Below are 140,929 nucleotides of genomic sequence, written 5' to 3' on the forward strand. Positions count from 1 at the left end.
TACATTGCACCCCGCAGCCCCGGGCGGGCCGTGGTTGTCCTTGGCAACAGCGGGGGTCTACCTGTAGAGCCGGGACTAGGAAGCGCTCGGGAGCTGGGGGAGGGACCAGAGAGAGGCAGAGACTCAGGTGGGGCGACGGAGGGGAGAGACAGGAGGAGACCTGACCGGGCCAATGTTTGGAGAGACCCTCCCAATCACCGGACAGAGATGCACAGAGTATTCCAGAGCCAGCGGGGGAAAGAGGGAGAGAGAGAACTCCAGAGACGAGAGGGATTCACAGAGCCAGAGAGATAAATAGAGTGGGTGAGGAAGGGACAAAGATAGAGTTGGGGAGGGGAGAAGGAGAGGGAGAGGGAGAGAGAGCAACTTAAACATTCCGAGAGAGACCCCCAGCGATGGAGAGATTGACAGAGCCAGAGAGTGGGTCAGAGAGAGCGACAGGCACAGAGAGATACAGAAGGAGGAAGAGGCACGCACGAACGGAGAGCGAGATTCGTAGAGACACAGGAAGGGAGAGAGGCAGAGACAAAAGCATCTACAAAGACACGGACACGGGGAGGAGGGGAGAGAAATCGAGGGAAATAGAAGAGGACATAGAAAATGAGACAGTGAGAGAGACAGAGATTGACTCTCAGAGAGAAAGACACGGAGGGAGGGAGAGACAGATCCACAGAGCCAGAGAGACAAAGAGACAGGGAGAGGAAGAGATTCAGGGAGACAGAAATGCAAGAATTTATGAGATGGGGAGAGACAGAGGGAGACTGATTCACAGTGAGACAGACATGGAGTGAGAGAGACGCACACACCAGGACCCAGAGGGGGTCACAGGATGAGTGACAGACATAAATGGAGATACACAGCGAAGAAAACAGGAAAATAAAAACAGAAATTCTCAGAGATAAGGAAGGAACCCAGACCCACCCAGAGAGACAGAGAGAGCGCCAGGACTAGGGAAAGGAACAGAGACCCAGGGAAATGGACACTCCCAGAGGGAGACCTAGAAGTACAAATTCACAGAAGCCTAGAGAGAGAAATCAAGACTCGGGTGGCATCAGAAAAATTGAGACACCAAGGCTCCCTGCTCACCATTGGACCCCAGCACTAATACAAAGTTTGTGCAATGAAACAGAGTGACACAATCAGACACAGAGATCGGAGAGGAGCTGCAGTGGCCTAACAGGACTCACCGAGGCACCCTAGTCGGGGAGGAAGACGGGGCCGGGCGACAGATTGGGGAGGGGGCAGGGCACGGCTCGGAGGATGTCCCTTCCCTTCAGCCAGCCCCCGGCGTGGGTGTGCGCACGTGTGTGTGTGTGTTGGAGGGGACGGCATTTGTCCCAGGTCTCAAGGAGGGGGACGCCTTTAAGCCGAAACCCCGCCTCTCGGTCGTCATGGCAACGCCTCCCCCCACCCGGGGCTCCCACATTTCAGCAGGTGCCTGAGCTGGAGCTCCCACCACCGACGCCGCCCGTGCCTCCGGCTCCTCCGCGCCCTTGCCCTCGGCTCTCCGCCCCACTCGCCCGCTCCCCCTGGCGGAGCCGGCGCGCCCCGGGGTGCCGCTCCCTGTCCTGCGCGCTCCGCTTCCGGAGGTGCCTCGCCCCTCTCCTTTCCACCTCGGAATCTCCCGCCGGCTCTTTTGCTCTTCCGAGCTTTCGGCTCCTTGCCTTTCCACCTGTTTCCCGAGAAAGGCAGGATCCTGGTCCCTGCTACGTTACTGGGGCCATGGCAGGCCTGGGCCCCGGCGGAGGCGATTCAGAGGGGGGACCCCGGCCCCTGTTTTGCAGAAAGGGGGCTCTGAGGCAGAAGGTGGTCCACGAAGTCAAGAGCCACAAGTTCACCGCTCGCTTCTTCAAGCAGCCAACCTTCTGCAGCCACTGCACTGACTTCATATGGTGAGGGAAGGGGGCTGGGGCCCTGAGGGATAAGGAGACTAGTGCTAAAGACCCCTGACGCACCAGACCCCACAGTGACGAGGAAAGCGGGGGCTGCAGCCCTGGCTCCTGGCCCTAGGGTAGGTGGGGTCTAGGGGCCAGGGCCTGGACTCCTGGGTCAGAGAGAGGAGGGGCTGGGGCCCTGGACTTCTGGGTCTGAAGGAAGGGGCTGGGGGCCTGGGCTCCTGGGTCTGAGAGAAGAGAGACTGGGGGGCCAGAATTTCCGGGTTCTGGAAAGGAGAGGCAGCTGGGGCTCAGACTCCTGGGTCCTGCAGGAGGAGGATGGGAGGACGGAGGCCTCCTATGACTGGCAGAGGTGAGAGGTCCAGGTACCCTTTTCTGCACTGACCTCAGATCCTTGACTCTTACAGGGGGATTGGAAAACAGGGCCTGCAATGTCAAGGTAAGAGCTGGGGACCTGGACTCCCAGGACCCTCAGGAGGGTGGAGGCTGGGGCCCCACAGCCTAGGCTGCTTGGCACACGTGTTCTCTGGTCCCCAGAGAGGCGCGGGGGAGCCCTGGGCGGGGGGGTGTGGCAGAGACAACCTGCAGTGGGGAGGGTGCTCTGACGGCGGGGCCAACGCGGAGGTGGTGCTGGGGGCCCCTCCCTCGGCCGGCTCCAGGTGGGGACAGATATTTGGAGAATCTGTTGCCATGGGAACAGTGAGATTTGGAAAAGGGGAGCTGAAGGGAGGGGGGCTGGAGATGCAAAGTCAGAGCCCCCCCTGCCGTTGCCATGACAACACCACCGTCCTAGGCAGGGGCCGGCCGGGTGGGGTCACCGATGGGCGATGGGCGGGTGGGGGCCGGGAGAGGGGGCCGAGTCCTAAAGCACCAGCTGCTACTTGCTGAGAACTGAGTGAGTCAGGGAGGGGGGCGGGCCGGCAGCGGCGCCCCCAGACTCACTTCTGCCCAAGTTGATGCTCTCTGTTCTGTTGGAGGACCTCTCTCTGTGTTTCCTCTCTTCTAGTTGGCCTGCCTCTCTCCTGGCTTTCTTATCGCAGTCTGTGGGTCTGTGTCAATGGGATCCTGTTTTCTCTCTGTCTCCATCTCTTTCTCTGTCTTCCTCTCTCTTTGTCTCTCTCTCTCTGTCTCTCTATCTCTGTGTCTCTGTCTCCCTTTGGCTGTGGGTATGCATTGGGCTCTCTGTGCTTCCTCTTTTTCTGTGATTCTCTGCATCTCTGTTTCTTTCTTTGGGTCCACGTTTTGAATTTCTGTCTCCCAGTGTCTCTGTCTCTGTCTCTCTGCATGTCAAGGTCTCTTTGATTTTCTCTGTATTGAACTCTATGGGGATCCTCCTCTCCTGGTCTTCTTTCTGTCTGGGTCTCCTCTGTTTCTGATTTTCTGTCCATTGGGGTCTCTCTCTGTCTCTGTGTCTCTATGATTCTCACCTTCAGTCTGCAGCTTTGTGGTTCATCGACGATGCCACGAATTTGTGACCTTCGAGTGTCCAGGCGCTGGGAAGGGCCCCCAGACAGACGTGAGTGCCCAGACACCTGGTTCTTCCTCCTCGGGCTGTGCCCCCGCCCTCACCCCCTCGGCGTCCGTCCCAATTTCTCCTGCTATTTTTAAGGCTGGGAGGGGAGGGGGGCTGGAGAGATAGGGAGAGCTAGTCTGGCCCAGATTCCCTGCCCTTGGCCTGGAAAGGGGGAATGAGAGGGGACCAAGACAGGCTGGGGACCCAGGCGGGGGACAAAGAGGAGACGGGGTGAGGGGACCTCAGCACGGATGTGGACTGTGATCCAGGAGTCAAGAGATTAAAAAAATAGACAGCTGAGGGACAGAGAGAGAGACAGAGAGACAGAGAGAGAAATCGATGCAAGCACCGAGATCCTGAGATGAGACAGAGAGAGAACCCAGAGGTGCAGAAAAAAACAGAGAGCCAGACAGAGAGATTGGGGCAGAGAGAGTGAGAGCAATGGAACAGAGACAGTGACACAGGAGGAAGGAAAAGGGGACCCAGAAAGACTGGGAGAGACAGAGACACAGAAACTCAGAGAGACGGGGCGGTAGATACCCAGAAAGGGAAACTAGAATAGAAAATGGTAGATAAGGATAACAGCTTAGGAGGTGCTGAGAGAGGGAAGCCCAGAGAGATCCTGTCATACACATGCACATGTGCATTTTCAGACACCCTGCCCGTGTACGCACACACACACACATATATATGCATATACAGACCCCTGTGTACACACACACACACACACACACATATATGCATATTAGACCCCCGTGTATGGACACACACGTGCATGTACAGATCCCCCATGTGCGCTCACACAGATACACACAACTGTTCTCTCCCTCCCCCCGCCCCCCAACATCAGGGGCTTACAAGAACTGCCCACCTTGCATGCCTTCCCCTGATCCCTCCTTCACTTTCTTTCTGGCTGTGGGGCTCTTCTCCCTGAGCCTCAGTTTCCTCCTCTATATAATGAGGCTCACCGTCCAGTGTTGACCAATAGAACTTTCTGCAATGATGGAAGCGTTCTGTATCTTCGCCATCCAGCTGCCAGCCACCACAGCTAACTGCCGAGGGACAGAAATTTAAACCCCATTTAATTTGAATTGATTTCAATTTATTTATTTTTTTATTGAAGTATACTCGATTTACAACGTTATGCCAATCTCTTGCTGTACAGCAAAGTAACTCAGTTATACACATATATACATTCTTTTTTAATATTCTTTTCCATTATGGTTTATCACAGGATATTGAATATAGTTCCCTTTGCTATACATTAGGAACTTGTTGTTTATCCACTGATTTCCATTTAAATAGCCACCTGTGGTTAGGGCTACCATGTGGGACAGCATGAGTCTAGATGCCCCCAGTCTTGTTTATTTTTAATTTATTTAATCTATTTATTTTTGGCTGCGTTGGGTCTTCGTTGCTGCGCGCGGACTTTCTCTAGTTGCAGCGAGCGGGGGCTACTCTTCGTTGCGGTGTGCGGGCTTCTCATTGCGGTGGCTTCTCTTGTTGTGGAGCACGGGCTCTAGGCCCGCGGGCTTCAGTAGTTGTGGCATGTGGGCTCAGTAGCTGTGGCTCGTGGGCTCTAGAGCGCAGGCTCAGTAGTCGTGACACACGGCCTTAGTTGCTCTGCGGCATGTGGGATCTTCCCGGACCAGGGCTCGAACCCGTGTCCCCTGCATTGGCAGGGGGATTCTTAACCACTGCGCCACCAGGGAAGCCCGGGAAGCCCCCCACCCCCCGCACCCCGCCCAGGCTTGTTTTCAGGGAAGTCAGGCAGGATAAGAGCCCGGGGTCTGACACAGGGCTGGAGATGGTTTTATGATTAGCAGATGGAGAAAGGCAGAATGAGAGAGAGAGGGAGAGCACCACGGAAGTCCATGAGGCACGTTGCCAGCTTGTCAGGTCGAGAAAATTGAAGTTTACGTAGAGGATGTGACCTCTGAGAACACATATCGAGCACCACTGTCTACGAGCACCTATATACGTTATGATTGGGCTGCCTCGCCTGCCTCCACCACCAGCAAACACTACATCTGAGTCATCCAGGGCTCATTGCGTGCACGCATCAGGTATCTTGTATATAGTATAGGACTGACTCTGCTTAACAGCTTGTAAGGTTAGGTATTGTTCCTGTCCTCATCTGACCGGGGCTCCTGGGCCAGGACACCTGGGCTTGAATCCCACCTCCACCGCGTATTGGTTCTGTGACCTTCCAAAAGTTTATTTACCTCTCTGCACCTCTGGAGTTCCTTGTCTATAAAATGGGGATGGTAACCATGCCCTCATCTTGTAGGACCGTTTTAAGGACTAAATGAGTCAAATACTTGGGACAGCACCTGGTACATAGCCAGACACAAAGTATTAATTATTATCATTGTAAAATTATTACTATTACTGATGAGGAAACAGAGGACCAGGTCTTTCCTCTATATCACTCTGGCTTTCTTTTCCTTTGTGAAGCACTAAGCTTTTAATCTTGTTGTCAGCAACACAGATCAAGGGCTTAAGAAATGCTCAGGGCTCGACAAGCATGATTTCATTCAATCTTCACAAGAACCCTTTCAGGGAGGGCTCATGGCCCCATTTTATGGGGAGGAAACCTGAGTCTCTAAAAAGGGTGGTGTGGGGGGAGGCCACACAGCTGGGTGGTCGGGAGAGTCAAAAATCTGGACCCTGATCTTTCGAACTGGAGCCACAGTACTGTCTCCTCTTTAATAGCTACTTTCACCTTGAGGATAATCGCAACAGCTTCTGTGTCAGGTACCCTGCTGGGAATTTTCACCCACAGCATCTCATTTCATGCGGCAGGAACACTTTGAGCCAGGGTCAGATGAAGATCTTCAGAGGTCCAGCACATGCACCTGCCAACACCCTCCCTCCGTCCAAGTATAATTCAAAATAGAATCCCCACTAAACTGCAAAATAAGTGAAAGCCCAAGAATGTCCTGAATTTTCACCCTAGGGATAACTCTTGCAATGCATTCGTAGAAAAAGGCAAATATCAGATTATTTAACACTCAGACATTGCTGAGGGTGGAAGGAGGAATGCTTTTATTGGTGTCTTAAATTCATGCTTAATTGGACTCGACATTTAGCATCTCTTCAAGATATACATTATTTCCACTGTGCAGAGGAGGGCGCTGAGCCTCAAAATTGGGCACTTACTTGTCTGAAATCACGCAGCTGGGAAATGGCCCAGCTCTTTTTTTTTTTTTTTTTTTTTTTGCGGTACGCGGGCCTCTCACTGTTGTGGCCTCTCCCGTTGTGGAGCACAGGCTCTGGACGCGCAGGCTCAGTGACCATGGTTCACGGGCCTTAACCGCTCCGCGGCATGTGGGATCTTCCCGGACCGGGGCACGAACCCGTGTCCCCTGCATCAGCAGGCGGACTCTCAACCACTGCACCACCAGGGAAGCCCAGGCCCAGCTCTTGATTAAGCCCAAGGGTATGTGGGGACTGCAGTAAAATCACTAATAATAACCACAGCAGTAATGACAGCAGTGACGCTACTGAGCACATTTAACATGCCAGACACGGCTCTGTTGTTTACACTTAATGTTTCATTTAGGTCACCTGGGTCCCTAAAACTGAGAGGTCATATTCTCCATCCCACAGGGGGCTCAGAGTAGGCAGATCATCAGCGGGTAGACATTGACAGAGGCTGACAGTGAGTGATCTGAGGTTCATGGTGGCCCACAAGTCCTCGGGAGAACAGCTTGTGGAAGGTTGGGGATTAGGGACTATGGGACTTTGGAAGCCTACGCTTCCTTCAGGTTCTTCCCAAATGCCACCTTCTTAGTGAAACCTTCCCTGATCACTCTATTTCACAATCCCCTTTTCTTCTTCATTTTTGTCCAGAGCACCTATTACCATCTGTAATACTATATATTTTACATATCGTGTTTATTTTCTCTCTCCCTCCATTAGAAAGTAAAGTCCACATGGACAGGAGTTTTCCTTTGTTTTGCTCAGGGCTGGGTCCCGGCACCAGGAACCGTGCTGGCACACAGGAGGTGCTCAATAAATATTGTAGAGTGAATGAGTGAGGTGGAGCCGCAGGAAGACGGGAGAGCAGGGCGGAAGAGAAAGAGTTCAGGGGGCTGTTCTTTTAGGACGCCCTGCAGACCCCTTCTGACCGGCTCCTCCCTACCCCCAGGATCCCCGGAACAAGCACAAGTTCCGTCTGCACAGCTACAGCAGCCCCACCTTCTGCGACCACTGTGGCTCCCTCCTTTACGGGCTGGTGCACCAGGGCATGAAGTGCTCCTGTGAGTCCACGCTTGCTGCGCCCGCCAGAACTTGGCGCTTCTGGGGCCCCTGCAAAAGTGCAGTGTCTGGGTTTCCGGTAAATGCTGGGGAATGGAGTCTGGGGTTAAGGGCGGGACCTGAAGTGCTACCCTCAGTTCTGTTCCCCCAGGCTGCGAGATGAACGTGCACCGGCGCTGTGTGCGCAGCGTGCCCTCTCTGTGCGGTGTGGACCACACGGAGCGCCGCGGCCGCCTGCAGCTGGAAATCCGAGCTCCCACTTCGGATGAGATCCACGTCACGGGTGAGACCCCGCCCCCTCGCCTGGCCCCGCCCCTTTACCGGAGCGTGAGGAACCGATTGAATGCCCCTGAGCTGCCCACCCCGCCCCGCCCCCCGACTCAGAAAGGCCACGCCCCTCGCGGAGGTCGCACCCACACTCCTGACCCCACCTGCAAAAGCTGAACACCACTCGGCCGCGCCCCTTCTAGCTCGAGGCCCCTTCTCCAGCCATGCCTCTGGCGCCTCTTAATGGCTGTTCTGGGCATCAAGGTCCTGGGGGGTGGAGGGGTGGGGGGTGGGGAATGAGAGAAGAGCTGGTTCCGAAGGAGGTTCGGGTTTACTAGTGGTGATATGGCCAGGGTCCCGACTCCTGGGTCCTAATGGAGCCAGGGTCTTTGGGTTTGATTTCTGGGTCACTGGCTGGGGAAAGGGCTTCATGCCCTGTCTTCTGGGCACTGGAGAAGTAAAAGATCAAAAACACCTGGGTCTTGAGAGAGGCTGCGGAGAGATTGGAATTCTTGACTGCTGGCTGGGGAGAGGCTCGGGGGCTTCTTCCTGGATCTCTAACCCCATCTACCCTCCTTCCCCTCCCCGCTCAGTTGGCGAGGCCCGTAACCTCATCCCAATGGACCCCAATGGTCTGTCTGATCCCTATGTGAAACTGAAGCTCATCCCAGATCCTCGGAATTTGACAAAACAGAAGACCCGGACGGTGAAAGCCACGCTAAACCCTGTGTGGAACGAGACCTTTGTGTTGTGAGCCTCGGGTGCAGGGGAGGCTGTAATTACTGATAGAGAATGATCTGAGGGTCCTGGTGGCCCAGAACACCCCAGAGAGCAGGTGTTAGCATTGGGGGAATCCCAAAAAGGGCAGAAGAAGGTGGTGGGAGAAGAAAATGAAGTGGTTGAGGGAGAGGGACAGAGATACAGAAGGCGAGAGACAGACATCTGTGTGTTTGATCTCCATCAAAGCTCACCGCTTTAGAATGAGACAGGGATCCGAGAGAGAGGTAGACAGACCCTGCAACTCAGAAGAAGAGACATAAACCCAAAGAGAAACACGGAAGGAATGGCGATGGGTGGGTGGCAGGGAGGGAAAGAGAAGCCAACTGACAGAAAGACAGACGGACAGATCTGGAGGGAGGAGAGGGGCCCCGTGAAAAGGAGAGGCCTGGAGAGAAAGGCCGGGAGACAGAGATGGGGAAGAGCCAGGGAGGGAGGGAGACTGAGAGCTGTCTAGGTTTACTTAGGGCCCAGACAGGGAGAGAGACGCTCTTCGGCAGGACCTGGGGTGGCAAAACAATTTACAGAGCAGGAAACAGGACCCCCAGCTCCCCGGGTTTTCCTGCTCTTCCCCAGGGCGGAAAGGTGGGCAGCCAAGAGCCGGGCCCCTCATTGTGCCACTCCCTTCCCGCAGCAACCTGAAGCCGGGGGACGTGGAGCGCCGGCTCAGCGTGGAGGTGTGGGACTGGGACCGGACTTCCCGCAACGACTTCATGGGTGCCATGTCCTTTGGCGTCTCGGAGCTGCTCAAGGTTCCCGTGGACGGCTGGTGAGGGCGGGGGCGGGGCCGGGCGGGGCTGGGGGCGGGGCCCCTGCATCTGCATCAACTTCCGTGGGTGGTCCCTCTTCTCTAGGGCACTATCTTTTCTACCTCCCTGTGCTTCTTTCTCTCTTTCCCCCGCCCCTCTCTCCTTATCTCACTCTTTCTCTCTCCTTCTCCGTCTCTCTGTCTCTTCCCCCCGTCTGATGTCACTGCCGCTCCCGCGGGTACCCCCCTCCCCGTCCGTCTCCCCTCCTCCTGCCCGCCTCTGGTCTCCGTCTGTGTGTCAGGTACAAGTTACTGAACCAGGAGGAGGGCGAATATTACAATGTGCCAGTGGCTGATGCTGACAACTGCAGCCTCCTCCAGAAGTTTGAGGTACCCAGACCCCGGCTTCCCCACAAGGAGCCCAGCCCAGTCACCCACAGTTCAGAGCTGGCCTTTCCCAAACTCCATCGCTCGTTGCCCACTGGCCCTGGGACTAAAATTCCCAGAAAGCCCTGGAGTTCTTTCTGGTCTTCTAGGGCACTGCTGGGAATTAGAGCTCCTATCCATCCCCCTGGCTTGGGGGTCTGGGGACCCCCATCCCCTGCTTTAGGGCAATCTCCTACCTCTCTGGGGGCTCTGACTCTGGCTTTCTTCTCCCCCAGGCCTGTAACTACCCCCTGGAACTGTACGAGGTGAGCAGAGCTGGAGGCCTGGAATGGAGACAGTTTCCTTTCCTGTGGTCTGTATCCGTCCCCCCACCTCTCTCTCCTCCAACATCTGTCTTCATTTCCACACACATGGGTTGAGTACATACTTGGTGGCAGGTCTTGTGTTTGCTGAGTAATCCTAGCTCTCCAGAGCCGAATCTGACCCGCAGGCAACTCCTCAAGGTAGGGACACAGTCACAGATACTCAGATTCCAGGATGATGTGCTAAATTAGAGGTAGCTCAGGGAACAAAGAAGCGTAGAGGAGGCACTAACCCCAGCCTGGGGCCAGGGGGTTGGGGTGGAGGTGGTCAGGGAGGACTTCCCTAAGGAGGTGACACCCGAATTGCTCCTTGAGTTTTTCTGCCTATTTATCACTGTGCCTTTCTCTCCTCCATTGGTTTTTTGACTTACTGAACACCTATTTCCTGAGGTTTTATGTAAACCAAGCCCTATTTTGGGAGTAGAATCAGGCCATTCCCTGGGGAGCTCCTCTTTCAATATAGGAGAAAGTTACAGATAGAGAAGGAGTGTGTTTGATCACGGAGATGGCTTCAGGCACTAGGGAGTCCTAAGCCTCTGGCAGGACCTGGGGGAGTCAGAGAAAAGTTCGTAGACAGGAAGTGCAGGATTCCCCAGGCAAAGGACAGGGAGACGAGATTTCCAGGTCAAGGAAGGAATAATGCGCTCGTTCTCTCTCTCTCTCCCATTTATTCTTTCAAAAAACATTTTGTTGAGCCCTCTGTGTGCATGGTTCTAATCACTGGGGATAGAGCAGAAAACAAGAGAGAGAGAGAGAGAGAGAAAGAGAGAGAGAGAGGGAAAGAGAGAGAGAGAGAGACAACCTCCTCCCCTCGTGGGGCTTACCCTTGGAAGGCATTCAACAAAATAAAGGAGTGAATGATCCTAGGTCAGAAGGTGATATGTGATTGTGGAGAAAAATAAATGCTAAAGAGGATAGGGAGTGCTGTTTTTTGAGATTTTTTTTTTTTTTTTTGCGGTACGTGAGCCTCTCACCGTTGTGGCCTCTCCTGTTGCGGAGCACAGGCTCCGGACGCGCAGGCTCAGTGGCCATGGCTCACGGGCCCAGCTGCTCCGCGGTACGTGGGATCTTCCTGGACCGGGGCACGAACCCGTGTCCGCTGCATCAGCAGGCGGACTCTCAACCACTGCGCCACCAGGAAAGCCGTTTTGAGATTTTAGTAGCAATAAGCAGAGAAGCCTTCACTGAGAAAGTGACCTTTGGGCAAAGACATAAAGGAGATGAAATAGCGAGCTGTGAGGATAGTGGAAAGCCTTCCAGGTGGAGGGAAGATCACGTGCAAAGGCCCTGAGGTGGGCCCAGACCAGCAGTGAGGCTGGAGCAGAGGGAGGGATGAGGGATGAGGGTGGGAAGAAGTAGGAGATGGAGTCAGAGAGAGAAGGGGTGGGGGTAGCCTCGTCATTTATTGGAAGGATTTTGGCTTTTAAACCAAGTGAGATGGGAGGGCATTGGAGGTGGCCTGAGATGATTTCTATTTGGGCAAGATAACTGCCTCTGTGTCAAGAAGAGATGGTGGAAGGGGGAAGAAGGCTATCGTGAAGGCCCAGAGGGGAGTTGCCAGTGGCTTCGCCCAGGGGACAATGATGGTAAAGGTGTTCAGGTTCTGGGTGTGCTCTGAACATAGAGCAACAGGTTGTGCGTTCAGCACGCATCTCCCGAGACCTTCATCCACTCAACCACTCCTGCTGAGACCCAAGTCATGTGCTGGGTGATGGTAGAAAAACAGAAGGGAGGGAGACACAGTCTCTGACTTTAACGGACGTTGATTTCTGGCTCTGTTTTTTACCTGCTGTGTGACTTCGGGCAAGTTACTTAATGTCTCTGTGCCATCGTCTCTAAAATGGGGGGTGGGGTGGGTGACAAGGGTCTCCTGGAGGATCAATGGCATATAGTAAGCTATCTAAGTGCTAGTTGAATAATAAACCCTCCAGGCTACGGGAAATCAGAGAAAGTTCTTAAGCCAGAGATGGGGGTGGAGACAACTTTTTTTCTCTCTCCATCTTTCCATCTCTCCCCGTCCCTTTCGTTCTTGGGTGCTGTCTCTCTGAGGGGCACCTCCTTATCCCCTTCTGGGGCCTGACTAGCTTTGGATCTCTCCCCTTTCTCACAGAGGGTGCGGATGGGTCCTTCTTCCTCTCCCATCCCCTCCCCATCTCCTAGTCCCACTGACTCCAAGCGCTGTTTCTTCGGGGCAAGCCCTGGACGTCTGCACATCTCTGACTTCAGCTTCCTCATGGTTCTAGGAAAAGGCAGTTTTGGGAAGGTTGGATTCCTGGGGCTCTGGGAGAAGTGGGAGAATGTCTGGGGGTGGGGCTCAGGTTTCTGGTTCTTAGAGCTGAAGTGCAGCGGGGAGGGAACTAGGCTACTGAGTCCCCAAAGAGAGTTTGATGGGTCTCTTGAGTTCCTGGAGAGGAGAGGCATAAAGATGTGGCTACTTTCTCTGAGGGAGTAGTTGGCAAAGTCAGGGCATCTGGTCCCCTGAGAGGGAGAGGGAGGACCTGGGACTCCCATTCGTTTGTGTCCTTGAAAGGGAGGGGTAGGGACCCGCACCTCTGGTTCCCAAGATGGACTGGGCCTTTCCCGCCTCTGCCCCTAGGTGATGCTGGCCGAGCGCAGGGGCTCCGATGAGCTCTATGCCATCAAGATCCTGAAGAAAGACGTGATTGTCCAGGATGACGACGTGGACTGCACCCTGGTGGAGAAACGCGTGTTAGCCCTGGGGGGTCGAGGCCCCGGAGGCCGGCCCCACTTTCTCACCCAGCTTCACTCCACTTTCCAGACCCCGGTAAGAAAGGAGGTGGCAGAGGCCGGCTCAGGAGCCCTGCCTCATCCCCACTGGATGTATCAAGCATTTGCTTTGAGATTCTGAGTTTTTGGCAAGGCGGAAGAACCCTGTGAACTCTGATTGGGTGTGGCGGGCTCCTCAGTGGGCGTGGCCAGAATGCAGGTGCCCCTGGAGGGCGTGGCCACGAGGCTAGGATCCTGCGTGGGAGTGGCCTGAATCCCCTAGGTCTTGAGTGGGTGTTTTTTGAGTAAGGGCTTCTGGAGTAAAAGAATTCGTGGAGAATGTCTTCTAAGTGAGCATGCCTGTAAGTGGGCTCTGAGTGGTGAGGTGGTCACTCTTGGATTCTGAGTTAAGGACTTGTCAGAAACAGGGTGTTTCCCGAAGGCTGTGGAATGGGACAACTGTCAGGGGTTAGAGAAAACGTGACTCTACTTCCAAGAGCTCTGAGTGGGCGTAGCCAGCTTCCTGGAGGTTTTGTTTTGTTTAAATTTTTATTCAGTTATTTATTTATTTTTGGCTGGATTGGGTCTTCATTGCTGCACATGGGCTTTCTCTAGTTGCCGCGAGCGGGGGCTACTCTTCGTTGCGGTGCGCGGGCTTCTCATCGCGGTGGCTTCTTTTGTCGTGGAGCATGGGCTCTACGTGCGCGGGCTTCAGCAGTTGTGGCACACAGGTTTAGTTGCTCCATGGCATGTGGGATCTTCCCGGACCAGGGCTCGAACCCGTGTCCCCTGCACTGGCAGGCAGATTCTTAACCACTGCGCCACCAGGGAAGTCCCCTTCCTGGAGTTTTTTAAAAATTAGTACTGTATCGGGAATTCCCTGGTGGTCCAGTGGTTAGGACTCCACGCTTCCACTGCAGGGGGCCCAGGTTCAATCCCCGGTCGGGGAGCCAAGATCCTGCAAGTGGCACGGCACGGCCAAAAAAATAAAAATAAAATAAATTAAAAATTACTATCATTTGCTAGTGAGGCCTGAACAACTTTGGTTCCTAACAGGTGGCCATGATTGCATATGCATGTGAGTGGGTGTGGAAAGAGGTTTCAGTATCCCAGGGATTTCAAGCAAATGGTGGGCCTCAATCCTAAATTCCGAGAATGGAGGACCGGAACACCCGACAGTTTGGAGTAACAGGGGATGGGGTGGGTGGAGATTCTGCGGTGGCCCGTTGAGAATCTTCGGGGCCTCCCTGTGGGCACAGACAGTTGCTCTGGATTTCTGATTGGGTGGATCCAGAGCCTTTGTCTCAAGTGGGCAGGGATGGACGTTTCCAACCCCTGGTGGGCGTGTCCTTGCCTCTAAGTCCCGTCCACTCCTCCCCAGGATCGCCTGTATTTTGTGATGGAGTATGTCACTGGGGGCGACTTGATGTACCACATTCAGCAGCTGGGCAAGTTTAAGGAGCCCCATGCAGCGTGAGTCTTGGCCAAGAGAGGAGGGTAGAGGGAAAGTGGAAGGGAGTGGGCTCCAGTCTCTGGCCTTCTGACTCCCCACCTCCACCTCCAGGTTCTACGCAGCAGAAATCGCCATCGGCCTCTTCTTCCTTCACAATCAGGGCATCATCTATCGGTGAGCAGTCCCAGGCCTTTCAGGGGAGGGAATCAGACCCCCAGAAGAGAAGGAATTTGAGCTTAAGGCTCCAGCCCGTTGAACTGTACCCTTCCCACCCCCAGGGACCTGAAACTGGACAACGTGATGCTGGATGCTGAAGGACACATCAAAATCACTGACTTTGGCATGTGTAAGGAGAACGTCTTCCCCGGGACCACAACTCGCACCTTCTGTGGGACCCCAGACTACATAGCCCCCGAGGTAATCCTGCCTCCACTGCTCTTGGTGCCCTCCCAATTCACTGAGTAGGTGTGGCTGGTCGTCCAGTATTCAGAGTATGGGGACTTGACCCTGGGGTCTTTACCTGGGCCGTGGGGGTTCCGACAGCAAGCAGCAAAGAGAGGCTCTGGCGGAGCGTTGTAAGTGGGCGGAGCTGAGTCTCTAAATAGGCAAAGTGGGGGGACCTGTGGGTGAATGTTCGAAAAGAGAAGGACCAGCTCTAGGGATTCTAGGAGAACAGGGCCTGTTACTGGACTGTTCTAAGAAGGTGGAGATGATTTCTGGTGTACTCTGAGTGGGTGGGCCCCATCCCCCAGAACATTAGGCATGTGGAGGGTGTCCCCTGAATATTTCAAGTGGGCAGAGTATGCTCTGATTTTGTTGCGGGGGGGTGAAGCTAATGATCTAACTGTATATACGTAGACTGAGAGCACGTCCTGACCTCTCACTTGATGGAAGAGGTGGGGTTGGTGGTGCCCTTCTTGATCTTTCCTGGCGATTCTATGATAGTGCTCAAGTAACCAATGCCAGTGGTTTCAAAACATAGCTGGTAATCAGAATCACCTGGGGAGATTTTGAAACATACACACATCTTCCTGCCTCTGCCTCTGGCCTATTGTGGCTGGGATTCTTCAGGGCCGGGGACATCTCTCTTTAAACAGTCCCCTAGGAATTCCCTGGTGGCGCAGTGGTTAAGAATCCGCCTGCCAGGGCTTCCCTGGTGGCGCAGTGGGTAAGAATTGCCTGCCAATGCAGGGGGCACGGGTTCGAGCCCTGGTCTGAGAAGATTCCACATGCCACGGAGGAACTAAGCCCGTGTGCTTGCGCTCTAGAGCCCGTGTGCCACAACTACTGAAGCCCTCACACCTTAGAGCCCGTGCTCTGCAACGGGAGAGGCCACCGCAATGAGAAGCCCGCGCACTGAAAGGAAGAGTAGCCCCCACTCGCCGCAACTAGAGAAAGCTTGCGCACAGCAACGAAGACCCAACATAGCCAGAGAATCCGCCTGCCAATTCAGGGGACACGGGTTCGAGCCCTGGTCCGGGAAGATCCCTCGTGCCGCGGAGCAACTAAGCCCGTGCACCACAACTACTGAGCCTGTGCTCTAGAGCCCGCGAGCCACAACTACTGAGCCCACATGCCACAGCTACTGAAGCCCGTGCGCCTAGAGTCCATGCTGCACAACAAGAGAAGCCACCACAATGAGGAGCCTGCGCACCGCAACGAAGACCCAACACAGCCAAAATTAATTAATTAATTTTATTTTTTACAAAAGCCAAAAAACAGTCCCCTAGAAGAATCTGATATGTGTCCAGATTTAAGACTCTCTGGTCTCTGAAATTCTGCCCTATGCACCTGATATTGTAAGGAGAGAGTCCAGTTACCTAGATATTCCGGATGCGTGGAACTTGCGACTTGGTCTTTAGATAGTCTTTATATTTGGGACCAAAGGAATGTTCCAAGTAGGTAGAGTTTGTTTCCCAAATTTTCCAGAGGATGGAGCCAAAGTATTCTGAATGGGAAAAGTTTGTGCTGAAAACATTTAAAGTGGGTAGGGTTCCCAGGCGGTGAAGCCAGAGGGGCCCTAGGTTTCTTGAATCACAAATCATAATCCCTTGCCTTCCTTCCTCCCCTGCTAGATCATTGCCTACCAGCCCTATGGGAAGTCTGTCGACTGGTGGTCCTTTGGGGTCCTGCTGTATGAGATGCTGGCGGGGCAGGTAAGGGAAGGTGGGGAGAGGCTGGTTTGACTAAAGGCAACACGGATGGGGTGCCACCTGTTACATGGCCATCATCTCAGGAGGAGCCGGTCATGTCCGTCTGTAGGCTAATAAGAAGCTGTGGGGAAGGTCAGCCAGATAGGAGAGCGCTCTCCGTGGTCCTGAAGCATTATCTTCCCACAGGCTAGGGGTTCCTCACTTTTCTTGTGTCACGGACCCCCTTCTCAGAACAATGTTTTTAAATGCATGAAGTAAGATAATAGCATTACAAAAGAAGCCAATCATGTTGAAATATGGTTATCAAAATGTTAAAGGTTTAATTGAGTAATTTAACCAGCTAAATAAATTTAAATGTGTACGGTTGTCTAAACATATTAGAATATGGACCTATATGTGATATCCTACTAATGAAGTAAATGGTAATATCTCACAGGAATAGGAAGTAAATAGGAAGGTCTACCAGTAATTTTGAAGTAGAGATGACTGATTTTTTGAGATATTTGCAACTCTTAGGTGCTAAGAAAATATCTGTGATTTCCATTGGTGATGAAGTGACAGTTACCACTATTTGGGTTTGTTTCCTATAATTGCCATGAATGCTGAATTTGTTTTAGATTTTAAAGAATAAAGATGCATGTTTTTTTCCCATCCAAATTCATGGCCCCCCTCAATGGTGTAAACAGATGCCCTAGACTTCACATTAAGAAGCTTTGCCTGGGTACTGCTTCTGCTAATCCCAGAAGACTGGAGGCCACTCATCCAACCGGGAGAATGCTTTTACAGCTTTTCCTGCAGTTTTTCTCTCTTCTATTTAAATGACACGTTGCCTAATTAATACCCTGCCAATTTACGTAGCAGAGAAAGAGAGACAGAACCTCAAAGAGGTGCAGAGAGCTGAAGCATCTGAGATAGAAAACAACAGAGTCTGAAAGTGTGAAAGATACAGCTTTTGCGGTTTGGTCAAATTTTTCCCTAGGAATTTGGGCGCCCAGGGGTGGGCTGTGTTCATGGTGGGCAGTGAGGGTGTGGAAGGTGCGGCCAGGTAGTTTGCCGAGTCTCTGACTATCCTCTCTACTTCCTTAGCCCCCATTTGATGGGGAAGACGAGGAGGAACTGTTCCAGTCCATCATGGAACAAACTGTCACCTACCCCAAGTCGCTTTCCCGGGAAGCTGTGGCCATCTGCAAGGGGGTGAGAGACCTAACTCCTAGATTCTCCAGACCCATAAGCCACACGCCCCACTGCTGCTGTCCAGGGCTGCCCACACGTTGTCTACGTGCACCTTAGGAAAAGGCACCCGTTCCTCAAGTTGCTTTACTCCCGTCCGCTGAAAAAATTTATATAATACAGAGATTTTGTTAGAACAATAACATACTGCCCTGCTGCCACCTGCAGTCCAAGGATGGCCTCTATCCTGTCCTCCTGTGCTAGCTCCTCTCCCCAGCTCATGGCAGGAAGTGCTGGAAGGCCAAGGCTTGCCTCTCCTGCACTGGCTGGGTCAGGTGAACCTAACTCCTGCCACTTTTCTTCCTGCGGGATCTCGGTTGGGCAAGTCACCAAAACTCTGGGAGCCTCAGTCTCCTTCTCTGGGGTTGTGGAGTTAAGGCAGGAGGAAGAGACTAGCCTATAGCAGCTGTTCAACAGATGTTAGGACATTTCTGCTTCTAGCTCCCGTCTCCACGTCTCTCTGACTATCTCTCTCTGGGCTTCTGTCTCATCCCGCTGCCTCCATCTACATATCATGGGGCTTTCTGTGTTGCTACCTTTTTTTCTGTGTCCTTCGGGAATCTCTGTCCCCCTTTTGCATCTTTGTTCTCCTCTCTCTGGGTCTCTGTCTCCCCTTTCTCTGAGTCTCTGCCCTCATATGGGGTCTTCATCCCTCTCTCTGGGCATTTGTCTCCTGGGTCTCCATCCTCTTCTCCTTCTGGACCTTTGTCTCCCCCCACCCCTGCCCCTGCTTGTCTCTTACCTTCTCTGGGTATCTGTCCTCCCTCTGAGTCTCCTCCTCTCTCTGGATCTCTATTCCCCCCTTTCTCTGGGTCTTCAATCTCCTCTCTCTCCCCCCTTCTCCCTCTCTGACACTTTCCCTCTTTCCTTCTCTCCCTCCATCCCCCATCTGGGATTCTTTCCGTTTCCCTTCCTCTCTTTCTGGGTTTCTCCGCCCCTCATACCCTCACACCCTAATTTTGCTTCTTTCTTTGTCTCTCCCTGGGTCTCTGGATCCGGGTTTCATCTACCCCATCTCATTTATTCCCCCTCTTCCTCTTTCTCTCTCCCTTTCTTCCTTCCACTCCCTCCCCCCATCTCTGTCCCATCTCCCCCTGCCCCCCCCCATTCTTCTCTTTCTGGATCTCTATGCTTGTCTCTCTGTTCCTCCTTGCTTGTCTTCCTCTCTCTCTGTCGTTCTCTGGGCCTCCCTGTCCGGGACTGTGTATGTCTGTCCGTCTCCCTCCGTGTTTCCTACAGTTCCTAACCAAGCACCCAGCAAAGCGCCTGGGCTCGGGGCCAGATGGAGAACCCACCATCCGAGCTCATGGCTTTTTCCGTTGGATCGACTGGGAACGGCTGGAACGATTAGAGATCGCGCCTCCTTTCAGACCCCGCCCGGTCAGTCACCTTCTGGGAACGAAATCTTGGCCCCTAGAGGGTGGAATATCCATGAGCTCCAGTACTTCATGTTTCCCTCCCGGTGTTTCCCACAGTGTGGCCGCAGCGGCGAGAACTTCGACAAGTTCTTCACGCGGGCGGCGCCAGCGTTGACTCCCCCAGACCGCCTAGTTCTGGCCAGCATCGACCAAACCGAATTCCAAGGCTTCACCTATGTCAACCCGGATTTCGTGCACCCGGATGCCCGCAGCCCCATCAGCCCAGCACCTGTGCCAGTCATGTAATCTCACCTGCCGCCACTAGGTGTCCCCATGGCTCCCTCCGCCGCGCCAGCCTTACCCCTACCTCACGCGCCCCCGTACTTCACCACCCCCTCTCCAATTCTAGATCTTGCTCCCCAACGTTCTGGCCTCTGCCCTCCCCCTCCCTGCCCCGGGTTCCAGATGCCCCTCCCAAGCGTTCCTGGCATTCTAAACTGCATACAATCTCTGGAGTCTTACCGTGTTCTAGATTCTGCTGGGCTGAGCCCTAGATTCTGACCTGCCTCAGTGTTCTGGATTCCGCTCCACCAAGTTACAGAGCCACCAACACCATCCCAACTCCAAGGAGTTCTAGACTCCATCTTGGTAGAATCTATGCCTCTTCTTCTTCTTCTTTCTTATTTCTGGGAAATAGCGTCACAGGGCGGGCTGTTTCAGACTGGGATTTCAGGACAACCCCCCCCCCCCCGAGGCCCCACCTACCTCCACTCCATTCTGGAGTAAGTGGGAAGCTGTGCCTCTGTGCTCCAGTGCCCCTCTTCTACACTCTGGGGATTCCTGGGATGTATGGAGGATTCTCTCCCCAGCTGTTCTCAGTCAGCTTTTGTCCTAGACTCCCCATCCTAAACCCACCACTGCATGGCTTCTCCAGTCCTGCTTGGAACCCAACCCCTACCCCAGTGCCTGCCACTCTCGGGGTCTCTCCCCACCCCCAATCCTCTGCCTCTCCCACCCTGCCACAGCTGCTGGAGAATAAATTTGGGATGCTGATGCTGAAGTGTTTGGATGTTTTCTTCTAAGCTTGGAGAATGAAGGGGGTGTGCAGGTGGGACAACGACTATACATAGAAGCAAACAGAGACAGAGGCTGAGGAAGGGTCTGCAGAGAGAGAGGGAGAACGCAGAGACCCATAAAGTGAGAGATGATACCCACAGCATGAGGGTAAGACCTGGAGAAAGCAGAGAGAGAGAGAGAGAGAGCGAGAGCGAGAGCGAGAGCGAGAGCGAGAGCGAGAGAGAGAGAGCGCGCGAGCGAGCTACACACAGAGTGCCATAGAGAGGACCAAAGTGGACACGTGCAGGAAGAGGCAGCGGTGTACTCATAGACCACTGAGCGTGTCAGGTAGAGATCCCGGGCACAAAGACAAGCACGCACATATTCGCCCAGAGCAATAAAGCTCACACACTGGCACACTGAGACCCAGCGACTGGGAAGTCCTAAGAGGGAGGATGAAAGGCAAGCCTGCTATTGAGAGACCCTCCAAGACAGAGACACCCGTGAGCTTAAGAATCAGAGACTGAGGCAGAGGGCAGGCAGATGCGCCCTCCGGGCCTCTTTCCCCTGACCCACTTGTGAGTGAGGGGCGTGGAGAGGGCAGTCCAAATAGACTACACTTCCCAGCAGACACTGCGGCGGACCCTTCCCCCAAGTGCGGCTCCCGCCGCCAGGGCTGATGGGAAGTGTAGTCCCTGGACAGGGACAGGCCAATGGAATGGTGTGCCTCTGTCTGTATATTTGGAGGGGACCGAGCTTCAAAGCTTCGCAGGCTCCCTCGGGGAACCCCGGCGTCTCTTGGTCCCTGCAGGCTCTTGGGTTTCCGGGATTCGGCCCAGTTGGATGCTGGGGCTTCTCCTCTCTTTCCCAGCACCGCCGCGGTACCCCCATCCGGTGCCCGCGGCCCCCAGCCCCTGCTCCGACCCTCGGCGGGCGGCCTGCCCCTTTAAGAGTGGCCCCGCTGACATCACGGCGGGGGGGGTGGGTGCTGGCCCGGCTCCCGGCTCCGCGGCGGCTGCAGGACCCGGCTCCGCTCTGCGCCCGCCTGCTGCTCAGGGGACCCCGGCCCGGGACGCCCCCTCCAGCTTCTTCCAGCCGCCCAGACCCCAGGCTCCGCCCCACGCCTGGGCAGAGCCCCAGTCTTCATCAGGGTACCCCAGGATTGCCCCTGCTGTCTCTTCTTCTCAGGGTCTCTTCTCTCTCTCTCTCTCTCTCTCTCTCTCTCTCTTTCTCCCTATCTCAAGGTCTCTGGGTCTCAGCATCTCTCAGCCCAAAGGTCTTTGACGGTCTACCTGTCTCTCTCTGTCTGTGACCTCTCCACTTCCAGGACCCCAGAATCTCTGAGCCTGGAGGAAGAGGAGGGATCCTAGATCAGATCTCTGCCTCTCCATTTCTCTCTCTGTCTCTTTTAGGCCATCTCTGTGTCTTCTCCAGTCTCCAGACCTGCGAGTCTCAGAATTTCACAGCCTCGAGGTCTCGGTGTGACTCTGGATTCTCTGCTCTGTCTCTCTGCCGCTCTGTGTGCCCCTGCCCCTCTCGGGCTCTCTACCTCTGTTTCTATTCTCTCTCGCTCTCTGCCTCCCCCATTCTCGAGGCCCGTCTCCCTCCCTCCCCGCATCCTTTCCCCTCTCCTTCCCTGCCCCTCCCCTCCTCCTCAGTAGCCAATGAGCGGCCGCCGGTCCCAGCTCCCGGCGTCGTCCGCCGAGTGAGGCCGCGGGCGCGGGGGGTGGGGGGTGGGAGGCCGGGAGGGGGCCGGGACGCCGGGCTCCGGGGCGGGGGCGGGGGGCGCGGGCACCGGCGACCCCGGTGGCGGCGGCGGCGGCGGCGGCGGCCGGGGGAAGCCGCGGGGCCGGTCATGCGGCTGCGGGGCCCGCGGCCCGGAGCGTCCGCCCAACCCTGAGCGAGGTGAGCGCGAGGGGAGGGTCCTGGAAGGAGGTGGGCGCGGGGGGTTCCTCTGGAGGTGGCTGGGGGACGGGGCTTGGGCTAAAAGGGGCCTGAGTGGCTCCGGGGGCTGACATTTTGGCGGTCGGACGCCCGAGTTCGGGGGCAATGGGGGATGGAGGGACATTTGGGCCTAAGGAATCTGGGAGGACGGGGTCCGAGGGTCCCAGAGTGGGGCAACTATACTCTTAATGTCCGAGTCTTGGAGACCGTGGGCACCGGGGAGGGTGCAGGCCAGGTCCTTGAGGGAGGCGGTCCTGGCTGAGCGGGGAGGGCCTGGGCCCAGTAAAGGCAGGCTGGAGTCTGAGAAGGGGTCCCCAGAAAGAGGGAGCACGTCTCCCAAGGTATTGAAGGGAGGTGGAGTTTGGACTTGGGGCTTGGAGAATGGGACCCCGGGGATCCAGAAGCCTATATCCAGGAAAGGCTGGGCTAAAGAAGGATAAGAAGGAGGCTCCGGGCCTGGGGGGGAGGGGGGGTCCCAAAGGAGGAAGGGCTGGAGGCTGGAGGAGAATGAGGAGATCTGGGCGGGCCATTTAGAGTGAGGAGGAATCAAGCAAGGAAGGAGGGGACCTCCAGAGGGGAAGTGAGAAGGGTGACGTTGGCAAGGTCCCAGCTGGGAGTCTGAGAAGCCAATGGGGGGAGCTGAGGTCACCTACCTGGGACTAAGACAGTCAGGGTGACAGGGTTTTTGATGCTGGTTTCCGAGGTGAGTGGACTGGAAGAGGAGCAGACAGCTAGCAGTCAAGCCCTGGAGCCATGGGACGGGGGATGGGAGGAAAAGCTGGTCGGAGCCCTGCCAGCCTCGGATTCCTGAATCCTCCAGGAGGCTGGGGGCGTGGCGGGTGGGCTGGGGGCACTAGATGCTGCAATGGGGGGGGGGGGCAGGCGGGATGAAGATTGTCTCAAACTCCAGGGTTCTTATTGGGGTGGTGTCAAGTTTCAAGGCTAAGAATTCTGGTTCAGGAGAGTGGGGTCTCAAGTCTTGGCTGCATTGTTGGGGGGCTGTTGATTCGGGGTCTTAACCTTCATAGTTAAAACGGTGATGGAGATTGTGGTATTCATGTAGGTTGAGGTCTCTGAGATAGGATGGGGATTGCAATTTGAGCCTCCCAAATCATGAGACTGTGTGGTTTAGGGAAATGTTCTTGATAAAGGGTGAGTGTGGCGGGTAAGGGATTAAGAGCTCCCTAGTTGGAGTCTCCAGATTTCTGGCTGGAATTTTGGAGGCCACAGCCTTGAACTGAGGATTTCTTTTTTGAGGGTCCAGTGTTAGGGAGATCTGCGTTCCAGGTTGCATGTGGAAGAGGGTCTGTATTTGGAAATCCTAGTATGGGAAGTTGGAGTCCAGAACCTCTGGTAGGGAATCTGGGGATCTTGTAATGGGGATGGGGGGAATGGGGATCCTGGGCTTCCTGATTTGGGTTTTAGAGCTCAGAGCACTGATCCCTAGTTTGAAGGAGGGTCACTTGTTTGACTGGAGTGCTCTGATTAGGGTGCTGAGATGGGGGACTCCCAGATCATGGTTTTGACGTTCTGGAGTCTCTAGCCAAAATCCTGGCTCCAGGTCTCTGGGCCCCAATATTCTGGGATCCAGCAACATGGGGTGGAGTTCTAGCATTCCAGGTTCAGGGGCCTGCGGGGATTTGGGATGAGGGGAGGGGGGAATTAAGGTTCTGGAATCTTGGATCTGGGTCGTGGTCCATGATCTCAGACTGGGATACCAAATTGAGGTCAAGACACCATGTCAGAGTTAAAAGGTCAAGGTCTTGGTATTAGAATTGGATGTTAAGGGTTTAAACTTAGATGGGAGGTCTGAGGTCAAGGCCAGGGTATGGGGTTAGGGTCCTTGGCTAGCGACCCACTTGGGGGATTTCTAGTTGCTATTCAGAGACAGAGTCCAAAAGAAAGGGGTCAGGGTGTTAGGTCTGGGCCTGGAGTCAGGATTGGTGGCCTAGGTTAGGTTTTCTAGACAAGTTACTGGTTCAAATCCAGGGATGGAATTGTAGGTCAGGACACAGAGGTCAGATTTTAGAGGGTTCAGTTTGGGGATTGTTGTTTCTGGCCTGGGTCCGATGTCCCACGTGGCTGCATGGGGTCTGGGGACTCTAGTCGTCCCATCAGGGCCCTCCACTGCAGCTTCCCGACCCTCAGGCCCCGCAGGGCGCCCCCCGCCGCTGAGGATGAGTCACTGCAGTAGCCGCGCCCTGACCCTGCTGAGCAGCGTTTTTGGTGCGTGTGGCCTGCTGCTTGTGGGCATTGCGGTCAGCACGGACTACTGGCTGTACATGGAAGAGGGAACGGTGTTGCCACAGAACCAGACCACGGAGGTCAAGATGGCGCTGCATGCCGGCCTATGGCGTGTCTGCTTCTTCGCAGGTACGGACCTCACCTGCCCACCAGTCAACTGTCCCTGCCTTGCTTGGGATCCGAGAGTCTTTATCCATAGTTCCATCCCATGGGTGCCAGAAATCCAGAAATCAGTCCTGTTTCTCTCCTGGAGAGTCACATTTCTACCTGGAGATTCAATTTCTAGCCCTTTATTCCCTGGATCTAAGAACCTTAATGCTCACACAATCTCCAGGTCCCTAATCCCTGTAACCTCCTGGAGCCCCTGGCCCCTTAGAAGCAGCAGTCTAAGTTCAGAACTTGTCTCCTGGACAGTTCCAGAGCTGAATAGGAATAAAAAAAAAAACAACAAAACTGTGCCTCCCAGCTACCCCAGAGACCACTCCTTCTAGGAATCCTGTCCCACCTCACCCCCCAGACCTTACCTCTTTAGGGATCCAGGAGTCCTGGCCCATAGCCCCTCCTCACTTGGGACTCAGTCTTCCAGCCCTGTCCTCCATCCAAGGGACTCTAAGGCAGCTTGCAATAGGAGCTCTCGGACTCCTGCCCACCCCCTTCTGCGACCCCCTAAGAGTAGTACAGACCATGATCCTTGGATTAAACCTCACATTCCCATCCTGGGGTCTCTCTACTGTGCGTCCTGCCCCTGACTGCCTCTCCAAAGCTCAGGAGCCTCTCATCCAGCCCTGCCTTCTTATCTTCCCCTCAGGCCGGGAAAAGGGTCGCTGCGTGGCCTCAGAATATTTCCTTGAACCGGAGATCAACTTGGTGACGGAAAACACGGAGAATATTCTGAGTGAGGGGAGGCAGGGGGTGGGGAGGGTCAGGCAACAAGGGTGCAGGGTGGCAGGGCGGGTCCTGGGAGAAAGGCTAGGACCAGAGAAGGGGTGGGGTGGGAGGGAAGGAGTGGAGGCTTGACAGCAGGCAGAGTGCTTGGGTAAGGAGGAGGGGCCAGGTTGAAGGGGTGGGGCCTGGGAAGTGGGTGGAGTCAATAGGCAAGGGGTGGGGTCAAACCAAAGGAGGTGTGGCCTGTGTGAAGGGGTGGGGCCAGCAGTGGAAGTTTCAGAAAGGGGAGGAACCACATAAAAGAGAGGGGTCAGGGCTGGGAGGTGGGGGGTGGAAGTGGAGGGGTCAGGAGAACGGGGAGGTGTCCTCCTGGAGAGTCCCCCCTCACCCCTGTCTTTCTTCTTACCCCTCCCCCAGAGACAGTGCGCACAGCCACCCCCTTCCCCATGGTCAGTCTCTTCCTCGTGTTCACCGCCTTCGTCATCAGCAACATCGGCCACATCCGCCCACAGAGGACCATTCTGGCCTTCGTTTCTGGCATCTTCTTCATCCTATCGGGTAAGCCCAAGGAAAAGACTTAAAGGCCGTGGGACTATTTTAGGTTCCAGGAACCTGGGGTTCCTCTTCCAATAGGAAAGCCACTTCCTTGCTGTGTAATCCTGGAGGAGTTGCAGAACCTCTCTGAGTCCCACTTCCCTCCTCTGTGAAATGGAGCTAGCCGCCAAATCACAGCGAATGCCTGTTGGGTGCTAATTAGGTGCCAGGCTCTGTTCTGATACTCACAACAACCCTGTGAGGTAAATCCTATTAATAGCCCCATTTTACAGATATGGAAACAAACACTCAGAGAAATGAAGTCATTTGCTCAGGGCCATACAACCAGTGAGAGGCAGAGATGGGATTCAAACTCACGCATTTCGCCTCCAGAGGCTGTATTTTTAACCACTCCTGATATTTGAGCAATTAACAGATTACAAGGCTCTTTATGTTCTGTGCATCATTTTACTTGAACATTTTTCAACCAGAAAAGTTGAAAGAACCCTGTGCCCACCACTTACGGTCGACCATTACCATACCACAGATGTGCTCTATCCTGTATCTGTCCATCTGTCTCTCTACCCATCCATCAGTCTATCTTATTATCATTTTAAAATGCATTTCCAAGTGAGTTGCAGGCATCAGTACACTTTGCCCTAAATTCTTCACCATGTGTGTCATTAGCTAGAGTTCAACGTTTGTTTATAGTTCTCGTTTCTTTTGAGATTCAGGGTTCTTTTGCATGAGTGATCTCATAACCTTCTCATAACATCTCTGCCCGGGAGTTATTATTAGCACTCATTTGATAAAATGGGGATACCGAGGCCTGCAGTTGTGCAGGGAGTTGCCTAAGATACCAACATAATGCTGGCTCCCCAGGGACCCAAGTGTCCTGAGCTCCAGAGTAGAGCTGTTTCTGAAGTGCTACCCTTCTCCAAATTTCAGCTCAGTCCAGTCCAATTTGGTCCAGCTCAGCTCAGGTCAGCCCAGATCACCTCAGCTCTGACACACTTAACTCCATCAGTCTGGCCCAACTAACCCCAATCTATTCTGACTCATTTCTTCAGTTCAATTCGACTTAACTCAACGTGATTTAATTAAACCCCATTCGTGCCCTTTTAATTCAGTTGATACGTTATGAACAAACCCCGCTGTTGGTCTCGTTTCCGTTCTGTCCCTTTGGGACCGCATTCGGCTGCCTCTTTTGACTTGGCTCTGCAAATAGTTGAAGATAGATCTTCAAATATCCTCTCCCCCAGTCTCCTCCCTTTTCCTCACCCAGCTTTCTCCAGGCTAAACCTCCCCCGTGTTTCCAGCCTAACCTGATGAGACCTTTTCCCAGGGAAACCAGGGTGCAACCTCTGTGCAAATTTGAATCACAGCATGTAGAGCCAGACACAGAGCTAAAATAAGACACGTAGAATATCTCCATCCCAGAGTGTCAGATGGAAAAATAGTGGCCTAGAGAGACAGAAAGTGGGGCAAGGGTAAGGAGCATGGGAACATTTATTCAACCCACCTGAAACATTAGAAGAAGGAAAATCCCATTGTTCGTGGTTCACGGAAGTTGAAACAAAAGAGGTGACATAGCTGGTAAAGGGCAGCGCTGGCGTTAGAACCGAGGACATTCTCTTCCCAAAAGCCATGCTCGTGGACCTGATTTGCATCAGGACCTGACTTCCCAAGGTCAAGCTGAGGATCAATGGTGCCTTCAGGGCTGCAAGTCAGGCCTCTGATGTAATAATAGAGTAATGGGTGGGGATTGAACCCCGCTTCCTGAACTTCATTTCATAGACTATGACCTATGCACCCCACCCAAAGTATCCAGTTGTGTGCTTTACAGGTTGTAGGGGGTAGTGGCTGAAGGCACCTGCTCTTGTGAACCTAGAAAGACCTGGGTTAAAATCCTACCACTTACTCGGTGTGTGAGTTACAGCCTTCCTTTCTGGAGCTGTTGAGAGGACCAGTCTTGTTCAGGGGTCAGCAAACTTTTTGCTTAGGGCAAAAATAGTAAATATTTCAGGCTTTGTGAGCAACCAGAGGGGAAGCAATGGGCCTGGCTATGTTCCAATCATCCTATGTATGGACCCTGAAATTTGAATTCAGTGTAATTTTCATGGGTTATGAAATATTCTTCTTCTTTTGTTTTTTTTTCCCCACCATTAAAAAAATGTAAAAACCACACTTAGCTCGCAAACCATACAAAGACAGGCAGCAGGACAGACAGTAGTTTTCTGACCCCTGCTCTAGATCACGGACGTGAAGGGCCAACCCAGTGCCTGGTCTATAGCAGTAAGTATTCAACACGTGGTAATTTAAAATAAATACATACACACATACATTCATAAATAGCTGTAGTAGCAACAACAACCGTGATAATAAACACTTTATTGAGGGCCATGGTTTGGGGAAGTTCTAAGTGCTTTGTGCAAATTAAGTTATTTCTTTTTCTTCCCCTCATAAGGCAGATGCTATCATTATTCCCATTTTCCACTTGAGGAAACCGAAGCACTCAGAAGTTGCTCCATAGTGGAAGAAGGATTCCAAACCAGACTTTCACCCTGGCGCTCTGCTGCCCTACCACAGTTAAAAATCCTAAAGACAAAGGAGATTAAAAGAGAGGAAAGGGGGACTTCCCTGGTGGTCAGTGGTTAAGACTCTGCAGTTCCACTGCAGGGGGCACGGGTTCGATCCCTGGTCTGGGAAGCAAGATCCTGCATGCTCCGTGATGGGGCCCAAAAAACAGGGGAAAGAATGGAAATAGTACCAACAATATCTTAGATCTTGGAATGGAATGATCTAGTCCAACCACCTCATGCTCCCCATGAGGAAACTGAGACTTAGAAAGAGACGAGAGTTGCCCGAGGTCGGGGAAATGGTGAAGTTGGCATTCAATTTTGGAGAAAGTGGTGAGAGGGCTGGGGCAGGAAAGGGATAGGGTCACACCGGGACGCTAAAGATCCCTCAGGGACTTGTGTTTGGAATGCACTAGAAGGAAAGAGACTGGAACTGGGCAAACAGAGGAGGAGGCTTATGCATTGGTCCGGGCACTAGCAGATAAGGTTTGAGCTGGGAGGGGGTGTGGAAGGATAAAGGTGACTGGATGGCTTTGAGAGAGAGGGATATTGACAGAAGAATCAATAGAACCAGATGACTGACTGGATATGGTTGGTGAGAGAAGGGGAGGAGGCTGGAGTGACATTGATTTTCTTTTTCCAGGTCATAAGAGGCATGCTTCCCATGCATGGCTCATATTAACCCCTGATCCTCAATCATGCTCTATGCATCTGCTCATTCATTCATTCACTCATCAAACATTTACAGAGACATCTTACATGCCACGCCCTGTGCTGGGTGCTGGTGACATACTGAATCTTTTTTTTTTTTTAATGTGGTGAAAGTCACATAATATAAAACATACTATTTTAACCATATTAAACTGTGCAGTTCAGTGGCACTAAGTACATTCACATTGTTGTGCGGCCCTCACCATCATCCATCTCCCAGAATTTTCACCTTCCTAAACTGAAACTCTGTCCCCATTAAACACTAACTCTCCATTCCCCCTCCCCAACCCCCCGCCTGGTCCCTGGCATCAACCAATGTACTTTCTGATTCTATGAATTTGACTATTCTAGGTGCCTCGTATAAGTGGAATCAAACAGTATTTGTCTGCACCTAATGTATATTGGAATGCATGACAGTCTGCAGGCAGTCAGCCACAAAACAGCTCCCAGCTACATGTGCGTCAGTGCTTGTCACACAACGCTTAAATCCCTTTAATGGATTTCCATTGCACTTAGAATACATCCCAATTCCTCATGCTGGCTTACAAGGTCTTCCATGATTTGGCCACTGTTCAGACCTCTGGCCTTATTACCTAACTCACTAACACTCTCTCCATTGCTTGTAACTTCAGCTGCACTGGCCTCAGTCTATTCCTCAAAAATGATCATCTCAGCCTCACTTCCATGTTTGGAAGTCTCTTCCCCCTAATTCTCAAAGACTCCAACTTTCCCTCTTCAGAGTTTCTTTCTCTGACAGTGGTACCCCATGTTGCTTTGCCCCCACTATACTATCCGTCACATTCCCTATTTTATATTTGTTTCATAGCACTTATTGCTATTGTCATCTTCATTTTCTGTCTCCTTCTACTGGAATGTAAACTCCAAGAGGCAGGAACATGCTCTTGCTTGTATCTTCAGAGCCTAGATGAGTTGCTGGCACAAAGTCCACAATGAATGTAGAAGGGATGCATGGTAAAGACAGCTCAGGGCATTCTGGGAAAAGCGAAGATGCATTAAGCTGACACAATAAGGTGGTGGGAAGGGTGGGAACGACCACAACTTCAGGAGCAGGTGACATCTAAGTTGACGATGCAGAAAGGGCGAGGGGAGGTTTTTCACGTGAAGAGAGAAAAGTGCCTTGTACAGAGATGGAATTCACAGCATGTGTTAAGACCCTAGAAAGCAGCTAAGACAAGTAGCCAGCTGTGTAGCTCTCCGTGGTCCTGAAACTCTTTGTTCTAAAGCAGCTTGTGCCTGTTGAGCTTGGAATGTAGGTGATTCTTGCCTACTGTGCTCTAAGTATTCTGAAGCAGATGTAGCGGAGGGGGGAGGGAGAGAGTTGGATTACAGAGCAGGGAAGGGGGAAGGGAGAGAGAAAAAGGGAGAAGGGGAAAAAAGGGAAAAGAACGTTATTTTTTAGAGAAGCAGAGCCACTGTAAAATGACCAGGAAGGAGAAAGAATGACAAGAATAACTTACCTTTTGACGTTGTTTTTAGACAACTTTCAATTACTAAAAACAAGGGTGAAAAACAACAACAAAAAGCTCTTTCTCTGTTTCTTTTTTTTTCTTATTTTTCTTCTCCTTGGAAATATTTGTCTCCTTCTCATCACCCCTGCTCCTGACTCTCTGTATGGAGAATGTTTGTTATTTACAACTGAAATGTGAAACATGGGACTTGAGGTGAGGCAGGAGTGGTTAGCAGGTATGGGCTTTAGAAAGAACCAGTATCTAAAACAGGGGGATAAAGATTTGTAGGCAGTGGAACAGGCATAGGGAATAAGCCTTAGCTGGGTCGGAGGACTTGGGGATGCAAAAAGGGGTTTAGATTTTGAGAGATTCAGGAAGTAACATAGACATTACTTGATGATGGACCATCCTTGGATGGGGGACTGGGAATCAAGGTATTGTTTCTTTCTTTTTTTTTTTTTTAAAGGATCTTTAAGTATTGTTTCTTTCCTTTTTTTTTTTTTTTTTTTTTTTAAGGATCCCGTTTAGAGTCACGCATTGCCTTTATTTTATTTTATTTTATTTTATTTATTTTTGGCCATGCCTCATGGCTTGTGGGCTCTTAATTCCCGGACTAGGGATTGAGCCCGGGTCCCTGGCAGTGAAAGCACCTACTCCTAACCATTGGACCGCTAGGGAATTCCCTAGGTATCCTTTTCCTATAAACCTGCTCATCTTTCAAGACCTATAGCAGATGCCTTCACCATGTAACACTTCATGGGCCCCCTCTTCTTGAACATCAAAATTATGGAATACCAGAAGTTGAAAGTGCTCTGGAAGTTCAGCAAAAGCTAATTCTTAAAGGAGACAGAGGAATGGGGATTTAGAGTGGACTTAAAAGGGAAAAGCAGCTAACGAGCTCGAAGTTCCAGGTGCATGCAAGTATATTCATCCATTCAACCAGTATTTATTATCTGCTGGATCTTGCACCAGGTGCTAGGAATGCAGTAGGAAACAAGGTAGACTAGTTTCAAGCATCCTAGAGGAAGTGGAGGAGATTCATGACTAAAAAACTACAAATAGATAGAAAATATAATGTTAGGTAGTGACAAGTGCAACGAAGATAAATAAAACAGTTAAGGGGAAGGAGATGGATGGGAACGTCATTATTTAATCTTACCTCAATCACTCCAAATTTTTAAAGAAAACTCTGAAATCTGTAGAATAGTACAGTGAACACTGGTACTTCTTCCACCTAGATCCACATAGATACTTGCATTTTGCTGAAGTTTTGCTATATTCCGTCTCTCTCTTTACACACAGTTTGGTTTTTGTTTGTTTCTGGCTTTACCGTTTGAAAGTAAGTTGCAGGCATCGTGATCGTTCATCTCTAACCATTTTGATATGCATCTCTTAAGAGTAATGACATTTTCTACATAACTACAACACCATTATCAAATCTAGAAATTTTACAATAATTCCATAATATAATTCATTCCATTTTCAAACTGTCCCAGTTGTTCTAAGAACGCCTTTTATAGCTTTTCCCCCAGAACCAGGATTCAGTCTGTTTACGCGTAGCATTTAGTCAATTCTCTTTTAGTCTAGAATAGTTTCCATACTATATTTTTTCACAACACTGACTTTTAAAATATATTTCATTATAAAAATATACAAAGGATAGTATAATTTGCCATGTACCCTTCACTCAGTTTCAACAATTATCAACATATGGTGAATCTTTTTTTAGTCATACTGCCATACCTCCCTTCTGTATCTTCACTACGTGATTTTAAAGTTGGTCTCAAACATTAAATCGTTTTATCCACAAATATTTCAGTATATCTCTGAGAAATCAGTACTTTGTTATTTAACTAGCCACAGTGCCACTGTCATGCCCAAACAATTAAGAATAGCTGCTTAATGTAAATTAATATCTAGTTAGTGTTCAACTTCCCCACTTGTCTCATAAATGCCTTTTTTTTTTTACCATTAGTTTCTTGCAGACCAGGATCCAAATTCCACTTGTGCATTTAGTTGATAGATCTCTGAAGCCTCTTTTAATCTGTAACAGTCCTTCTCCTTCTATTTTTTTCCTTGCCGTTTATTTGTTGAAGAAATCTAGTCATTTGTCTCAGAGAATTCCCACACTCTAGATCTTTCTAATTGTGTTTTTGTGATTTAATATGCTCTTCCATCCTGTGTTTTCTTGTAAAACTGTAGATCAGATCCAGGTTTGCTTTTTTTGGGGGTGGGTGGTGGTGATAAAATACTTCATAGATAGGTGGTGCTATTATGTCCTACTGTATTGCATCAGGAGACCTAATACTATCTGGTTGTGTCGCTTTTTGAGATGTTAAGATCAGACACTTGCTTAAGTATTACAGCTTGGCTCATACCATTGTCATTTTGAAATCTGCAGGACAGGGTGTCTTGTAGAACACCCCACAAACCACATTTATTTGTTTCCTTGTGGCATCCTTTGATTTGTTCCTCTTTCTTTGTATTCTCTGTAGCCTGGAAGTTATGTCCAGGGTAGAGACTTGATTAGATTCTGGTTAAATATATTTGGCAAGATTTAGAGGTGGTACCATGTTCTTTACAGCCCATCCCTTCAGGTAGCAAATAACGTCAAGTTGTTCCTACCGGAGTGGAACAAAGTTTGAACCCTTGGTAAAGGGGGTGATCATTAGAGCTCTCCATTGAAAAGGTACATTTTTCTCTTTACAACGAATAAGTCATTTGCAGGGTAACATTTTGGCACCTTGGGGGAAAAATCCTGTTTGGGGATGTCCATTTGATTCAAAATGTGCTGCTTTGGAAAAATTTTAAACATACAGAAAAGTTGCAGGAGTTATATAAGGAACTTTCATATATTCTTCACTGGGACCAATTTATAACATTTTCCACATTTGTATTTCTGTTTCTTTGTATCTTATGTGTATATATCTATATATGTATATATTATGTAATTTATATTATATTATATTATTATATAACCACCTGACCATAAATTGCAAACACTTCACTCTTAAATACGTCAGCAATTATGTCCTAAGCACAAGTGCATTTTCTTTCCTAACCACAGTACAATCATCAAATTCAGGAAGTTTAACACTTATACAGTATTACAGCTGATACGCAGTTCATATTCAAATCTCACCAGTTGTCTCCACACTGCCTTTTATAGTCAGTTTTTCCCCTGATTCAGGATCCAGTTCTGTTTTTCCTTGCTGTGTCTCTTTCGCCTCCTTTCATCTTTTATATAGTTCCTGTACCTTAAAAAAAAAATCTTTCATGTTGATGTTTTTTTGAAGAATGCAGCCAGTGTTTTGTAGAACACCCCACAGTTTCCACAGGAGTGGATCCATGTTACAAATTACCAGTAGGGACACTACATAAACGAAGTAGCGTCACGATCACATCAGGAGGTCGGGGTGTCCGTTTGCCCCATTATTGGTGATGTTAGCTTTGGTTTCCTGGTTCACATGGTATCTGTCAGGTTCCTTTATGATAAAGGAAGTTTTCAAAAATCTCTTTGTAGTTAATAGATATTCCATGGGGAGATTCTGTCATACAGTGATTTAATGTCCACTGTCGACGATGCTTGCCTAAATCCTAATATTACTACAAGGGTTGCAAAATGGTGTTTTCTTAACTCTGTTGTTCTATCTACATGGATGTCACCGAAAAGAAGAATTTGTTTTTTTTTTGGGGGGCACGTGGCTTGTGGGATTCTAGCTCCCAGACCAGGGATTGAACCTGGCCCCTCAGCAGTGAAAGTGTGGAGTCTTAACCACTGGACTGCCAAGGAATTCCCAAATTTTCTCTTTTCTTTTATTATTTATTTCCTTAAAGAATATATCAGTATGGATTCACATTTTTTAAAAATTCAGTGTATTGTATGTCATTACTTTTAGTATTCATTTTGATGTTCAGATTGTCCCCAGTTGGGCTATCAGGGACCTCCTTCAGATGAGTTCCTGTGTCCTCTTTTGACACGTCTCCAACATTTTTTTTTTTGAGTACTTCCTTATTTTGTGGTACCAGTACACCTTTACTGCCCCTGCCTCAGGCTTCAAATGAGCTGTTTCTTCCTAGCTCCTGATGTAGTGGGGGTGATAGTAGAGACCAAAATCTGGGTGCTAGGTGTGCTCATTGCTGCTGGGGTGTCACTGCTCCTAGGATGTTTCAGGATATGAGCTGGGAAATTACATATATTTGTAAAACAGGAGTTTATACTGACACCACAAGGGTCTTTCTTGACTTTACTCCATTCTGATTTGTATCTTCCTTCTTTCGGAATGAGATCTCCACCTCCCCAAAACATCAGTATATTTGCACATTTGCTCAACCCTACTATTCACACAGAATAACTTAAGTACTGCTACCCCTACACCACTCCCAATAAAAATTTATTAAATACAGTTCAAGATTTCTTCACAGACCTTTCTGTCTTTAAACTGAGATATATATTCAAAGTACTTTGTCCAAAAGTTACTTGGATTACTACTTTCCCCCCTCCTGTGGTTGTATTATTCATCTGATATAAATTAGCTTCATTTATTTTTGTTTGTATTCAATTTGTTGTTTTCCCCATCCTTGTTTTTTTTTTTTTTAATAATTTATTTTATTCTTGGCTGCATTGGGTCTTCGTTGCTGCACGTAGGCTTTCTCTAGTTGCAGCAAGTGGGGGCTACTCTTTGTTGCGATGCACAGGCTTCTCATTGTGGTGGCTTCTCCTGTTGCGGAGCACGGGCTCTAGGCACGCGGGCTCAGTGTTTGTGGCGCACGGGCTTAGTTGCTCTGTGGCATGTGGGATCTTCCCGGACCAGGGCTCGAACCCGTGTCCCCTGCATTGGCAGGCAGATTCTCAACCACTGCACCACCAGGGAAGCCCTAGATCCTTGTTGATTTTATCTTTTGAATATATAAAATATTAGCATAGTTCCAAAGGTCAAAATTATGCAAAAATATATACTCAGAGGAGTGCCACTTCCTTCCCATCTCTTCCTTCCTATTCTCACCTACCTAAAGTAATCAACTTCATGTTTGTTTCCCCTCCTGTGTCTCTCTTTGTAAAAATAAGCAGACGCATATATGTATTTTATGTACCTTTTGCCTCACAAAGAGTATGTTGTGAAGCTTTTTTTGACGATCTGATGGATGAGAAATGGTATGTCCTCATCGTTTTCACCTGCATTTCTCTAATTCTGAGTGAAGGGGCAATTTTTTAAAACAAGGAGATCATAGAAGTCCTTTCTAAAGAGGTGACAAGGAATAAGAGATCTAAATGAAGTGACAGATACCAGGGGTTAGGATGCCGTGCTTCCACTGCAGGGGGAGCAAGTTCTATCCCTAGTCGGGGAACTAAGACCTCACATGCCATGCGGCCAAAATAATAATAATAATAAATGAAGTGACAGAGGGAGACATGTGGAAATCTGGGGGAAGAGCATTCCAGTTCAAGGGAACAGAGAGAGCAAAGGCCCTGAGGCAGAAATGAGCTTGTGTTCAAGCAAGAGTGGGACCTAAGTAGCAGGTGCAAGGAGAAATGGCTAGAGATGAGTTTGGCAGGTGACCCTGTAGGCATTGCAGTCCAGGGGTCAGGTACATGTTTCTGTAAAATGCCGGATAACAAATATTTTCAGCTTTACTGGCCGTACAGCCTCTGCTGCAGCTACTCAGTTTTGCCGGTACAGCCATAGGCTAAATGTAAACAAATGGGCGTGGCTGTGTCCCAACAAAAGTTTATTTATGGACCCTGAAATTATAAATTCATATGCTTTTTAAATGGAGACATTATAATTCACACAACATAAAGTTCATATATTCAGCAGTTGTAGTCTATTCACAAGGTTGTGCAACCATCTGCATGACCTAATTTTACCACATTTTCATCACCCCAAAAAGAAACCTCACTCCCTTTAATTGCTAATCATGATCCCCCCTCCACCCCACCCCCTGGCAACCACTAACCCACTTTCTATCTCTATGGACTTGCCTGTTTTGGACATTTCATATAAATGGAACCATACAATATGTGCTCTTACGCATCTAGCTTCTCTCCCTTAGCACAGTTTCTAGGTTCATCCGTGTGGTAGTATAAGTGCATACTTCATTCCTTTCTTTGGCTGAATAATATTCCTTTATATGGCTATACCACATTCTGTTCGTCCATTCAGTTGATAGACGTTTGGGTTGTTTCCACTTTTTGGCTATTATGAATAATGCCGCTGCAAACATTCGTGCGCAAGTTTTTGTGTGAGCATATGTTTCCAGTTCTCTTGGGTAAATACCTAGGAGTGGAATCGCTGGGTCATATGGTAATTCTATCTTTAACACTTTGAGGAACTGCCAAATGAAATTCATATACTTTTTACGTGCCACAACATAGTCTTCTTTTGATTTTTTCAACCATTTAATTATATAAAAGCCATTCTTAGCTAGTAGGCCACACGAAAACAGGAGGTGGGCTGGATTTAGCCCTGGGCGGTCATTGTGTTTGCTAACCTCGTTTGTAGGCAGTGGAAGGAATTTAGATTTATTCTGGGTGCGACGGGCACACGAATGTTTATTTGTAGGATTCTAGGGGAAGATGCTGATGAGGATTACTTGGATTAATTTGGGGGGAGGGATTTTTATAGCCTCTTTAAGCCCCCCTACGTATGGCTATCGCTCTGCATGGCTACTGTTTAAAAGAAAGTTCAGCTTGAAGAAGTGATAGTTGCCTCTTAAAATTTTTCAAATCAGACCTCTCCTCTCCACCTTCTCCATGTGCCTCTATTTCCTCCGCTGTAAATGGAGATAAAAATGATACCAATTTGTAAGTGTTGAGGTTTGAATGAGTTAATGCATATATAACACTGAGAATGGTGCGTAGCTTAGAGCAAGACCTATATAAGCAGTTGCTATTATTATTATTGTTATTGATGTTGTTGTTGTTGCTATTATGATCTATACAGCTTCAGCTCAGCTTCATCCTCCTTCCCTTGGAATATCACAATATCCAGTTTCTCCCTTCCAATCTCTTCCCAGAACCAATCAGCCCCACAAGGATCTTCTAACACTTCGATCTGGCCTTGTCCTTCCTCTGCTTCAGACCGTCCATGGCTCCCTAGTGCCCTTGGCATTGATGCCAAGCTCCTCAGCCTGGCATTCGAGCCTCATCATGGCAATGCCCCTGCCCCCTTCTCTGGCCTCATTTCTTGTGGCTGTGGTTCATGTTTTAGCTACGTGGAGGGATCAGTTCATTGTTCCCCCTCCAACTCTTTGCCCATGCTGTCCCCTCTGCCCTGCCTGGAGTGGTATAATGGTAAACCCTAATTCTTCCCTGGGCCTCATCCTTTAGGACTTCGACAAAGTCATGCTTCCAGGAAGCTTTCCTTGGCTCCCCCCACCCTTGCCCCAGGTGGGCTTGGTGCCTCTTCTGGACCCACAGAGCTCTGTGCTACTGTTTTCTTTACAGTACATGTCACCATGGATGTGACTGTTGATCAGTGTTCATGTTTGCCTGCCCCAATTGCATTGTGAGCTCCTGGATGGCAGATTAGGGGTGGGGGTGGGAGGGAGGAGGAGGCTGTTGATTTATCTCTGGGCTTCCTGCACCCAGCCGAGGCCCAGCACACAAGGAACTTCAACGGATGGAATTTCGTCCAGGGGAGAGCAGGGAGGAGAGGGGAGAGGATGGCGGTGAGATGCAGGGGGCCTGGGGCTGGGGAAAGGGGCCCACTGCTAATGGGCCAAGGGCACCCCTCTGCTCCCCACAGGCCTCTCCTTGGTGGTGGGCTTGGTTCTTTACATTTCCAGCATCAACGACGAGGTCATGAACAGGCCCAGCAGCTCTGAGCAGTATTTCCACTATCGCTACGGGTGGTCTTTTGCCTTCGCAGCTTCCTCCTTCCTACTCAAAGAGGTGATGTCTGTGGGGCCCAGACTCTAGAGTTTTGAATGGGGGGGGTTGGGGGGGAGGGCATGATTCCTGGGTCCAGGAGGAAGAGGAGGCTGTGGGTGTAGACTCTGAATTAAAAGGAGGTGGTGGCTGAGGTCCTAACCCCTGGGTCCTGGAGGAGGAGGGTCTGGGAGCTCCAACTCCTGGGATCCTGGGGAGGAGGTGACTGGGGCTCTACTTCCTGGGTTCTGGGAAAGGAGGAAGCTGGAGGCCTGGAATCTTGGGTCCTGGGAGAGGAGGGACTGGGGGTCTTGAGTTTTGGGGTCAGAGGGAGCCCGGGGCCAGCCTCTGCGACTCTGACCCTGCCTTGCCACAGGGAGCTGGCGTGATGTCCGTGTACCTGTTCACCAAGCGCTACGCGGAGGAGGAGATGTACCGTCCGCACCCGGCCTTCTACCGCCCGCGTCTCAGCGACTGCTCCGACTACTCGGGCCAGTTTCTGCAGCCCGAGGCGTGGCGCCGCGGCCGCAGTCCCTCCGACATCTCTAGCGACGTATCCATCCAGATGACGCAGAACTACCCTCCAGCCATCAAGTACCCGGACCACCTGCACATCTCCACCTCGCCCTGCTGAGGCCCCGCCCCCGGAGGGCCCCCCTTCCTCCTCTTCCTCCTCCTCCTCTTCCTCATACTCCTCATGGGTCTCCCCACAACGCAGCTGCCCCTCAAGTCCTCGGGACTCCTCGTCCCACCCGTAGGACGCTGCGCACGCGTTAGCCCCGCCCTCTTCCCAGTGGCCCCGCCCCGTCACCATAACCCCTCCCTCTTTCCTGACCGCTCCACTTCATTGGTCCCTTCCACTTCCAGATGACACCTCCTTCTAGATGACCCGCCCCTTTTCCTTAGGCCACTCCCCTCCCTGCCTAGTACCGCCTCCCAGGTTCCTCTGCTCCTTGGGCAGAGCGGCCGAGCGCGCCCACCTCCGCGAGCCGTCCCTCAGCCTTCCGCCTCGCTGCAGGGGCTCTGGGCAGGAGAGTAGGTTCCAGCTGCCGCCAGAAATGCCAAGCATCCTCTTCTGCTCTCTGCCCTGGCTTCTCTCTTTCCCGGCCCAGTCTCACCTCCGGACTTTCGTGGTCCTCGGGTGTAGTGCGGCCGGGGTGGGGCTGGAGGCCGCAGGTATGGTGTCCCCTCCCCCACTTCCCCACCCACGGGAGACCCCATTCTTTCTCACCTGCTGGACGCTCCTCGGCCTTTTGAAGGTTACCTGTCTTTTCGAGGGCTCTCTCTAACGGCTTTTCTTGCTCTCTCAGCTGACCTTGGCTTCTTTTCCTTCCTCTGTCTCCCGGCCTCCTCTTCACCCGCTCATCCAAAGCCCGTCGGTGCATCCAGCCCCACATACCACGCGACAAGAATGGAGACCCTAGGGTGGAGGGAATTCCTCCACGCCATTTCCACGCCTGTGCCCGCCTCTTCCCCCTCGAGGCCCCGTCGGGGGAGGGAGAGGCAGTAGCGGGGGTCGACGCCCCCCAAACCTCCAAGTCTTCCATTTTCTGGCCCTCCCCCTCATTGAAGTCCCCCTTCCCATCTCAGACCCCCAACTCTGGCCTCTTTCAAGGGTCCGTCCGCCCCCTTGGACAGATGGGGGGGGTCACCAGAAACTCACCCACCCCCTTATTAGGGGAGGAGGGGCGAGGTAGCACAGTGTTGTACACGGAACTAGAAAGGCCCCCTGGGTGGGGGGAGGGGGGCAGGGGAGGGACGGGGGCTTTTAGATTGCATCTTAGGTGGGAGGGGGGAGGGGGGACCGCAGCAGTTAACCTGTCTTTACGCAGCGATTTTTAACGAGGCTGGGGGGAGGGGGACTTTGGGGGTGGGGAAGGGATGGGGTGGGGGGCCTGGCTCTGTTATTTACCGTGTATCATATGTAAATACCGACAGAAACTTCAATAAACTTTATTTCAAACACGTCTCTGCCTGCCCAGGGGGAGGGCATTGGATACCGAGGGCGGGTCCAGGTCTCCACCCTGGCGGGGTGGGGGAGAGGCTGTGGCTAGAGTGCTACAAAATAAGGTTAGATGGTTGTTTGTTAAATAGCTTAATCATTGTAATTAACAGCCTCACTTTATAATTCAGGCCATGTAAAGCGTGTAAGACAGCAAATGACACAGGTCCGGATCAATAAAAATTAACTCTTGGTATCACTATGACCACTTAGAGAACAGTTACTATTACTCACCTTCCTTGCTTCATTTATTTATTAAAAAAAAATTTTGTTTTTTCTTGGCTACGCTGCGCAGGCATGCAGGATCTTAGTTCCCCAACCAGGGATCGAACCTGTGTCCCCTGAAGTGGAAGGGCGGAGTCCTAACCACCGGACCGCCAGGGAAGTACCTGCTTCATTTAATTTTCTCCCCAAGCCTGCATGTTGAGTTTAGTGGACTCATTTTGCAGCTAGGTCCATTGAGGTGAAATGACTCACCCAGGGTCACACAGGTGGAACTCGGCAGAGCTGTGAGTTGGGACTAGGTTCAGCTGGTTCCAAACCTTGAGCTTCCTTCCTTTTGTACCGGGGAGCAGCGGCTTCTCCTAATGCCTGGTCACTCTGTGAAGAGATAACTGCTACTATTTATTGCACCTACTATGAGCCACACAGTTTCCTCCCATCCATGATCTCAGGAGATGTTCCCAGCAGCCCTGTAGGTAGGAATTATCACACACATTGAGCGAGCGCGCGCACACACACGTTTTACAGGTGAGGGATGGAGGCTCAAAGTGGTCTCTAAGATCTGTGATCTCACCTACCACACTGAGGGATTGAAAACGGCCTGAATGTTTGCTAAACTTTTTTTTTAAATTTATTTTATTGATTTTTTATTGCGTCGGGTCTTAGTTGCAGCAGGCGGGATCTTCCTTGAGGCATGCGGTATACTTCCTTGCGGCGAGAGGGCTTCTCTCTAGTTGTGGTGGTGGGTTTTCTCTCTCTAGTTGCGGGCATGCGGGCTCCAAAGCACATGGGCTCTGTAGTTTGCGGCAGGCGGGCTTTCTAGTTGAGGTGCCCGAGCTCAGTAGTTGTGGTGCGCGCGGGCTTAGTTGCCCGGTGGCATGTGAGATTTTAGTTCCCTGACCAAGGATCGAACCCGCCTCCCCTTCATTGGAAGGCAGATCCTTTACCACTGGACCAGCAGGGAAGTCCCAGATAAGCTTATTCTTGAAATATATTAAAAAGGAAACACAGTGCTAGCTTGGATTCTACACCTCTTCTAGACTTAGTCTCTTGGGGGCAATCAGAACAACATCTGAAACCACTACCGCATCCTGTAATGACCACGGACACATTGATCAAGCTGTTGTGAGGTGTCAGGGACTGTGCTGAGCCCTTTTCATTTATCAGCTCATTGGGTTCTCCCAAACATCCTCTGAGCTAGGCATTCCAAAGAGCCCCATTTTGTAGATGAGGAAACTGAGACTGGGAGGTAAAGTCACCCAGCTTGAAAGATGCAAAGAATTCACACCCATTCCTTTCTAATCCCAGAGTTTTCTCTCTCCTGCTGCTATATCTGACTTCGAATTTGATGCAAACTCATTCTGTGACCTTGAGCAAGTCTTTTAATCTCTGGAGCTTCAGTTTCTTTTTCTGTAAAAAAGGAGGGGGATGGGCTAGCAGGACTCCAAATCCCTCTGGAACAGGAAGAGAGGTGGGGATAGGTTAGCAGAAGAGAACTAAGAGTCAGCAGGATCAGATTCCCTGAGGGAAATACTCTGAGTCATTTTCAATGATTTCAGGAGTTTCTGTAGGTCATGCTCAAGAACTGGGATGGCAAACGTGTTTCAGCTTCTTTGTCAAGACTAACTGATTCCTAGTGGCTTCTTGGAGCACAGTGTTAAGAAGGATTTGAACATCTGCTCAGTGGGAAGGGATGTCCCCATCGACTGGTGCTGTCTGCCGTTCTGATCATTTGGTGCTGTCTGTCTTGCGTGCAGGATGAGTAGTTGTGGTGCAAGTGCTGAGGTATTTGCTGATTTTGCCTGGAACTTAACAACTTAAAATCCTAAAGTCTGTGTTCTTTAAAAAAAAAATTAAGTTAGTGTTTTTGGTGGTTGTTTTGTTTTTTACATTTTGAAAATACAATGGGATTCCATAGTTAAAGATTTATCTTTTTTTTTTTTTTGAAGGAATGCTGTGAAAAGTCTGTCCTACTTCTGACCTCCTGACATCCAGAAATACCCTTCGCCCTAAGGTATTATCTTTTAATGTATGATTTCAAGAATTCTATATGCATATCTAAGCATATGTGTATGTGTTTAAATCCACACACAAGTGAATCTGTAGCACATACATGTTTATTTGACACAGCATTTATCATAGTATGCACAGAGTTCTGTACCCTCCAATTTCACATGTGTTATGGAGATCATTTAGCATCAGTTATATAACTCTACCTTATGTTTTGGGGTTTTTTTTAAAATTTATTTATTTATGGTTGCGTTGGGTCTTCATTGCTGCAGGCGGGCTTTCTCTAGTTAGGGCGAGAGGCGGCTGCTCTTCATTGCGGTGCATGGGCTTCTCATTGCAGTGGCTTCTCATTGAAGTGGCTTCTCTTGTTGCTGAGAACGGGCTCCAGGCGTGGGCTTCAGTAGTTGTGGCACACGGGCTTAGTTGCTCCGCGGCGTGTGGAATCTTCCGGGACCAGGGCTCGAACCCGTGTCCCCTGCATTGGCAGGCAGATTCTTAACCACTGCGCCACCAGGGAAATCCCTACCTTATGTTTTTTAAAGCTACTTAATAATAATAGTTTGCATAAATTAATTGCATAGTGTGCTGTTTTCTATGTGCCAGACACTTTGCATTCAAGTCTTGAGCACTTTACATTGAATAACCCAAAGAGGTCAGTGCTTTTATTATATTATCATCCCCATTTTACAGATGAGATCCTGAGGCACAGAGAGGTTAATTAACTTTCTCCTGGTCATACAGCTAGTAAGTGGTCAAGCTAAGATTTGAATCCCGGGAATCTCCTGAGCCTACCGATACTTAACCCTAAGCGTATACCTCCGTGTATACTGAAGCCACGCAATCTCATCTTTGTATCTAGCATCATGTTTACAAAGTATTTTGTACTCATTTCATTTACAGAATAGTACTATGCATCAGTGGTTCTCAAAGTGTGGCCACCACAAGGTCAAAACCATTTTTATAATAATACTTAGATAGTATTTGCCTTTTTCACTCTTAGTCTCTCATGAGTACATGGAGTCCAGAGGCTTCTGGAGGCTTCACAATGGCTGAGAACACAATAGATTGAATGCAGAAGCAGATATGAGAACCTAACTTTCTTCTATTAGGCCAAACATTGAATAGATTTTCTTCTTTCTCCCCCACTCCCCCACCCCGGCGCTGCGAGGCTTGCGGGGTCTTAGTTCCCTAACAGGGATCGAAGCCAGGCCCTCCGCAGTGGAAGCACGGAGTCCTAACCACTGGACTGCCAGGGAATTCCTGGAATAGATTTTCAAAAACGTAAAGCATACACCTGAAACTGACACAACAATGTTAATCAACTATACTCCAATATAACATATTAAAAAGTTAAAAAAATAAACCGATACCACTATATTTTGGGGGGAAATAGTTATTTTTCACTAAAATAAGTCTGTTTATGCAAATATGCAATGAATTTATTATTTTACTTAAGTAATACATATTTTAAAATCTTCTCGGCTTCAATTTTGAATATGTTAAATACTGACAGACACAACACATAAACAAAAGCTCTTTGGGGTCTGCTACAATTTTTAAGTGTATAGAGGGGTCTTGAGGGCAAGAGTTTGAATCATTGCTGCTGCATGCCCTGCAGGTAGTGTATCAGATGTAGAGATTTGCCTGAGTTTTTCAATGGCTGTATAGTGGTCCCTTGAATGGAGGTAATTTATTTTAACAATAAACTCATTTTTATTATAAATGTAACACAGTCATGATTTTCAAATTTAAGCAGCAGAGAAGTGTAGAAAGAAAAAAATAACTTTCTTTTCGTTTTTCTCAATCCCAGGTTTGTTCCTCGAAGGGAAAAATTGTTATCAGTTTCTTCTTCTAGATGAGCGGTTCCCTGCTCAGGGTGATTTTGCCCCAAGGGGACATCGGGCAATGTCTGGGGACATTTTTGGATGTCACAACTGGGGAGGGGACGCTATTGGCATCTAGTGGGACCAGGGATGCCGCTAAACACCGTACAATGCACAGGGTGGCCCTCCACCACAAAGAACGATCTGGTCCAGGATGTGACTCATGCTGGGGTTGAGAAAAACCTGCTTCAGATATTACCTATGCATTTATATATTCTCCCTTGCTTTTTTTTTCTTTTTGGCCTTTATTTTTATTAACACAAATGAGATTTCGCTAAATCCATTTATACGAAGTAACTCTTAACTTGTAGGGGATTAGGGATCCCTTTGTGAATCAGATAAAAGCTATGAACCCCCAGAAAACAATACTCATATTCACAAAATTTTGTACATAATTTCAGGGGCTTCACAGGCACCAAAAGAGCCCTGCCAGAATTCCTTGGAAGTGTAGTTTCTGAATCACAGTCCTAGAGCATCCCATCCAGAGGGAGATCACTAACTGCACCCCTCCATCCCTTTTTAGACAAGAGGATGAAGGGTCAGAGAGAACAATGCTTTGGTTCTGGGTCCTTTAGGGAGGCAAGGCAAAGCAAAGATTGGAACTCAGGCCACCTGACTCACCAGAGCTGGAATATTTCCACTTCACCCTAAATGAGGACGTTTTAGAAACGCTGATCTTCCCTTCCTGGTACAGCGGGAAAACATGCCACCAGCACTCTGTTCCTCTCGAGAAGACACAAAGGCCCCAGCTGTTGTTGATGAGAAACACTCAAGCACCTGGGAAAAAGCACATTCAGGATGTGAGGCGGGGAGAGTGGTTGGGCAGGGACTGCTGGGGGGTAAGGACCCTGGAATATGTATCCACTCATTCCCTGAGTCATTCATTCATTCCTTCACCCACCCATCCATCCATTCATTCAGCACCTGTAAACTGAAGCTTCCTGTCTACCAGGGCTGGGCTCTGGGGGACACCAAAGTGAACCAGACACATGCCCATCCTGAACAGCTCCTACTCTCCTGGGGGAGACCTACCGATGTGCTGATTGCAATACAGGGTGACTGTGCTCTAATGGGAACCCTATAGGGCATGGTGGAAGCACAGCTGTAATGCTTGATGCAGCCTTGGGGGGTCAGGGAAGACTTCCTGGAGGAGGAAGCATGTAAGCTGACTGTTCAAGAGCAGGTAGAGTGTTTGTCATATGGCTGGGAGATGGAAGAGTCCAGAAAGGGGATCCACACTAAGAAACCTCAAAAGCCTGAAGGAACTGGGCATAGAAGGGAAAAATAACTCCAGTTTGCTGGAGGCTGCAGTGCAGATGGCATAAGAGGAGACTGATGACCTTGACAGAAGGACACAGGTGAGGAGCTTAGATTTTTCTCCTGAGAGCAATAGGGAGCCATAGGAGAATCTTGAGCAGAGGAAGGAAAAGGTCAGTTCTGAATGTTACAAAGGAGCCAAGTGAAAATTGGACAGTGGTGTGGGCTGCTGGCACAGTCCAAACAAGAGCAGGACAGAGAGGAGGAAATAGATACGAAAGTGATCCAGGAGGGAGAGGGGTCCACATATGGAGCCTGGCTGGTTGTCAGGAATGGGGGAGAGGAAGGCGTTGAGGAGGCATTAACGCAGTATAGCCTGAGTGGCCCCTGTGTGAACTTCAAGGTGGTGTGTGATTTATAGGGAGTATTAGCTATCTACTGCTGCTTTAAAAATTCCCACAAACACAGGGGCTTAAAACAACACGTATTTACTATCTCACAATTTATCGTGGATCAGGAATCCAGTACAGTGTAAGGGGGTCTTACAAGTCTGAAACCAAGATATCGGCTGGCTGGGTCCTCACCTGGAGGTTCAGTTACGGAGAGATTCACTTCTATGCTCCCTCAGGTTGAGTAGAATTCATTTCCTGTGGTTGTATGACTGAAGTTCCTGTGGGGACTGTTTGCTTTTTGTATTTTTTGGCTGTGCCGTGTGGCATGCAGGATCTTAGTTCCCCAACAGGAATTGAACCCCTGCCCCCTGTAGTGGAAGCACGGAGTCTTAACCACTGGACCGCCAGGGAAGTCCCAGAAGTCCCTGTGTTTTGCTAGCAGTTCCCACCCTTAGGTCGTGACCACGTGGGCCTCTTTAACAATGGGGCAATTGGCTCCTGCAGGACAGCAGGAGAATCTCTTGCTTTGAGTCTCTATGACTTCTTGACCCTCTTTTTAAAAATTGAAGTATAGGACTTCCCTGGTGGCGCAGTGGGGAAGAATCCGCCTGCCAATGCAGGGGACACAGGTTCGAGCCCCGGTCCGGGAAGATCCCACATGCTGCGGAGCCACTAAGCCCGTGCGCCACAACTACTAAGCCCACGAGCCACAACCACTAGAGCCCGCGTGCCACAACTACTGAAGCCCGCATGCCTAGAGCCCGTGCTCCGCAACAAGAGAAGCCACTGCAATGAGAAGCCCGTGCACCGCAACGAAGAGTAGCCCCCGCTTGCCACAACTAGAGAAAGCCTGCACGCACAGCAACGAAGACCCAACACAGCCAAAAATAAATAAACTAATAAATTAAAAAAAAAATTGAACTATAGTTGATTTACAATGTTGTGTTAGTTTCTGGTGTACAGCAAAGTGATTCAGATATATGTATATATTCACACACACACATATACACACACATATGTATTACATATATATATACAATACATATATATTTTTTTCAGATTCTTTTCTATTATAGGTTATTACAAGACATTGAATATAGTTCCCTGTGCTACAGTAGGACCTTGTTGTTTATCTATTTCATATATAGTAGTGTGTATCTGTTAATCCCAAACTCCTAATTTATCCCTCCCCCACATCTTTCCCCTTTGTTAACCGTAAGTTTGTTTTCTATGTCTGTGAGTCTGTTTCTGTTTTATGAATAAATTCATTTGTACCACTTTTTTAGGTTCCACATATAAGTGATATCATATGATATTTGTCTTTCTCTGTCCAAATTACTTCACTTGGTACGATAATCTCTAGGTCCATCCATGTTGCTGTAAATGGCGCTATTTTATTCTTTTTTATGGCTGAGTAATATTCCATTGACTATATATACCACATCTTCTTTATCCATTCGTCTGTCAGTGGACACTTAGGTTGCTTCCATGCCTTGACTATTGTAAATAGTGCTGCTATGAACATAGGGGTGGATGTATTTTTTGACTTAGCATTTTCTCCAGATATATGCCCAGGAGTGGGATTACTGGATCATACAGTAGCTTTATTTTTAGTTTTTTAAGGAACCTCCATATTGTTCTCCATAATGGTTGTACCAGTTTACATTCCCACCAACAGTGTAGGAGGGTTCCCTTTTCTCCACATCCTCTCCAGCATTTATTATTTGTAGACTTTCCATTCTGACTGGTGTGAGGTGATTCTTGACCCTTTTAAAAGAGATCACCTGGGGCTTCCCTGGTGGCACAGTGGTTGAGAGTCCGCCTGCCGATGCAGGGGACACGGGTTCGTGCCCCGGTCCGGGAAGATCCCACATGCCACGGAGCGGCTGGGCCCGTGAGCCATGGCCACTGAGCCTGCGCGTCCTGAGCCTGTGCTCCGCAACGGGAGAGGAGGCCACATCAGTGAGAGGCCCGCGTACTGCAAAAAAAAAAAAAAAAAAAAAAAAAATCACCTGATTAGGTCAGGCCCACCCAGGATAATCTTCCTTTTGACTAACTTCAAGTCAACTTATTAGGGACCTTAATTACACAAGCAAAATTCCTTCACCTTGCATATAATGTAACCTAATCATGGGGGTGGCACCCCATCCTATTCTCAAGTCTTGCCCACATTCGAGGGGAGGGGATTGCACAAGCGGGTGGGAATATTGGGGGTCATGTTGGAGTTCTGCCTACCACATGGGGTCGGGGGAAGTGAGGGTGGAGGACCTTCTCAAGGTTAGGGGCTTGGCAGACTTGTCTCTGAGTCTACAGCCTCTAGGTCTCCAGGTTAACCCCATGGGAGACCTCGGCTAATGTGAGATGAATTCATGAGCAAATTTAGAAATGAGAGCTGAAAGCGTCCATCACCTGCATCTTCTGGGACACCCCTTCTGAAGAGTCCGTCAGTGAGCTGAAGAGTTGTTCAGTGGGTCTAATATTTCTGTCTTGCAGAATGAAGTCCAGAGATGCTGCCTCATTTCTCAAAAGGATAAACATGTGATCCAGACATTCCACTCCTAGGTATACATCCAACAGATGTGAAAACATACCTTCCCACAAAAATGTGTACACAAATGTTCACGGCAGCATTACTCATAGTAGCCAAATCTGGAAATAACCCAAATATCCAATAGTTAAATGTGGTGTATCCATACAATGGAATATTATCCTGCAATAAGAGGAAATGAAGTATTGATTCATGCTACAACATGATGACCCTTGAAAACATTATGCTAAGCAAAAGAAGCCCATCACAAATGAACATATATTGTATGATTCCATTTATATGAAATGTCTAGAATTGGCAAACCTATACAGACAGAAAGTAGATTAGTGATTACCGAGCGCTGGGTGGGGAGACTGGGGGTGTGGGGAGATTGGGGGTGACTGGCTGAGGGCTGTGTGATATCTCCTTGGGCAAATGAGAATGTTCTATAATGGATCTAAGGTGGATGCTTGCACTATTTTACGATTATAGTTAAAGCCATTGAATTATACACTTTGAGTGAATTGCATGGTATGTGGGTTCTATCTCAATAAAGCTGCTTAAAAAGGGAGAGAAAAGATATGCCCTCTGAAAGAAGAAATCATGATATAAGTCTATTAGTTAATGCCACAAAATTAACCAATAGAAGAATTAAAAATACTTATAGGGAGGAAAAATGAGGTCTCCATGAGTTAAATCCTTATCTATCAGAGAGAAGAATCTACAATGTATATTGCTGACACATCTAGAAGATAATTATTATTTAGGGATGCAAAGGCAAGTAAGAGAAGAAACAGCTGAAAATGTTAAAAGACTTCCAGTATGGAGCAGGATTTGAGGTGGAACAGACTGAATTCTTTTGATTATAATCCCTTGCTACTGGCATCTAGTGAGCAGAGTTCCTGGACGCTGCTGGCTATCCTACAATGCACAGGGCAGCGCCCTCCCCACGCCCCGCCCTGCGAACTATCCAGCCCAAATGTCAATGGTTCCGAGATTTAGAAACCTCAGCTTATTTTATCAGCTTCATGCTGTTTTCGCCCTTTCAAAGTATTTGTTTTTGTGTTTGTTTATTTATAGTTCCCCCATTTAGGATATAAACACCCCCCCTCCCCCCACCAAAGGACAGAGAAGCAGTGAAAATAGCACAGGTTCTGGAATCTGAAGACTTGACTCTGATTTCCATTGTTACCGCTTCCTATGTGCAGGACGTGCTTACGTCTCTCAGCCTCGCATCTTTAAAATGGGGGCTAATAAGAGAACCTGGAAGACCTAGTCCGTGCAGGCAAATCACTGAGAGTCTGTAACATTCAGCACTCAGTTTATATCAATTACCATTATTGTCCCCAGCTGTATCCTTCTCCCTGGCAAAAGAACGGGGGGCTGAACAAATGTTTCTCAAACGAATGAATTCCAGGCCCCTTCCCTCGAGGCTGGCATTTCTTTGCTTCTAAACCAAGGGTGTCACAATGCTTCTCTAAACTCCTTTCCCCTGAAGAAATTCCAGTGGAAATCTGAGATGCTCCTTCAGGGGAGGTGATTGAATGTGTGGGGAACTCAGGTTTTTTTTCTGTCTTCTGTCAGCCCCCAAAAGGGAGGAGCTGGTACAGGAATGGTTAAGTGGCTCTGAAGTTCACCTATTGCTGACTGTTCCTGGCAACTCCCCACAAAGAGGCTGCTTCATCTCCAGTGCTGACTTTGTATTTCCCGGGTGATTGTGGGCAAATCACTGCCCATCTCCAAGCCTCAGTTTGTTCACCTATAATATGGGAATATCAGTGCCCACATTACAAGGATTCTGTAAGAATTCCGTGAGACAGTATGCAGACTCCCTAGCCCAAGTCTGTGGTTATGGCTAGCTTAATTTTTGATCATGTTCCCGTGAAGACACAGTCTTGAAATAACTGCTTGTCTAGAGCAGCATGCAAAGACCTTTTCTCACCAATGTTCCCGTTTAATTGCAGGCAGTTTTTGCACCCATTATAACTGAGTGTAGAAGAGAGGAAATGTTTTGCCCAGGGTCACACAGTGGCTACAGGCATCTCTGAGATTTGAACCCAAGACCAAACTTTCTGACTCTCATCTGAGATTTTCTCCCTGGAGTTGTCCCACCTTCTACCCACTGGCTAGTTCTAGAACTTGCAAATCCAGTCTTCTCAAAACTGTTGCATAGCCCTCCGACCCAACCCCAGACAGACTTCTTTAAAACTTATTTCCACTCAAGCTTTGCGCATACTACTTTTCTCCTCACTCCCATCCCCATCTTGGGGGAATCTAACTCTTTGAGCTAGGGGTGGGTAGCTCGTAAGAAGAAAAAAAAATTCTTGGTGAGACGCAAAAGGCTTTCTATCCTTGTAAGTTTAGTATAATTTTATTTTCAGTGGCTCTTTGCCCTTGCCACTTGGTGGGGGGGAATGGTGGGAAGACTCGAGGAGGTGGAGCTTTCCCTTGGATTTTGGGAAAGGGGAGAGCTCCTGGGGTCCATTTTAAAAGGCCCTCCCCTCATTTCCGGCCGCTGCTGCCAGCCTTGGCTGGGCGCCTGGATCCTGTTGCTATGACGACAGGAAGAGGCGGTGGCGGCGGCAAGCGATGCTGTGGAGAGATGGAGGCTAGTGGGGGTGGGGGGGTGGCTTTGAAATGGGGATGGGGGTAGGGAGCAGGGGCTGGGGATGCGGGTCGGGGAGGAGGCAGGGGTATCCTTTATCTCCGACCTCCTTCGTTCATCTGAGACTGGCCCCTCTCCTATTTTTCTCCGGCTTCCTTTTGATGCTTCCCCAGTTTCTACCTCTGTCTCGTTCCCTGGGTCTCTCTCTCTCCCAGTCTCAGTCTCTCCCCATCTGTCTCTCTCTTTGGGTCCCTCTCTTTCCTTCTGCATCTGCCTTTCTATCTCCGGGCACCTTCTGCCACTCAGACCCCTCTCCCCTAAATTTTTAAAATTTTCTCTCTCTTCTCTCTCTCTCTCTCTCTGTGTCTCTGTGTCTCTGTGTCTCTGTCTCTGTCTCTCTCTCTCTCTCTCTCTCTCTCTCTCTCTCTCTCTCTCTCTCGCATTCTTCTCTCTGTTAAGACCTTTGCCCCATCCCCAATTTCTCTCCCCACTTTTTCTTTCTTTCTCTCCCTCTCTCTCTCTCCCATCCTCGCAGTCTCTCTCTGTCTTTCTCTCCCCATCTGTCTCTCCTCCCCCTCTCTGGATGACTCTCTCTCTGTCCCTTCTTTCCTTCTGTTACCCAGATCCTGACCCCCATCCTCTCCCTCGCCCCAATCTTTCCCCATCCCCCATTTCTTCCCCAGTCTCTGCGTTTCTCTGTTTGCATCTCTGCCTCTGTCCTCTTCTCTCTCTGGATATTTCTCTGTGTGTGTGTGTGTCTCCCTCTCCAACTTCCTTCTGCTACCAGCCGCTGCCTCCCCCAAATTTCTCCCTCCCCCATTTCTGTTTCCCCGACTCTGGGTCTCTCTCTTTCCGCTTCTCCTGGCTCTGCCTCTCTCCCTCCCTCTCTGGGTCTCTCTCTTTTTCCCCAGCTTCTTTCTGCCACCCAGACCCTGCCCCCCATCACTTCCCTCCCCCCAATCCATCTCCTCTCCGTGGCTCCCCCATCCTCAGCGGCTCCCCTCCCCCTCCCTCCCTCCTCCTTCCCTCTCTCGTCCTCCAGCTCCGCACTTTACCCAGCGACACGGGAACCAAATTGTCTCCTCACCTTCTTTTCCCCCATCCCGACCCCCTCTCCCTCGGGGCCCGAGCTCAGAGCTGCCCCTCAGCCTCCCCTCCCACCTCAACACCCATTCCCCGGACGCCTCTTCATCTCCACCCCCCAACCAGGTCGGACGCCTGGGTCCCTCGCTGCTGGGGGAGGGGGAGCAGTGAGAATTGGGAGCCACAAGGGTTTTCCTGGGGGGGTTGCCGACGGGGGCTCAACGTCCCCTCCCCCGTGCATCGGAGAGTTGACCTATCGTTAACAGAGGTGAGAGAGATCTTTTTATTAATCGGAGGTGGGTGGATGTAAAATGAAGGCTCTGTGACCCCCCTAATTCTGGAGGAAGGAGCTGGTCCCCTTCAGAGGGAGAGGGGATGATGACCCCTCTCACATCCCGGAGCTTTCGAATTGGGGGTGTCCCCTGCTCCCTCCTTTGCTGCCGCTGACAGATGGACTAAAGGAAGAACCCCTAAAACCAAGCAGAGTGCCCCCCAAATCGACAAAATGAAAAGATCTTCGAATCTTTATATGATGAAGAATTTCCATCCTTCGCCTCCCCTCTCCATCCCCTCCTTATCCCGGGTCCTAGGGGGCCCAGCAGGGGAATGGGCACATCCTGTGGTCACAGGCTCACCCTCCCACCCCCCTTGGAGGCAGAAATCTGCTAGGACAGTGGAGGTGGTGGTGCTGGTGGTGAGGGGGCACAGAAGCGGGGAGAAGAGGCCGAGAGATGGAGAGGAGAGGAAACTCAGCGTCTTTCTGGAGAGGAAAGACAGGAAGCGGCCAGAAGTGAGGCCAGGGAGGCCACAGGGATGTCAGTGTCCAGGGCACTGTTGAATGGGGCCAGGGCAGGGGCCGTGCGTGGGCAGGCAGGAGTGGAGGTGAGGAGAGAACACACGTGTGGGGCACTAGGCCCAGTTGCCATGGAGACACCCCCCCCATAGACAACCTTTCCAACACCCCTCCTTGGAGCAGACCCAGTGAGGGCCAGCTGATGGGGGCGGAAGAGGCCAAGGTCACCCTGGTACTGGGACCCAGAATCAGGTTTGTTTGTTTGTTTGTTTCCTCCTCTAAGGCTTCCAGGCTCTTAACTAGAATAGGGGGTTTGGGGGAAGAAGTCTAGGATAGATAGAGTGAGTGGTGGAAGCTGGTAAGGGATGCATGCCTGGAAGGAGGGTTGGGGTAAGGTGGAAAAGGCAGGGCAGGGGGTGTGGTGATGGGGTGCTGTGGGAGAGGAAAATGAATGGACCCTTGGTGGCTGCAGAGTGGGAAATTATTCCCAACTGAAAGAGAGTTGTGGTCTTGTGGATCAAATTTTTCTAAGAGGCACTGTCTATGGAGGGGATCTTTTGAAATTTGGGAGAAAACTGAGTGCATGGTATATGTTCCTGCACAGGTGAAATAGAAGGGGGAGTTCTGGGGGTGTTCCCAAGAAGGGAAGTCTGAGGGAGACATGAAGGGGATTCTCCTGAGCACAAGCGATGCTGGGAGCTAGAGTAGGTGGAGGAGGGTGGCAAGAGTGAAGGGGATTCTTTGTGATGTAAGAGAAGTCAGGGTGTGTGGGGGGGAGGTTCTTATAAGTTCAAGAGACAGCGGGATGTCGAAGTGAGCTGGGGAGATCTGGAATTGGGGTGTTCATCCCCATAACAAGGGCTACGGAGAGGAGATTTGGAGGTCGTGGGAGATGGTGGAAGGGCAGAGGAAGGGGGTGGGGGATGCTGGGTAGAGTGGGGGGATTTCCTTCCACAACAGTGAATATGCAGGTCAGAGCTTGGGAGATTTCTGAATGGAGAGGAATTTGGGGTCTAGAGAAAGGGATTCCTGTGAGTAGAAAATGCCCTGCAACTCACGGAAGAAATTTTTCTTAATGGAGGAGAAAGTGATGGCTATGAGGAGTTTGTCTAAGTTGTAGAGATACTGAGGACCAGATTTGGAAGACTCCTATAAGCAAACGAAAGAGTGGAGTATTTTCCTTGAGTCAAAGACATAGTAGGGGATGGGAGAGTGGTCCAAGGAAGACAAGTGGGGCGGTTAGAGGGAATGTGATGGAGATGGGGGGCATTCTTCTAATCCAGGGGGTCCAGCGGCGTTGGATTCTTTAAAAGAATCCCCCGGGGAAGTTTTAAAAACCTAGATGCTCAGGGCCACACCCCAGACCAATGAAATCGGAATTTCTCAAGTATCAGTATCCTCTGGTGGTTTCAAGGTACAACCAAGGTTGAGAACCCTGGTCCAGAGACGTAGGGTTCTGAGTGGGGTAGGGGTTCCCATGCAGAGGAGACTGTGGAGGTGGGGTGGTAGTGATGACAACCGTGTGGTTTTCTGAGTTGTGCAAACTGTGGGGATGAGTTTGGAAGATCTGAGTTTTGTTGTGTTTGTTGTTTTTGTTTTTTCAGCTGAGGAGAGATTGAGAGATTTATTTTTCCTAAGTAGGGGCCATAGTAGGTGAAGTGGTGGGCCTTGCAGGGGAAGGTAGGGAGTGGGTAGAGCTTTATGAGAACATTTTATAAGAAATGAGGAACAGGACAGGGGTTCCTGGGGAGGAAGAGGCACTGGGGGCTGGAGTGAGGGACGCTTTCCCTGTGGGGAGGACGGTGAGACCAGGGGGGCGGAGCTGGAGGGGCCTGGAGGCGTGTCCTACGGCACTCAGGACATAGGTGGGGTATGTCTCAGAGTGGGATTAGTGGGAAGAATTTCTTGGACGCAGGGAGATTGTTTTTCAGAGAAGTGGCAGTGGCAAGCAGAGTGGAAGGAGTTTCTTCAACCGAGGAAAGAGTGGGGTTTCTTTGGGGGGCTGGGGTGCAGTTAAAGGGGTGTCCAGGGAGGTGAGCCCTCCTGTCTAATCCTTTATCTCGCTCCCTGCCCTCCACCAGCTGCCGACCATGGCTGCCTTCTGACCCCGTCCCCGGCCTCAGCCTCCTCCTCGCCGCCCCCTCCCCAGCCCCTGGCCCCGGGCCCCCCACTTCTGCCTGCGCTGTGACCCCCCCAGCCGCCGGCACGGCCCCGCCCCCGCTGCCCCGGTGGTGGCCCACGGCCCCCCGGCTGCCCGTGGTCAAACTGGAGTCGCTGAAGCGCTGGAACGAAGAGAGGGGCCTCTGGTGCGAGAAGGGGGTGCAGGTGTTGCTCACCACGGTGGGCGCCTTCGCAGCCTTCGGCCTCATGACCATTGCCATCAGCACGGACTACTGGCTCTACACGCGCGCCTTCATCTGCAACACCACCAACCTCACGGCTGGCGACGACGGGCCCCACCACCGCGGGGGCAGTGGCTCCTCGGAGAAGAAGGACCCCGGCGGACTCACCCACTCGGGCCTCTGGAGGATCTGCTGCCTGGAAGGTAGGGTGGAGGGGGCCCCGGCCTTGCGCCCCTCCATTTGCGGCCCGGCCCCTCGTCCCGTCCGCGGCCGGCTGGGCTTCCTCCCTGGGAAATCTCCCAGTTTCCTGTGGTCCCCACTGCGGCCTCCCGTCTCCTCCTGGGGTTCCTTGCCACGCCTGCCCACACACCTTCCCCTGTCCTTCTCACTCTTCTCTGCGTCCTGACCCTCTTCTGAATCCCGCCCCCCTCGCCTCGACCCTCCCCATCCACGCCTCTCAGTCACTCGGCACGTCCTGCGCCCCCTCCGCTCGGGACCCGCCTAATCTTATCTTTCCTTCATTCGTGGGGAAAGCCCCCTCTCCTCCCTCCCTCTCACCCCTGTGGGTGCCTGGCCTCCCTGCGTGAGGGGCTCCCTCTGCCTCGATTCCAGCACTGGCACGCTCTGCTTTGCCTCCCGGCTTCCTGCTCACCCTTGAGCTGGGCCCCCCTCCTCCTTTTGCCCTTTGCATCTTCTCTCCCCCACGTCCTACCTCTGCCCTCTGAGCGCCCCTACCTCTTATGGACCCAGTCACAGCGTCTTCCCCATCTCCTCCGTCCCTTTGGCCTCACTTTGGCTGTTTCTCTCCTAAAACATCCTGCCCTAACTGCCCGTAACCCACGGCCCTCTCCTCTTTCCTCTCTGTGGCTTGTCCTCCGGCGGATCTTGTCTGCCCGCCTCTCCCTCCCCATCAGGCCTCCCAGCCTCCCCTGCGGGTCCTTGTCCTCCTTGGTCTTTAGAAGCTTCTGCCTCATCTTCCCTCCATTCATCCTCCCTTTGACGTCCTCCTTCCAGACCCTGTTTCTTGACGATGAGGCCACCGCCTCTTCTAATCTCCATCTTTGCTCTTTGCTTGGTCCTACTCTCCTTGCAGGCTCCCTCCCAGCTGGCTCCCTCAGCCTCCCATCTCCCCACGCCAGGCCTCTTCCTCTTAGCAACTCCTCTGTTTGTTTTGCTCTCAGCTTTGCCATTTCTTTCCACATAGCGTGGAAGTGATGGGCTGGGAAGCAGGACACCTGGGTTCCAGTCCTCCTGTGCATCTATCCCCCTGTGTGCTCACTATCTTGTCACCTCCCCAAGCCTCAGGGCCCTGGTCTGCAACATGAAGGAGTGGGACCAGCCAATCCCCAATTTCCCCCTCCAGGGCCAAAAAGATCAAAATCCCTTCACTTCTCTTTTTATCCCTCTCTTTTCCCCATCTTTTCCTCCTCCGTTTTGCTGGGCACTCTTTTTTTTTTTTTTTTTTTTAAATTTTTGGCTGCGTTGGGTCTTCACTGCTGCGCGTGGGGCTTTCTCTAGTTGCGGCGAGCGGGGGCTACTCTTGGTTGTGGTGCGCGGGCTTCTCATTGAGGTGGCTTCTCTTGTTGCAGAGCACGGGCTCTAGGCGCGCGGGCTTCAGTAGTTGTGGCACGAGGACTCAGTAATTGTGGCTCACGGGCTCTAGAGCGCAGGCTCAATAGTTGTGGCAAAGGGACTTAGTTGCTCAGCGGCATGTGGGAATCCTCCCGGACCAGGGCTCGAACCCGCATCCCCTGCATTGGCAGGTGGACCCTTAACCGCTGCACCACCAGGGAAGTCCCTTGCTGGGTACTCCTGATGAGCAAGGAATGTTATTATCTCATTTAATCCTATGGGAGGGGGGCGGCAGGGCACCACCCTCCTGTTGAGGATGAGGAAACCGAGGCTCAGAGATGTTAAGCTACTTGCCCAAGGTAACCCAGCTGTGACTGGGGAAGAGCCAAGAGAACTCAGGTCTGATGGATGGGATTTGCAGATACGCTTTGTCTGGTGTGTGGAGTGTTTAAAACTGAAACCAAAATCTGAATCGGTTGCCAACATTTAAAAATAGGGAGATTGCACATTGAAAATCCGATTTCCAGCTTCTTTTGAACTAGTGGAAGATCTGACAACACGGGGCCAGTATCCTGCAGTGGCCACGGTTGGCTGGATCCGAGTAGCAGCTGCTTCCTCAGATCAGGCATGAGGGTCTCCCTTTCTCCCGTCACCTCTGGTCCCTGTTGCCTCACACCCATCCAATTTTCTCATTATGTTAAAATTTGACACCCAGTTTCTCATTATACACTGATGGACAGTGTACAGCAAATAGCAGTCATTCCATGTATTCATCCCCTCCTCAACAACCGCTATTTATTGAGTTTATACTGTGTGCCAGACGCTGTTCGTGATTCTGGAGCTATAGACGTGGAAGGAGAAAAAAACCAACAGCAAAGAAACCTGTTTTTTTTTTTTTAACTTTTTATTTTATATTGGAGTATAGCCAATTAACAACGTTGTGATAGTTTCAGATGCACAGCAAAGCAACTCAGCCATACATATACATGTATCCATTCTCCCCCAGACTCCCCTCCATCCAGGCTGCCACACAACATTGAGCAGAGTTCTCTGTGCTCTACAGTAGGTCCTTGTTGGTTACCCTTTTTTTTTTTTTTTTTTTTTTTTTGCGGTACGCGGGCCTCTCACTGTTGCGGGGCACAGGCTCCGGACGCGCAGGCTCAGCGGCCATGGCTCACGGGCCCAGCCGCTCTGCGGCATGTGGGATCTTCCTGGACTGGGGCACGAAACTGCGTCCCCTGCATCGGCAGGCGGACTCTCAACCACTGCGCCACCAGGGAAGCCCTTGGTTACCCATTTTAAATATAGCAGTGTGTACATGAAAGACTGCTGTTTTTATATGTCTTATATTCTAGCAGAAGAGACAGATAATAAGGGAGATAAGTAAATACAACACCTAGGGTGTTAGAGCTGAGTGCAAAGGAGGAAAAAGAGCAAGGGAGGGGATGGGAAGTGTTAGGGGCAAGGGTGTGAAACTGCAGAAATTGGAGATAAAGGGGACTGAGCAGGTGACATCCGAGGCGTAGGCTAAATGAGCCCAGAGATGGAGCCATGTGGCTTCTGGAGGGAAACGCTTCAGGCTGTAGAAACATTGCTCAGGCTCTGCAGTGGGAATGTGCCTTGTGTCTGACCATCATGGGAGGCCCGCGTGGCCCAGGCAGAGGTGGTGAGGAGGGATATGGTAGGAGGTGCAGTCAAGGCGATACCACGAGCTTCCAGGTCCTGGAATGTAATTTGCTTTCCACATCGGAGGGGAGGAGTGACAGGAGCTGGCTTAAAGGTTAAGGGCATCGCTCTTGCTGCTGTGTTGGGTATTTAGGAGGAAAGGAAAAGGGAGAATGGGAGGTGGCTTATCGGGGTGGGAGCCGTAGAGTTTGGGTTTCAACTGTGAGTATGTTCTGCCGCTACAGCGGGCAGGAATTGCTGGTGGGGCAGTTGTAGGATATGAGAGAGAAGTGTCGGGGCGTCTCAAAAGCGGGGTTTCCCAACCTCAGCGCTGTTGACATTTGGGGGTGGATAATTCCGTGTTGCGGCTGTGGGCTGGGGTTGGGGGGTGCGTCCTGCGTGTTGTAGGCTGTGTGGCAGCATCCCTGGGCTCTACCTTTTAAACACCAGCAGCATCCACCGGTGTGGACACCAAAATCGTCAACTGTCTCCAGACTAGGAATAAAATCGCCCCTCATTGAGAGTCACTGCTCTAAGGCTGTGGCCTGAGCACCGGAGAATGTGGTCGGGTAGGGGTGGGGGAGGTTCATCTGCTGGAACAGCTGGTATTTTATTGTATTTGTTTTATTTTCTCTTACCCAATTTATTATAAGGAGGGCTATCATGAGCTCAGTTTTGGACATGTTAAATTGAGGTGCCTTTACCCAAAAAAATTACAAAAATAAATTGAGGGTGCCTATTTGAGATACTGTGTAGGACAGGAGTCAGTATAGGAAAGGACTCACAAAGTGCCGTACAGTCAGTTTCTTAGGCTTTGTGGGGCGTGTGATCTCTGTTGCTGCTACTCCTTAAAATAGCCAGAGATGATGCGTGAGTGGATGAGTGTGGCTGGGTTCCAATTAAACTTCCTTTACAGGCACTGACATTTGAATTTTATATCATTTTCACGTACCACGAGATAGTCTTCTCTGACAGCTTTTCAATCATTAAAAAAAAAAAAAATGTAAAACCCATTCTTTGCTGGATTTGGCAGGCTGGGTTCAGCCTGTGGGTCATAGTTTGCTGACCCCCTGATCTAGGATGTTAGCGATATGATATATGAGGTCAGAGTTCAGGGGAGAGCCTGGGCTGGTGGGCGGGTCATGGCATGTGGATGGATGAGCAGAGACAGAAACAAACCAAAAAATTAGTTGAAAGGCTGAAGCCTGAGCTAGTCCAGTATTCAAAGACAATCAGAAAGATGAGAAGAGCCAGCAAAGGGAGCTGAGAAAGGAGTGACCACAGAGGTTTGGGGAAAATGAGGTAACTGGGTCCTGGGAGCCAAAGGATTTGTGTTAAGCAGGGGGTAAATGAAGGTAGACTTTATTGTTATTATAGTCATCACTCATGCGTCATTGGATGCTCACAATAATTCTGTGCGCTATGTACTACTATCACCCCCATCTCCTAGAAATGAATGCTTAAGGCTCAGAGAAGGAAAGCACCTTTCCCAAGGTCACACAGCTAATATGCAGTAGACTCTGGATCTGAATCCAGGTCTCTTTGGTTTCCCAGGAGTCAAAGCAATATAACCACTAGCCTCCATCCTATCGGGGATCCAGGGGTGTAGAAACTGCCCCCCCCGGGCCATTGCCCCCTGAAGACACTCTGTCCCCAGGAATTCTTAGGTCCCATCCTCTTGTCCCTCCGTCTTTCTGAGAAGTGCAGTAGAAAGTCGTGATTGGGACATAGACTCGAGAACAAGACTTATTGGGTTACTTCCTGTCTGCTGTGCACAGGAAGGTGACATTGAGCCATATATTCTACTTCTCTGTGCTTTATTTCCGTCATCGGTGAAATGGGGATTATAATGGCCCCTAACCCACAGGGCTGTGGAGCGAATTCAATGAGTTATTACATGTAAAGCATTCAAAAGGCCAGCAGGCACAGGGTAAAGGCTAGACTATGTCGTTTATATTCTGTTCTTCTTCTTCTCAGTATTATGAATTCAGATGACCAACCCCTGAGTGTCCCCTCCTTGATAACCCAGAAGTCCCTGCCTCCCAACCAGCACTGCCCAATAGAAACATCACACAAGCTGTCTACATAACTTAAATGTTTCTAGCTGTGGCATTAAAACAAGTACAAAGGGGAAGGTTCAATGAATCTAATTTAATAAATACAATTTATACAATATAATACATTAATATAAACGTTAGTAATACATTTTATCTAACCAAGCGTAGCCAAACCATTATTTTAACATGTTAGCAATATAACGATTATTAATGGAATAGTATGCATTTTTCTTCATACCAAATCTGAAATCTGGTGCCCATTTTACACTCACACTCCGTCTCAGTTGCCACATTTCAGGTGCCCCAGAACCAACCCCAGGGCTGGGGGATCCGTATGGGTCTAGCTCCCTTCTCAGGAATTTCAGCCTCCAGAATCTAGACCCACAGCCCAATTTATTCGAGCGGACTATATAGAGCCCCTGTTCTCAGCACTTTGCGTGCCTTATCTCATTGAACCCTCCCAGTTGCTCCAGGGGGAAGGTATTATTATCACCCGAGTTTGTCAGAGCAGGAAGCTGAAGGCCAGAAAGGGGAAGTGAGTCAGCCACATGGCCACCCAGCGTACGAGGGGCAGAGCCGTGGTCCTCGCCACAGTACACACCCCTGCGCACCGCCCCCCATCCCGCTTCCCCACTCCCCCCCACCGCTGCCTGCCCGGGTCTGTGTTAGGCGGGCCCTGGGGACACTCAGAGACGCATCACCACCATGCCTGCGCCTAAGGAGCTCCCAGCCCAGCTGGTCGGATAACACGCAGAGGCGTGCCGCGTAACCCCCGTGCGGTCCGCGCTTGACTCTGTCATTCGTGGGTCACTGAGTGCTCGCAAACCGTATGTGGTCATTATCACCATCCGCATTCTCCAAACGAGGAAGCCGAGGCTCAGGGGTGTCCAAGTCCCCAAAGCCACCCAGCTGGGAAGTGGCAGCCCTGGCATGTGAGTCCAGAGAATGTGATTCCAAAGCCCGTGCTCGTGGCTAACATAACCACTACACTCTACTGCCACAAATATGCTCACCTCTGGGACCTCTCTGGCGGTCCAGTGGTTAGAACTCTGCGCTTCCACTGCACAGGGCTTGATCCCTGGTTGGGGAACTAAGACCCCCGCAAGCCGCATGGCTTGGCCAGGAAAAAAAGAAAAAGAAAAGAAAATGCTCACCTTAAAAAAAAAAAAAAGCTCACCTTTGAGGCCCAGAGTCTCCTCCCCATGACTTACCATCTATAGAACTGAGCAATTTCTTCAACTCTATACCTCAGTTTCCTCACCTGTAAAGCAGGGATACTATCACTGCCTGGTATTTCTAAGGGCTGGTCATGCATACTGTGTTAGTACCTACCTGTCAAATGCTTGGAGCCGTGCCTACTGTGTGGTTAGCCCTCAGTACGTACTAGTTATCATTACTGCCAGCATGACTAGTCTGCGGAGAGTCTGCATGCCGGGTACTCTCCATGCTCAATCTCATTGAGTTATCATTCATGTGTTGAGAGAAGTACTATAATCCCACTCAAGAAAGGAGAGAACTTGACCCCCCCACACCACACCACACTGGATGTGCTGATGGGTAAACATCTGCACTCAAAAGGTGCATCTTCATTCATTCATTCAATGGCTTTTTTTTTTTTTTAAGTAAAATGCACAGAATGTGAAGTGTACCATCTTAACCATTTTTAAAAGCACAGTTCAGTAATGTTAAGTAGATTCACATTGGGTACCCAAGCTCCAAAACTTTTCATCTTTCAAAACTGAAACTCTGTACCTATTCTTCCCTGCTCCCAGCCCCTGGCAACCATCATTCTACTTTCTGTCTCTGTGAATTTGATGACTCTAGATATCGCACATGAGTGGAATCATACAGTATTTGTATTTTTGTGACTGACTTATTTCACTTGCATAATATCTTCAAGGTTCATCCAGGTTGTAGCATGTGTCAGAATTCCCTTACTTTTAAAGGCTGAACAACATTCCATTCTACGTATATGCCACACTTTATCCGTTCATCCATTGATGGACACTTAGGTTGCTTTTGGCTGTTGTGAATAATGCTGCCACGAAAATGGATGTACAAATATTTCTTAGAGACCTTGCTTTCAGTTCTTTTGAGTATAAACCCAGAAGGGACTTGCTGGATCATATAGTAATTTTAACTTTTTGAGGAACCTCCATACTATTTTCCATAGCGACTGCACCATTTTATATTCCCACAACAGTGCACATGGGTTCCAATTTCCCCACATCCTCACCAACACTTATTTTCTGTTTTATTTTGTTTGCTTGTTTATAGTAGCCATCCTAATGGGATGGTATCTCATATCTATGAGAGGGTATTTCACTGTTGTTTTGATTTGCATTTCCCTAACGATTAGTGATATGGAGGATCTTTTCATGTGCTTGTTGCCCATTCAATCATTCGTACATAAAAATATTTATTAAGCACTTACTATGTGTTAGGCATTGCTCTAGATGTTGAAGAGTGGTGAACAGCCTATAAGCTTACATTCCAGTGGGGGCAAACCGCTGTGTGTTTGAATTCTGCTTCCACCACCCATCAGCTGTGAATTGATGAACCCTTGTTATGCCTCTGCTTCCTCATCTGGACAATGGGTATACGGCGTGGTATCAGCTGAACACCTAATTGTGTTCCAGGCAAAGTGCTAAATCTCTATACCTGGATTCAACCCTCACAACAACCCAGTGAGGTAGGTCCTAGTAGCCCCTTGTTATAGGAAAAGGGATCGAAGTAAATTGGCCCAAGTAAGGCCAACAAGGTCACAGAATAAGGACACGATGGATTCAGGCTTCATTATCAAGCAGTGCGACTCCAGTTCTCAATGTTTGGTCACCGCACGACACCAATAACATTTTCTATTTCGTGGATCTCCTGTGAGCTGTGGATGAGTTAATCCACCTAGGAAGCACTTAACAAATGGTAGCTCTTAGTGGAATTATTCACTGCCTTATAGTCCTTCTTTCCAGTCTTTTCCTTTACCCCCATTTCTTTCCGTGTCATCTTTTGCCTCGAATCTCCCCTTCTGTCATCCTTATATTCATTCATAACTTAATTCTTTCAACACTCATTTCTTGAGGCCTCCTTTGTGCCAGGCAATGCTAGGGACACACGGAGGAATCAGACCCCATGCCCTCCCCCTGCAGGAACTCCTAGCGTGCTGAAGAAGATCATAAATCAAACCAATGCATGCTAAGAAGGTGGTGGTGCAGGGAGCTGCTACACCCCAGAATGGGTGGGAGGGGTGTGTGTGTGTGTGTGTGTGTGTGTGTGTGTGTGAGCGAAAGCTTCCTCAAGCTGGTGTCCCGTGCACTGCTCGCTTGCAAGGTAAGTTTTTCGCCAGTGAAGAATGTAAGCAGAATGTTCTGCAGCATTGGGCAGTGGCCGGGAGGTTGGAAGGAGCCTGGAGAATTGAGGAAACAAAATGTATTTAAATTTATACTTATTTATACATCGGTCTGCAGCTGTGTAAGGAAGTGGGTTCTTAGGGGGAGGAAGGGGCTGAGACTGCAGGACCACTGGAGGCATATTGCACCCCTAGCGTGCCTCTGCTAGCTCCGACCTCTGCATCTCCTCCCAGAGGACCCCAGGTGCAGTGCGCAGAGAGCCGGGGAATCCCTCTCCCATATGGAGGATTGAAGAGACTACAACCCCGGTGATCCACTGGGGCTTCTCTCTCCTCACAATTGGACTTCATAGGGCCTCATGGGAAATGTAGTCCTCCTGGCCCTCTGCCGCCTCTTCGTTTTCCCACGCATTTTCAACCGATTTTGAGTTGAAGAGTGACGACATGGCTGAAAGCAACGCCTTCTTTCTTACAGAGGTGGAAACAGAGGCCAGAGAGACTGTCCCCGTACAGGTTACAGGGCAAAAGTTCTTGTGGCCTTTTAGTGAGTGTTGGATGATTTCCTCCCTCCCTCCCTTCCTTTCTTTACCTTTTTTCTTTTTTTTAACTGGTAGGGAAACCGGGGCCGGGAGGTTGAAAGTTTGTCCCAGGTGCACAGACAGGATCAGGAGCCATTACTTCCTGTCTCCCAATCAGAAGGGGTTTGAGGAGGGTCTTTTCTTACCCGGGGTTTCCGCACTCTTAAGTGCCCACGACTATCACCTCCATTCCCCTCCAGGGTTGAAAAGAGGCGTCTGCGTGAAGATCAACCATTTCCCGGAGGACACGGACTACGACCATGACAGCGCGGAGTATCTGCTCCGTACGTGGGGGTCGGGGACAGAGTGGGGGGACTACCGGGCTTGGGCAAGTGCGAGGGGAGAGGGGGCTGTGCTTCGGCACTTAGAACCACACGCAGAGATGAACTTGTCAGCCAATCCAAGCCCAGATACTGAGATCCTCTGGTCACCGATTGGCTCAGTGGTCTCTCCCGCCCCCTCCTCTCACCTTGGGGCGGGCTGAGAAGGGATCCCGGGAGCTGATTGGCCGTCGTGATGGCCTGGGTACTCGAGGCAACTCAGTGCAGTGACTCTCTGGGTTGGGATTGGTCGCTGCGCCCTGGGGCCGTGAGGCAACCTGAGGCGCGGACGGCGCGGACGGGCCATTCTAGGGAGCTGGCTGGGGAAGCCTGTGGTGAGATTGGTTAGCTACCCCAAGAACGCGGCAAATCCAGAGTTATGATTGGCTGCGGCCTCAACCGGGCTCAGAAATCGCAGAATCTGGTTGCCTAGGGTTTGGGAGACGGTGGAAAGGACTGCAGAGAGAGGGGGAGAGAGAGAGAAGGGAGAAAGTAAGAGAAGAGAAACCCAGAGCTACAGATGAAGCCAGGCAGGAAGGGGTGGGGGGGAGGGACAGAGAGGAGGAAGGGAAGAAGAGAGCGGGAGAGGGAGAGAGGGAGGGGGCAGGGGAAGAGAGAAGAGAAACCCAGAGAGATAGGTGAAGCCTGGCAGAAGGGGGGATGGGGTGGGAGGGAGAGAGGTATTTAGAGATTTGATTCAGAAAGATCTGGAGGAAGGAAAAAATGCGCAGGAGAGGAAGGGAAAGAGCGTGCGAGAAGGAAAAAGAGAGAGGGAGAGGGTCCACAGAGAAATAGAGAAGTTCCGAGGGGAAAAAAAAGAGAGAGGGAGAGTGATTAGAGAAATAAAAGGGAAGAAAAATATGCCAGGAGAGAGAAAAATAGAGGAAGAAAGAAAAAGACACAGAAAAAGAGAGAGGCAATCAGATCGAGAAAGAGAGAAATTTTAAAGAGGAGAGAAAGTGAGACAATAACAGAAAATAACCAGGCAGAGAAGGAGAATTGGAGAGCCAGCGAGAGAGAAGCGGAGACGGAGGCAGCAGGAGGCGCGGGGCGCCAGGGGGCCAGGCGGCCGTGTCTGACGCCCTGGTTCCCACCCCCCATCTCTCCCCATACTCTCCTTTCTCCAGGAGTCGTCCGGGCCTCCAGCATTTTCCCCATCCTCAGCGCCATCCTGCTGCTGCTCGGGGGCGTGTGCGTGGCGGCCTCCCGGGTCTACAAGTCCAAGAGGAACATCATTCTGGGAGCAGGGATCCTGTTCGTGGCAGCAGGTGAGAGGCAGAGGGAGGGGGCGGCCCACCTGCGAGCGCGCACGTGTGTGTGTGAGCGCGCGCGCGCCTGCAAAGCTACCCTGCCCGGGCGCTCCCTGGGGCCCGGAGCCTTCCTAGGCTCTTCCCAAGCTCCATCGCCACCCGCTGGGCGAGGTAGGTGTCGCCTTCCGGTAGTCTTCTGGGCGAGTGAACCCAGCACAGACAGGTGTCTGTCTACCGCGTAATCCGGGATGCCAGGAGTTTAGATTCCAAAGCTTGCGGTCCAGGAGACGGAAGGGGAGGACTTTGGGAGAGGGGGTGGGCCCTTGAGGCTGAATTGCGGTCTTGAAGACGGAGAAGACCGACCTGAGAGGGAGAAAGTGATTTGGATTCAGATGGGGAGGAGCCTGCTCTAGGGGGCGGGGTCTCGTGGGCTCCGGTGTACCCAAAAAGGGTCTGGTCCTGCGAAAGCATCCAGACCAACTCGGTAGTGAGGGAGGGCATTAAGGGGCAAGACCCCCTTTCTACTCGAAGTGAGTAGTATTGGGAAATTCGAGGAGTCAGCCTTTCTGAAGGGATGGAATCCAGAGGAGAAGGGGGAGGATTTAGCATAAACAGCAGGGGATGCTTTGGAGTTGGATCAAGATCTGCAGGGGGTGGGGCTTGGAGGATTTGAAAGACCGGGCTAACTACACTTGGGACGGGGGAGGAGCCTGACCGCGATCCTCAGGGGGCAGGGTTTAGCAAGCTGGAGGCGGGGCTTAGAGTAGACGGGAGACCTGCTTTAGTAAGAGTAGTGTGGGGGAGACCTAGAATAGAGGATAATCATGAAAGGGTTCAGATCAGCCAGAGTTAGGGCCTAGAGAGTCAGAGCGGGATTACCTCATTAACTAAACGAGCGGAGGGTGAGGCCTAGGGAACACCAAGATTTATAAAGTTAAGAGTGGAGTTAGACCAATCAGGGTAGGGCCAGGAAACCCCAGCCAGGGTCATCTTATCAAGGGCAGAGTTTAGGCCAGCGAGGAAAGGGCCTGAGCCATCTGGGGAGGAGTTTAGACCATCTGGGGCAGGGCTTGGGCCATCCCGGAGGGATCTGGACCATTAAGGGTGATCCTAAACCTTCTGGGGTGGGCCCTGGACGAACTGGGGCGGAGTTTAGACCGACCAGGGTGGGCTTTCGACCAACAGAGTAGGACCTGAATTAGCTGGGGATGGTGGACCATCCGAAGCAGGATTGGGGGCCCTTCGGGGCGGGGCCTGGGCCACCTGGGAAGAAATTTAGACCATCTGGGAAGGGGCTTGGACCATCTGACGGTGGAGCTTATGCCAACATGGGGCGGGGCCTGGGCTGGCCAGTGGGCGGGGCGGTCTGGACCATCTGGGGCGGGGCCTAGACCATCAGGGGTGGAGCTCAGAGCGGGGCTGGGCCTGGGCCGGCGGGGACAGGCCGGGGGCGGGGGCGGGGCCAGGGGTGGCCTCGAGGCTCCCGTCTGACCGTCCCCGCCCAGGCCTGAGCAACATCATCGGCGTGATCGTGTACATCTCGGCAAACGCGGGCGAGCCGGGCCCGAAGCGGGACGAGGAGAAGAAGAACCATTACTCGTACGGCTGGTCCTTCTACTTCGGCGGGCTGTCGTTCATCCTGGCCGAGGTGATCGGCGTGCTGGCCGTCAACATCTACATCGAGCGCAGCCGCGAGGCGCACTGCCAGTCTCGCTCGGACCTGCTCAAGGCCGGCGGGGGCGCGGGCGGCAGTGGCGGGAGCGGCCCCTCGGCCATCCTCCGTCTGCCCAGTTACCGCTTCCGCTACCGCCGCCGCTCCCGCTCTAGCTCCCGCTCCAGCGAGCCGTCGCCGTCGCGGGACGCGTCTCCCGGCGGCGCCGGGGGCCCGGGCTTCGCCTCCACGGACATCTCCATGTACACGCTCAGCCGCGACCCGTCCAAGGGCAGCGTGGCCGCGGGGCTGGCTAGCGCCGGTGCCGGCGGCGGGGCGTACGGCGGCGCGGCGGGGGGCGCGGGGGGCGGCGGCGGCGGCGGGGCGGGCTCAGAGCGGGACCGCGGGGGGGCGTCCGGCTTCCTCACGCTGCACAACGCCTTCCCCAAGGAGGCGGGCGGCGGCGTCACGGTCACGGTCACCGGGCCGCCCGCCGCGCCTGCGCCCGCCGCGCCCGCGCCCGCCGCGCCAGCCCCCGGGACCCTGGCCAAGGAGGCCGCCGCCTCCAACGGCAACACGCTCAACAGGAAAACCACACCCGTGTAGGGGCGCGACGGGGGGCGCCGAGGGGGGCGTGTCCGGGGCGCGTGCGCGGGCGCGCGTGCAACGAGGCTGCCGGGGGTCGGGGGTGCCCCCCTCCTTCCCCGTGAGCGCGCTGGAGACTGCTTGGTGCTCCCCCGCGCCCCTCCCCACCTCTCGGGCGTGGGGGAGCGCCCGCCACCCTCCGAATCAGGGACCCTGAGGGAGGGGGAAGGGAAGGGAGGGGGCCGTTGGGAGGGAGCGTCGTGTTTTATTTATTTTTTGTGGGGGGGAGGGGGAGGGCTGTGGTGTTTTCTGCAGTTTTGAGATGTTTTCTTTTTAATGTTTTGCTGTGTGCATGTGGGGGCGGGGCACGGAGGAGGGACTCCCAGCCCAGCCCAACTCCTGGAGAGGGACCCATAACACACGACTATATAGTTATACCTGCAGACTATATATATGCTCTATGTAAAGAGACAGAAAGATAAAAGAGGGATGCAGAAAGGCAAAGTGACAAGGGACAGACGTGGGCATTCGTTCACTTCTTCACTCATCCTTCCACAAGGGCTTTAAAAGCACCTGCTATGTACCAGCATGGCGCTGGGGAGGGAACGTAAACAGTCCCAGAGACAGACTTGATCATTCATTACCAGCAATTTATTTGTGTACTTAAGTGCCAGGCATTGTGCCAAATGCTGAGCCTACAGAAGGAGGGAAGTCAGATAGGGTCCCCAACATCCTCATAGAGTTTACATCTTGTGCATGAGACAGACATTAATCCAAGAAATGTATACACCACAGTAAGTTACAGTTAGGGCAAAGGAGAAATCCAAAATGCTCCTTCAGGGAGGCTTAGCCCAGTTTAAAAGGAAGGGATATTTTAGCTAACACAAAAGGATGACAAGAAGCCAGCCAGGTGAAGCTGGAGGGAAGTGTCTTAGCCAGAGAACAGCATATGCAAAGGCCCTGGGGCAGGAAGAGCTTCCAGAGAAGGCTAACATGTACTAGTGAGCCACATGCAGACGGAACAAGATGGGGCTGGAGACGAAGGCAGGGCCAGACTGCCCAGGGACTTGTAGGTCAGGTCAAGAGTTTAGATTTAATTTGAGGGCAGTGGGGAGACATGGAATGGCTTTAAACAGGATCATAACATGAATGGTACAGAAAGGGAGGAAGGAACTCAGAGATGAGAGTGAGAGGCAGAGACATGCTGAAATACAGCATCAGACACAGGCACTGGCCCTTCAAACTCTCACTCGTGGGAGGGAGCAGATAATCACACAAATACTGAAGCACAGGCATGGTGTCTGGTGTGCAGGAGAAACACTAGGACTTAGAGATTCATGTTTCACTCATCCATTAATTCAGCCATTCACTCCTTAACGTTTTTGAGCATCTGCTAATGTACCAGGCAGTGTATTAGTATCAGGATCCCCACTGGTGCTCTCAAGGAGTCAAAAACCGAACTCCAGGCAGGGCGATCGGTGCTGTAACAGGGACCAGGCTAGGCAGCTTGACCAGAGAAGAAGAGACAGAGTGACCAACTGACAAGAGTGGGTAGTACTTGGGGAAACTTCCTGGAGAACATTAGACCCAGGCTGGGTTTCAAAAGGATGAGTGATGAAGGGGGTGAGGAAAGCTTTCATGGGAAAAAAACAACTCGAGTCAGCTTGGGGGGGATATAAGAGCATGATGTATTGGGGACAGGGCTCATCCTTTGGGGAGATAAGACCAGAGAAGCAGCTAGAAGACAGAGTCTAAGGATGCTAGGGTTCCCGGCTGAGGAGTTTGGACTTTATTCTAAGGGTAGCAGGAGACACGGGAGAGCTTGGAGCAGGTGAAGGGCAGTATTAGACATGGGTGTCAGAAGGAGGCACCTGGGATGTGGGAAAGGGCTAGACAGGAGGCCAGTGCTGTGGGACAGATGAGAGAGGGTGGCAGCTGAGCTGGGAAAGGGCTCTGGGGGTAGAGGGATGGGGGGAATGGATTTGAAGGTCACTGAGGACACAGAAGGGACAGTGCTCAGTGGGTTTCCCTTCATTTGCTCAGCAAAGATTTCCCGAGGTCCCCCATCTGCCAGGTCTTGTGATGGACTAGAAGACTGGAGGGCAGGGGACCGGGGAGGGATTCCATGGGGGCAATGTTGGAAAGAGATGCTGGGAAACAGAGGGAAAGGAATACAACTAGCGGGACAGAGGGGAACTTAGTGTAGGGATGATAAACGGAGGGAAGAACAGGGAGAGACAAATTTGGTGGAAGACGGGTGCAGAGCTGGCTAGGGGGTAGTGGATTCTAGAGTCCAAAGGCCAAACATAAAGCAAGAAAGAGGTGGAGGATGGGCAGAAGGGAGAGCGGTGGGAAGGAGGGAAGGTGGGGGAGGAAGGATGAGGGCAACAGAGACCAAAACTAGGTGAGTCACAGGGACAAAGGAAAAGGTCAAAGACACAGAAAGGTGATCCAGAAAGGAAAGGAAAACGGACAGGAGAGAGATTGCCACCAAGATACACAAGTCAAAACAGAGAAGTCGGGCTTCCCTGGTGGCGCAGTGGTTGAGAGTCCGCCTGCCGATGCAGGGGACATGGGTTCGTGCCCCGGTCTGGGAAGATCCCACATGCCGCGGAGCGGCTGGGCCCGTGAGCCATGGCCGCTGAGCCTGCGCGTCCGGAGTCAATGGGAGAGGCCACAACAGTGAGAGGCCCGCGTACTGCAAAAAAAAAAACCAAAAAAAAACAGAGAAGTCTCAGAGATGCAAATATATATATATATACACAGCAATGGCGGGGTAAAGCTGCAGAGAAAAACGCAGAGATGTGCCCAGAAAGAAATGTGGAGACTCAGAAGCACGCACAGGGTATAGGCTCCATCTATTTCTTTTGTTTGTTTTCTTTATTCAATAAAGTCATTGAGTCCCAACCTGTTCTAGACCAGTCTAGGTGCAAGGAATGTGGTATGGAACAGATAGCCAAGGTTTTGCTCTCCTGGAACTCACAGGAGAGACACAATAAACAATATATATAAGAATTTCAGTTGCAGAGAAGTGTTTTTCAAATGAAGCAGGAAAGAGAGTTCCCTGGTAGCCTGGTGGTTAGGATTCCGGGCTTTCCCTGCCATGGCCAGGTTCAATCCCTGGTGGGGGGAACTGAGATCCCGCAAGCCACACAGCACAGGTGGGGATGGGGTGGGGGGAAAGCAAAGCAGGATGTGGCGACTTTAGGGGAGGAGCCTGAGGAAGAACCCACTGCAGCAGTAACAGCTGTGGGTTGTGAGAAGTAAAGGCACGCGACAAGCGTTCTGGCCAAGCAGAGACGGCGCAAAAGCCCTGAGGAGTCGCCGATTTTTGAGGAGGCCCCATGGCGAGCAGATGAACAAGGATGAGAAAATTGGGGTGAGGTCAGAAGCGTGCGCCGGGGGCCTGTCATGTGGGGGCTTGTAGCCCTGGGAAGAAATCGGAATTTTATTCTAGACCCCGTGGGATGGGCATAGGAATGACATGCTCCTGTTTTCATTTATAAAAACAAAACAAAATAACAGAACCGCGTCGCTGTGCTGAGAATAGATTTAGGAGTGAAGGTGGAAATAAGGAATTAAGAGGCTGTCGTCCTTGGCTAGTTGAGGCTGATGGTGGCCTGGACCAATGTGGAACTGGTGAGGGTGGAGAAAAATGGAAGAACAGGAAATGGGATTTTGGAGGCAAAGCCCATGGTGGTGGCGGACTGGATGTAACAGAGGAGGGAAAGAAAAACCGAGGAGAGAGAAGAGAAAAACTCTTTTAACTGTGTGAAGTTGGGTGGTGCTGCTATGTGTTGCCTGGAAAGGGGTCACTGGGGGAAGGGATCAGGTGGGAGGGGTCAAGCATCCTCCTCGGGCCATGACAAGTTAAGAGAGGCCTGTGAGAAATCCAAGCTGGGGTATCAGGTAGCCAGTTGGATATGTGAGACTGGAGCCTGGGGGAGAGGTCATGCTTGGAAATATAAGTTTTGGAAATGTCCGCATATAGGAGACAGCGTATTTAAAGACTCAGGACTGGATGAGGTGACCTAGGAGATGAGTGTGGATGACAGAGAAAGAACCCGGCCAGAGACTCGGGGCCATCTGCCTGGTGGGGGGCGGGGAGGAAGATGTAGTTGAGGGGGCAAGGAGTGACCATGAAGTAGGCAGAGACCAGTGCTGAGAACCAGAAAAGGATCCGTGGAGCAAAGATAACATGACCCTGACTCGAGGTCATCGCCGTGCAGTGGTAGGGACTGGAGTTTTGCCTGAGTGAGTGGAAGGCAGAGATTGTGGGAGGGGAGGTGGAGGGAAAGGGAGGCCAAGCCATCCTTTTGGTATGAAAGTGACAAGAACTTTGCCACCAAAGAAAGTTCATACCCTTTCTGTGAAAGGAGAGAAAGGAAGGCTGGCAGACAGGGAGATGCAAGAAAGAAAAATAACTCCCGAAAGGAGAGAGCCATTACAGCAGGCAAGATTGAGAAGGATGGGGAGGCCCAGGGCCGGGAGGGGAAGATGGATTCAGGAGGCAGGGCAGAGGCACTGCAGGAAGGTGTCTGATTTCTCAGAATGGAGACGCTGGTGGATGTCACCCAGCCCAACTCCCATCTCACGTTGCTGCCAGCACCAGGCACTTTCTCCGATTCCCCTCTGAGTCCTGCCAAGGCCTGGGAATACCCGGTGAGGTGAAGGAAAGAACAGGTGTCACTCATTCATTTAAGAAACAGTCCCTGAGGCCTTCCAGGCACCAGGCCTTGCAATCTCAGAGCTGGGAACTCAGATCTGAAGACAGGCAGCGCGGCCAATTGGAGTGCAGAGGGAGGTGTGCTCTGAAGGGGGGCCCTTCCCTAGCTCGGGAGGCGATGTCTGTGTGTCACCATCTCCCTTCATCCGTCCATCCATTTGCTCATTCGTTCATTCACGCAGATCACCCATGCACACTTCCTAAGGCCTCCTGTGTAACATTTTGGGCTGGGTGGTGCTGAGGCCAATGAGATGGTTCTCTTGCACCCGAGCCCTGCCAGAGGCTTATGGGAGAGCCAGACACAGCTGTACACAATCGCAATCACATCCCAGGGCCATGCACGCTCCAACGGAAGCAGCACAGGGCGCCCGGTGGACAGAGAAGGTTAGGATGCACCGGGCCGGCTGGAGCCGTCAACCATGGGCAGAGGAGTTGGTGAAAGGTGGGTCCCCCCTGGGCCATCGCAGAGGGGCTGCGGGAGGGAGTGAAGGGGTAAAGATCAGGCCCTGTTGCCATTCCACACGGCTGTCCCCGTCCCTGTCCCTGGGGGAGCTGAAACTGCATGGAAGGTCCCCCGGGGGTGCCCCGTCTAATAAACTCGATGAAGAGGACTGTGGCTCTGGTTCCCACGCCCCTGACACCAGCTTCTCCCTGAGGCCTGCCCTTTCCACCTCCTGGGGAGCTGAGGACCCCAGCCCGGGACTCTCCCTTACCATCCTTCAAGATGCAAGGGATTTGGGCCCCAGTCTTCTCCTCCTCAGACTAGGGGTCCAGGCCCCCAGCCCCTCCTCCCTCAGACCCAGGGGTCCAGGCCCCCAGCCCCTCCTCCCTCAGACCCAGGGGTCCAGGCCCCCAGCCCCTCCCCCCTCAGACCCAGGGGTCCAGGCCTCCAGCCCCCTCCCTCCCGTCTCACGAGTTAAAGTCCCCAGTTTCTTCTCTTTCAGGGACCCAAGACCCCCGGCCCCAGCTTTCTCCTCCCTCATACCCAGGAGTCCTGCCTCCCCGCCCCTCTTCCCCTGGACCGAGCAGTTCGGGTTCCCAGCCAGGCCTGCTCCGGACCAAAACTCCTGGTTCCCCGCCCTGCCCCCTCTCCCGCCAGCTGGGAGATGGGACCCTCAGCTCCCGCCCTTGCCCCTTAAGGAAGAAAAAGTCCTTTCGGTCTCCAGCGGGTCAGGACCTGGCCCCCAGCCCCTCCTCCCAGGGCAGACGTCCTTCTCCCTGCCCCTCGTTCCCTTAAAATACCCGGGATCCCTATGGCAACAGGCGGCGGCAACAGGTGCGGGTGTTATTTACGGGTCGAGCCCGAAATAGCCGGCGATGGTGAAGGGGGTGGGCGGATGGGGGCGAGGCTGGGAGTGAGCGGAGCTGCCGGGCCGGCGGGCGGAGCGGGCAGTGGCGTGCAGAACCGACGGCTCGGAGGCATCGCGGAGCTGGGGTCGGCGCCGCGCAGAGGCAGGAGAGCGAGAGGGGTCCCTACCCAGGAGACGGGGGTGGGAGGCCTGAGGGAGGCGCCTGGCCTGGAGCTGAGCCTGGAGCCGTCCCGACCCGGCCGGCCCTGGGAGCCCGGGGGAGGGGAGCCGAGTGATCCCAAAGGGACACCGAGTCCCTTCCGGGTCCCAGTTGTCCTTTGAGCCGCGTGAGGGGACTTGGTCTCCATTTCCTGAGCCGCATTGCGGACCACAGCACCTTCATCTGAGCCCCAGCAGGGACCCCCGGTCCCCCTCCTGAGCCTTGGGGGTGTCCCTCAGCCCCTTTCTCTCAGCCCCTAGGGCAGACCTTCTCTGGTCTTTTCTCTGAATGGCCAGGGAGACCCCCCTCCCCTCTTCCTGAATTCCAGCAGGTCCCCAGCCTCCTGTCTCTGAACCCCAGCCAGGACTCTGCTGGTCCCCCCTGTGAAAGTTGGGGGAATCCTACTGCCTCTCTGAGACTCCGAAGTAATTCTGACCTCCCCTTCTGAACTCCCTGCACCCCAATTTTTCCTCTTCTGAACCCCAGGGCGGACCCAACTTCTCCTTCACCAGACTCTGAGCCCCAAAGAAGCCAGGAAGCATCTCCTCTCAAACACAGAGAGGACCTCAGCTCCCCTTCCTGTGTATCCTAAACTTTGAGCCCTAGTGGGAAGCTCGGATTCCCTCCCCCCAAGGAAACACAGCTTCCCTTTGGTGATTCCCTCCAGTGGGGACCCCAGAGCAGCCCCTCAGAGCTTCAGCTGACACTCAGTTCTCCTGCTTCTGGAGCTCTCAGGCTCCCCTCCTGGGTGCCCAGGTTCTAGCCGTGAGGCTGGGGGAACCTAGCTTCATCTCTAGTCTCATCTTCTTTGCTGAGCTTCTGTGGGTACCCCAGGCTCTTCTCTGAACCTCAGAGGGTTCCCAGCAGAGGATCTAGGTCCCAGAAGTGACCTCGATTTCCTCATTTGAGGTTCCAGGGAGGATTCAGATCTTCCCATTTCACAGACCAGTGGAAACTGAGCCCCTCACCTGCTTCAAGACCCCAGGCGCTTCCCTCCCCACTCCCACCCCTCAGGAGCCCGCCTCAGCTCTGCCTCTTTCGCACCTGGGCCCTATCGCCCGCGACGAGGATGATGATGTGGTCCAACTTCTTCATGCACGAGGAGGACCGCCGGCGGCGAGCTCACGGGGCGCGCAAGGCCAGGATGACCCCTGAGCACGAGGGGAAGATTAAGCTGGCACTGCTGCTGACCTCCGTGGGTGCCACGCTGGCAGTGCTGGCCGTGGGCACCGAGTTCTGGGTGGAACTCAACACCTACAGGGACAACGGCAGTGCCGTCTGTGATGCTGCCCACCTGGGGCTCTGGAAGATGTGCACCAAGCGACTGTGGCAGGCGGACGTGCCCGCCGGCAGAGACACCTGCGGCCCAGCGGAGCTGCCCGGAGGTGAGAGGCCGCCGCCCCCGCGCAGGGCTTGTATCCCGTGTCTGAGAAACCCGTGCCCGAGCCCCGAGGAGAGAGAGCTTGCACCCTCAGATGCGCCCCTACCCACATCAACCTGTGCTCCGGGGACAGCCTCTGCCCCAGGCACAAACTGTGCAGAGAGGGAGTCTGTACCCCCAAACTAGCCTGCACCCCCAGGCCAGTCTGTAGCTCTAGACCAGCCTCTGCCCCCAGAGCAGCCTGTTCCCCGAAACCTGTCTGTGCTCCTAGACCAGCCAGTGCCCTCAGACTGCCCTGTGACCTCCAGAGCTCCTATGCTCCCAGCACAGCGTGTGATCCCAGACATTTCTGTGTCCCCAGACCAGCCTGTACCCCCAGCAAGCCCATGTTCCTAGAGAAGCCTTGTGCCTCTGCACACAGCCTGTGCCCCCGGACCCAGCCGATGACTCCGTACGCAGCCGGTGCCCTCAGACAGCCTTTGTCTCCCAGAAACGCTCGCGCCCCTGAGACAGCCTGTACCCCCATCCTGTGGGCCCTGGGGAGAAAGACCACCTTGATGCCCACCCCAGAGTACGCTGTTCCCTCCTGCCGATTCCACCAAACAGCTCTCACCAAAGACCTCCCAACATCCCAGGGCAGACCTTGTGCTTCCTGGAAAATCGGCTTCCTTTCCTACCCATTTCACCTCAAATTCCCCAACTGGACACTCCAGCCCTTCTCATTTTCTCTTCCAGGCACCCCGACACCCGTCACTTCCCTACAGAGTGGCTGTTTCACCCCTACCCATGCCAGAGAGCTATCCCGTACCTCTCACTCTCCCAGACAGGCCACGCCATGCCCTAAACTTATACCAGAGAGACATCCTATATGCCTAGGGGACAGGAATGGGATCTCACTCCCTCTACTGACCCAAGGAAACTATCTGACTCAGAGCCCATTTAGGATGTCGCATGCTTGGTCACCCGTATGGCATCTGCAACACTCTTTCCTCTCCAAAGGATGTCCTATAATCTCAGTACCCCTCAAAGAAGATCTACCCCTCTGGGCTCCAGATGGGATTTCCCTCCTCCTTCGCTTTTCCAGATGTGATCTGTTACATCCCTAGGGTCCAAATAAGGATGTTGCAAGCCTTTGATAGCAAAGTGGGATGCAAAGCACCCTTGTTATCTGAGGTACCACCCAGTCAGCGTGCAGACCGGCTAATTCGCACCCCTCAGAGCCTCAAGCAGGAAGTTCCCCAATTTTTGACAAGTGGGATACTCTGGCAATAAAAAATATTAGATGCTAAGGTAGTGCCCGGCTCTGTTCTAAGTATTTCACTTGCATGAACTCATCAATCCTCATAGCAACCCTATGAGTAGTTATTATCGTCCCCAAAATGAGGAGCAAGAAATACAAATGTCACAGTCCATGCACCCAGGCTAGTCACATGGGGTTTGGACCCTGGTCATCTCTGTTCTTTCTTTTTCTTTTAAATTTAAAAAAATTTTTAAAAATGTATTGGAGTATAGTTGATTTACAATGTTGTGTTAGTTTCAGGTGTACAGCAAAGTGAACCAGTTATACATATACATATATCCACTTTTTTTAGATTCTTTTCCCATATAGGCCATTACAGAGTATTGAGTAGAGTTCCCTGTGCTATACAGTAGGTTCTTATTATTTATTTGTCTTATATATAGTAGTGTGTATATCCCAGTTTATCCCTACCCCCCTATCCCCTGGTTACCATAAGTTATTTTTCTACATCTGTGACTCTACTTCTGTTTTGTAAATAAGTTCATTTGTACCCTTTTTTTAGATTCCACATATAAGCTATATCATATGATATTTGTCTTTCTGTGTTTGACTTATTTCACTCAGTATGGCAGTCTCTAGGTCCATCCATGTTGCTGCAAATGGCATTATTTTGTTCTTTTTTATGGCTGAGTAATATTCCACTGTATATATGTACCACATTTTCTTTATCCATTCCTCTGTTGACAGACATTTAGGTTGCTTTCGTGTCCTGACGATTGTAAACAGTGCCGCAACGAACATTGGGGTGCATGTATCTTTTTGAATTATGGTTTTCTCTGGATATATGCCCAGGAGTGGGATGACTGGGTCATATGGTAGTTCTATTTTTAGTTTTTTAAGGAACCTCCATACTGTTCTTCGTAGTGGCTGCACCAATTTACATTCCCACCAACAGTGTAGGAGGGTTCCTGGTCATCTCTGTTCTTAACAGCGACACTGTATTGCATCTCACTAGTCCATAAATATGTCCCAAAGGTTCTCACTGCACTGGGGGGGCTGTCCCGCCCCACCTGACTGCATAATATGGGGTCCCTCACGTCCCTTGATGTCTCCCTAATGGTCAGAAAGAGCTTCAGTCTCCTTAAAGGACCATCACCATCATCCCACAATCCTGACCCTTCAGAGGACATCTCCCAAATTGCAAGATTTCAGAAATATCCCACACATCCCATGGCCCATCAAAGGACATCCCAAAGGGGGGTGACCCATATCCTCCTCTTTTCCAAATGGGATATGCCATATCCTCTGGGATCAGAGACAAGATGCCCTAAATCATTAGTAGCCAAAATGGGATGCCAGACACCCCATACTCTCTCAGAAAGATGTATCACACCTTCTTATTCTCTAGTTGAGACTTCCCATTTCCCTTGTAGAGGAAGACCGCTTTCCCCCCACCGACTTGTGGCAGATAGCATCCTCGCCGTTTGTTCTGCTGCACAAAGCATCCTTTACTTTTTGCTGCTGCGGGGTCAGGACTCACATTTCCCACTGCTCCTGCCAGGACATCTCATGCCCTTTTCTTTCCCCCCACCGACTTGTGGCAGATAGCATCCTCGCCGTTTGTTCTGCTGCACAAAGCATCCTTTACTTTTTGCTGCTGCGGGGTCAGGACTCACATTTCCCACTGCTCCTGCCAGGACATCTCATGCCCTTTTCTTTCCTTGACAGTACCAGGTGGAGTGTCCCACACCACCTCACCTGTCTCTGGAGTTTATCCCTTATCCCTCAGCATCCCCCTTCAATTCGGAAAGTTCCTTTCCACTTCCCCAGACCACCTGACCTGTCTCCTATTTCTTAATACCCCTCTTATTCTCGACCTCTCTCCTCCCTTTCCCTCTGTTCTCTCCTCAGTTTCCCCATCTGTGGAATGAGAAAGTTGGAGTAGGTGAATTCTGTGGAAGTTCTGGTCTTAAAATGCAATTTAGAAAGCACCTTTTTTTTTTTTTTTTTTTTTTAAGCGTGGGCTTTCTTGAACTTCAAGTACACAAATTTGGATGAATCATCCTTTTCAGTTTATGCCACAAAATCATTCCCAGCCTTTGCAAGATCCTTCATGTGCTTTATTTTACATTCTTATTCTTTTTTCCATTCTTTCCTAACTCATCTCTTTAATGCATTTGATATGCATCCATGGATATGTATTTTAACCTAGAAAAATAGTGTTTTTAATATATGTATGTATTTTAATTTCCATAAATGATATCGTGCTATAGATTTTTTCCTATTTTTGATGTTTTTCCTCAACACTGTTTCTCAGATCTTCCCGTGCTGCTTTCTGTCAGTCTAGTTTGTGGCTACTAGGTGCTGCAGAGACTTGCCCATCACATTTACTTGTCTATTCCAATAGCGATGGGCACCTAGGTTGATTCCAACTCCCTGTTTATTTATTTCTTTCTTTTTGGCTGTGCCGTGTGGCATTCGGGATCTTAGTTCCCGGACCAGGGATCGAGCCCAAGCCCACTGCAGTGGAAACGCAGGGTCCTAACCACTGGACCCCCAGGGACGTCCCCCCGCCTCCCTATTATTATAAACAGTGTAGCAATGAACATGATGCAACCCATATATGTTCCTGCACGTGGTTTTTTTCTGAATGTATACCCAGAAGTGAAACTGTTGGGTTATAGGGATAAACATCTTTCACTTCATAAAGTATGTCAGAGTGCTTTCCAAAAAGGCTAGTACCCATTTACACCCCCAGCTGTTTCCTCTTATCCTTCCAATGCTTGATATTATCCTTTGAATATTTGCCCATCTAACTGATCTAAAGTGCCATGTCCTGCTGATGTAAGTTGCATTTCTGTGATCCCTGCTGAGGTGGAGCATCTCTTCATGTACTTGTGAGTAATCCACGCTTCCTCTTCTATGAATTGACTATTCATATCCTTTGCCCAGTTTTCAGTTGGGTTATCTCTCTTCTCTTGCTGATCTGGAAGAGTTCTTTGTGTAGTCTAGACATGAATCCTTTCTGAGATAAGAATCTCTTCTGAGGGCTTCCCTGGTGGTGCAGTGGTTGGGAGTACACCTGCCGATGCAGGGGACACAGGTTCGTGCCCCGGTCCGGGAAGATCCCACATGCCGCGGAGCGGCTGGGCCCGTGAGCCATGGCCGCTGAGCCTGTGCGTCCGGAGCCTGTGCTCCGCGACGGGAGAGGCCACAGCAGTGAGAGGCCTGCATACCAAAAAAAAAAAAAAAAAAAAAGAATCTCTTCTGAGTCTTCTGCCTGGATCTTGGGGTGCTTTGTTAAATAAAGTGATTATCCATTTCTTTCTTTTTTTTTATTTTGTGGTACGCGGGCCTCTCACTGCTGTGGCCTCTCCCGTCGCGGAGCACAGGTTCCGGACGCGCAGGCTCAGCGGCCATGGGCCCAGCCGCTCCGTGGCCTGTGGGATCCTCCCGGACCAGGGCACGAACCCGTGTCCCCTGACTCGGCGGGCAGACTCTCAACCACTGCGCCACCAGGGAAGTCCATTCATTTCTATTCTCACTGGACCCTACACAAACTCATATGACAGAGCCAGGAAACAGACTATTAACTCACTTTATACAGGAAGAATTGGAAGCTCAGAGAGGTCAATAGCCCACTCAAGGCCGCAGATCTGGACCTCAAAGCTCTGGATTGGAATCCCAGCTCCTGTGATAGCAGGTGGTTTCACTTCTCTGAGCATGAGTTCTCTCTATCAGGGATGTTAATTTCATATTTCTAGGTTATTGTGAGCTATGTTAAATGTCCAGCCCTGAGCTTACACTAGGGACCTCCGTGTCATTACCTCTCTTTTTCTCTCTCCTGCTGCCACAGAAGCAAACTGCACTTATTTTAAATTCTTCACCACGGGAGAGGATGCTCACATCTTCCAGAGAACCACAAAGAAAGGTAAGAACTTTTTGCCCGGTGGAGGGGATATGCTGACCACGCTAAAGGATTCCTTTTCTTTCTTTTTCTTTTTTGTAAATTGAAGTATAGTTATTTCCAATATTGTGTTAGTTTCAGGTGTACAGCAAAGTGATTGTTATGTTTTTCAGATTATATTCCCTTATAGTTTATTAAAAGGTATTGATTATAATTCCCTGCGCTATACAGTAAGTCCTTGTTGCTTATCTATTTCATGTAGAGTAGTTTGTATCCGTTAATCCCAGGGGGCTTCTCGATAGCATTGTACTCTTCTCTGCTTTGCCGCAGGATGGGCACAAGCTCCTAAATCCCGGCGAGGTCTCATCTTTGGGGAGAGGTGGTTCTCCAGAGCCCTGTGTCCAACATTCCCCCCTCAGCTCTGCTTTTGCCACATGCCGTGTTACTTTGGGCAAGTCCCAGCCCCTCTCTGTGGATAGTACATTAACATCTCACAAGTGTGCATCTCCCACATGCTAAACACAGCGCTGGGTGTTTCATTTATAAGAGTTCCAGTCCTTGCCATGACCCTGCAGGGCAGGGGCTCTATCTGAATCTTCCAGATGAGAAAACACAAGTCCATAAAGGGTTTAATTTATTTCCCCAGGAAGTGGCAGAGGCAGAGGCAGGATTCGAACCCAAATAATTCCAAATGTAAAGCAGTGCTCTTCAATAAAATATTCCATGAGATTGGGAATGTTCTGTATCTGCACTGACCCGTATGGTAGCCACTGGCCACACGTGGCCAGTGCAACTAAGACACTGAGTTTTAAATTTTGTTCAATTTAAATCCATTTAAAATTAAAAGACCCTCCGTGGCTAGTGTCTACCATTCTGGACAATAAAACTTTTAAGGCTTTACCCTTTCTACTCTAACCACAGTCTCTCCATCACCCCAGTATGTCAGTATCCCCACCAGTAAAGGAATTGCGGTCAGTATGTCAATATTCCCACTAGTAAAAGAACTGTGGTATGTCATGAACCTTATCTGGTCTTTGTAAGGATTTAATGAAATGATGCAGCTAAAACATGCAGTATGGTGCCTGGCACATAGTAGGTCCTTCATAAACAGTGGAGGACTCTTCATGGAGGACCTGCTTACCCTCTGCACTCCTTTCTTTCTTACCTTGGTGCTAAGCGAGCTTGGGCAAGTCGCTGTGCTCCCCTAGGATAGCAAAATAATCACAGGGCACACATATGGAACAAGTGCTGTGTGCCCGCTGGTGCACTGGGGACATTACATAGGTGATTTCTAATCCTCACAGCAGTCACGTAGAGATTTTGATCTTGATTTTCCGGAGGAGGAAACTGAGGTTCAGAGAGGTTCAGTGACTCTACCAGAATCTTCCAGCCAGGAAGTAGCTGGGGAGAGTTCTGACTTGGATCGTTCCGCTATAATGTACCACCTTCTCTGTTGTCTCCCACACACCCCACTGCCTCAGTTTCCTCACCGGAAAACAAATGGTGACCAGATCGTAAGTAATACTTGGTAGTTCCCATCTCCTTCTAATCCTGGCTGTGTCCTTTCTTTGCTCTGTGACCTTAAGCAATTAACTGACCCTTTCTGAATCTTAGTTCTTCCTTCAACAGTATAAGTAAAACATTGAACTGGATGATCTTCTACTTGAAAATTCTTCTCTAGTCCTGGATCTTCTGGGTCCCTATATGGGAGTTCTCTCTACTCCCTACATCCTGTATTCTCTACTTCCCCTTCCCCTCCTCACAGAGGTAAATATGGCAGCTGCGGTGATAGCAGTGCTAGGCATGGCAGTCATGGCCCTGGGGTGCCTCTGTGTCATCATGGTGCTCAGCAAAGGGGCAGAGTTCCTGCTCCGGGTTGCAGCCATCTGCTTTGGCCTCTCAGGTGAGGGTTGAGAGCCTGCAGACTGAGAACATTGCATGCTGGGAGGTCGGGTCTCCAAACACCAATGCATGTTGGGAGGTCAGGTCTCCAAGCACTGTTGCATGCTGGGAAGTTGGGTTTCCAAGCACTGTTGCATGCTGGGAGGTCGAGGGAAGTCTCCAAGCCCCGTTGTAGGCTGGGAGGTTGGGTCTCCAAGCACTGTTGTGTGCTGGGAATTGGCGGAAGCTCAAAGGCTATAGAAGTCTCAAAGATGGGAGAGTTCTAAGTTCTGTTGTTGACTGGGAACTGGGGAGTCTCCAAAGACTTCTTTAGATTGGAATCTAGGGTCCCCAAGTGCTGTTGCCAGCTGGGACGTTGAGGGAGGTCCCCATGCACTGTTGTATGCTGTCAGGTTGAGGAAGGTCTCTTAAGTACCATTGCATGCTGGGAAGCACAAGACCTATAGTAGGCTCGAATATGAGGATGGTCCAAGCGCCGTTGTTGGCTGGGAATTGAAGGTTCTCCAAACACTCTTTTAGATTTGGACCTGGAGTCTGCAAGAACTGTCGCATTTTTGGAGTTGGGGGTCCAAAAGAATTCTGCATCTTGTGAGATGTAGCCCTCATTGGATCAAATGTTTTCTAAGGTGGATAGATAAGTCATAAACTATATAAGCTTCATTTATTTATCTTTCGTGTATCTACTGAGCACCTACTATGTTCCAGGCACTGAGCTAAGGGCTGGAGACATAAGATTAATAAGACAGACACTGTGTCTACCCTCATAGAGCCTAGATTCTGACAGAGGTAGACAGTACCCAACAATTACACATACAATGATCCAACTATAATTGTGATGAGAGTTACGATAAAGCATATAAGGGGTACACACTGGGGTGGGGGGGCTTGTCAGAGAAACGTCCTGAGAAAGTGATATTTAAGCTGACCATCGAAGGAGGAACAGAAATTATCCAGTCAGACTGTGGAGTTGACGGTAGTGGTGGCCATGTTGGTGATGTTTGTTGTGGTGGTGGTAATGATGGTGATGCCCTTGATATGGCAATAGTGGTGATGGAATAGCATATATGTAGTCTGTGAAAGACTTGGCAAGTTTAAAAGAAGACGAATGAACAGAATGGAGATCAGAGCATAGGGCAGGGCAAAGTTTGCGCAAAGGTACATGGTAACCTTAGTTAACAGATGAGGTAGGGGCTCGGTGCAAGATGAGTCAAGGGAGGTCCCTGGTGGTCCAGTGGTCAGGACTCTGCGTTTTCACTGCAGAGGGCATGGGTTCAATGCAGAGGGCATGGGTTTAGTCCCCGGCTGGGGAACTAAGATCCTACAAGCTCCGCGCGGCCAAAACGAAAACAAAAATAAAGGAGACAGGGAGATATGAATGTTCAAGAGCACACTCGCATAGAAATTATTAGTAATCACATTCTTATTATTGTTTTGTGCCTTAGAGAGCTTCCTAAATGAAGGGGGAAATTCAGTCATTCCCTGTCTTTCATTTATTCATTAGAAAGGTGTCTGCCCTTAACGAGATTATCATCTGGTTAAGGACAGAGAAATGATACGAATCATCCCACAATTACGAACTGCAGGAAGTGCTATGAAGGAAAAGTAGAGTTCTGTGAGGATGCGTAACGAGGGCACTTCATTTAAAGCAGAATTAGAGAAAGGCCCTCTGAGGAGATGACACTTAAAACATCCAAGTATGGGTAACCAAGCTAGAAAGAGCTCGGTGGATTTCGAGTCCTGAAAGAACGCCAGTGAGCCTGGAGCATGGACAGTAAGGAGGATACTGGTTTAAAAGACAAACCAAGAAATCAACAGGGAATCAACAGATCTGGGTTGGAGTCCCAAATTCCAGCCCAGGGAGGAGATAGAAATTAGGCAAATAAATAATGCTCCTATGAATTAATATATGTTAACAATTACCAATTGTGGTAAATGCTATAAATGAAAAGTAAAGAGTCTAACGAAAATGTATAACAGGGAGACCCAACAGAGACTTGACTGGTGGTGGTCAGGGAAGCCTTCTCAGAAGAAGTGTAATTCAAGGAAGGAATTCTGTAGAGAATGAGGATGTGTAAGGTGGGCTCAGGGAGGGGTAAGCAGACAGTTATTCCAAGCAGCACAAAGGTCTCCAGGCTTGAACAAATTTGGTGCATTTAAAGTCCTGAATGGGACTTCCCTGGCGCTCCAGTGGTTAGGCCGCCGCGCTTCCCCTGCAGGAGGCTCGGGTTCAGTCCCTGCTCCGGGTGACTAAGATCCCGCGTGCCACGCGGTACCGCCAAAAAATAAAAATAAAACAAAAGTAAAGTCCTGAAAGAAGTCCTACTCCATACTGCTGTAGGATGGGAAGGGCAGCTTGAGAGGAGGCTGAAGAAACAGGCAGGGGCCAGGTCACGTGGGCCCTTCTAGGTCATTCGAGGGAAGTCAGGTTCGATCAGGGAGAAGGTAAAGTGATGTGCCTAAGAGAAGAGTCCTGGAGTAGACCTGTCTGGGCTCAAACCCACATGGCTCTTTTCTAGGCTTCAATTTTCCCATCTGTAAAGTGGGGATAATAATAATAATACCCATTCATAAGGTCTAGTGGAAGAGGTGAGATTTGGGAGCATTTGGTTAGATTCTTGTTGCAAAGCTAGTGTGTCAAGGCCAGAGCTCCACAAACTACAGCCCATGGTCAAATCCTACCTGCCTCTTGTTTTGGAGTTAGTGACTTTTTTTTTTTTTTTTTTTGCGGTACACAGACCTCTCACTGTTGCGGCCTCTCCCGCTGCGGAGCACAGGCTCCGGACGCGCAGGCTCAGCGGCCATGGCTCACGGGCCCAGCCGCTCCGTGGCATGTGGGATCTTCCCAGACCAGGTCACGAACCCGCGTCCCCTGCATCGGCAGGCGGACTCTCAGCCACTGCGCCACCAGGGAAGCCCTGGAGTTAGTGACATTTTAAAACCATAAATCGTATTGTGGTTCCTACCTAGATGGAAAGCCACGGATGAATTTCTACCTCTAGAATAACGGGCCTCCGAGGTCTTATGTGGTCTGGCTCCTGATGTGGTCTGGCTCCTACGTGAGACTTCACCTCTTACCATTTGTTCTCTCTGTTCTGTCCATATCAACCTCTTTGCTGTTCTCAGACCCTCCAAGTTCATTCCCTCCTCAGAGCATTCTGCACTGCTGTCCCCTCAGCCTGGAATGCTCTTCCGCCAGCTCTTCCCATGTCTCATTTCTGCAGATCATTTCAGCCGCTGATCATATGTCACCGCCTCAGAAAGACCATTGTTGGCCACCTTGTCTAAAGTAGCCCCCTTCCCTGCTGTGTCCCTACCTTGCCTTATTTTTCTTCGTAGAATTGATCACTACCTGAAATTATGCATGTATGCATGCCTTTGTTTGCTAGGGCTGCCATAACAAAGTACCGCAGACAGGGTGCCTTACACACCAGAAATGTAGTTTCTCACAGTTCTGGAGGCTGGAAGTCTGAGATCAACATGTCAGCAGGTTCGGTTTCTTCTGAGGCCAATCTCCTTGGCATGTAGATGGCTGTCTTCTCCCAGTGTCCTCACGTGGTCCTTCCCCGTGCTTGTCTGTGTCCTAATCTCCTCTTCTTATAAGGGCACCGGACATACTGGATCAGGGCCCACCCTAGTGACCTCATTTTAAGTGAATTACCTCTTTAAAGACCCTAACTCCAAATATAGTCATATTCCAAGGCCCTGGGGATCAGGACCCCAATGTGTGAACTTTTGTGGGGATGCAGTTCAACCCACATCAATACATTCACCTGATTTTTGTCCATCTCCCCTTTTGGGGTGAATTTCCAGGAGGACAGCCCCTTCATTAGGTTTTTTTTTTTTCTGGATCGTGCTATGAGGCATGCAGGATCTTAGTTCCCCGATCAGGGATCGAACCCGTGCCCCCTGCATTGGGAGCACGGAGTCTTAACCACTGGACCGCCAGGGAAGTCCCTAGTTTTGTTCTTGTATTTTATATATATTTTATAATGAGAGTTCAATTAAGATCTATTGACTGAATGAGAGAATGCATGAATTAGCAGTGGAATGAAGGGGACTGGATGGTGTCGCTCCCTCGTACAGATGCTTTTCCACCTCCAGTGCTCTGATGCTGACCTGCATGAGGTCAAGAAAGGATCACAAAGGGACCACTGAGCCATGTTACGCAGACTCCAGGCTGTATTCTCCAGGCCCCTGACTTAAAACCATGGGGGAGGGCTTCCCCGGTGGCACAGTGGTTAAGAATCCGCCTGCCAATGCAGGGGACACAGGTTCAATCCCTGGTCCGGGAAGATCCTACATGCCTCAGAGCAACTAAGCCTGCAAGCCACAACTACTGAGCCTGCAAGCCACAACTACTGAAGCCCGGGTGCCACAACTACCGAAGCCTGCACGCCTAGAGCCCGTGCTCCGCAACAAGAGAAGCCACCACAATGAGAAGCCCGCGCACTGTAACGAAGATAGCCCCGGCTCACCGCAACTAGAGAAAGCCCGCACGCAACAACGAAGACCCAACACAGCCAAAAATAAAAAATAAATAAAATGAAATAAATTAATTTTTTAAAAAAAGTTAAAAAACAAAACCATGGGGAAACTGGGAGTGTAGGGAGGAAGGAAGGTCAGAGATCAAAGTTGAAGTCAGACTCTGGGGTCTGAGAGGGGAGGCAGCCAGGATGCACGAGCCATGCATGACCATTGGAGGGTCCTACGTGATCTTACTCCGCCCACCTCTGTACTTCCGCTGCCCACCACCCCCCTCCCCTCCCCCATCCTCTTTGCTCCGCCGCACTGACTTTTCTTTTTTTCCCTCTAACACACTCTACTCCACCCTACCGCAAAGCCTTTGCACCAGCCATTCCTTCTGCCCAGAATAGCCATTGCTGTTTTGTGCATGGCTGGCTTCTTTTCGTCCATTTGGGTCTCAGCTCCAATGGCTTTTCTGATGACACCATGTAAAGCCCCAGCCCCACCCCTGGATGTCACGGCCCTTCCCACCACTCTGTTTTTATCTCCTTCCTAGCGTGCATCACTGTCTGAAATTATCCCGTCTTCTCACATGTTTACTTTGGCAGTTACAACCTGGTCGCCCGCAGGCCAGCGACGGCCCATAAATGTCCTTTGTTTGGCGGGCAGCGTCTACAGATTTCTCTGAGCCAATATTTAAAGGTTGGGTGAATTCCCGTAAAAATCATAATCGTTTAAAAAAATGCTAGCTGTTCTTGAAAACTCAGAAGATCTGGTCTACGAAGCCGCCGCTGCTGACGGGCTGCAGTTGGCTGGAGCCGGGTTTGGGCTGTGCTTTGTCATGGTCCCCACCGCACCTCCCTGCTCGCTTGTTTGGACTTTCTCATTGTCTACTGGAGACATTTGAGTTTTGCCAGCCTTGGTTTATTTGTGTACCATTTGTCTCCTCCAAGTAGAACATAGGTTCTGTCATGTTAGGGTTCTTTGGTCTGTCTTGTTCCTTTTTTTTTCTTCAATCAAATTGCATGACATGACTGATTTTCCTTTCATTTTGTAATCCACCATCACTCTCTTTTCTTTTCAACTTTATTGGGCTATGATTGACAAGTATAAATTGTGTGTGTGTGTATATATGTGTATATATGTGTGTATACACAATTGTATATAAGGTATACAGCTTGCAGGATCTCAGTTCCCTGACCAGGGATTGAACCTGGGCCACGGCAGTGAAAGTGCTGAGTCCGAATCACTAGACCGCTCGGGAAGTCCCCTACAACTTGATATATTTTGATATACATCATGAGGTGATCAACACAATCAAACAAGTTAACACATTCATCACCTCACATAGTAACTTGTTTTTTGCAGTGAGAACATTTTTTTTTTTTTTTTGAGAACATTTAAGATCTACTCTCTTAGCAAATTTTATGGACACAGTATTATTAACTATAGTCACCATGCTGTACGTTAGATCTCCAGAATTTATTCCTCTTCAGGCTGGAAGTTTGTGCCCTTTGACCAGCACCTCCCCATTTTCCCCCTCCGCTCAGTCCCCGGCAGCCACCATTCTGCTCTCTGCTTCTATGGTTTCAACTCAGATTCCCATCATCACTCTTGACTCAAGTCTGAATGGAGTCTTAATTTGACTTTTGCGATTCTTGATTCCTTGGTTTGCTTTGTTCTTTTCTTAAGTGGTGAAAGACACATTAACATAAAACTTACCATTTGAACCATTTGTAAGTGTCCACGTCTGTGGCGTTAAGTCTATTCACGCAGTTGTGCAGCCGTCACCGCCATCCATCGCCAGAACTTTTGCATCTTCACCAATTAAAACTCCGCCCCCATGAAACACCAACTCCCCATTGCTCTTCCCCACCCCCGCACCCACCTTCTACTTTCTGTCTCTATGAATTTGTGTCTTGTTCTTTCTTTCTCTCCAGCGTCTAAAATTGTGCCTGCTATAGGGTAGGTGCTTAATAAGCAGTTGTTGAGGAGGTGCTAGTGAAACTGCAGAAATGCATCTCGGGGGTCTCCGAGGAGCTCCGGTTCTTTATGTCTCAGCACAGAAAGAATTCAGCGAGAGGCCAAGTGATAGATAAGAGGTGATTTATTAGAATAAGATGCTCGTGCGCCTTACAAGCGGGTGAGCTAGAGGGTGCCACGCCGAGAACTTAGTGGGCTACAGTTTTATAATCAAAGGAGAGTGGGGAGGGGGAGAAGACCACCTCCTTCCTCATTCTTGAGTAGACGTCAAGCTTCCATCCTCAGCTCCGCCTCCAAGTCAGGCGGGAGGGTTTTCTTGTCCCTACGTGGTCAAACTGGGACTGTCATGGCCCAATGGAAATGAGCAAAAAGGTGGTAACATATACTAGAGTATGATGAATCATCTCCGCTTTCAGCATAATGTCAACTTTTCCTTATATTTTTGTTTCTAATGTGTGCAGAGGAGTGTTACCTCAGGAATCAAGCCTCTCTGGGCAGGATGTGGGTCTTATTTCACCATTGTTTCATTGTCTGGGGGCATGTCTCAGGCTTCTGTTGCATGGTTGTGTTGCTAAGCGAGCCTGCTTGGTTTTGTGGTTAAGCGAACCTGCTTTCTTGAGCGATCATTAACTTACAGGGGTCTCCCATGCTTTTTTTTCTTTACTTACAGTCCCCTAGTGGGATTAACTATGTAATCACCTACTTTGTCCCTTTACTCTGTTCCTATCACTAGGGGGTCCCCCAGGTTTCTTGTCTGAGTGAGCATGTGATGGGGTATACTGGGGGAGAGGCTCAGACCTCCTTTGGGGACCCCAGGGGCCTGAGGGCCACATCTGTTCTCCTCTCCCCACAGGCCTGCTGCTTCTGGTCAGCCTGGAGGTGTTCCGCCACTCCGTGCAAGCCTTGCTGCAGAGAGTTAGCCCTGAGCCTCCCCCGTCCCCGGCCCTGACCTATGAATACTCCTGGTCTCTGGGCTGTGGCGTGGGGGCCGGCTTGGTCCTGATCCTGGGGAGTGGCTTCTTTTTCCTGCTCACCCTGCCTCCCTGGCCCTGGGGCTCCATCTGTCCCAAGTGGGGGCACAGGGCCACCTAGGGTCACCATTGTGCTTTCTCTAAGCAACTCCCAAACCCTTCGCCTTTCTCCATTGTGCCCCTCAGAATCTTTTGTCCCATGTCCTAGAGAAACTGTGTTCTCCCTGCTCTAGGGGCCCATGCTGTTTGCACAGAACTGCCCCTCACGCCCTCATCTTTTTTTCTCTGTAAATATGTTTTTCTCGGGGGCTGAATTTGGGTTGCTTAGGAGTGGGACGGGGAGAGGATTTTTGCAAACGAGGATCCCCAGGGAAGGCTGGTGGGGACCTGATGGGGTAACTAGGGAGTGGGGGGAGGTGAGGTCAGGGGGTCTTGGGAGGGAGTTGGATCTATTTGTTCCACAGATTTGGATGTATTTGCTTGTGGGAGAGACTTCCTCCAGGGAAACAGGGGAATGGGGGAGGAGAGAATCTCTGGGTCTGACCTCACTGTGGCCTGATTTGGGATTAAAGGTTTGGAAATTTAACAACTTTGATTTGGAGTCCGTTGTGATGTGATTTGTGCACTCCAGGGTAGAGAAAAGGGGTCACTTGTGCTCTCCAGAAACCCACCACATGCTACTTGTCAGCCCCAAAGTCACATGTCAATGAACCCATAGAGAGTGACAGAAAACTCAACAGTTTGGAACACAAACACTGTTTTGGGTTGAAGGGGTCCCTCCTGAAAGTATTTGTTGGGGTCCTAACCACCAGGACCTCATAATTGACTTCATTTGCAGGTAGGGTCTTTGCAGATGTGACCAAGTGAGAATGAGATCATTGGGGTGGGCCCTAATCCAATAGGACTGGTGTACTTATATGGAGAGATTAGGACACTGATACATGCAGAGGGAAGATGAGGTGAAGAGACACAGGGAGAAGATGACCGTCTGCAAGCCAAGGAGCGGTGCCTAGAACAGATTCTCCCTTGCAGCCCCCAGAAGGAACCAGCCCTGCAGACACCGTGATCTTGGACTTCCAGCCTCCAGAACCGTGAGACAGTGCATTTCTGTTGTTTAAGTCCCCCAGTCTGTGGTACTCCGTTAGGGCAGCCCTAGCAAGCTGATACACCTGTTAGTCCCTGCAAGTGGGGTTCTGCTGCAACAAGTACCTAAAAATGTAGAAGTGGCTTTGGAATTAGGGAATGGGTAGAAGCTGGAGGTGTTTTGAGGTGCCTGCTAGAAACAGCCATGATCGCCTTGACAACACTGTCGGTAGGAATATGGAAGTGAAAGGAAATTCCTAGGAGGGCTCAGGACTTGCTGTAGAGGAAGTGTACATCACCTTAGAGAATATACGTATCATTATGAACGGAATATTGGTAGAAGCTGTTCAACCACAACTAACAGTGACCAGGCCATGCAGACCTGGTGTCAAGGGTTGAAATCCTTCAGCCCAAGGGCCCAGCCTCCTCTCATGAAGACCAGTGTATGTATTTCACCTCAAAAATCACAACTCGAATGAATTCTTCAATTAGATAGGAATTGCTGAAGCTGATCTCAAAGGCCAAAGTCTCTTAAACGTTGAAAAATGTTTAAAATATGGAATATGTGCCATCTTATGAATGCAAATATTGTGAGTGTGATTCTCTTAAATGCTTCTATATTTAATTATAAATTACATGTGTAATTATATATATTATATATTACATAAAATATATATAATTTTAAATATTTACTATAAATTCAATTAATATATGTAATATTGTAAAATTAATATATTTAATAAAATAGAAGATTTATATTATAATATAAAATTCTAACAGAATATACTATATTTTAATATAAAATTCTATATAATATTATACCAATATTATATATAATACATGATTACATCATAATAAACAGATTATTATATTGATATTATGGATATTATAATATATTAATATATTCACATAAATGTTTAATTATAAATACAACTATATGTTATAAAATCATATATAATTATAACATATATTATAATCTTTATATAAAATATATTAATATTCTGTCATCTTATATAAATAGAGCATTCATAGGATTACACCGATGTAATATAATATTTATACAATATAACATATTATATAAATAATATAATACATATATATGTAACATTTATATAACTTATTATATAAATATAATATATATGTAACATGATATTTATACAATATAACCTGTTATGTAAATATAATACTTATATATATAAAACATGATTATTTATACAACATATTATACTGCATAAGTCTTGTAACATTTATAATGTAATTATGACTTGTCCCAGGGTTGGAAGCAGCTTCCTCCACGAGGAGATCATTTGTCATCCAAGAGGTGTGGGGTAACCCTTTCTTGATTAGCTGAGGCTGCACCCCATCTCAGATTCAGTGGGGCACTCTGGCAGGACATTCTCTTTATTTCTCTTTTTTTTTTTTCGGTACGTGGGCCTCTCACTGCTGTGGCCTCTCCCGTTGCGGAGCACAAGCTCCAGACGCGCAGGCTCAGCGGCCATGGCTCAAGGGCCCAGCCGCTCCGCGGCATATGGGATCCTCCCGGAACGGGGCATGAACCCGTGTCCTCTGCATCGGCAGGCGGACTCTCAACCACTGCGCCACCAGGGAAGCCCCTCTTTATTTCTTTATGCACTGAACTCGGCATCATGCTAAGGATACTGAGCGGAGACCTGGGGGTGTGCATTCGCTTCTGATTCAAGGGGCAGAAGAAGTGTCCGGCTGTGGTTGAGAATGTGGGCTCTGGACCCGGACTGTCTGGTATGAAACCCTGGCCCCCTTTTCATAGCTTGAACAACTTGCTTACCCTCTCTGTTTCCTCATGCTCATTGCAGCGCTTACCTCCTAGAGTCCCTGTGTGGGAGGAGTGAACGCTGCAATAATCTCTGCAAAGCCCCTGGAAGACTGTCTGGCACAGGTCATAACTCCATCAGTCTTGCTGTCACTATTATTTATTGAGTGGCACTTTGGGCTGGGCATACAGTAGAGTGCATAGGGACCCCTGCTTGGCTGAAAGTCTGGTGATGGAAACAGATATTAATCACGTAATCACACTAATGAATGTATAATTATAAAGTGAGATAAGTGCTAGGAAAAGGGATCAGGAACAATTTTTCTTTACTACTTGACTTTGTGCCCAGTGGACTCAGGGAAGCCCCAAGATGTCTGCCTTGGGGATGGGATCCTCTGGTCTTGGGGGAATGACCCTTGGTCCAGTGGGGTCTTCACTCTGCACCCTCTTTCCCACTTGGGATATTTGTGGATTTTCCAAAAGTGGGAGAAGGAAATAGAGACCCCTCTGAGACAAATAACTGGAATCACATTATACTATGGGATAATTTATCAATTTGCATCTGGTCACCTCATTTTTTTTTTTTTTTTTTTGCAGTACGCGGGCCTCTCACTGTTGTGGCCTCTCCCGCTGCGGAGCACAGGCTCCGGACGCACAGGCTCAGCGGCCATGGCTCACGGGCCAGACGCTCCGCAGCATGTGGGATCCTCCCAGACCGGGGCACGAACCCGCATCCCCTGCATCGGCAGGCGGACTCCCAACCACTGCGCCACCAGGGAAGCCCCCACCTCATATTTTTTGAAGTGAAGGAAAATAGAAGCTTCTTGAAATCTACCACCTTTTCTGTCCTTGTTGTTTACATTTACTTCTTTGAACATAATCTCAGACTTACAGAGAAGTTGCAAGAACCGGAATAGCGTATAGAAGACCCGCGTCCTCTATTCAGATTCACCTATTGCTGACATTTCACCCTACACCCAAATGTGTAGGTTTTTTTATTCAGCAAACATTTATTTTTAAATGTGAAGTGCACCATGTATGTGCTGACTTATGGATACAACTGTAAACAGTCTGAGTTTGATTCTCTTAAATGCAGACTCAACATCCCATTGAAAGAATTAAAATTAAAAGCACCCACTAATCTCAGAACCCAGGCTAAGGAAAAGAACTAGTATCTTGGAAACTGCTGGTACTTCCTTACTAATATCCCCACCTTAAGGCACAACTCTCACAGATAAACAGCCACACCCCGCATTTTGACTAAATCGTTCCTTATCTCTTCTTTATAGTTTTACAAACTAAAATTCTGTTCTTTTTAAAAAAAGCTTGTTTCATTTTGCTTAGGTTTGAACTTCATGTAAATGGAATCCTTTTGTATGTACTTTTCTGTGTAATTGTCTTTTTTTGTTTTTTTTAAAGCCCAAAGAAAAGGATTCAAACTCATGGCCAGAAGGCTGGATAAGACCTACAGGCACATTTTCTTGAGCCTTCAGGATGTTTACTAAGGTATTTATTTACAACCAAGTGGGGATCTAAAATACTTGGGGAAAAAAATTCTAGAGTTCCAAAAAGCAAAACTTGAGTTCGCCAAGGCAGGCGACTATTTACATAACATTTACATTGTATTTACAACTACTTGCATAGCATTCACATTGTGTCAGGTAATATAAGTAATCTAGGGATTATTTAAAGTATAGGAGAGGATACGTGTAGGTTATGTGCAAATACTATGCCATTTAAATAAGGGACTTGAGCGTCCTTGAATTTTGGTACCGGCAGCAGGTCCTGGAACGAATTTCTCTCAGATATTGAGGGACAAGTGTATTTAACTGAGGTAAAATTCACATAACGTACAATTAACTATCAACCATTTTTTTTAAAGTCATACATTAAAAAAAATTTTTTTTTACTTTATTTTTATTTTTGGCTGTGTCGGGTCTTAGTTGTGGCACGTGGGATCTTTCCTTGTGGCACGTGGGCTTCTCTCTAGTTGTGGCGTGCAGGTTTTCTCTCTCTAGTTGTGGCCGGCAGGCTCCAGAGAGCGTAGGCTCTGTAGTTTGTGACAGGCGGGCACTCTAGTTGAGGCATGTGGGCTCAGTAGTTGTGGTATGCAGGCTTAGTTGCCCCGTGGCATGTGGGATCTTAGTTCCCCGCCCAGGGATCGAACCCACATCCCCTGCATTGGAAGGTGGATTCTTTACCACTGGACCACCGGGGAAGTCCCAACTATCAACCATTTTTAAGTGAACAATTCAGTGGCATTCATTACATTCCCAAAGTTGTGCAACCATCGCCTCTACCTAGTTCTAAGTCCCTGTGCCCAGATATTTGGCCAAACGTTATTCTGGGTGTTTCTGTGAGGGTGTTTCTAAAAGAAATTAATGTTTAAATGGATGCACTTTGGGGACTTCCCTGGTGGTCCATTGGTTAAGACTCTGTGCTTCCACTGCAGGGGGTGCGGGTTTGATCCCTATTTGGGAGACTAAGATTCTGCATGCCGAGCGGCGTGGCAGAAAAAAAAAAAAGGATGCACTTTGTGTTAAGCAGATTGCTTTCTATATGATGGATGGGCCTCATCTAATCAGTTGAAGGACAAAAAAATAGAAGAAAAAGCCCAGCCTCCCCTGGGCAAGAGATCATTCCCCAGCAGACTGCCTTCACCCTGGAACTGCAACAGCAGCTCTCCCGGGTCCCTAGTCAGCTGGTACAGCCTCTAGAGATCTTGGACCTGCCAGCCTCCATAATCACGTGAGCCGATTCCTTATAATAAATCTTTTTCTGTATATGTTCCACATCTTATTGTTTCTATTTCCCTGAAGAACCCTGACTGACGGAACACCCTGTGTAGTGCCCTCCTACACTGCACTAGGATTGATTTGTGGGACCCATAGCATATGGCAGAAGTGATGGTATGTCACTTGCAAGGTTCGGTTATACAAGACACTGTGGGTCTCATCTTGGTTGTTCTTTTTTTTTTTTTTTTTTGCAGTACGCGGGCCTCTCACTGTTGTGGCCTCTCCCATTGGCTCCAGACGCGCAGGCTCAGCGGCCATGGCTCACGGGCCTCGGCAGGCGGACTCTCAACCACTGCGCCACCAGGGAAGCCCATCTTGGTTGTTCTTTTATTTTCTCTCTCTCTCTCTCTCGGACTCTGGGGGAAAACATGTCATGAGCAGCCCCATGGCGAGCCCACGGGGCTGGGGACGAAGGCCTGCTGCTAGCAGCTGTTGGGAGTAGCTCCTCTGGCTCGCATCAGACCTTTGGACCCCGCATCCCTGACCAAGAAACAGCCTGTATGAAAACTCACGGGTGTCCCTGCACCAGCACCATCCAGCGAAACCCCGTGTAAGCTTGTACAAACCAGTCTTAGCTTGTGGCTGTATGGAAACAATCTGTAGGCTGCATCTGGGTGAGGGTTTTTTTTTTTTTTTTTTTTTTTTTTGCCGTACGTGGGCCGCTCACTGTTGTGGCCTCTCCCGTTGCGGAACACAGGCTCCGGACGCGCAGGCTCAGCGGCCATGGCTCACGGGCCCAGCCGCTCCGCGGCATGTGGGGTCTTCCCGGACCGGGGCACGAACCTGTGTCCCCTGCATCGGCAGGCGGACTCCCAACCACTGCGCCACCAGGGAAGCCCCTGGCTGAGGTTTTGACCTCTGGTCTTGTTTAGGGAGATTGGCTCCGGGGACAATGGCTCTGAGGGGCACATTCTAGTCCCAGCCTTGCTTGGGTCATGCCTGGCTCTGGCTCTGTCACCTCTGCAGTTGTCTTGGGGTTGTGCCTTTGTTTCTGTTGTGTGTACATGCCGTTTGTGTGTGCACATGTGCAAGGTGTTGTGTGTGTAAATTTCTCTGTGCACGCGCATCTCTGTTTCTGTATTTTTCTGTGTGTGTGTCTGTGTGTGTTTGTGGTGTACTGTCGTGTTGAAGACTCATTATGTTTTTGTGTAGCTGTTTCTCTATGGGTTTCTATTTGTGTCTATGCAATTGTGTCCATCTGTGCTTTGGTGTATCTCTGTATTGGTGCCTGTCTACGGGTTTGCATCTAAATGATTTGTGTGATGTCTTTCTGCTTCTTTTTTGCATGTCAATTTATGCATGGCTTTGTGTTTCTTCACAGAGAGGGATTGGGAGAGAGGAGTTACCCTCTCTCTTGCAGAGAGACTTGTTCAGCCTTGTGGTGAGGAAACAAGAGGCACTGGTCCCAGCCTCGTGAAGGAGTCATGCTTCCTGGCTGTATGTTCTTGGGCAAGTTGCTTCACCTCACCGTGCCTCAGTTTTCTCATCTCTTAAGTAGGGATAATAACGTTACCTGCTTTATAGGGTTGTTGCGAGGATTCATGAGTTAATCCGTGTAAAGTTTTCAGTAGAAGACCTCTAAGTAGTATGTGTTGTGTAAATGTTAACTGTTGATGATAATAATGCATGGTGCTAATGTGTTTATATAGTAAGTATATAATAAGTGTTTAAGCAGTAGCTATTTTAATGTTACGATCTCTCATATAATCTCTCTTTCCTCACCTTGTCCTCCGACAGGCACCAGGCTCTGACTTGAGCCACGATTGACGGAGGCCCGATGCTCCATGAAAGTTGAGTGCTGGAGATGTAGTAGAAGGTTGCCTAGCAACAGAGGTGTTAGGGTAGATGGGAGCAAATCCCTCAGTGGTTCCTGAGAGGAGGAATGTGGGCAGGATTGGACCTATTTGAGGCAAAATGGGAGGAGACTGACACGGGCCACCCTGAGAGTCAGACTGAGGAATTTCTCAGTCCTGCTCCCAGAGCTTCTGGACATATTCCATGTCTTTCTTTTCCCTTCTGCTTCTCACCTTCTCTTCCTTCTTCTCCTTTTCCTCCTTCCCTCTTCCTCCTCCTCCTTCCTCTTCTTTTACTGTGACTATTATTACTGATAATAATAACAGCTAACCTTCTGAAGTGCCTCATCGGTGCCAGGCACTGTCCTAAGCGTTCTGCATGAACACACGTAAGCCTCACAACCCTAGGAGATGCTCCTACTACTATTCCACCTGACAGATGAGGAAATACCAAGAAGCCAGCTGGGATTCTGGGGTGGATATTTCTCCCTGAGAAGAACACAGACGGCAAGGAGGGATGCTCTTTTCTGCTCGAACGTGCTCGTGCCAGGACAAGATGCTTGGAGCTGCCCCAGCTATGATAAGGTCTGGAGGCGGCGTCAGAGTGGTAAGTAGAAAGGGCTTGGTCCTTACTGGCATGCCTCGAGTGTTTGCATAAAACCGTCCTGTTGGGCAAGATGATTAATTCTCTTTATTGCTTAAGCCAGAGTTAGGTAATCGGTTCCTTGCCGCTGAGCTCAGCCTAGCTGATAGAATTACCCTGCCAAGGGACAGAACGTGGCAAGGCACCAAAGCCCATGGGTACAGGTAAAGAGGATGCCTCTGAGAACACTCTTTCGTTTGCCACACTTACCTTTTGATAGCTTAGAGTCTTATTAGAGGAGAAGAGAGAATCAGGGGAAAGAAAAAAGCACGAGATGTCTCATTTCAGTACAGGGCACGTGAAGGGGCCGAAGTTGACTGGGTGACTATGGTCTTCTCTAGGGCTCTGTAGCTGGAGAGACCATATATCTCATCAATTACCTTGGAAGAAGGTAGACGCTTTGATATCCACTTTATCCCCCCAGGTGCCAATTTCCTTCCAGCATTCCAGCATTCCTCGCCAGACTCTCTGTCTCCCTGGAGGGGCCCCGAGATGGTACCGTAAGAGCATGTGAATATCCTGCCCCTTTGTTGCCTGATTGACTAGTTCCTCAGGGAACATACTCCCTTTCTCAGCACCTAGAGGAAGGATAGTGGTACCAAGCATCCACGCCATCATCTTTAGCAGAGCCTGTAGGTTGGTTCACTCGACCCCAGCCATAACTCTTACCTCCTTTGTATTTCTCTATTGTAGAAGCTGGAAAGTGGAAGAGTAGAAAGATTAGAAGATGCAAGGTAAGAAACGGATCAGAAAAGATGCAAGGAAGGGAGGAGCAGAATGGCTGGAGGGTGTTGCGCATTTCAGTAGGATAGTGTATAAGCTTCCGACTGCTGCTGTAACAAAGAGACACAAACTGAGTGACTTAAAGCATTCTTTAAGTCGTTCTGCCTTCTGGAGGGCACAAGTCCAAAGTGGGTCTCACTGGGCTAAACGCACAGTGCGGCAGGGCCATGTTCCTTGTTGGAGGCTCGAGGGGAGAATTCATTCCTTGGCTTTTTCACTCTTTCGAGAGGCTGCTGCCATTCCTTGCCTCGTGGAAATCTAAAATCTTCTTTTGTTCTCACATCTCCTTCTCTGACTCTGACAGTCCTGCTTCTCTCTTATAAGGACTCTTGTGATTGCTTTGGGCCCTTCTGGATTATCCAGAATAACAGTCTCATCACAGGATTCTTCACCCAGGACTTCCCTGGTGGCGCAGCGGTTAAGAATCTGCCTGCCAGTGCAGGGCACATGGGTTCGAGCCCTGGTCCGGGAAGATCCCACATGCCGTGGAGCAACTAATCCCGTGCGACACAACGACTGAGCCTGTGCTCTAGAGCCTGCAAGCCACAACTACTGAGCCCACGTGCCACAACTACCAAAGCCCACTCGCTTAGAGCCCGTGCTCCACAACAAGAGAAGCCACCGCAATGAGAAGCCCGCGCACTGCAACGAAGAGTAGCCCCGGCCCGCTGCAACTAGAGAAAGCCCATGCGCAGCATCAAAGACCCAACGCAGCCAAAAATAATAAATAAATAAAATAAATTTAAAAAAACAAAAAACAAACAACATCTCAGGCAACGTACATCAGATACTGTTATCTTGGTACTTCAGAGAGGAGCTAAAGCAGAGGATATGGGGGAAGCCCTGTCCCGGGAAGGCCCCATAGCGTCCTGCTAGGTTACAACAGCTGAGCAAAGACTTGAAGGAAGTGAGAAAGTTAGTTATACCTTTATCTGGAGGCAGAACATTTTAGAAAGAGGAAACAGCCAGCTCAAAGACCAAAGGCAGAAATGCATCTTGTGTGTTTGAGGAGTGACCTAGGAGGTCACTGTGGTTGGAGAAGTAGGAGATGAGGCTATAAGGAAAGAAAAAAAAAAGTGGGGAATGAGGCTTTTAACGATACTTTTATTCATTCTAAGGCCTTCGGGTGGTTCTTTTTCTCTGAGTAAAATAGGGAGCTGTTTCAGAGTTTGGGGCATGATCTGACTTAGGTTTTAAAATAGGGTTGCCCCAGGAATTCCCTGGCGGTCCAGTGGTTAGGACTCCATGCTTTCACTGCCGAGGGCCCAGGTTCAATCCCTGGTAGGGGAACTAAGACCCTGCAAGCCACTCAGCCTGGCCAAAATAAATAAATAACTTTTAAAAAATAGGGTTGCCTGATTAAATATAGGCTTCCCAGTTAATTTTTAATTAATTAATTAATTTATTTTTGGCTGCGTTGGGTCTTTGTTGCTATGCGCGGGCTTTCTTTTTTAGTTGTGGCGAGAGGGGGCTACTCTTCGTTGTGGTGCGCGGGCTTCTCATTGCGGTGGCTTCTCTTGTTGAGGAGCATGGGCTCTAGAGCGCAGGCTCAGTAGTTGTGACACACGGGCTTAGTTGCTCCGCGACATGTGGGATCTCCCCGGACCAGGGCTTGAACCCGTGTCCACTGCATTGGCAGGTGGATTCTTAACCACTGCGCCACCAGGGAAGACCCTCCTGGTTCATTTTGAATTTCAGGTAAACAGTGAATATTTTTTTAGTATAAATATCTCCCTAAAACTACAAGGGATGTACTCATACCAAAATTTTGTTGCTGTTGATCTGAAATGTAAGTTTAACTGGGCATTCTGGATTTGAATGTGCTAAATCGGGCCATTCTATTTTTAAAGGATCCCTCTGTCTGCCGTGTTGAGACCACATGGTTGACGTGGTGCATGAGCCAGAAGCAGGGTCATCATTTAGGGGGTGATTGTGATAAGCTGGGTGAGGAATTTTGGTGGCTCAGGCTGGGGGATACCTGTGGAGGCCGAGGGCCGCCCCCTCCTCAGCCCTGCCCCTCTTCCTTGCCTTAACAGATGTTGCACAATCTTTGTGAAGAGGAGGGGAAACACTGCAGAATCTCACAACAGCAGCTGTAAAAAATATTCCTTGCCTACTCGTTTTTCACGTGCAAGGAAAAACACTGAAATGCGAGAAGTGAAAAGCCACAAGATAAGACGGGCTTAGGAGTTTGCATGGCTCCCTCCTCAGTGTTGATGACTGCGTTTTCCACACTGCACTTCTTTTTTCCGCTTAGACAGAACTTCAGATTTCTTATTGTGGCTTGCAAAGTTCTGTGAGGCCTGGCCTCTCTTTTCATGCTAAGTTATTATCATTATTTATTTTTAATTTATTTTATTTTTGGCTGCATTGGGTCTTCATTGCTGCGCACGGGCTTTTCTCTAGTTGTGGCGAGCGGGGGCTACTCTTTGTTGCGGTGTGTGGGCTTCTCATTGCGGCGGCTTCTCTTGTTGTGGAGCACGGGCTCTAGGCACACGGGCTTCAGTAGTTGTGGCACTGGGCTCAGTAGTTGTGGCTCGCGGCTCTAGAGCACAGGCTCACTAGTTGTGGCGCACGGGCTTAGTTGCTCCGCGGCATGTGGGATCTTCCCAGACCAGGGCTGGAACCCGTGTCCCCTGCATTGGCAGGCGGATTCTTAACCACTGCGCCACCAGGGAAGCCCTCGTGCTAAGTTCTGACCAGCCTCTCTGCTCCAGCCACACTGACTGAGTGTCCCTTTTTAGAACTAGAACATGCCAAGCTCACTCCTGCCTCAGGGCCTTTTCACTGCTTGTATCTTCTGCCTGAAATGTCATCCCCTTTACATTTCTCACGGCTGGATAATTCACAGCCTTTAATTCTCAGCTGAAACACATTTCCTTCAAAGCGCTCCTTGACTGTTTCCCAAAGGTAAGACCTACGCTCCACACAATTATGTTATATAGCACCACCCTGTTTATATGTAGCATAACGCTCATCACAATCTATAAATATTATTTGCTTGTTTATGCCCATCTTTCCAAGTAGAATATAAGCTCCACGAAGGTGGGGATTCTGATTGCTTCCCCCCAAATGCCCGGCACAGCATACATGCTCAATAAATATTTCTTAAATAACTGGATAAATGAAATAGTTCCAGAAATGAGCAGGACTTGCTTAACAGGATTCTGGCGCACCAGTATTCAGTCTCCTGTTTCCCCAACCAGGGTCTAATCCCTACAGATTCAATTCTCATACAGTACAATGAAAGCCCCAAAGCTGGGGTTCATCCCAGGGTAATCACTCAAGGTGCTTTGACCGACCACATCACTTGGTTAGAAGTTTTGCTCTCCTGCAGATTTGCTTTGCAGTTTTTTTGTTTTGTTTTGTTTTGGTTTTGGCCACACCACGTGACTTGTGGGATCTTAGTTCCCTGACCAGAGATTGAACCTGAGCCCCCTGCAGAGTCCCTGCTTTGCAGTTTTCAATATTCATATCACAGTGTGCCCATAACTTCTCCATCTTATTCTGTCTGCTGCAGCGCCTAGGAATTTTCTGGTTAATCCATATGCATTAGAATTTTTTTTACCACGATAATCATTTTAAGGGTACATTTCAGTGGCTTTAAATCCATTCACGTTGTCATCAGTCTCCAGAACTTTTCTCATCTTCCCAAACTGAAACTCTGTATCTACTAAACAATAACTCCCATTCCCCTCTGCCTCAAGCCCCTGGCAACTATTTTCTGTATAAATTTGACTACTCTGGGTACTTCGTATAAGTGGAATCATTATAAAGTACTTGTCTCTCTGTGACTGGCCTCTTTCACTTAGCATAATGTCTTCAAGTTTCATCCATGTTGTAGCGTGCGTCAGAATTTCCTTCCTTTTTAAGACTGAATAATAGTTCATTGTATGGTGTTATGGACAGAATGGAATCTCCCCAAAATTCATATGTTGAAGCCCTAACCTCCAATGTGACTATATTTGGAGATAGGGCCTTTAAGGAGGTAAATAAGATTTAATGAGGTCCTAAGGATGGACCCTAATCCCATAGGACTGGTGTCCTTATAAGAAGAGAAACCAGAGACTGATCTCTTTCCCGCTCTCTCTTTTCTCTCTCTCTCCCTCCCTCCCTCCCTTTGTCTCTTTCTCTCTCTCTTTCTCCCTCCACCACCAACCCCCCCCCCACAGAGAAAAGGCCACGTGAGGACACAGTGAGAAAGCACTCATCTGCAAACCAGAAAGCGAGCTCTCACGAGAAACCAACCTACCAGCACCTTGATCTTGGATTTCTAGCTTCCAGAATTATGGGAAATACATTTCTGTTGTTTAAGCTACCTTTTGGTTATCGTGAATAACGCTGCTATGAACACAGGTATACAGATATCTGATGCAAATATACATATCCGAGTCCCTGCTTCCAATTCTTCTGGGTATATACCCAAAAGTGGAATTGCTGAATCGTACGGTAATTCTATTTTATGACTTAGAATCTGATAGTGAATTTTTATTGTGTCAGTGGAGGACTCATGCCAAGAGAAGCTCAGTAGGGGATGGCTTTTAAGAGTACGATGTAGAAATAAACCACATCTCATTTCCTGTAGGGTCAGCAAAAGACAAACCAAACCGTGGGGCAGAAGACAGAAGCTGGGGAGAGGGAGTGACCTCCCCAGCTTTGCTCCCTTTCTCAAACTGCTGAACTGAACAAGGGTCTTTGGAACAGGACAAAGGGACCCCATGTGTCCAAACCCTTCTCTGCTTTGGGGAGTCTTATGGGGTTGGGCAAGCGGCTTGAGGCTGGAAATGAGAGTACATCACCCCTTGGTATCTGTGGGGGATTGGTTCCAGGATCCCCACAGATACCAAAATCCCACGGATGCTCAAGTCGTCTATATAAAATGGTGTAGTACGGCCGGCCCTTCCCGCTGGCACATTCTGCATTCGCAGTTGGCTGAATCCGCAGACGCAGAACCCATGGATACGGAGGTCCGAGTGTATTTCATGTAGGATGAGGTTGAGTTTCTGTAAGGAGATGTTAATTACAGTTCTAAGTGTTATCGTATTAGACGCTAGGCTTAGGGCAAGAGCGGCTGGTGAGTCTTGCTGCCCTGTCTGCATCCCGCTTGGGCTGAAGACAATCACTGGCTTCCTCCTAGTGACAAAAAATGGCAGCAGGGCTTCCCTGGCGGCGCAGTGGTTGAGCGTCCGCCTGCCGATGTAGGGGACACGGGTTCGTGCCCCGGTCCGGGAAGATCCCACATGCCGCGGAGTGGCTGGGCCCGTGAGCCATTGTTGCTGAGCCTGCACGTCCGGAGCCTGTGCTCCACAACGGGAGAGGCCACTGCAGTGAGAGGCCCGCGTACCGCAAAAAAAAAAAAAAAAAAAAAAAGGCAGCAATGACCTACAGCAGGGGCCACAGGACAAAAGGCTTTCACCACTTCATCCCTTCAAATTGGGACCCTTGACTCTTCCCAATGCTGCTTCTCTGCTCTGGGTATCTATTGATTTATACCAAACCATCCGAAACTTAGTGACATAAAACAACCTTCGCTGCATCATGCTCACAGATGCTACGGGTCAGGCGTTTGGACAGAGCATAGAGATGATGGCTGCCTCTGCTGCACCGTATCTGCAGCTCCCGCTGGGAAGACTTGACCAGCTGAGGGTGGCGTGAGGGGTGGGGTACTGGGATGAACCAGAATCACCTGGAAGCTTCTTGACTTACATATCTGGTGCCAGGCTGGGGTGACTCCGAGGTTGGGCTCGGCTAGGGGACAGGTGGCTGGAGTGTGTACACATGGCCTCTCTGTGTGTCTTAGGCTTCCTCATGGCATGGTGACATCAGGGTAGTTGGACTCCTTGCATGGCGGCTCAGTTGGATCACGTCTTATGACCTAGATATGGAAGTTGCCTGGGGTCAGATCTGCCAAAGTATTGACCAGAGCAACCACAGACCCACTAATATTTGAGGGGACAGGGTCATAGACCCCATCTCTTGAAGAAAAGAGTGTCAAATAACGTACAGCTGTGTCATAAAACTGTCACATTCTCCCCATGGGGTTGACTATAAAGCTCTGTCCCTAAAGAGTTGATTGGTGGGGTGAAGCCGTGATTATTGGGGGTGGGTGTTAGGTGGACCAAGAATTTAAATACGTATAAGAAATATACTACAAACAGGGACTTCCCGGGTGGTCCAGTGGGTAAGACTCCCCACTCCCAGTGCAGGGGGCCCCGGTTCGATCCCTGGTCGGAGAACTAGATGCCGCAACTAAGAGTTTGCATGCTGCAACTAAAAGATCCCACATGCCACAACTAAGACCAGTTGCAGCCTAAATAAATAGTTTTAAAAAATGTTTTTGGAAAAAGAAATATACGGCAAAGAGATAAGGAAACATGTTAGCAATGTGAAAAAAAGAACGATAATCTATAAAGCAAGGGTTTTGTGGAAATAGTAGGTATGAAAACATATGACGGTAAATAAAGTGTTTAATATTAGCCTATAACAGGATAAACAGTAGAATGGACGCAGCTGAAGACCAAATTACCGAGAAGATCTGATTGAGGAATTCTTCCAAAAAGCCAGTGTAATGATACTAATCGAAGGGGGGGAAATGATGAAAGCCATTGTAACATACAGGAGACAGCCACTCCTCACAAGCTGCTTTGCTAAGAGAATTCTGATCTTGTTCAGGTATCGAGTAACCATCCTTAAGTCTTGGTGATATTTGGCCTTTTCTGGTCCCAGATGTGAATCTTGATTAGTCTAAGGCTTAGCAAGCCGGTGGTTCTCAAAGTGTGGTCTCCAGGGCGGCGACAACGGCATTGCCTGGGAAGTGGTCAGAAATACAAATAATTGGGTCCTAAACGGACCTCCTGAATCAGAAACTCCGAGGGTGAGCTTCAACGATCTATGATCTAACAATTGCTCCAGGTGATTCTGTTGCATGTGAAACTATACACTGCTCTTAGCTCATCATGGTAATCCCATACCCTCTGCTAATGGTTAATTGAGGAACAGGCTGGGTGTGATTGTGCTTTATGAGATATGAGCAGACATCTCATGAAGACGTCATCATGTTAGAAAGGGTTGCAATGTACTCCTCATAGGCTTCTTTGTCTCATCCTTTAAATTTTTAAAAAACTTTTATTTATTTACTTATTTATGGCCACACCACGCAGCTTGTGGGATCTTAGTTCCCTGACCAGGGATGGAACCCGGGCCCTCCGCAGTGGAAGCGCTGAGACCTAAGCACTGGACTGCCAGGGAATTCCCTAAAATTAAAAAAAATTTTAGAATAATTTTAGATTGACAGAAAATTGCAAAGATAGTGCAGAGATTCCTATTTACTTTATTACCTATTACCAGTTTCCCCTATTAATATCTTACTCTTTTTTTTCAATATCTTACTCTTAGTATGATACATTTGTCACAAATAACGAACCAGTATAGATACGTTATTGTTAAGTAATGCCCATAATTTATTCAGATTTCCTTAGTTTTTACTTAATGTCCTTTGTTCCTTTCCAGGATATATTACATTTATACAATGTGTCTCCTCTCGACTGCAACAATTTCTCAGACCCTCCTTGTTTTGAATGACCTTGACCATGTTGAGGATTACCGGTCAGGTCCCTCAGTTGAGTAGTCACTTTAGAGTGTGTGGGCTGAAAAAACAATGCGGGACGTGGGAACTGTGAGTCAAGTTTTATTTGGGGCAAAATGAGGACTGTAGCCCTGGAGATAGCATTTCAGAGAGCTCTGAGAAACTGCTCCGAAGAGGCGGGGGGGAAGGTCAGTACATATGGATTTTGGTGAAGGGTGCGTGGGTCCATGCCGTCAAGCACACATTATTGCAGAAGGTTTCTGCTAGTCACAAGGAGCAGACGTCACCATGAAGGATTTCAGTGCTTTTCTAGATATGAGGAGTTGCAAGAATTGGGCTCCTAAAATCTTCTCCTGAAAATCTCTAACTCTCTGAAGACCTGTTCTGCCAGTTTTCCCCAGAGCACAGAGCGCCTCATTCCTGGTCTCCTCCCTGAGCTCCTTTCAGGGCACGTGGAAGGTCAGCAGGGGCAGCAGCTCATGATCGAATCCTTGTAGAGGTAGCTGGCAGGTGCCAATTTGAGGTTGGCAGGTGCATCCTTTAAAAAAATGTCATCCGTCTTGTTTCAGAGCATGGGTGCCATGGGGGTTCAGCTGAAGCTTTTTAATCATCATTCTCTGGAGGCAATCTCATTCAACTGGAGGCAAGCCCTCTGGCGTTTCCTCGTGTTACCGCGTCCAAGCTTGTGCTGCTCCACGCACGACAGGCCAATAAATCGGGAGGTGTTGGAACAAGGAATAACAACTTTATTTGGTAAGACGGGAGTTCAAGAAAATGGTGGGCTAGAGTCCCAGAGAACTATCTTACCGGAGCCTGGCTGCTAGCTTTTCGCAGAACAGAGAGAGGGGCAGGTGAGGGGATAAAGTAAAAAGGCCGGAGGGTTTTGCAGATGTCTCCTGGTTTGGCCAGACTGGGGAGGGGATGTGTTAATATCTTCTTTCCAGCAGCCATTCACAGGTGGGCTGGGTCAGGATATTTCCCTGGGAGCTGAACAAAGGTATTTTAGTTTAACATTCAGACAGAGGCAGCAGGGTTCCCTGCGACAGGCCATTATGTATGCTTTTTAGCATAGGCAACATCCTCTTAGTGAATAACTTGTAACAAAAGCCACAGAAAGTAAAGGTTAAAGTCAAAGAAACAGATTTAATATGGAGTCAGATTTGTTCTTGCTTATGACACTCGTGGTGCAGAGGAAATGGCTCTGCAGACGCCCACGGCTCTCTCCCAGATTCCACAGCTCTAGCCTCCAACTTTCTGTTCCCTTTCCAAAAGGAATCTTCTTTAACTGTGGTTCAAGCGACGGATACAGAAAAGACTCAGCTGTTTCTGTGCCTTGCCCGGAGGCAATGAACCGACAGCTGCAAAACAACCAAAATAAAGTGACCTTCTGAGGAATGAATGGTATTCAGGCCATTTACATGCATCACCCATCAACACTTACTGCAGTACATTTTATTTATTTATTTATTTTTTTAGTACATTTTATTATACAGTTACTATTTCCATGTAAGAAATAGCACATCCACGTACTTAAAAGAAGAAATTACTCAAGTTCCCATCCCTTGTTAACGTTTTGGTGAATGTCACCTTTCTTTTTTTTTTTTTTTCCTTTTTTGCGGTACGCGGGCCTCTCACTGCTGTAGCCTCTCCCGCTGCGGGGCACAGGCTCCGGACGCGCAGGCTCAGCGGCCATGGCTCACGGGCCCAGCCACTCCGCGGCATGTGGGATCTTCCCGGACCGGGGCACGAACCCGTGTCCCCTGCACCGGCAGGCGGACTCCCAACCACTGCGACACCAGGGAAGCCCTCACCTTTCTTTTCTTTTTCTTTTTTCTTTTTTTTTTGCGGTACGTGGGCCTCTCACTGTTGTGGCCTCTCCCGTTGCGGAGCACAGGCTCCGGACGCGCAGGCTCAGCGGCTCCGCGGCATGTGGGATCCTCACGGACCGGGGCACGAACCCGTGTCCCCTGCATCAGCAGGCGGACTCTCAACCACTGCGCCACCAGGGAAGCCCCACCTTTCATTTTTGTGTGCATCTATTCATGAATTCTTGTGGGGTTTTTTTTGTTTGTTTACTTGTTTGTGTTTGCTTTTTGGTGAAAATGGACTCCTACCATCCATTTGTCTTCAGAACTTGCCCTTGTGCGACATTTGCAAGGTGTCTGCACACATATATAACAGAACATTAAAGGAGGATCATTGTAAACTCAGTTTCTGCCCAGACCCACAGACTATAGGTGCCAATGAGGCCAGACTCGAAAGTGGGACCATCCACGCGTGACTTAAGCCAGAAACCCAACTTCTCCACCCCGGGTCCGTTTTCCACCTGGTGCTGAAGAGCTGTTTTGTTTTGTCTTCATATGTTTGTTTACAAGAGCACTTGGTGCGCTGTGGGTTCCAGTCTCTCTTCAACATGGGAATGTGGTGAGGATGTTTTCACACTTCAAGCTTCAAGGGGGAAAAGCTTCAACTGAGCCACTCAGAGCACTAGGAAGGGGGGAGGGGCACGACCCAGAGAAGAATGGGCTCTCGCTCACGTTTGGAACATCTCAAGGGCTCAGGACTGTGCTGACAGCTCTGAAGATGTTCTGGGACAGCCTGGAGAAGAGGGAGGGGGAGAGGGGAAGAGAGGGAGAGGGAGAGACAGAATATGAATCAGGGGTCTTATATCCTTTCCAGGAGCGCCACCTGGAGGTGGGAGATGAACCCTGCGGGGAGAAGCTGGAAATGTAACCGTGGGCTTGAGCGTTTCCTCACAGGACCTGTTGGAGGGGAAGCATCTGCCGACAACACTTGAGAAAACTGCAGCCTTGAGAGAGGGAGGAGGAGGAATAGAAGCGCCAGGTAGGAACGTAAATAAAACATTGACTATGGGCTTTCCTGGTGGCGCAGTGGTTGAGAGTCCGCCTGCCGATGCAGGGGACACGGGTCGTGCTCCGGTCCGGGAAGATCCCACATGCCGCGGAGCGGCTGGGCCCGTGAGCCATGGCCGCTGAGCCTGCGTTTCCGGAGCCTGTGCTCCGCAACGGGAGAGGCCACAACAGTAAGAGCCCCGCGTATAGCAACAAAACAAAACAAAAAAACTGACTATGACCCCTGCAGCTGCAGGCAACTTGCCAAAAGGATTGCAATTACCGAACTGACACAATTTTTTTCCTTGCGTGTGACTTAAAAAAAAAAATTGGGACTGAAAGTCTCTATTATCTGAGATGACTATAAAAACCATGAGATTTACCTTAGATGTCCCCAAGGGCACAGATAAAAAGCTAGACCTATGAGGTGGGTATGATAGGGGAAGGGGGATGAGAAAAAAGTTGTTCTCTGAATCTGTGTGGGACTTCCCTGGTGGCACAGTGGTTAAGAATCCGTCTGCCAAGGCAGGGGACACGGGTTCAAGCCCTGGTCTGCAACAAGGGAAGCCAGGGCAATGAGAAGCCCACGCACCGCAACGAAGAGTAGCCCCCTCTCGCCTCAACTAGAGAAAGCGCACGCGCAGCAACGAAGACCCCAACGCAGCCAAAAATAAATGAATAGAATCAATGTAATTATCACACCTACATCTTTACAATGCATATGCTTACAACTAGGGTGACCAATTCTGATTTGCCTGGGACTTTCTCAGTTTTAGCCCTGAAATTTTCATGTCCTGGGAAACTCCTCATTCCCATATCCTGAGAACCGTCCCACCCCAACCTCAGTCCCAGGAAAACTAGGATAGTTGGTTCTGCTGCTTACACCCCTGGTTAGATATGTCTCTTTATGATGAGGACACAGAGCCCGGGAGATTTCTTTTTTTTTAATTCCGACTCAGCTTTTTAAAAAAATTGAAGTATAGTTGATTTACAATACTGTGTTAGTTTCAGGTGTACAGCAAAGTGATTCAGTTATTTTATTCAGATTATATTCCATTATAGTTTATTACAAGTATTGAATATAATTCCCTGTGCTAAACAGTAATCGTTGTTGCTGATCTATTTTATGTAAAGTAGTTTTTATCCATGAATCCCATATTCCTAATTATTCCCTCACTCCCTTGCTCTCCACTTTGGTAACCATAAGTTTGTTTTCTATGTCTGGGATTCTGTTCCTGTTTTATATATAGATTCATTTGTATTCTTTTTAAGATTCTACATATAAGTAATATCATATAGTATATGCCTTTCTCCGTTTGATTTACTTTACTAAGTATAATATTCTCTGTGTCCATCCATGTTGCTACAAATGGCAATATTTCATTCTTTTTTGTGACTAATACTCCACTATATAAATATATAAATATGTATATATCTTCTTAAGCCAGTCATCTGTTGATGGGCAATTGGGTTGTTTCCAAATCTTGGCTATTATAAATAGTGCTGCTGTGAGCATTGGGGTACATGTATCTTTTTGAATGAGAGTTTTCCTTTTTTCCAGATATTTACCCAGGCTGGGATTGCTGGATCATATGGTATCTCTATTTTTAGTTTCTTAAGGAACTTCCATATTGTTTTCCATAGTGGCTTCACCAATTTATGCATTTCCACCAAGAGTGTACTTGGGTTCCCTTTTCTCCACATCCACTCCAGTATTTATTATTTGTAGACTTTTTTTTTTTTTTTTTTTTTTTTGCGGTACGTGGGCCTTTCACTGTTGTGGCCTCTCCCATTGCGGAGCACAGGCTCCGGACACGCAGGCTCAGCGGCCATGGCTCACGGGCCTAGCCGCTCCGCGGCATGTGGGATCTTCCCGGACCGGGGCATGAACCCCTGTCCCCTGCATTGGCAGGCGGATTCTCAACCACTGCGCCACCAGGAAAGCCCCTATTTGTAGACTTTTTGATGATAGCCATTCTGACTGGTGTGAGGTAATATCTTGTTGTGGTTTATATTTGTATTTCTCTAATAATTAGCCATGTTGAGCATCTTTCCACATGCCTGTTGCCCATCTGTATATCTTCTTTGGAAAAATATCTGTATAGGTCTTCTGCCCATTTTTTGATCAGGTTGTTTGCTTGTTTTTTGTTTTTTTGTTTTAATTGAGTTGCATGAGCTATTTGTTTATTTTGAATATTAACCCCTTGTTGGTCTCATTGTTTGCAAATATTTTCTCCCAATCTGCAGGTTGTCTTTTTGTTTTGTTGGTGATTTCCTTTGATGTGCAAAAGCCTTTAAGTTTCATTAGGTCCCATTTGTTTATTTTTGCTTTTATTTCTTTTGCCTTGGGAGACTGATCTAAGAAAATATTGCTGTAATTTATGTCAGAAAATGTTTTGCCTATGTTCTCTTCTAAGAGTTTTATGGTATATTTATGGAATATTTATATTCTTATATTTATGTCTTTAAGCCATTTTGAGTTTATTTTTGTGTATGGTATGAGGGAGTGTTCTAACTTCATTGCTTTTCCATGCAGCTGTCCAGGTTTTCCAACACAACTTGTTGAAGAGACTGTCTTTTCTCCATTGTATATTCTTGCCTCCTTGTTAAAGATTAATTGACTGTAGGTATGTGGGGTTCTTTCTGGGCTCTCTATTTTGTTCCATTGATCTATGTGTTTGTTTTTGTGCCAGTACCATGCTATTTTGATTACTGTAGCTTTGTAGTATAGTCTGAAGTCTGGACGGGTTATGCCTCCAGCACTGTTCTTTTTCCTCAGGATTGCTTTGGCAATTCTGGACCTTTTGTGGTTCCATATAAATTTTAGAATTATTTGTTCTAGTTCTGTGAAAAATGCCATTAGTATTTTGATAGAGATCACATTAAATCTGTAGATTGCTTTGGGGAGTATGGCCATTTTAGCAATATTAATCCTTCCAATCCAAGAGCATGGACTATCTTTTCATTGCTTTGAATCGTCTTCATTTTCCTTTATCAATATTTTATAGTTTTCAGCATTATATGTCTTCCACCTCCTTGGTTAAGTGTATTTTTAGGTATTTTAACTTTTTTGACATGATTTTAAATGGGATTTTTTTTTATTTTCTCTTTCTGGTATCTCATTATTAGTGTAAAGAAATACAACAGATTTCTATAAGTTAACTTTGTATCCTGCTACCTTGCTAAATTCATTTATCAGTTCTAATAGTTTTTGTGTGAAGTCTTTAGGGTGTTCTATATAGAGTACCATCTGCATATAATGACAATTTTACCTCTTCCCTTCCAATTTGGATACCTTTTGTTTCTTGATCAGAGCATGTAGTCCATTGACATTTAAAGTAATTATTGATAGGTATACAGGTATGTACTTATTGCCATTGTAATCCTTGTTTTCCAGTTGTTCTTGTAGTTCTTTGATCCTTCTTTTTTGTTTCTTTTTTTAAAGTGAGTGAGTTTTTGGTTTTTTTTTAAATTAATTAATTAATTTATTTTTGGCTGTGTTGGGTTTTTGTTTCTGTGCGAGGGCTTTCTCTAGTTGTGGTGAGCAGGGGCCACTCTTCATCGCGGTACGTGGGCCTCTCACTGTTGCCGCCTCTCTTGTTGCGGAGCATAGGCTCCAGACGCGCAGGCTCAGTAGTTGTGGCTCATGGGCCCAGTTGCTCCGCAGCCTGTGGGATCCTCCCAGACCAGGGCTCGAACCCGTGTCCCCTGCATTAGCAGGCAGACTATCAACCACTGCGCCACCAGGGAAGCCCCCCTTTCTTCTTTTTGTTTTTTCTTTCATGGTTTGATGGTTTTCTTTTGTAGTATGCTTGAGTTTCTTTCTTTTTGATTTTTGTAGATCTGTTCTATACTTTTAATATTTTTGTTTGGGGGGCCGTACCACGAAGCTTGTGGGATCTTAGTTCCCCAACCAGGGATTGAACCCGGGCCTCATCAGTGAAAGCCCCGAGTCCTAACCACTGGGCCACCAGGAAATTCCCAAGTGTATTTTTCTGATTTGCGGTTCCCATGGAGTTCAAGTATGCTGACCCATAACTATATCTACTGGTTTTAAAGTGATAGTCATTCAAGTTCAAATACATTCTAAAAGACCTACATTTTTATACTCCCCTCCCTGACATTGTGTGATTTTTGATGTCCTATTTTCCATCTTCATGTTTATCCTTTTGCTGTTCATTGTAGTTATAATCGCTTTCGCAGAATTTTTGGATTTTTAAAAATATATATACTGGCTTATTTAAGTGATCTTCAATCTTTTTATATATTTGCCTTTCTTTTTGTGATTTTCCCTTTCCTGTATGTTCTTGCTTCTTTTCTATTTAGAGAAGATCCTCCAATATTTCTTTCAGGGTAGGTTTAGTATTGCTGAATCCTTTTAGTTTTTCTTGTCTGAGAAGTTTTTTTTTTTTTATCTCTCCATCTATTCTAAGTGATTATGCTGCTGGGTAGAGTATTCTAGGTTGCAGGTTTTTCCCTTTCAGGACTTTGAATATATCATGCCACTCCCTTCTGGCCTGCGAAGTTTCTGCAGAGAATTCAGCTGATTGGGGGTTCCCTTGTAACGGACTCTTTGTTTTTCTCTTGCTGTCTTTAGAATCCTCTCTTTATCTCTAACTTTGGCATCTTAATTATGATATGTCTTGGTATGGGTCCATTTGGGTTCATCTTCTTTGGGACCCTCTGTGCTTCCTGCACTTGGATATCTGTTTCCTTCTTTAGGTTTGGGAACTTTTCAGCCATAATTTCTTCGAATACATTTTCGATCCCTTTCTCTCTCACTACTCCTTCTGAAACCCCTATTATGTGTGCGTGGGCACGTTTTATATTATCCCATAGACCTCATATGTTGCTTTCTTTTTTTTTTTTTCATTTGTCTTTCTGTCTGCTTTTCTGATTGGGTGACTTCCATTATTCTATCTTCCATATTACTTATTCATTCTGTCATTTAGTCCGCCATTCATTGCTTCCAGATTGGTTTTCATCTGGGCAATTGAATTGTCTATTTTTAATTGGTTCATCTTTATAGTTTCTATTGGGTTGGCCAAAAAGTTCATTCATTTTGGCCAACCCAATAGTTCCTTGTTACAATGACCTACATTTCTATCGATAATCTTTCTTAATTCAGTTAGCATTTTTATTATCTTTTTTTGAACTCAGGGTCTAGTAGACTGGTATTTCATTATTTGTTCTTTCAGCTTTTTCTTGTTCTTATAATTGGGAATAGTTCCTATGCCTTTTCATTTTATTAACTTTCTCTGTCTCTATGAATTTAGGAGAAACAGTTAATCTACCGTGGCTTTGAAGGGATGTTTTTATTGGGAATGTCCCTGTGTGGACTGCGTGCATCCAATATTTTGCTGCGCGGGCTGGCTTTGGTATGGGCACCAGCCACACCTTTCCTCAGGACGTGCTGGCCATTATCCCCTTGATAGGCGGTGTTGTTGGTGTTATAGTATCTAGAGTTTGTGCTGGATGTGAGGCGGGGCCTCCTCTTTGCTCTGTGGTTGTCACAGCCCTGTCGGGGGCCGGGTCTGCTCCCCAGTTGTTGGAGTAGCAGCTCTGAGGGTCGGTTTCAGTCAGGCTCTGTTGCCCTTGAGTGGGTGCCCTGCCCCAGGGGAGGTGATTGGTGAAGCAAGTGAGTCATGTGTGGTCACAGAGGACCTATGCACCACCTGTGTAGATGTTCATGTCTCTGCTCAGAGGCAGCCCAAGGTTGCACCCCTTTCTCTCTTGTGTTCATCCCAGATCTAGTGCAAAGCTCTGGTGTAGGGGCTTCCCTGGCGGTCCAGTGGTTAAGACTCTGCGCTTCCGCTGCAGGGGCCGTGGGTTTGATCCCTGGTCGGGGAGCTAAGATCGTGCATGCCACGTGGTGAGGTCAAATAAATGAATACATAAATAAGGCTGTGATGTAGGGTAGGCTGGGGCTGCTCGTCAGGGCACTGTGGCTGCAGGAACGGAAGTGGCTGCGCTGCTGCCTGGGATCTGGGCTGCCTCTGGGGCAGACTTCTCCCAGGACCTGCCCACCCCTGGTCTAGTGCTAAGCTGCACTGTGGAGCAGACGGAGCTGCTGGGAGACAGACGGCTGTGTACTGCTCAGCACACCCGACAGACCATGGCTCTCCCACCTGGATCAACCCCAGGGCCTCTGGGCTGTCTCTGCGCAGCTATGTGAATCCTCTCCCGGGGCCTTTCTGCCTGAGCTTCAGTGCTTAGCTGCTGCGTGCTCCTGTGGTGATAACCTGCACACGCTGACGACGTCCGCTCAGCTGCACCTGCCACCCTGTGTGCGCGCTGACAGTGGCCTTTGCAGCTCTGTCTGGCTCACATCCCAGGTGCCCTTGTCTGTCTCTGCAGAGTTAGACCGAGTCTCTGCCCAGATCTCACGCATGGCTGTGGCGTGGAGGGAGCAGGGCCAGAGTGTCGGCCCCTTTGGATTGGGAAGTGCAGCTAGGCGACAGCTACCAGAGCAGGGCTCTCTCTGCCCTGGCTGTCAGCGAGCCAGCACACAGGCACTCCTCGTGAGTAGAGTCCAGGCTTCTCCAGCCCTTCTATCTGTTTCTGTAGATTTCCTGGTAGGCCAGGGGGCTTGTCTCCTCCCTGCAGGACCCCAGGACTGGTATGCCCAGGTTGAGGCTCAACCTCTCACTTCCCAGGGTGAGGGTCCTCCTGTGGTGGACCTTCTCCTCCTTATAGATCCCTCCCAGGGGCACAGATGCTAACCGAAGGCCTTCTTGTCCATCCTACCCGGTTACCTGGAGATCTTTCTAGCAGCTTTGGTTGTATAGGAGATCTTCTGCCAGTTTCCAGTTAGTTTTCCATGAGAATTGTTCCACATGTAGATGTATTTTTTTTTTCTTTTTTTGGCTGCCCCCCGCATGGCTTGCAGGATCTCAGTTCCCTGACCAGGGACAGAACCTGGGCCCCCTACAGTAGAAGCGCAGAGTCCTAACCACTGGACCGCCGGGGGAGTCCCTTTAAATGTATATTTGATGTGTTTGTGGCAGGGAGGTGAGCTTCACGTCCTCTTACTCTGCCATCTTCAACCACCTCCCGAGCCCTGGAGATTTTAAAGAAATCTTCCCAAGTTCACATAACCCCAAGCTTGTATCCAACCCTGTCTGAAAACAAAGGACTGTGCTGTTTCCACAGTTCTTAGCTTCTTCTCCGGCATGTCCCACGTGGAAGACATAAGTTAAGAAAACAAAACTAGACTACACTTGCAACCGCATTTGTGATTTTAGAAAATAAAAGCTCAGGAATCACTCCATTAAAATTAAAGACTTACTATAGTAATTTAAGGAGGATAAATACCGGAGCGGATGTCCATAAAAGATAGCTCTTAGGGTCATTGATTTTAATAATATTCGTCAAGATGCTTTGATCAGAACAAAATCCCTTCTCAGACTAGCTTAGACGCAAAGGAATTTCTGGGTCGTTTGGGGGTTTTTTGTTTTGGCTTTGGCTCAGAAGGTTCCCAGAATGACTGAACAAGAAAGCTGTAAGAAGGGAAGAAATGCTGAGTTTTGGAAGCAATCAGAAACCAAAAATCAGAGCTGAAGACACGATCTCCCCGTCTCCTTTTTCCGATGCTCTGAGTCATCTTCGTGTTTCTCAGTAAAGACGAGTTTCCTCCACATGGTGAGACAGATGGTCCCTGAGAGCTCCCAAGTTTTAAAGAGAATGACTTCTAGGGCAAGAGGAACACAGAGACACTCCCCCGCCTCCCCATCCTGACAAGATGCTGTGACTTAAGCACCTTGTCAACCAGACTGGGCGGCTCGGTGGGAGGGGAGCAAAGTGAGTTCTCCTTCAGATGCACCATCGCTAGAGAATATGATCTCGGATGGCCTTGGCCTGCAGAGGCTTGAAGCAGGATTTCAGTTCCCGGCCAGAGATTGAGGTCAGACCGCAGCAGTGAGGGCGCTGAATCCTAACCACTAGACCAGTGGCCAGTGACAAGGCCCCTGGCCCTTTGGCTTTGTAGAAATGAATTCCCACAAAGACAGAAAGTAGTGAAGCAAGTAAAGTGTTGATTAGGAGGAAAAAGAGTATGTGTGGATAGGCACACACAGGTGGGCTCAGAGAGAGAGTCTCGCCCTCGTGGTAGTTTTTTTTTTTTTTTTTTTTTTTTTTTTTTTTTTTTGCGGTACGCGGGCTTCTCACTGCTGTGGCCCCTCCCGTTGCGGAGCACAGGCTCCGGACGCGCAGGCTCAGCGGCCATGGCTCACGGGCCCAGCTGCTCCGCGGCATGTGGGATCTTCCCAGACCCGGGCACTATCCCGTGTCCCCTGCATCGGCAGGCGGACTCTCAACCACTGCGCCACCAGGGAAGCCCCCTCGTGGTAGTTTGAATCACTTATATGGGGCATTTCTTCCGGGTTTCTTCTGGCCAGTCATCTTGCTTTGCCTGGTTCTGAGTCCAGTACTTGGTTTATCTCAGGGTCCTCCCCTGAGTGCGCGTGCATCTCTCAGCCAAGGTGGATTCTTGCGAAGAGGCCTATGGGTAGACTGACGTCGCTCCCTTTTTGACCTCGAAGGAGCCTTTCTGTGCATGTGTAGTCGGGAAGGTCTCCTTGACCTTGAGAATGAGAAATATGTGGTGTGTTACCTGGGCAGGGCTCAGCTTCTCCTCCCTCCTGTTACTGTCTTTATCTTGGAGTATCTGTCCACAGGGGACAAACTCCAGCTGTTCCTCCTGGGGCCCATCTATCTCCTGCCTCAGCTTCTGGTTGAAGCTGGGATGAAGACAGGGCCAGCTTCAAGGGCAGGCAACCCGGGCAAAGGGGACCTCACATTCAGAAGGAGACCCACGCTTGGGTTCTAACGCTCTGAGGTCTGCGGTCACCATCGTGAAGTTCTTTTTTTTAGCGGTACGCGGGCCTCTCACTGTTGTGGCCTCTCCCGTTGCGGAGCACAGGCTCCGGACGCGCAGGCTCAGCGGCCATGGCTCACGGGCCCAGCCGCTCTGCGGCACGTGGGATCTTCCCAGACCGGGGCACGAACCCGTGTACCCTGCATCGGCAGGCGGACTCTCAACCACTGCGCCACCAGGGAAGCCCCATCGTAAAGTTCTTAATCGTGCATCTTTGCGTTTTGTTGGTGAATTCCGATGGGACAATGGAGCATATGCTGAGAGCTTGGAGGCGAGCTTCCTGCTTCTCCTGCTGCTTCTTCCTGCTGCCTCCCTACTTTCCTGTATTAATCTGTTCAGGCTGCTTTAACAAAATACCACAGACTGGGTGGCTGAAACAACCAAAATCTGTTCTCTCACAGCTCTGGAGGACAGAAGTCCAAAGCCAAGCTGTGCTCGGGGTTGGTTCCTTGTGTTCCATACCGCTCTCCTGGTGTCTGGTGGGTCTCTGGGGAAGCTTTGGTGTTTCTTGGCTTGTAGACATATCATCCCGACCCCTGCTTTCATCTTCACGTGATGCTCTCCCTGGGTCCAAATTTCCCCTTTTGACAAGGATACGATCGTATTGGTTGCGGGCTCACCCTATTCCAGTATGACCTCATCCTTTTAATTAATCTGCAATGACCCCTCTGCAAATAAGGCAACATTCTGAGGTACTGGAGGTTTGGGACTTAAAGATGTGGATTTCGGGGTAGACAAAATTCAGCCCCTAAGAGTGTGTGCTGGTGTGTGACTGTGTATGTGTAGAGGCTCTGCGTAGCTTGCTCTGTGGATGTCTGTATAGAACTGTGTGTGTGTGTGTGTGTGTGTGTGTGTCTTATGGACCAAATGTTTGTGCCCCCCCTCCCCCGTGAAATTCATTGTGTTGAATCTCTAAACTCCAGTCCCCTTGAATTTGGAAATGGGGCGTCTAAGGAAGTAATTAAAGGCTGAATGAGGTCATAAGGGTGGGGCCTTCATCAATAGGATTAGTATCAAGGGGAGGAAAGGTCACATGAGGACACAGTGAGAAGGTGTCTGTCTGCAAGCCAGGGAGAGGGCTCTCAACAGAAACTGAATTGACCGACACCTTGATCTTGGTCTTCCAGCCTCCAGAACTGAGAAAACAAATGTCTGCTGTTTAAATCATCCAATCTATGGTATTTTATTGTGGCAGCTGGAGGAGACTGGTATAGTCTGTGTGTGCATGTGTGTGTGTGTGTGAGAGAGCGAGAGAGAGCGAGAGAGAGAGAGAGAGCGAGAGAGAGAGAGAGAGAGGCAGAGAGAGTCTGTACAGCAGAGCCCCCCACCCCTACGTATTGTTTGCCTTCCAAGTAAATCCAGAGTATGTCTTCTCTTTTCTTGCCTCCAAGCATCCTGACCCCTCACTCTCCTCCACCTTCTGTCTTCTCCTTGAGTCTCCCCCAACGCATACACACATACACGTGTGCACGCACACAGAAACATACATACATATATGGACACATAAACCCACACACGGCATGAGCGCAAAGAGACAGACACACCCTAGGGAGCAACAAAGGAGGTGGGGGAATCAGGGACCTGAGAGTCAGGAGACCTCTCTACTCTTGGCCCCCTTGCCCCCGTGCTACACCCACTTTTCTTCACTGTATTTTACAGTCAGCAATGGCAAAGGCGCAAACGACAAAGCTTCCTAGGAAACCGGCCCCGTCCAAGTTGCAGAACAGCTGGGACTCTTTTCCAAAGAGATGCTGGCTGGGCCCCCTCCCTTGGACAAACCCACGACCACTGTAGGACATATGGCCCCAGAGACTTAGCACATCAAAGATGGAAAGGACTGCAGAAACCATCCTATCCTGCTGGTCTCTCACTTTTAAAGATCTGAAAACTGAGAAAGGGGTTTAAAAAATGTCTTTCCTTGCACGTTAGAACACGCCTTTCCTGGCTTAATTCAGTTCTTCTTCTGGTGATTCACTCAGATTTCAGAAAGCATGGGTCTAGGACAGGGGTTGGCAAACTATGGCCCACAACTTGTGTTTATAAATAAAGGTTTATTAGAACACAGCTGTCCCTGTTTGTGTATCATCTGTGGCTGCCTTCATGCTGCAACAGCAGAGAAGCATAGTCTCAACAGAGGTCCTGTGGCCCACAGATGCTGAAAATATTGCCCTCTGGTCCTTTTCAGAAAGTTTGCTGACCTCTGGCCTGGATTTTAGATGAGATCTGCCACTTCTTTTGGTACTTCTTTGAAAAAAATAAATCCCTTTGATTCTGACCATCTGAGGTCCCTTCTGCTTTGTCTCTGGATGTTCTATCATGTACATACAGTTTCTGGAGGAAAAGACACTAACCAGACCCTCTGTTATTATTCCCGATAACGTGGGCATGCATTAACCAAAGATAAGACTTGGAGGTTTTCTTCTTTGCCTATTAGTTGTAGCACTTGTATGAGTAGAAACTTGGCTTATTCATTTATTTGGTTGTCCTGAGGTACAGGTTATAAATGAAAGGCAGGAGAAACACTTGATTTCTTTCCTCTGCGTTTTAAAATTTTGTGAGTTGTGTTTCTAGCATCTTCCAAAGGTAGCCAATAATATCTTTTTCTAAATTGATCCAGTAAGTAGGAGGCCCCCCTTACCTCTTTGGATGAAAGTCTGTGAGGCTGTGAGCCTAGACTTGTCACTATCAGTTCCAGACTCATAGGGACAGCTGGTCTGAATAATAATGACGACACAGAAATAGAAATAGGCGAGAGACATAAAGAAAAAAAGGCATTTGAGTATGTGGATGTATTGACTGTTGTCTGAGGCTATCTCTAGCTGTCTTTTTCCTTTGTCTGGTTACATGATTGAGTTTCTTCCTCCCTCCCTTCCTTCCTTCTTTCCTTCTTTCTTTATTGTTTTTTTGTTTTGTTTTCTCTGGCTGCGTTGGTCTTCCTTGCTGCGTGCGGGCTTTCTGTAGTTGCGGCAAGCGGGGGGCTACTCTTTGTTGCGGTGCGTGGGCTTCTCATTGCAGTGGCTTCTCTTGCTGTGGAGTACGGGCTCTAGGTGCGCGGGCTTCAGTAGCCGTGACACGCGGGCTCAGTAGTTGTGGTACACGGGCTAAGTGGTTCTGCGGCATGTGCGATCTTCCCGGACCAGGGATCGAACCCGTGACCGCTGCGTTGGCAGGCGGATTCTTAACCACTGTGCCATCAGGGAAGTCCCTCTTTATTCTTTTAAAGTCTTTTCAAGTTAGGTTTTTCCTTTTGTCATTTCCATCCAAGTGTCTGAACTATGCTGGCAATGGAAGGTGGTGCAGATGAAAATAGAAATGATCATATTTCATCAAATTGAAGGCATTTCATCAAATGAAAAACAACAAGCTTTTCAATAAGGGGTACTGGGACAATTGATTATCCAAATGGAAAAATTAGATCTTTACCTCACTCCTTGACAAAAATTAATTTCAGATGGATTAAATATGAAAACCAAATTAAAACTTTTTTTTTAAAAAACAAAATTTTTAAGATGTTAAGTTTCAGAGAACATAGAGGAGAGACTATTTCTCATGTTAAGTTTCCAGACACGAAGAAATCTCTCCAAATAGAAACAAAAAGATGAATTACTTAGAGTAGCCAATATTAAAAGATACAAAGAAGAATGAAAATACAAGTCATAGATTTACTGGAGGTGTTTGCAGCATATAGCTTACAAAGGAAAGGTGTGCCCACCATATAATTATGCCCTTTAAATCAGTACAGAAAATACCAACAATTCACAGAAAAGAAACCCCGACTGGTCAATATTCCTCATTCGTAACCAGGAAAATGCAAATTAAAGCAGCAATGAGGTATCTTTATAGAAGCAGCTTAAAACAGGCTATGGGTTCACATATTTCGTCAGCAAACATTCCAAAGTTTAATACACTTATGAATTGGTAAGGATGCAGGGAATTGGAAACATACATCCTTGGGGGAAGAATAAATAGGGGAAACTACCTTCGTTATCCATTTGCCTCTTCTGGTGGGTTAAAAGGTGTGGACATCATAGAAGACAGATTTTACTTCTAAATGTAAACCCTCGAGAGATCACACAGGTGAGCGAGAAGGCAGCTCCAAGGATGTTTATTGCAGCATTTTGCTGACAGCATAGCATTGGAAACAACCCAAACATCTAGCAGTCCGGGAAAGAACGAAGAGAAACCACGGTTTGTGCATACAACCAAGTCCTTTTAAAAATTTTCTTTTATTGAGATATAATTCACATACCATAAAATCTATGCTTCTGAAGTGTACGATTCAATGGTCTTTAGTTTATTCACAAGGTTGTGCAACCATCACCACTGTCTAATTCTACATCATCGTCATCACCCCAAAAAGATACCCCATGCCTGTTTGCACTCACTCCAAATTCCTCCCCTCCCCTAGCCCCCGGCAACCAGTAATCTGCGTTCCATCTCTAAGGATTTTTCCTTTCTGGATATTTCATATACATGGAACCCTACATATGAAGCGTTTTGTGCCAGGCTCCTTTCACTTAGCATAATGTTCCCAGGGTTCATCCAGGTTGTGGCATGTAAAAGTGCTTCATTCTTTTTTGTGGCTGAATAATATTCCATGGTGTGGTTAACAACTGAACTCTGTACGGCAGGCAATGAGATAGAGACACAAAAGTCACCTAGATGAATTTCAAAAGCATAATGTCGATGGCAATACAAAAGGTGACAGAACTGTAATAATGATTCCATATATGTGTATAATGTTGTAATAACACACAAAATATTACCATAGATTGACTATTGATAGATGCTTGAGGAGTAAAAGTATGAAAAAAATGCATCGGTATCATATATACTCCTTTGGGTAATGTCGACCTCTTAGGAAGAGAGGAAGGAAAATGGATTGGGAGAGCTAGAATGAAAACACAGCAAAGTGTTAATGTTTTGAAAATAAGGTCAGTGCATATTTCCACTTATATTATTGGGTGTTTTTCTTTATCATAGAATTGTTTCATAATTAAAAACTTTAATAAGGTTATCCAGGGAATTCCCTGGTGGTGCAGTGATTAGGACTCCCTGCTCTCACTGCCGAGGGTCTGGGTTCAATCCCAGGTCTGGGAACTGAGATCCTACAAGCTGCACGGCACGGCCAAAAAGTAAAAAAGTTATCCAGCATATGCTACTGAGTTAAGAATATTTATATATATGTTCCAAATATTTACAGTTCATTCATATATTTTAAGATGGCTTTGAAACCTGATTGAGTGACATAACTTTGGAAGCAAAGCTCATATATTTGTACTTGTATCCATCTATAAGTGGTCAGTACCACTGTCACATACACAAAAAAGCCCAGACTCAGAAAAATCCTTACAATGCTGTATTAACGTGAGTTAAGTTATGGGCACCAAGTGACAAAACCCACATAGATTTTGTAAGTCTAACTTTATTGCAGCCTTTGATTTTAATAATAAGAAAGAAAGAATATAAACAGGAATACGATGGCAGTAAGAAAACCCTTTCATTCATGTCAAAGAGGAAACTGGTCTTGACTTGAGGGCTGCCCAGCACGGCCTGAAAGAATCATGTCCCCAATACTTTTAGCCTTTTAGCTGCTTACCTTGGTGCATGGTAATTTGGAATTAGGAATTAGGAATTTGTTAATTCACAACTGAGTGTCTCCCTTCATGGCTTGTAGTTTTGTGCTCCTTTTTGAAATCTCTGTGTCTGTGGGATGGCTCACCAGAGAGCAATCACGTAGTCTTCTCTGAGGAACCATTTTCTCTTTACATGGTACCGTCCTGAACTCCCTAAGTGAGTATTATGAGTACCACCAGCCCATAGATACCATACGTATTCTTAGCCCATGTTTTAAGTCGAACCATACAAAGGTTACGCTCCAGTTTTGTGAAAACCCACCCAGTAATTGTTGAGAGGAGGGGAAGTGAGAAGGGAAAATATTTTATTATTATGGATAATGAACCAAAGACACAGAGTCACCTGGGCTTTCATAAGTTCCGCCATCTTAATCCATTCTCTCCTTCCCAGGGAAGAAGCTCTTCCTTCAGTTCTATACCTTCAGTGTTGCGTAGTCACACGACCCTGGGGGCTCCATGGTGGGGACAGAAGCCGCCTCAGACAGTGCGTTGGCGTTTAGCTTTACATAGATCACTCCCTGGGATTCTTCAGGCTTTGAGGAAAAGAGACGTGCATGTAGAGCTGAGATGCCAAATAACAGTAGCCACGAGCCACGCGCGGTGACTTATATTCAAACGAATTTAAATTAAATTAAAAATTGAGGTCCTCCGTCTCACCAGATGCATTTCAGATGTGCAACTGCTCTTAGGTATTATAATGCTCATTAATGTTAAATCACAAATAAGCAGTCTTTTAAGTAGAAAAACTGGATGGATGTAAATTGGTTAATATTTGTTAAATGATGCTTTCCTGCCATCCATCTGACCCTTAAAATTTGCCAGAAACTCCAATAAACCCTTTATGTTTATGACATCACTAGACTCTCACAAGCCTTTTAGATTCCCCTTAGATATGGAAGGAAAGGAAGGGTCCAAATCATGGGGGTTTTGTGATTTGGCTCAGACCACACTGGTGATAAATAGTGGACATTGGGAGCTGGAATCCAGCTACTCTGGAATTCAAAGCGTGTGGGGTTTTTTGTTTGTTTGAGAGATAATTGACATAACATTGTGCAAGTTTAAGGTGTCCACATGTCGATGTGATACATTGATATATTGCACTGTGGCTATCACATTGCTAACACCTCCATCCTGTCACATAATTATCACTTCTTTTTGTGGTGAGAACAATTATGATTTAGCCTCCTGGCAACTCCAAAGTGTATGATACAGTGTTGTTGACTGTGATCCCCGTGCTGTGCGTTAGATTCCCACGACTTATTCCTGAACAAGTTGCAAGTTCGTTCCCTTAAATGTCATATCCCCCCCCCCAGCCCCTCGTAACCACCATTCTAATCTCTTGTTACGAGTTCCATTAAAGTACATGTTTTTTAACTCAATATTAATTGGCCTTATCTATATAACCAGCGTATGATCTAGACAGACCCGCCTGTGGTGGAAGTGAGCTCTTGGGTTATTCCAAAGGGGAGAACTCACCGATTCAGATGTTCCTTCCAGTTTGGATACACCTGCATGTGAGTAAAAGAAAAAAAAAATCAGTTCTCAGATTGCAAGAGTCAGATCTTCGTCTTTCTAACCCAAGATTCCTTATGGTTTCTTCCCTGATCACTTACCTGCAGCTCCCTGCTCGGGAAGTTTGGAATGGCTGGTTCTGAGAGAGAGAAACATATTAAAGTATGGGATCTGAAGATTTGGGGGAGAAGATAGGGCTGCAAGTAGCGGGGCTGGGCATACGAGTCACCGATGGACCAGTGGGGTCTCTGAAGAATGGAGTGGGAGTTAGGGCATGAGATCTGTCAAGTATATCTACCTCTTGGCGGATTCTTCATGTGATGAATCTATTAAAAAAAAAACACAGGGAGGAATTTATCTCCTGAGAGAATCCTTCACTTTACTCCCTTCCTCAGAGTTTTAAACGTGTGCTTCTCTGCACTTACCGTGCCGAGTGCATCTGTAGATGAAGAAGACGATGATGAAGAGGAGAAGGACACAGAGGCAGCAGAAGGTGGCGACAAAGGTGACGTTGGTGGCTGGTGGGAGAAGGGTGGGTTAGAGAGCGAGACTGGCTCCAGAAGCACACTGATCGGCCTTAGCTGAACGGTCTCTAGGAGCCAGACAGCCTGGCTTCAAAACTCGGAGCGACCACCTCAGAGCAGGAATGTCCAATTATGCTTTAGGGAAATTCTTCATCTCCCCGAGCTTTTGTTTTCCCATTCAAAGTGAGGATAGCGGGACTTCCCTGGTGGCGCAGTGGTTAGGAATCCGCCTGCCAATGCAGGGGACACAGGTTCGAGCCCTGGTCTGGGAAGATCCCACATGCCGCGGAGCAACTAAGCCCGTGCGCCACAACTACTGAGCCTGCGCTCTAGAGCCCGCGAGCCACAACTACTGAGCCCGCGAGCCACAACTGCTGAGCCTGCGAGCCACAACTACTGAGCCCGCACGCCTAGACCTGATGCTCCACAACCGGAGATGCCACCGCAATGAGAAGCCTGCGCACCGCAACAAAGAGTAGCCCCTCGTGGGGGCAGCCAAAAATAAATAAATAAATAAATTTATACAAAGTGAGGATAGCAATCGTGGCTACTTTACTGGGTGGTAGGGAGATTGACTGGTCAGTACATACAGAGAGGGCTAGCCCAGTGCCTTGCAGATGGGAAATACCCAGTAAATGTTTCATCCCCAGGAATAATATTTATTTACTGTGAGCCACTTAGCATTCACGTGCATTCTTTCTCATCTTTTTTTTTTTTTTGCCACTCGGCTTGCAGGATCTTGGTTCCCCAACCAGCGTTTGAACCTGGGCCCTCGGCAGTGAAAGCCCAGAGTCCTAACCACTGGACCGCCAGGGGATTCCCTGTTTTTTATCATCTTGACAATAAGCACGCAAGATAGGTTTACAGTCCCCATTTCGTTCATACATAAATCAAGTACCAGAAAGTAAATCGAGTTCCCCAAAGTCACACGGACAGGATGGGCTTTGGACTCTGGTATGTCTAACCCTTTTAGGCCAGTCTGCCACAAGGTCAGGATTGTTCTGTGCTGACCACTGGGTGTGGACATTCAAGACAAGCGATATTCTGAACCTGTTCCAGAGAATTCAAAATCTGGTGAGAACCACATTTTCCCAAACTAACTGTGTTGCTATAGAAGTGATGACAAGTCTAACAGCAGACAAACCAAAGTCCAAGAATCATTTTCTAAAGATATTGAAGCAACCTGTGTCCATCGATAGATGAATAGATAAAGAAGGGAATACTACTCACCGTAAAAAAGGATGGAAAATTGCCATTTGCAACAATGTGGATGGACCTAGAGGGTATTATGCTTAGTGAAATAAGTCAGACAGAGAAAGACAAATACCATATGCTTTTACTTATATGTGGAATCTGAAAAACAAGACAAATGAACAAACAAACCGAAAACAGACTCATAGATACAGAGAGCAAACTGGTGGTTGCCAGAGGAGAGGGGTTGGGGGGAAGGATGAAATAGGTGAAGGGGATTAATAGGTACAAACTCCCAGTCGCAAAATAAATACGTCATGGGGAATGTGATATACACATAAGGAATATAATCAACAGTCTTCTAGTCACTTTGTACGGTGACAGATGGTTACGAGACTTATTGTGGTGACCATTTTGTAATGTATAAAAAATATCGAGTCACTGTGTTGTACACCTGAAATTCATATTGTATGTCAACTCTATTTCAATTAAAAAATACCCCCCGAAAAAGGATGGTGAATAAATCTTAGAGCATTCTAAACAAAAAAGAAAGAGAAGAAGAATTTTCCGTGTGGTGTATATATACAACGGAATGTTATACAGCCAAGAGAAAGAAGGACATCCTGCCGTGTGCAATAATGTGGATGAACCTTGAGGGTATTATGCAAGTGAGATAAGCCAGACAAAGACAGATACTGCATAGTATCTGTCATAAGCTCATAGAAACAGAGAGTAGAATGGTGGTTGCTAGGGGCTTGGGGGCGGGGGAAATGGGGAGAGGTTGGTCAAAGAGTACAAACTGTCAGTTTCAGATGAATAGGGTCTGAGGATCTAACGGACCGCATGAACCCTCGTTTATGGCTCTGTATCATATAATGGAAATTTACTAAGAGAGTAGATCTTAAGCATTCTCAACCAAAAAAAAAACAAAAGTAAATCTATGAGATGAGTTGAGGGGCATGTGAATTGACTCTATGGGGAGAATCTTTCTGCAATGTACACATGTATCAAATCATCAGCGTGTTGTACACTTTCAATATCTTACTGCTTTATTGGTCAATTATACCTCCAGGAAACGGTGGAAAGGAGGTGGGGGAAAAGGAGGTAAGAATACCTCACTTGGGACTTCCCTGGAGGTCCAGTGGTGAAGGCTCTGCGCTCCCACTGCAGGGGGCTTGGGTTTGACCCCTGGTTGGGGAAGATCCCACATGCCTTCTGGCATGCCCCCACCCTCCAAAAAAAACCACGAATACCTCACTTGAAGAGAGAGGTGGTGATGAAAAATACTGGCTCTAAAGCATTCAGTCTAGAATCTGACTCAATGTGTAAGATAATGAGATCGCAGTGATCATGATTATATTCTCACCCAATATTCTACCCACACCCATCTCCGTCTGTAACAGATGCTGTCAACGTTCCTCCACCCGTGTTCCCCCAGATTCCTTTGCCATTTTGATGCATGCTAGATCATGGCTTTTTCCCCTTTCCAGCGTGAGCACTTTGATGTCTTCGTTGGGGGGTTGCCTGGAAGGATGCCTTGGGATTTATGTGGCCCAGAGCACCCCTTTACCAACTGCTGCCATTTGTGGGAGCAGTGCATCCCCATGGACATGTAAAAATGGGACAGGAACAGCTGTTCCTGGATGGAGGCATAGAAACATCTGCCTTGCCTTATGCTTTCAATCCTCCCCTTGACTACCCTACAGTTTCTCTCACATAGCAGTTCCCTAGAAAGGAGAAGTAAATTATTGCAAAACTGTCCACCGCCCACTAAACTGGGTTTACCCTGAGATGTCCACATATCCTGGTTAGACTTTGCATCACTATTTACAAATTACAAAGATAAATTTGCAGAAGGTCTATGCTATTGGTCTAAGGCATCTGACAGAGCAAAGGGATACAGCTTGACACAGGGCATAAATGAAGTCACAGGCACCAGAAAGAAAGCCCGGATTTGTGGCAAAGTTAGGTGATGACATTGATCATTGGTCTCTGCACAGAACTGGAGTAGAGGGTCCCTTTGGAGGCATGTGTGTACAGCCTGGGGACAGCATATCTGTGTTTACAGATATTTTACTCTGTTTAGAATTGTGGTGGTGTAAATGTGAACTCTGGGACTTCCCTTGTGGCATAGTGGTTAAGAATCCACCTGCCAATTCAGGGGACATGGGTTCGAGCCCTGGTCTGGAAAGATCCCCCATGTCGTGGAGCAACTAAGCCCGTGTGCCACAACTACTGAGCCCCCACGCCTAGAGCCTGTGCTCCACAACAAGAGAAGCCCGCGCACCACAGTGAAGAGTAGCCCCTGCTTGCCTCAACTAGAGAAAGCCTGCATGCAGCAGCAAAGACCCAATGCAGCCAAAAATAAATAAATTAAAAAAAAAAGTGAACTCTGAAAGTACTTTTTTTTTTTTTTTTGCGGTACGCGGGCCTCTCACTGTTGTGGCCTCTCCCGTTGCAGAGCACAGGCTCCGGACGCGCAGGCTCAGCGGCCATGGCTCACGGGCCCAGCCGCTCCACGGCATGTGGGATCTTCCCGGACCGGGGCACGAACCCGTGTCCCCTGCATCGGCAGGCGGACTCTCAACCACTGTGCCACCAGGGAAGCCCCATATGATGGAATATTATTCAGCCAATGAAAAGGAATGAAGTACTGATACATGCTACAACATAGATGAACCTTGAAGACGTTATGCTAAGTGAAAGAAGCCAGGCTCACACATTTTGTGAATGCATGTACATGAAATGTCCAGAAAAGGCAAAACCATAGAGTCAGAAGCAGATTAATGGTTGGCAGGGCCTGTCAGGAGAGGGGGGATGAAGAGTGACTGCTTAATGGGACTTCATTTGGGGAATGATAGTGGTGATGACTGCACCACCTTGTGAATATACCAAATGCCACTGCCTTGTCCACTTTAAAAGGGTGAATTTATGGAATGGGAGGGATATATCATTAAAATAAAGAAAATAAATGATAGAAGAGCTAAACATAGGAAAGCTTTGACTTTCCCTCTCACTTCTGATACTTCCAAGTTCTTTGACTCTACTGGATAGAGTAGCAGTCATTTTGGATGGTGCTGCAGTCATTTTCCCAAGCCTGTTAATACTGAATAAAAACATTTTCAAAGAGGAAATACAGTGGAGGATATCTTTTTTTTTCTCTTTTTTCTTGGCCGCGCCGGGGATGTGTGGGGTGGGGTGGCATGTGGGATCTTAGTTCCCCTACCAGGGATCCAACCCATGATCCCTGCAGTAGAAGCAGAGAACCCTAACCACTGGACCACCAGGGAAGTCCCGAGGATATCTTTTAAAAAAAATTCTATTATACTAATGGCAACCTTGAACAATTTTGGCTCATTGGAGTAGATTACAGGAAGGTTATGAGTTGCTGAAAGAAAAAACCATTAAGCATCTATGTCAATTCCCCTGTGGTCCCCACGGTTAGGACTCCTTGCTCCCACTGCCAGGGGCCCAGGTTTGATCCCTGGTCAGGGAACTAAGATCCCACAAGCCGCAGGGCATGGCAAAAATAAATCCTTTTATGGATAAGCCCATTTCAGTCTAAACCTGAAGAAAGCCCTAGTTTTTACAAATCTCTGAGGGTAGAATCCTAGTCAATTCTTCACGGAAAAGCAATATCAGAAAAAAAATCTAATATTCACCATTTTTTGAGAACTTTAAAGTTTTAACAAGTCTTTGATCATATATATTCCCAAAGTACCTGGACTCCACAGGTTCCAGTCCCATTCCCCAAACCAGTCACACAAACTCACCCTCATTCTTCACGAAGCTCCACTGTAGTTTTTCATTATGTAAAATGGCAGATTATATACCTTGTGCTGTTTTTTTCACCAGTGTTTTCAGAACCTGGGAGTGCCTTAGAGAGCATCTTCCCAACATGGAGAGAGGGAGCATTAAGATTCTCCTTGTGCCTTTTAATCAGAAGGGGATCCTCTGCCTCATGAGGTGGATACAACTGGGAAAAACAGGTCCTCTCTAATTATATTACCTGTTTCTGCAGAGCCATGTCCACTTTGATCATCTTTATCTAGAAAACAGGATGCAAGAAAAGGAATCACAATGTTTATATGGGAACCTTGGGGACGTAAATCCTCAAGTTCTGTCTATGGACTCCATGCCTTCTTTGGGGAGCAGGGAAGAGAATGTCTTTTCCATTCTCCAAGTGCTCACTAGGTTCCCAAACCAGGGCCAGAGCACTAGACTACTCTTCTTAATACTGCTGAAGTTTGCTATTATTTTAAGAACAAAAATATTTATGAATGACACTACTTCCAATCCTAACCCCACCTTCCAATCCTATCCCAGGAAAGAGCACCAACAGTTTTCAAGTATTTTCTCCCATTTGGTAGGTTGCCTTTTCATTTCATTGATTGTTTCTTTTGCCGTGCAGAAGCTTTTTTAGTTTGATGTAGTCCCACTTATTTATTTTTGCTTTTGTTTCTTGTACGTTTGGTGTCATATCCAAAAAAATTGTTGCCAAGAACAGTGTCAAGGATCTTCTTCCCTTTGTGTTCTTCTAGGAGTTTTATTGTTTGTAGTCTTATGTTTAAGTCTTTTATCCATTTCAAGTTAAATTTTTGTAAGTGGTTGAAGGTAGAGGTCCCATTTCATTCTTGTGCAAGTGGTTGTCTAGTTTTTCCAACACAATTTATTGAAGAGACTATCTTTTCCCCACTGAGCATTCTTGGCTTCCCTGTCAAATTTAGTTGATTGTATATACAAGGGTTTATTTCTGGGTTCCCAGTTCTGTTCCATTGATCTGTGTGTCTATTTTTATTCCAGGATCATACTGTTTTGATTACTATAGCTTTGCAGTATAGTTTGAAATCAAGAAGTGTGATGCCTATGGCTTTGTTCTTCTTTCTCAGGATTGTTTTGGCTATTTGGAGTCTTTTGTGGTTACCTACAAATTTTAGGATCGTTTGTTCTATTTCTGTGAAAAATGCCATTGGAATTTTGATAAAGATTTGCATCAAATCTATGTAAGGTTTTGGGTAATATGGACAGTTTAACAATATTAATTCTTCTGATCTGTGAACATGGGATAGCTTTCCATTTCCATTGTCTTCTTCAATTTCTTTCATCAGAGTCCTGTAGTTTTCAGTGTACAGATCTTTCACCTCCTTGGTTATATTTACTCCTAAGTATTGATATTTTATTGGTTTTGATGCTATCATGAATAAGATTTTTCCTTTATTCTTTTCAAGATATTGTGTTGTTAGTATATAGAAACAGAACTTATTTTTGTGTGTTGATTTTATATCCTGCAACTTTACTGAATTTGTTGATTAGTTTAATAGTTTTGGGTTGAGTCTTTAGGGTTTTCTATATATAAGATCATATCATCTGCAGATGAAGACAATTTTTCTTCTTCCGTTCCAATTTGGGTGCTTTTTTTTTTTTTTTTGTCTTGTCTGATTGCTCTAGCTAGGACTTCCAGTATTATGTTGAATTGAAGTGGTGAGAGTGTGTATCCTTGTTCCTGATATTAGAGGAAAAGCTTTCAACCTTTCATCATTGAGTATGACCTTGGTTGTGGGCCTGTTGTATTGGCCTTTATTGTGTTGAAGTTTGTTCCTTCTACACCCAGTTTATTAAGAGTTTTTATCTTGATGTTGTACTTTGTCAAAGGTTTTTCCTGCATCTATTGAGATAATCGTATGATTTTTATCCTTCTTTCTATTAACGTATGTATCACATTTATTGATTTGTCTATGTTAAACCATCCTTGCGTTCCAGGGATAAATCTTGCTTAATCATGGTATATGAGGTTTTAATGCACTTTTTAAAAAATTAATTAATTAATTTTTTGCTGTGTTGGGTCTTCGTTTCTCTGCGAGGGCTTTCTCTAGTTGTGGCAAGCGGGGGCCACTCTTCATCGCGGTGCGCGGGCCTCTCACTATCGCGGCCTCTCTTGTTGCGGAGCACAGGCTCCAGACGCGCAGGCTCAGTACTTGTGGCTCACGGGCCTAGTTGCTCCGCGGCATGTGGGATCCTCCCAGACCAGGGCTCGAACCCGTGTCCCCTGCATTAGCAGGCAGATTCTCAACCACTGCGCCACCAGGGAAGCCCTTAATGCACTTTAAAAATTGGTTTGCTAACATTTTTGCGTCTATATTCTTCAGGGATATTGGTCTGTAGTTTTCTCTTCTTTTAGTGTCCTTATCTGGTTTCGATATCAAGGTAATGCAGGCCTTGTAAAATGAGCATGGGAGTGTTCCTTCCTCTGCAATTTTTTGGAAGAGTTTGGGAATGATTGGTGTTATTTCCTCTTTAAATGTTTGGTAGAATTCACCAGTGAAACTATCTGGTCCTGGGCTTTTCTTCACTGGGAGGTTTTTGATTACTGATTCAATCTGTTTGTCCATTATTGGTCTGTTCCAGTTTTCTATTTCTTCATTATTCAGTCTTGGTTTGTAAACCTCACAAAGGTTCTCTCGTCCATAGGTAACTACCCATGTCCATGTTCTCCCAGACCATGATCAAGAGGGGCTGGAACCAGGTCACAGTCTCCTGCAGGTTCCACAGCTGGTACTGAGAGGTGTGTCTGCCTATTACCCAATGCACACGTGGGTGAGATTCCTCCTGGTATATGGTGCTGGGTCCCACAACTCCCATAGAGGCACTTTTGTTCATGGATGGATGCTATATTTTTGTTGTTGAAATGGAGAGACAAAAACAAGGGATGCCTTATGCTGCCATGATGCTCAGTTTGGTCTTTTCCTACTTTCTCAACCTGTAAGCATTCTGAGAGCCCCAGTTTCATCAGAGTAAAGAATACTACATTCCATTCTGTTGTGAGGAATCAGACGGAAGAGTGTCATACTGTGACCTGGAGTCATCTCAGGGCCTATGTTGACTGAGAGGGAAGGTTTTAGGACTGATCCTGAAGAAGACAAGGCAATGGGGGTGAAGGGAAGGACCAGGGTTTCCCCTTTTCCACTGCACCTGGGGGCATTCTCACCCATCTCTCTGTATTAACCATGTCTTTTATTTTCTACATTTGATGCTGTGACATCTTGGGACCTTGCTGACCCTAGAGGGATTCTCCTCCCATGGTTATCCAATTTCTAGGGATAGGAAAAAACTTTCCCTCAAGCACACCTCTCAAATGCAAACCAGTCTATCCAGAGCCCACACTTCCAGCCACATCCCTTATTGTTCTCTTATACTCAGGGACACTTCCTCTGCCCTAATCACCCCAGGCCCAGGTCCCAGACAACCAGGGACAGCCTCTATACCCCAGATCCAATCCTCAGACTGTTATTTCCCACAGAAACCACAGTAAAGGCTCTTGCCAACACTCCTCCCCTTGTCTCTATGTCCTGACTGGGTGCTTCCCCATGTGGTCCTGCACGGCGTGGCATGACATGTCCCCTTTTCTTAGGAACTGTTAACAAACTATCTTTTCAATGACCATCGTATCCTTATCTTTGGCCTTACTGTACCTCAAAGTTTCTATTAATACCTTGTTAAAAAGCAAACCACAGGGCTTCCCTGGTGGCGCAGTGGTTGAGAGTCCGCCTGCCGATGCAGGGGACGCGGGTTCATGCCCCGGTCCGGGAAGATCCCACATGCCGCGGAGCGGCTGGGCCCGTGAGCCATGGCCGCTGAGAGCCTGCGCGTCCGGAGCCTGTGCTCCGGAACCGGAGAGGCCACATCAGTGAGAGGTCCGCGTACCGCAAAAAAAAAAAAAGCAAACCACAGGCCCAAAATGGAATCATTTATGTAGACCATGATGGGGCTCACTACCTAACCTAACTGAAGCTTCAAACCCGCATCCCTCCCACCCCGCCCCCCAAAATGTTGTCTTAGGTGGTCAGTCGGGAATTTTCTGGTCACACCAATGAGGTCATCACAGGGGCCCCCTCCATCCCCAGAGGACCATGAGGTAATCTGCCACATAGATCCCTTCTGTACTCCATAGGTAGGTTAACCTAAAAACGAAATGATCTTTTTTATTTATGACTTCTTTGTCTGGTTTTAAAAAACCTCTCCTTTTCTGTAGCCCTGTGGAACTCCTCTCTACTTGCTAGAAGGGATGCTTCCTCCTTCATGAATTATTTGAGAAAGCCAATTAGATCTTTAAAATGTACTCAGTTGAATTTTGTTTTTTTAACAAACTCTATTCTAAAACACTCGCCCACGTTCACATCCTTGAGACCCACTCAGAATCCCGGATAAGAGCCTTATTCTCACACTGAGTTCCCATTTCTCTACAGCCACTGTCTTGTAGGTACAAAAGTACTGTCCAGCATCCTTAGGCTTCAGGTCAGTGAGGAGGAATTTAGTATCCTGTCCTGTTGAGTTGCATTCTTGCTTGTACCCAGAGTCCTGCAACCTACCCAGCACGAATGTCACATTCTGGACGTCAGACTGGCACTTGAGGGTCACATTGCTGCTGTGTTCAACCTCTGAGCTGGGCAAGGCGTCGAGGAGGGATTTGGAAAATTTCTCTGGAAAGAATTTGGAGTTAGTTTGACTCTTCATCTTGGTGACCACCAAAACCCTCCTAGAATTCAGAGGATGAAAGGGAAAAGGTCATGAAACTTGGGGCACAGGAACAGAGTCTAAGTGGGAGACAACTTACCATGAGTGTTCTCAACTTCATTGCCCAGACAAAGCCCTGGAAGAGAAACTCTCATGAGAGATGAATTATATGTTTGTCTTTTTTTTTTTAATTGAAGTAGAGTTTCGATTTACAATGTTGTGTTAGTTTCAGGTGTACAGCAAAGTGATTCAGTTATATAATATTCTTTTTCAGATTCTTTTCCCTTGTAGGTCATTACAAAATATTGAGTATAGTTCTCTGTGCTATATAATAGGTCCTTGTTGGTTATCTATTTTGTACATAGTAGTGTGTATCTGTTAATCCCAAACTCCTAATTTATCCCTCCCCGCCCTTTCCCCTTTGGTAACCATAAGTTTTTTTTCTATGTCTGTAATTCTATTTCTTTTCTTTCTTTTTTTTTTTTTTTTGCGGTACGCGGGTCTCTCACTGCTGTGGCCTCTCCCGTTGCGGAGCACAGGCTCCAGATGCGCAGGCTCAGCGGCCATGGCTCACGGGCCCAGCCGCTCCGCGGCATGTGGGATCTTCCCGGACCGGGGCACGAACCCGTGTCCCCTGCATCGGCAGGCGGACTCTCAACCACTGCGCCACCAGGGAAGCCCCTATTTCTGTTTTGTAGATAATTTCTTTCATATCTTTTTTTAGATTCCATATATAAGTGATATCATACGATATTTGTCTTTCTCTGACTTACTTCACTAAGTATGATAATCTCTCTATGCTTGTCTTTGAGTAAAAATCAGGCAGAGACTGTGTGACTCATCTGTTAAAGATCTGCCTTATTCCTTGCAGGTGCTTCCCTGGGTTTATTTTTTCACCTTTTACTTTTGTCCCATTGTTTGTCATTCGGAAGTTATGTTTACAACGGTGATCGTTGTGTAACGTATAAAAATACCGAGTCACTATGTTGTACACCTGAAACTAATACAACATTGTAAGTCAATTATACCTCAATTAAAAATAAATAAGTACATAAAAGTTATTTCCCAGGCACCATCTCAAAAAATAAAATAATGTTATGTTTATGTAAAAAATGCCAGCAACTTTTTCTGATATATTGCATTCCTTTCGTAATTAGTCCTTCTTCTTCCATCCGGAAATCACTGAACATTTACCTACATTTTCTGTGACTGCAATTTTTATGCTTTCCACTGAAAGAATGCAACAGTTGTTTACTGTGGAGTGTCCATGTGGGTTTCCACCCACATTCAAACAGGGAGGATTTGCTCTCCACGACGGGGTCGTTCTTTTCACCAAGAATTGAAGATGTTTTCTGGTCCCAGATGCTCCCTGCACTTGCAGCTTTGATCCTTACGTACTTTAGCCCCTACCTCTTCTGTGCTCTATTCTTTATATTTCATTCTGGGATGGGGACGTTAACCCACGGATGGAAATAAGGGACCCCAGTCCCATATTGTGGGGGAAATGGATGCCAGTCTCAGGCCTCTGTTAATGGGTGAAGCTAGAATTTCTGTAGACATGAGAGTGACTCAGGACATCTGGCCCTTGTTTCCACTCAGGGATGGACTCAAAACACAAGCCCCCAAGCTTCACCAGGAAGCAGGGAGGTGGGGGAGTGACAGTGGACCGAGGCTGCATTAGCAGTGAGAATGGTACACTGACTGGTAGGAAATCAGTTTCTGGGTGGTCAAGGGGGTCCCAGGTCTCATGGTCTCTTTTTAGGCCCTCCGCGTATTCTGCTTTTAGTCTCACGTCACCTCAGCTGTGTTATCAGCCAGTCTTCTGCTCAAAGGGTGATTCCTATTCTTCCTTTTTTATTTTTAATAAGCACACAATTGCCTTAGGTTCACTTTACATCAAGAAACCCTACTAAGGAGTAGGTAAACATTGGGAGAGGGGTTCTCTGTTTTTGACAAATAAAACTGTAATGTATTCAGAGTGTACAACGTGATGATTTGATGTATGTATACATTGTAAAATGATCACCATATTGAAGCTAGTTAACACATCTCTCACCTCAGAAAATTACCTTTTCTGTGTGTGTGAGAATGTTTATGATCCATTCTCTGAGCCAATTTCGATATTATTAACTATAGTCACTGTGCTGTTCATTAGATCCTCAGAACCTATTTTTTTCTTTATTTTTGTCTGTGTTGGGTCTTTGTTGCTGGCTTTCTCTAGTTGCGGCGAGCGGGGGCTACTCTTTATTGTGGTGCATGGGCTTCTCATTGCGGTGGCTTCTCTTGTTGTGGAGCACAGGCTCGAGGTGCATGGGCTCAGTAGTTGTGGCCCATGGGCTCTAGAGTGCGCGGGCTTCAGTAGTTGTGGCGCATGGGCTTAGTTGCTCCATGGCATGTGGGATATTCGCGGACCAGGGATCGAACCCGTGTCCCCTGCATTGGCAGGCGGATTCTCAACCACTGCGCCACCAGGGAAGCCCTTATTTCTTTCTTAATAAAGGACCACAGTTGACTTAGGCAGAGAACTGGCTGCAATGAAGACACTTGTTACTGAGGGGAAGAGACCCACTGGCATGTAGGGTAGCTTGAAAAAGCAAAGAATAAAGGGATAGCTCCTTGGAGTTTAGTAGAATTCTGAGGTCGGGAGCAGTGGGCAACATAAGTAAGCACACTTCACTGGAAATAATTACAATAAATAGCTACCAATCGGCGAGTATTTATCATTTGGTAGTCTCTTTACATACGTCAGCCATTTACATACTTACGTTATTTAGCAGGTCCTTCACAGATAACTGTCTTCTACCATACAGCCACCCTCTCTGCCTGACTCAGCCACGCATCACACATTTAACATTTAGTATGGTCTTCACATACACCACATGGAGAGCTGTACAATTCCCATGCTAGAAAGGGAGGAGTGGGTGACACTAGAAACCATAGCTCTCTAGAGAAGGGGAAAATTACTATGATGTTGTGACTTATAACAAGAAACATAGGGACTTCCCTGGTGGTCCAGTGATAAAGAATCTGCCTTCCAATGCAGGGGACGCGGGTTCGATCCCTGGTCGGGGAACTAAGATCCCGCGTGGTGCGGGCAACATTCCGGCAACCTGGAGCCCGCGCGCCACAACTAGAGAGAGAAAACCCGCACGCCACAACTAGAGAGAAGCCCGCGTGCCTCAACGAATGATCCCACATGCCTCAACGAATATCCCGCCTGCCGCAACTAAGACCCGACACAGCCAAAAACAGAAACAAAACAAAAAAAAATGAAAGAAAAAGAAACATGTATTGGGTCTTTGTCCCTGGTCCTGGCACAGAGCTCCTAAAACCCTTGGAATTCCCTAAGTGTTGAGAGATGTAAAGGTGTCTTTTCCTATGTTAATGTAACTTTTGGAAAGTCTCTCTGTAACCTAAGGATGGGGGCGCTGGTTACCACAGAAACAACCACGTGATTGAAGGGTTGGAACTGTCAGTCTCACCCTCCCCCACCCCCTGACCTCTGGGGAGGCCATCAATTGCCAAGGATTTAATCAATCATGCCTATGTAGTGAAGCCTTCATAAAAACCCAGAAGGATGGGGTTCAGAGAGCTTCTTTGTTGGACATGTGGAGATTTTTTGAGTGTGACGCGCTCAGAAGGTCTTTCCTCATACCTTGCCCTGTGCATCTCTTCCATCTGGCCATTCCTGAGTTCAGTTCTTCTACAGTAAATCAGTAATCTAGTGAGTCAAATGTTTCTCTGAGTTCTGTGTTCTAGCAAATTTGAGTTCTAGCAAACTAGTGGAACCCAAGGAGGGGATTTTTGGAACCTTCAATCTATAGCCAGTTGGACAGAAACACACGTGGCCACCAGGGCTTCTGACTAGCATCTTAAGTGGGAGGGAGGCCGTCTTTTAGGACAGAGCCCTTAATCTGTGGGATTGGACAGTATCTCCAGGTAGATAGTGTCACAATGGAGTCGAATTGTGGGACACCCAGCTGGTGTCAGAGAGTTGCCCGGTCCTTGGGGAGACAAAGCCCACAACACACACACACACTGGAATTGGATGCAGAATCCTAACTGAATTCTGAGAAATAAAATATTGCCTGCCATATCAGTAAACAAAGGATGTCACAGTCGTCAGCGATGAGAGCCCCCAGTGAGCTGGTGAGCCCTGAGGGAACTCAGGAAGGAAACAAAGAATACCCGCCATCTAGCAGCCATCAGACTGCAGCCACTCCCCGCGGTGAGCCCTGAGGGAACTCAGGAAGGAAACAAAGGATACCCGCCATCTACCAGCCATCAGACTGCAGCCACTCCCCACGGTGAGCCCTGAGGGAACTCAGGAAGGAAACAAAGGGTACCCGCCGGGCTTCCCTGGTGGCGCAGTGGTTGAGAGTCCGCCTGCCGATGCAGGGAACACGGGTTCGTGCCGGTCGGGGAAGATCCCACGTGCCGCGGAGCGCCTGGGCCCGTGAGCCATGGCCGCTGAGCCTGCGCGTCCGGAGCCTGTGCTCCGCAACGGGAGAGGCCACAACAGTGAGAGGCCCGCGTACCGCAAAAAAAAAAAAAAAAAAAAAAAAAAAAAAAAAGAATACCCGCCATCTAGCAGCCATCAGACTGCAGCCAGTCCCCACGGTGAGCCCTGAGGGAACTCAGGATGAGAAAACGCAGGATACTGACCCCAGATAGCCGAGATGTGTGTCAAAGGAATGGTTTCAGTAAGC

General features: G+C 48.7%; 5 protein-coding genes and 2 long non-coding RNA genes across 13 annotated transcripts; 6 read left to right on the forward strand and 1 right to left on the reverse strand.

Moving 5' to 3' along the window:
* Positions 1-1,610: 1,610 nt before the first annotated feature.
* PRKCG (protein kinase C gamma) lies at positions 1,611-19,439 on the forward strand (the record flags this gene model as incomplete). 2 transcript variants are annotated; one of them, XM_079906919.1, is made up of 18 exons in its annotated part: positions 1,611-1,892; positions 2,303-2,334; positions 3,329-3,411; positions 7,562-7,673; positions 7,823-7,954; positions 8,532-8,688; positions 9,350-9,484; positions 9,766-9,853; positions 10,126-10,155; positions 12,323-12,475; positions 12,809-12,997; positions 14,321-14,412; positions 14,504-14,566; positions 14,671-14,809; positions 16,468-16,548; positions 17,632-17,739; positions 19,015-19,155; positions 19,251-19,439. In XM_079906919.1, the coding sequence occupies exons 1-18, from the start codon at positions 1,723-1,725 to the stop codon at positions 19,437-19,439; spliced, it is 2,094 nt and encodes a 697-aa protein (XP_079763045.1). In that variant the 5' UTR covers positions 1,611-1,722. The 2 variants fall into 2 exon arrangements, with proteins under 2 accessions (XP_079763045.1, XP_079763046.1); XM_079906920.1 differs by lacking the exon at positions 12,323-12,475.
* A 2,526-nt stretch (positions 19,440-21,965) lies between these two features.
* On the forward strand, positions 21,966-40,133 carry CACNG7 (calcium voltage-gated channel auxiliary subunit gamma 7). 2 transcript variants are annotated; one of them, XM_079906945.1, is made up of 6 exons: positions 21,966-22,094; positions 24,282-24,506; positions 25,186-25,272; positions 25,680-25,820; positions 38,304-38,449; positions 38,802-40,133. In XM_079906945.1, the coding sequence occupies exons 2-6, from the start codon at positions 24,311-24,313 to the stop codon at positions 39,057-39,059; spliced, it is 828 nt and encodes a 275-aa protein (XP_079763071.1). In that variant the 5' UTR covers positions 21,966-22,094; positions 24,282-24,310; the 3' UTR covers positions 39,060-40,133. The 2 variants fall into 2 exon arrangements, with proteins under 2 accessions (XP_079763071.1, XP_079763070.1); XM_079906944.1 differs by lacking the exon at positions 21,966-22,094 and having other exon boundaries at positions 24,150-24,506.
* Positions 40,134-55,551: 15,418 nt separating this feature from the next.
* CACNG8 (calcium voltage-gated channel auxiliary subunit gamma 8) lies at positions 55,552-68,840 on the forward strand. Its single transcript, XM_079906976.1, has 4 exons — positions 55,552-55,744; positions 64,960-65,043; positions 66,207-66,347; positions 67,835-68,840. The coding sequence occupies exons 1-4, from the start codon at positions 55,567-55,569 to the stop codon at positions 68,584-68,586; spliced, it is 1,155 nt and encodes a 384-aa protein (XP_079763102.1). The 5' UTR covers positions 55,552-55,566; the 3' UTR covers positions 68,587-68,840.
* A 6,780-nt stretch (positions 68,841-75,620) lies between these two features.
* Positions 75,621-90,769, forward strand: CACNG6 (calcium voltage-gated channel auxiliary subunit gamma 6; the record flags this gene model as incomplete). 3 transcript variants are annotated; one of them, XM_079906951.1, is made up of 4 exons in its annotated part: positions 75,621-76,185; positions 81,278-81,352; positions 83,094-83,231; positions 90,531-90,769. In XM_079906951.1, the coding sequence occupies exons 1-4, from the start codon at positions 75,870-75,872 to the stop codon at positions 90,767-90,769; spliced, it is 768 nt and encodes a 255-aa protein (XP_079763077.1). In that variant the 5' UTR covers positions 75,621-75,869. The 3 variants fall into 3 exon arrangements, with proteins under 3 accessions (XP_079763077.1, XP_079763078.1, XP_079763079.1); XM_079906952.1 differs by lacking the exon at positions 83,094-83,231; XM_079906953.1 differs by lacking the exons at positions 81,278-81,352; positions 83,094-83,231.
* A 5,810-nt stretch (positions 90,770-96,579) lies between these two features.
* On the forward strand, positions 96,580-103,880 carry LOC307178627. Of its 3 annotated transcripts, XR_013825243.1 has the most exons (5): positions 96,580-96,865; positions 97,637-98,715; positions 99,176-99,261; positions 99,445-99,485; positions 103,707-103,880. It is a non-coding gene; the product is annotated as an uncharacterized lncRNA (long non-coding RNA). The 3 variants fall into 3 exon arrangements; XR_013825242.1 differs by having other exon boundaries at positions 97,637-99,261; XR_013825241.1 differs by having other exon boundaries at positions 97,637-99,485.
* Positions 103,881-109,909: 6,029 nt separating this feature from the next.
* LOC307178628 lies at positions 109,910-112,569 on the forward strand. The gene is made up of 3 exons (XR_013825244.1): positions 109,910-109,963; positions 111,533-111,566; positions 112,508-112,569. It is a non-coding gene; the product is annotated as an uncharacterized lncRNA (long non-coding RNA).
* A 12,326-nt stretch (positions 112,570-124,895) lies between these two features.
* Positions 124,896-136,375, reverse strand: VSTM1 (V-set and transmembrane domain containing 1; the record flags this gene model as incomplete). Its single annotated transcript, XM_079906673.1, has 6 exons — positions 124,896-125,015; positions 126,096-126,133; positions 126,420-126,512; positions 131,719-131,757; positions 136,076-136,186; positions 136,321-136,375. The coding sequence occupies 6 exons, from the start codon at positions 136,373-136,375 to the stop codon at positions 124,896-124,898; spliced, it is 456 nt and encodes a 151-aa protein (XP_079762799.1).
* Positions 136,376-140,929: the final 4,554 nt, after the last annotated feature.

Source organism: Stenella coeruleoalba (genome assembly GCF_951394435.1).
Source record: "Stenella coeruleoalba genome assembly, chromosome: 20".
Lineage (NCBI taxonomy): Eukaryota > Metazoa > Chordata > Mammalia > Artiodactyla > Delphinidae > Stenella > Stenella coeruleoalba.

Coding starts and splice junctions, on each gene's coding strand:
- CACNG7 (XM_079906944.1), top strand. CDS start 24,203: ATGTCCCACGTGGCTGCATGGGGTCTGGGGACTCTAGTCGTCCCATCA. Junction 24,507..25,185: donor GCGTGTCTGCTTCTTCGCAG/GTACGGACCTCA, acceptor TCTTCCCCTCAG/GCCGGGAAAAGGGTCGCTGC. Junction 25,821..38,303: donor CATCTTCTTCATCCTATCGG/GTAAGCCCAAGG, acceptor TGCTCCCCACAG/GCCTCTCCTTGGTGGTGGGC.
- CACNG8 (XM_079906976.1), top strand. CDS start 55,567: ATGACCATTGCCATCAGCACGGACTACTGGCTCTACACGCGCGCCTTC. Junction 55,745..64,959: donor GAGGATCTGCTGCCTGGAAG/GTAGGGTGGAGG, acceptor ATTCCCCTCCAG/GGTTGAAAAGAGGCGTCTGC. Junction 65,044..66,206: donor CAGCGCGGAGTATCTGCTCC/GTACGTGGGGGT, acceptor TCCTTTCTCCAG/GAGTCGTCCGGGCCTCCAGC.